The sequence below is a fragment of the Abramis brama genome, assembly GCF_963993115.1.
Source record: "Abramis brama genome assembly, chromosome: 6".
Taxonomy (NCBI): domain Eukaryota; kingdom Metazoa; phylum Chordata; class Actinopteri; order Cypriniformes; family Leuciscidae; genus Abramis; species Abramis brama.
The window spans coordinates 34,882,575-35,026,753 of record NC_139968.1 but is presented as its reverse complement, the minus strand read 5'-3'; the positions used below and the strand labels follow the sequence as shown (position 1 = coordinate 35,026,753).

The window sequence follows — 144,179 nt, the reverse complement described above, 5'->3', positions numbered from 1 at the left end:
ATCTGACAAAAGTTGCACTTTATGTTTTAATATGAATTGTTATTCATTTAATTTTGGCATTATTTGTGTTTTTTTTTTTTTTTTTTTATTATTTTTTTTTTTTTTTATTAATCGTCAGTTATTTTAATACACATGCACATACAAATACAGTCTCAGCTATACAGTAAGAAATAATGGGAAATATACAAACAAGTAAACAAATTAACATAGTCAGGCTAGGGACTAAATATGCGCCATAAAATAGAGAGTCAAGAGAAATTATTAATGTAGCACCAAAAAGGTGTCCATAACAGCCAAAAATCATCAGACTTTTGATGTATATCATAGGTGAGTTTCTCGAGAGGAAATAATGTACATGCTTGAGACAACCACATTTTAAAAGATGGTACCTGAGGAGATGACCACAATAAAAGTATGCATTTCTTTGCCAGATAAACCAAAATTAGAAACAAGTGTTTGGTGTGGAAGTCCAACGCATTCTCTACTCCTCTATATAATAAATAAAATTCCAGAGAAAAATACAATTTTAACTTAAAGAGCCTTTGTAAAAAATTATGTACTTTCTTCCAAAAAGAGATGATTTTGTCGCAATACCAAAAACAGTGAAGGAATGTTCCTTTGTATTTTTTACAGTTAAAACAAAGATCAGAGGAGTTTTTGAAAATCTTTTTCAAACGTAAAGGTGTGAGATAAACTCTGTTAATGAATTTATAATTGAGTTCATGAATACCCAATGAAGTACATTTAGAGTACAAATTGTTACATATTTCAGACCAATCTGTATCTTCAATTTCGTGACCTAAATCTTTTTCCCACACCTTCTTTAAACTCTCGAAAGAAGATGTACATGAGTAAGATAGAGCTTTGTATATTTTGGATATTAACCCCTTGGAAAAACTGCTCGTTACAATTTGCTCTATGGCAGCAAGTTCAAATCTCAATTTACCCTTATCAAACAAGGATTTTATGAAATGACGCAGCTGAAGGTATTTGAAAAAATTGGATTGCGGTATGTTATACTGGTTGGAAATTTCTTGGAAAGATTTTAGTGTACTGCCTGTAAAGAGGCACGATAACTTTAAAATCCCTAATTTAGACCAATCTGAAAGGCCAATATTTTGTAAAGATACAGGGAAATCAGGATTAAAAGCAATAGGCGAAAACAAAGTGATATTAGCTGGAATTTTAAAATACTTTTTTATGTCTCCCCAAGTCAAAAGAGTGTTTGAGATGATGAAATTTGTTGAAACGCATTCAAGTTTTTTAATATTTATAATAAAAGGCAAGAATTTTATTGGGAGAGGAGCACAGGCTGTTGCCTCCATATTGAACCATTTAGAGTCTGTCCTTTCGCTGTACCAGCTAACCATATGTTTCACCTGTGCTGACCAAAAGTAAAGGCGTAAATTTGGTAAAGCGACTCCTCCCATTTCCTTTGGTTTCATTAATTTATTAAGGTTAATTCTGGGCATTTTATGGTTCCATATAAATTTAGAAAAGTGTTTATTGATATCTTTAAAAAAGGTATTAGGTAAGTAACAAGGAAGCGATTGAAATAAATATAAAAATTTAGGGAGAATATTCATTCTAATCACATTAATCCTACCCAAAAAAGAAATAGGAAGTGTCCTCCAAATGTTAAGGTCTTTTTTAATAACTTCAAAAAGAGGGGCATAATTTTCTTTAAATAAATCCTTAAGTATTTGTGTAATAAATATGCCAAGATATTTAAAACCAACCGAAGTAATTTTAAAGGGTGAAAGGGATGAAAGATCAAGTAGATTAGGGATATGGAAAGAGAGTGCCATAGATTTTGACAGGTTAATTTTATATCCGGATAAAATACTATAATCTGAAATACATTTTAATATCGCTGGGATTGACCTATCTGCTTCAGAAATATACAGCAGCACATCGTCTGCATATAAAGAAATCCGATGTTCTTCGTCCCCTACAGTTATTCCAAAAAGATGTTGGCATTGCCTTATAGATTCAGCTAGTGGTTCAATTACAAGGGCAAAGAGCAGGGGTGAGAGAGGGCACCCCTGTCTTGTACCTCTTTCTATGTCAAAAGGTTTTGAGGTTAGGCCATTCGTAGTCACAGTAGCTTGAGGGCTAGCATAAAGCAATTTTATCAGGTCAATGAATTTGGGACCTAGATTAAATCTCTTAAGGGTGGCAAACAGAAACTTCCATTCGACTCGGTCGAAGGCTTTTTCTGCGTCAAGGGAAATAATAAGGGATGGAGTTTTACGTGCTTGTATTGAATTTATAATATTTAAAAGTCGACGAATGTTGTCTGTGCCAAAACGTGATTTTATGAATCCTGTCTGGTCTGGCTTAATAACCTGTGGTACACAGTTTCAAGTCTGCGAGCAAGTATTTTGGCAAGTATTTTGTAGTCGGTATTCAGGAGACTTATTGGTCTATAAGAGGCACAGTCTTGAAGATCTTTGTCTTTTTTAGGGATTAAACAAATAGATGCTGTTTTCCATGACTCAGGAGCCACTCCGCGATCTAATGCATTTTGGAGGGCGGGTATTAAAATAGGAGAAAGTTCTGGCCAGAATTTTTTATAAAATTCACAAGGGAACCTGTCCGGACCTGGAGATTTATTTGACGGCATAGAATGGATTGCGCTAAAAACTTCTTCTGGTGACAAAGGTGAATCTAAAAATGCCCTATCTTTATCAGAAATAGTTGAAAGAGGAATTCTATCTAAGAATTCAGTAATATCAGATTGCCCCGCAGTAACTTGTGATTTATATAATGTTTCGTAAAAGTTTCTAAATAATTTGTTAATTGAAGCAGGATCATATGTAATTGACGCATCCGGAGTCTTCATTGATTTAATTGTTCTCTCATTCTGTGTTTTTTTAATTAGATGAGCCAATAATCTATTAGGTTTATTTGCGTATTCATGGTATGTTTGTTTTGAAAAAAAAAAAAGTTTTTTAATGTGGTTTGTGTGGTCCAGATTAAGTTCCGCTCTGGCTCGACATAGTTGAGCCCAGTTTGTTTGAGTAGGGGCTGTACTATGTAAACATTCCAGTCTCTTTACTTCCTTTTCTAACTCCTGCCTTTTTCTAGACCAAATTCGTTTGTATGCAGAGGTATAAGATATGATATGGCCTCTAATTGTAGCTTTTGCAGCATCCCAAATAGTTGCCGACGATACTGGCGAATTTTCATTATCTGTCCAATAATTTTTTAGACCTTCCCGAATTGAATCACAAAACAATAGATCATTCAACATGGAAGAATTAAATCTCCAGACCCTTGTGGTCCTGTGTACGTTTAGCGTCATGTCTATGTAGACTGGAGCATGATCGGACAAAACAATTGAGCCAATCTGGCATGCAGATACTGCGTGAAGATATTGAATGGGGATCAAAATGTAATCTAATCTAGAATACGAGCCATGAGGATTAGAGTAAAATGTGTATTCTTTACTTCCCCCATTAAATTCTCTCCAAGCATCAGAGATTCCAGACTCGTTACAAAGTTCCTTGAGGACCAGGGATGCTCTAGGGTGGGTGATTGTTTCTGAAGTGGATTTATCCATTTTTTGATCCATGATGCAGTTAAAGTCACCAGCACACAATCCCAAGCCCTTGCAGTACTGATTAAACAAAAGTATAACTTTAGATATAAATTCAGGGGAATCCTCGTTTGGAGCGTAAACATTAAGTATAGTGATAGGTTGCCCATATACTGTGCCTGTAATTAACACATATCTTCCATCTGGGTCGTTAATCTGATGTTCTAGAATTAAAGGGAAATGCCTACTGATTAAAATAATTGTACCTCTCTTCCTGGTGTTTGCTTTACACGATGAGAAGAATATCTGTCCAACCCAATCCCGTTTTAATTTTAAGTGTTCTGAATCAGATAAATGAGTCTCTTGTAGCATAGCGATAGTAGTTCTTTGTTTTTTCAGATAGGTTAATATTTTTTTCCTCTTAATCACATGTCCCAGCCCTTTAACGTTCCATGTAATAACCCTGGTCGTATTGTACGTAGTCATGAAACAGAGAAAAGTAAAAACAAAAAAAGCTGTAAGTTCAAGACTGCATCAAACCTAAGACATATATAAAACCGAAGAAAAAGATTTTTGTATTTTCGAACACGAAACATAACATATTGAACCCAAAACCCCCTCCCCCTGCCCATTATTTGTGTTTTTGATAGTTTTGACTGCCTCACTGGTGAACTGTAGTGTTAAAATAAAGGACAAAAAATTACTATTTATTCACAGTTTACATTTATGTTTGTATATAGAATTAAATTCATATTCCTTGTTAACTCAGCTATTTGTAATAATTACGTTCTGTTGTACTGGTGTATAGATCCTGTGGCGATAGTAAATCACAGCATCAGTTACAGCAGCAGAAAAGCAACAACTATTCCTGCTACAGCTCCTGAAGACAGACCTGAACCTGGAACAGATACAGACAGACAGACAGACAATCTTAACAGCTCGACTGATAATACACCCAGTGTTTAACAATATCTTTGACTCATATTTACACCTTTCTACCTTACATACACCTTTCTGGTCATCAGTTGTATGATATTGATTTAACTTATAAATGGCACCCTCTCTTGTTTTTAACAACAGCAGTTAAAATCACAATATTCACAAGAAAACTGCATTTTTCAAGTTAATAACTTTAGTCAAAGTGTCATTGAGTCAAAGTTTGCTTTTTTAAACTGTCCATACCCATCAGTTATTGGGTTGATTTAAAAATATTGAACCTATTTTTATTTTATTTTCTCAAAAGAAAATGCATTTAATGGCTGAATTATACACTCACCAATGACAGAAACACTGAATCTCTTCACTCTAGTGATGCTGAAGCTGCTGTTGATGATGATGATCAGTAGTTTATATTCTCCAGAGTCTGTGTTTCTGGTGTTTGTGATGGTCAGAGATCCAGTCTGATGATCCAGCTTCAGTCTGTCTCTGAATCTCTCTTTACACTGATCATCTGTACAGATCTTACTCTGATCTCCAGTGATTTCAGCGATGAGAGTGTCATTAAAATACCACGTCATCAGATCATGTGGGTTTTTTATAACACCAGGATCAAAAGTAACAGATTCTCCCTCATTCACTGACGTTCTCTTCACTTCATCTCGTTCAGCAGCAGAAACACCTGAAACACAAACCAACAGATGAAAGTTCTAGATGAAAACAACAAAGCCACAACATGAGAAAACAAATTAAATTGCACAAGCCCTTTCTTAACTTTCAGCCTGAAAAGAAACTATTTGTTGTTAAAACTAACAACTTGTCAATGGAAAAACTGTACAAGATCTAAATACTGTAAGAATTATAACTGAGAAAAAAAAAAAAAAAAAAAAAAACCGAATATCATTGGGGAAACAATCAGGCAAATTAACAATATAGTTTAAACATATATAAACTGCATTTAAACATTCACTAACTCACCATGAACAGAAACATTGAAGATATTTCCACTGATGCTGATGCTGCTGATGATCTTCAGTTCATAAACTCCAGAGTCTGTGTTTGTGATGTTTGTGATGGTCAGAGATCCAGTCTGATTGTTCAGCTTCAGTCTGTCTCTGAATCTCTCAGTACCTTCATTACACTGAACATCTGTACAGGTCTGGTTGAGATCTCCATTGATTTGAGCGATGAGAATGTCATTAAAATACCATTTAATATCTTGTTGTTGGATTATTTGAACACCAGTGTATAAAGTGACTGAATCTCCCTCCAGCACTGACACTTCATCTGATCCAACACCGAAAACACCTAAAGAAGAAATGAACAGTTTTTCTACATATTTTTAATCCTGTGATTTGAATCTCCCACATAAATAGTGTTTAGCAACATTACATTTTAATTTGGCAGAAGCTTTTCTCACATTACATTCAAGTTACATTTGATCAGCTGATGTAAAATACATCAATTAAGGCTCTCAACATCAACACTTTAAAGAATGCAATTCATTTTTTTTAACTTGTTACAGATATTTAACGCAGTTAATGCAGCATCTGTTTTGTCCTGGCATCCTTTGGGCTAGCGTTACATTATATGATGATGCTGTAATTCATTCAAGTGCTATTAAACCATTCAAGCGCACTAAGAAAAAAAAAGAAAAAAAGATAATGTATGTACTGGCGCATCTGTGAAGCGGCTCTCTGTTGATACTGAGGCTTTTTAGGTCGGGTAGGATCTGTGATCTCTGAAACAGTTTGTTCACTGGCTTCCATGACTGCAATATATAATGTGTTTTCCGCCAACTGGCAACCCAAGGTGTCAAAATACTATTGGATAAATTGGCAGCGTACATAAACAGACATTCTGACACAGAACGCACATTTCAATGAAGAATAAATGGCTGTCGCATTATTTTCATTAGAAAAAACTGAACAGCATGTTTTCTATACAGTACATATCTGCAGACATATTACAGTACTTTTATTCTTTAGTATATATAGTATTACATACAGCTGGTACTTTAGCGACATTTTGTTACAAATTTATTTTTTTTCTTCATCAGAATGGTACGAAACTTGGTAAAGGTTTTGGCACTTGCTATGTGAGCACACAAAAAATCATGGACATGATTCGAACAGGTTAAATGGTCCTGAAAAAAAAATAGTCACACTTGTGCTCCGTGTGGGAAATGAATGGGAGACGAATTCCATCTAGTGAAAACGTTTGGTACTGCGGCCAAACAAAATCTTTTCTGAAAGCTCATTTTTTGAGAAATCCGTCGAATTTTTCATAACAATAAACGTAAAATTCTGTAACTTTTTTCAAGTTCACTTTTTAAACCTTTTTACACTTGGTTTTGTCTTTGAAAAGAGATGTTTCTCTTGAAAAAAATCTGTGCTCTAAAGCATTCAAAATTTACGACAGTTGGTGTAGTACCATTAAATCCCCTAAAAATACAAAATATTAAATAAAAAGCATTATCGAATTGAAATATAGTACATTCATTTAATTGGAAATGAGGTCATATTTGACCGAAGCGAAGAGCACCAGAGAACAAAAACAAAGTAAAAATCACTCACTGCTCTTGACTGAATCACTTTTGTAGCTTTAATAAGTATTAATCAATATTCAATTTCGAATTTATATAGTGAAGCCAGTGTTTGATCTTTCAATTTCTGTAGGTATACCTGTTACACAATTTTGACTTTTGGTTATTCACAAAAACAGCTATGATTTACAAGGTTATACGGGTTTACAGCACTACAAGGTTATACGGGTCAAAACTAACGAAAGCTTTTCAATCTGGTTTCAGCCATGTTCACCACAGTAATGTTTACTGTTCACATTTCATGTTGTGCTTTTGTGTCGTATTCAAATGGCTTAAGCGACTGGTCACTTCATTAAAGGTGAGTTTCTGATGGCGCGGAGCAGAGTGAGCATTAGTTTTCAATTCATTCATAAGGAAGTTGAGTTGGGCAGTTCTCGAATATCAAGCGAAAAACGTGCCAATCAATGTGTCTGTCTTGTAGGGGCGAGAAATAAGAAACCAAGTAAATACAGGGCCAGTCTCGCAGATATTGATACCGACACTTTTCACATTTAAAAGCATGAACTAGAACTTGCAAACCTTTGAACTTGCAAACTGACCTTTAAAAATTACAAAATTTTTATTAAAGAATAAAATGGGTAACTATGCCCACTTAGCATTATACTTGAAAGCCATTTTGTTTAGCATTCAATAAGCCTTAACTGTAAATTATTACATTATGTTTTTGTTTACACTGTCAAAAAAGTGCTATAATTTATTTTACCTTTAGCTTCTCACTGGGACAGTAAACCTCATAGGTACACCTTTGTATGTTCTCTACCCCTAAACTGTGCATATTAGTACCATACGCCAAGTACCCTTTAGACTCAGATATGGTACAAATGTGTCTTTGACGCAGTGGCGGCTGGTGAATAATTGTATAGGTGGGGCTGTGGCATATCAAACAATTTCAGTTGCAGAACAGGCAAAGTTAGAGAACATCTGCTTGACCCTGACTTCTGGTTATTCATAAAAACTATGATGAGTTAATTTACCAGTTTCAGAGAAATGTTGGATACCTCCATGACTGATTTAAACAAATGAGACAGAGGACAACTTATGTACACGAAACCAGTAACACTTTACAATAAAGTTTCATCAGTTAACATTAGTAAACTACTTTAGTTAACATGAACTGAGAATGAACAATACTTCTTCAGCATTTCTAATGTTATTTCAACACTAATGCACTGTGAAGTACATGAACAATTAACAACTGGATTTTTATTTACTAACATTAAGAAACATTAATTCTGTAACAAATGTATATTGCTAATTATTAGTTCATGATAGTTAATACATTATCAAATGTTGAAAAATGAGACCTTATTCTGTAAAATGTTACCAAAATAAATAAATAAATCAATGTGGTGAAAAAAACTGCATGTTGGTCTGGGCTCAGCTCTTTTACCTTTAGTTTTTCTGCAAAGTTCTCAAATGGACATTGTATTGATTTTACAGAGTCAAGTTTAAAGACTGCTGACTTTGGCTTTTGGCTTGCTTATAGTTGAGGACATTTAATATTCAACAATAATACTGTTGTGCCTGCATTGAAACCATTATATGAGAACTGAACTGAGTTGGCGAAGACATCACAGTTTTCTCCAGAGCGGCTGTATAGAGAAATGAACTAAATTTTTTTTTTTTTTTTTTTTTTTTACTAGAAAAATGAACTATCACTGAACTTACTTAAGCTGGACTATGATGCTATTTTCTTCTAAATCTGCTTTACAGCAGAAACAAACTTTGTTGCATTATATTCCTGTTTTCACTGTAAAGCTGCTTTGAAACAATCTGAATTGTAAAAAGAACTATATAGATAAACGTGACTTGACTGTTTCCGCCTTTGTCATGTGGTTAAAATTGCACCAGATCAGTCCTGATTTTAGCAGCGGCTGGTCATGGGCGATGAAATAAGCACCCTTGTCAGATTATATTAGACAACGATGAATGGCAAAATTTTATGTCATATCTTGAATATGTTTATATCTTGAATCAGCAATTGGCTAAACTTCTACAAAGTCCCGCCTCCTGGGAGCTCATTTGGGGAACGCATATATTTTACACAGATGATTTTCTACCATATTTGTATGATGTGATATTTATTTAAATAATTTATAATATTATTTTTGTGTCAGTGTATGGTTCAGGGAGGGCGGCTATTGGCTAGATGCCACACGTCATCCCTTATGAAAAATATCCATGGTGTTACATTAGTAAAACTTTTGTAAACAAGTTTTTTTTAATTTTTTTATTTTTTTATTGATTGATTATCATTATTACCATGGTTTTACTACAAATATCATGGTTAAAATTTGGTTACTGCAGTGGTAACCTTGGTAAATTTGTGGTTACTGCAGTTTTACTGTAAATAGTTGAACTGTAGTAAACCAGATGGTTTATTTTCCAAAGGGACAGCCGGCGACCATAGACTGTAAAAAAGCCAGTGACAGGCTGTTGTTGGATATCAGGTACAAGATTGCACTTTTTTTCTGACAGTGTATAATTAATAACAATTAGACTACAGAACATAGCATGATCCATCTGTACTTCTAAAGTTTAATAAGTTTTAATAAGTCAAATAAAAATTGAATTGCATATACTAATTAAAAGAAACGTAACATGTGCACTTTCCATTTGTTTATTGTGAAATAAGTCATGAGTCTCCAGTGTGTCTCTGTCATTTGACAAGGATTGTTCGGGCTCCCGAAAGCATCGTCCTAAACTAATCGCAGAATCTAGTGTTTGAAATGGTTTCTTATGACTGCCTTATGCTTATGATGTTTTTGAGGAACGCAGCCCTGTTTAGGGGAGTCAGCAGTGAACGTTCTCTGTGATGATTGGCCGGAAATGTGTTTCAGAATTTGCGTAATGATCTGATGACAAAAAAAAAAACAAAAAAAAAAAACTTTCATACTCCGCAATTATTAACAGTTTATTTTTTCCACTTCAAATCGTATTTCAAACAATTAAAATCAAATGTGAAGGTGTGAATTGGGCTTTTTCGGCACACATGAAGCTTCGAAAAATTTACGAATCTTCTTTACTACTACTGAGGTCACAGAAAACACGGGAGAGATCACGGGAGAGACCATTGTCGAGTAAAATCAAGATCACCAAGAGCGAATTAAAGAGAAGGACGTTCATTTGCAGCACGTTTTGATTCTGATCGTAAAATCATTCTGTTCTTCTCCATTGAAGGCGACGCAGTGAAATTAACATGATGGGAGCCTCCATATAATGTAAGTAGAGTAACGTTACGTACTAGTGACAATCACAATTTGAGCAGATGACAGTGCATACAAGCCAGGGTGTGTGTGTGTGTGTGAGTGAGTGAGTGAGTGAGTGAGTGTGTGTGAGAGAGAGAGAGAGAGAGAGAGAGAGAGAGAGAGAGAGAGAGAGAGAGAGAGAGAGAGAGAGAGAGAGAGAGAGAGAGAGAGAGAGAGAGAGAGAGAGAGAGAGAGAGAGAGAGAGAGAGAGAGAGAGAGAGAGAGAGAGAGAGAGAGAGAGAGAGAGAGAGAGAGAGAGAGATCCTTACCCCAGTCTGTATTTTTTTACAGTCTATGGTAGAACCCCATTGTATCGATCTTGGTTGCAGTTCCATTAGAATTCCACTGGAGGTGATCGCGGGCGAGTGCAGACATAGACAGTATATAAACTGGACACAGCGACCCCATAGGTTTCAACGGAGAGAAGTTGAAGCACATTAAAAGCAGGTACTTCCTGATTGCCAAGCGTACTGCGCAGACTCAAACTGAGCTTGATGACGTAGATGTGACGTGAGCAACCTGTCTGACAATTGTAAGTCTTCTAATAGCTGTGCCAAAGAAATCTGAATCACCCACCGAATCTTGCAGATACGGCGAGCGTGAACGGCGTGAACAGGAGCAACTTTTGGTACGTATATTCTTATTATTTTGTAATTTTGCATAGTATTTATTTATTTTAATATTTAACGCCAGTACGCCATATTAAGTTAATGCATAATATTAAGAAGTTATGTAAAATGATATTCAAGAGCTTGATAAGTATTCTGATTAATTATTTTTGTCATTTTGCATAGTATTTATTTATTTTAAAATGTAATGCCAGCCATATTAAGATCGACCTTAAAATATAGCTATAAATAATAATACACTTTTGGATTGTAATCGTTTGAGTATATATATATATATATATATATATATATATATATATATATATATATATATATATATATAATCGTTATACACACACACACAATAAAATAAATAAAAACAGGCAAAGTAGGCCTACATGTCAGCACAATCTTCCAAATTATTAAAAGTGATTCAAATAGGCACAGATGCACACATACCAATACCATATAGGCCTAGGTGTTAAATCATGTGAGTTTGCCTAATAAATCATGGTAAACTTGAACAGAAACGTTTTACTTTATTTCTTTATTTCACATTTAGGTTATGTTGGCTAGGACATGTAGATGGCTTCCGACCAGGATGAAAGGGATCACATTCATCTTCATGTAAATGTAAATAAATGAATAACGTTAACCGCGATTGACATTGAGATGTTTTTTTTTTTTTCATTGCCTGTATAATTTCCCCATCCCCCGTTAAGGTATGGCTGGTTACCCATACTTCATATTTAATGAAGTAGAGAAATTATTTAAAGTTCATGGATGAATGTTACTTCATATGTTTTCACTTGCTACACACCGAATTATTTACAATTCCTCAAAACGTTGTAGAAATATTTTGTTCCGTTGCTTTTATGGACTCTCTATGGGCTTGTCCCTTGACTTTATCGGAATGCATGCCTCCACGTCTCCCCGACGCTCCCCTATTAACTGCGAGTGTGAGCTTCTCCTCCTGTCTATACGGTAATTTCCAGAGAGTCGCGTGGTTATGACGCAATCGTTAGCCTACTTTTACAAAAACTGCTTCTACGGGGCCATAACGTAAGATACAAGGTAACGGAGCATTTTATACATTGTCGTGTTTCTTTAGAAAAAAACAATGGACAAATGGAGTCTTTAAACGCCTCAGATGTAAAGTTATTCGTTGTCAAAGTGACAACAAAATGAATGGGAGTCAATGGGATGCTAACAGCAGGTGAAGGCTTGTTAGCCAATGGCGGCTCCCGGGGGTACCTTCAAAGTAATATGAAACCCTGACCCCCTGAGTGCAGACTGAATGGGAGTCTATGGGCTAGATGGCTAAATGTGTCTCTTTCACCTGATTGCCGTTGAGAAATTTCAGATGATTTTATTGTAGGTTTTGCAAGTTCAACATGGGTTATAGGTCAAAAGTTGAATGAACGAGTACTTATTCAGGGGTCTTGCAGGTTTCAGTAAGTCAAATTTAAGACCTTTTTAAGACATTTTAAGACCATAAAGATTGAAATTTAAGACCTACACGACGCATTACCAAATAAATATTCAAATCAAAGAATTAATTTTATTTCAATGAATTCAGTAATTGAAAAAGCATTAATTTAATTTACAGATAAATCACATTAGTAACCTTCCACACCCAACAACGCATGTCAGAGAAAAGAACAGAATCAAATTTTTTTTTTTTATAGAAAATTGTACTTTGCATATTATACTGTAAAAAACACATAATTAGTTGATTTTAGTTGATCATAGTTGATCATGACTAGAGATGAAATGGCATGAACATTTAATTTCATGATTATATTGACAAAAATGATCATGGTTATCACAGAATCCTGTTCAAAAAGTACAAATACTACACAATGAAATCAATTCACCATGTTTTATGTCGAAAACCAGCAAATAACAAATAAAAATTTTCCATTAAAAATGAATATTTGTGTCTTGCATGTTATATACTAACATGTACAAGTTAAAATAAAGGTTTGACAAAAAAGGTTTTATAAAAAGATAAACCTCACATATTTCAGACTTTAAATATTTTTTTTATAAAAAGAATGAGTCCAAAAAGATAAATTACTGACATTTACAATGCACTTTAGCTTATCTTTTATTATTAATAGTAAAATTAGGTCCGATTTTCCCGTGGCGTCTGTCGTTGCTATGCAACCATGCCCTGCGTCTCCACAATGACAAAAAAGTTTTAGTGGCTAATGGATTTCCCACCACCGAAAAACGCTTGCTGTAGCTCTGCTACAAGATTTATTTACGGAGAAGTGAACACCACCCGTAGTGTTTGGGTGCACCCCCATCATTCCTGTTGACTGAGCTTTCAGACAGCGCCTGGAAAAAACGAGCGTGTTGCTTCTATTATGAGCACGCTTACCGCGCGCCTACATTTGAACGAACTTGAGCGCGCAAAAGACGCGATATGTGAACGGCCTCTTGGCGAGCGACCTCCAATCAGGCCGCGAGCGACGTGTTGGAGACCCCATCACTAGAGCTCCGCTTTGTAGGCTACGACTCGATACTTTTTTGCTACTTTGTAATAACTTTCTGCGGCCAGCGTTTCTGGAAATAAACGAGGGTAAACCCTTTTTAAGACCTGACTAAATGAAATTTAAGACCGCGGATGAAAATCTGGCCGTTTTTAAGACTTTTTAAGGCCTTAAATTTGAAGTTCAGAATTTTAGACTTTTTAAGACCCCGCGGGAACCCTGTTATTTCTTTTCGATTTCTTACAGGTTGAGTTGTTTTTGCCCATAACACGCTAGCATTCTGACGTCATTGACATTTTAAAAGACTTTTTAAACCAAATAAGTGACTCTAAAAAATCTAACACCCAGCAATGTGTAATTTCTTTGCATCTCCTTTCGAATACAACATTCAAATTACTAGACAAAAAATTATATCCTGAGAAAAGTGGATTTTGAGGGTTTTTCGCCATAGACCTCCATTCATTCTGCACTCGCCTGCGAGCGCCCCCGCATGGACAGAGACGTGTTACTGCAGCCAGTCCAGAAACCGGAAGTAAGCAGAGAGTGCCAATTCTCTTCCTATTAGACATTCTCTGGTGGAACCAGGCGGGAAGGAAGTCGACCGGAAGTTGAAGCCGGCCGCGTGCCACCATCTTGTAGCAGAACTTCACCTGCAGTTAGCATCCCATTGACTCCCATTCATTTTGCCTTCACTTTGACAGCGAATAACTTTACATCTGAGGCGTTTGAAGACTCCATTTGTCCATTATTTATTTCTAAAGAAACAAGACAATGTATAAAATGCTCCATTACCTTGTAGCTTATGTTATGGCCCCGTAGAAGCAGTTTTTGTAAAAGTAGGCTAACGATTGCGTCATAACCAAGCGACTCTCTGTCGCACAGTAGAGAGATTACCGTTTGGACGGGAGGAGAAGCTCGTGCGCAATCGGGGGGACGTAGAGGCAAAATGACAATATAATTAATCAGAATACCTAGCAAAAGTTGCTCCTGCTCCAAGCTCATGGACAATTCCTACTCACACTCTCCGTCTCTGCAAGATTCGGAAGGGAATGATTCAGATTTCCTTGGCACAGCTACTAGAAGACAGACGGGTTTAAGGTTGCCAACTGTCCCGAATTAGGCGGGACGTCCCGTATTTTGGGCCTAATTTACTTGTCCCGTGCGTGACCTCCTGTGTCCCGTTTTTTGACAAGCTGATAAACCACTGACTGATACAACAGCAACCGCAGCAGTGCTGACCACGACACTTGAGAATGATCACCGACACCTGTCATCATCCAATCACAGCTTTTTTTAATCACTGTTTTGAGACAAATCATTGTTTGATTTGCGAACATCCTCTGCCGTCTGGTCGCTTCCGCTTCAAGCCGGACTCGTCTCGCGCTAACGGTAATTTCCTTTCACTGTCCACGTTTTGATTTCGGCTAATCAATTTTGGCGAATGCAAACAACGTGATTATTGTTCATGAGTCTAACATCCAGCCACGCAAGAAAACATGTTATCTACCTGAGGGAATAATATGCTCAAAAAACATTTCTGATTATTATTAATGTTTTAAAGCTTTTAGAAAGTACATAGAAAGCTTTTGTAACATTATCTTAACTGTCACTTTTGATTAATGTAATGCATCCTTGCTGAATAAAAGTAGGCAATTACTTTCTTTATTTTTTCCCCCAAAAAATAATCTTACTAACCCCAAACTTTTGAACTGTAAGCCTAGTGTATAATGTTAAAAAAGCTTTCTATTTTAGATAAATGCTGTTATTTTGAACTATGGTTTGTTTGTAATGTGACTTTTTTCATGTATGACATTAAAATTATTTTTAGAATTAAATACATAAATAGGTTAAGCAATACAAATGTGTTTATGTCTGATAACCTTTTAAACACAAACTTAACTGCAGACACTGAAATGACGTACACTGTGTGATACAGTACAAATGTTTTGAGTGTCCCTCATTTTCCTATAAATAACCACGATTGTCCCGCATTTTCCTTTTCTGAAGTTGGCAACCCTAGACGGGTTGCTCACGTGGTCCGTGTAACGCTTTGCTCGGTTTGAGTCTGTGCGTCAGGAAAGGAAGTGCTAAGAAATCGTTAAAAATGGGCTTCACTTGTCTCAATTGAGTTCCAATGGGGTCGCTGTGTCCATTTCTTTTACTGTCTATGGGTGGAACGTAAAAGGGGCGTGTTTTCTTCTTCTCCTTTTCTCAGTGTAATAGAGAGCCTAAGTCCCTCCCCTTCCGGTCGACCACCATGGGACCTTATTTCGGAAAAATATTGCATGGAAGTCAATGGCGAGAGACAACAAATATTTTGATCTCGTTTGAATTGTGCCCTGATTTACACATATGATGTTTGTCAATTTAAAAGATACATTTTAAAGTCAAGAAAGTCGCAGCTTGATGTAAAACTGTTGAGGTATAAGACTGTGAAAATACGTAGTTACAAGACTACAAACCCAGAAGGCGCACATGGGACGTCATACCTTTTCTCTCAATGAATGAAGCTAACTTTACTGAAGCTAACGTCTGTCATTTTTTCTATATTCTTACATTATAATCTTAACGTAACGCCGTCATGCCTGAGTGTTTTGAGCCAGAATACACACATACGAGCAACGGATCTTGTGACGTACATAGTGCGAGACGAGAGATGTAGTTCATTGAGCGATTTTCACATAAAACTAAACGTTACTCTTCTGTTTTATGACAAACTGCGACTTGACTTTAATAATTACCTTTTAAATTGACAAACATCATATGTGTAGTTCAGGGCACAGTTCAGACGGAATAAAAAGATAAGTTGTCTCTCGCCATTGACTTCCAAACATATTTTTTCCGAAATAAGGTCCCATGAGCCGGAAGCGGAGGGGCGGGACTTAGGTTCTCTATGGTGGATTGCAAACCATCATTTATAGGACCATACCGCCACCTACTGTACAGGCAGGGACGGATTATGACTTGTAAAGGCCCTGGGGCCAGTTATCTCCAAAGGCCCCCCCAGCCCCCCTCAGTTCAATAATAAAATCGTTTTTTGATAAATATATTGCACACAAGGCCGTAACCAGGGTTTGAAAATAAGTGAGGTCCGGGTTTGTCCAAGGACATTTTAATTTTGCATTAGTTTTAGTTTACTGACTTAAAAGGATCTTCGTTGTACTATGCTGGAGTAAAGTTCATAAATGATCGTTCTTTCCCATAGGATTTTGTAAAACTATGATGGGTGGACCTCTGTCCCTCTAGGGGGGTTCGGGGGCATGCTCCCCCGCAAGAAAATTTTGTACATTTTAAGGTTAAATGCGTCAATCTGGTGCTCTTTGAGAGCTCAAAATTAAGAGCTTCAACGGGCTTCAACCCATGAACTGTGCACAAAGAAAAAACATTGACTTGTACCTGGACATTGAAGGGGGCTCAAACATATTTTTTAGTTATGATATAGAGTTTCAGTCTACATTATCACTGGTGTTTTAGTATGCCAAACAATTAGTATAATAATATAATAATGATTTATATAATTATTCCTATATAAAATCCATATAGCCTAATAAATGAAAATGAATATTTCAAAAGTATATTTTACATTACACTATAGGAAAATTACAATACTTTTGTCCTAATGTCTTTACTTGCAAGAAATAAACCCTTTGATCGCATGAGCAAAGTGCACACTTTTCTTTAAATCACGCAGCACAGACATAATGCCAATATAGGATACTTAAAGTCTTGTGCTGTTTTATAAAGCACAATGCACAAAACCATATCACGGTTTCGATTTTAGTTCGTTGGCAAAATATAACGCATTATAATATATATATATGACTTACAAATTGACATCAACTACGATGTTGTTGCATCATGCTGCTTGTAGTTTCTTTTGCGCTTTATTTATAATAAAGTGACAAAGCGCTCTGCCGCATTTGCGCGTGTAATTGAAGAGGACACGCAACGAGACTGGCGGGACAGGAAAGTACGTTTTTTTAGGTGAGAGACTTTTTATTTCGTAACAAGTTACAAATAACGTTAGAATAATGATACAGATCTGTATTATGCTATTGTATTTATAGTGTTGTAGTATACGTTTTATGAATCATTTTCTTAGACAAGTTAATTCACTCAAGGCTACCAGGAAAGCTGTAGCCTAAGTCGGTATTGACATCAGGAACCTTCTGCAAGCTTTGGAATTTGAAAACGACTGTTTTTAAATGTTAAAAGTAATTTTAAATAATACGCATTATAGACTAGGCCTACGTTTACCGCGGTGGAATTGGCAGACGTTCCCTTAAGCATTGTGCGCTGTGGAAACTCGTCAAAGCATTCTGATGTATAATTATGCAGCATTAATGCACAAATGATTTTGAATGAATATTTTCATCATGTCGATATGCAACGGTTACATAATGTTAAAACTAATCTTGCTATTGATATCTTTGTTAGACTACCAATCTGACTCATTTAACTTAGCCTACAATAGAGAGAACAAGGCTGGCACGAATCTCATGCTGGAAACTTTGATTAACAGCTGATATCATCATCATAACCTTAAATGCTAAATTCAATGTGCTTTACCTAGTATTGTTCTAACTTAGTTATGTTATGTAAGGACATAAGATCAGCAGATCTTTTACAGATTCTTAAATTTGTAACTCCACAGGGCCTTCATATTCACATAGGGCCCAACAGTAAGTTCCAGGGAGCCCTCATAGTCCAAGTGCCTTGTTTAAGAGGCCTTGTGTAGGCTATGGTACACATATATTACAGAATTAATAAACATTTGTTTTCATTGTTAATGGGTTTTCTGAACCAAACTGGATTGCGTGGCCTTAAACCCCAGGGCCCCCCCGGGCTTCTGGTAGGCAAGGGCCCCTGGGCACTGGCCCCATAGGCCCGGTCAGTAATCCATCCCTGTGTACAGGAGTGTGAAATATCAGGCTTACAGACTTCAGGTCAAGAAAAAAAGATTATAATAGTAAGTATTCAATATATTCTTCAATATATTTCAATATACACAGACACACATACATGCACACCCATATACATACACACAGCCTACATATACAGATATACATACTCACATATGCAAGAGAAAATAACTCAAAATAACTAACCTAACCTATATAATGTGATCTAATCCTTTATTTCTTAGAAAATGAAAGACAGCGTCACTCCCTTATTTTCTCATTCCTTCCTAAAATCCCTAAATCCCCACTTCCATCCACGTTTTAATCCATACATCTTGTCAAGTAAAATGATCCTCTCTGCACTTTATTTATTACACCACAAAATGACATGCTCAACATTTTCTGGTACATTACAACTGTCACATTATCAGAAACACATTTTGTATGTTGTACACATAGCCTGTTGTACACGTTCACATTTTAACATGAAAGTCGTGCCGGTACCCAACGATACCCTTTTTTCAGTACATTAGGCATGTTTACCTCAATAACTGTAAATAAAGTCACTGGTAGAAGTGTTATTGACATTATGCCAGAGCTGCCTTGGTCTCTGTCTGCCATTGTCTGTAATGCTTGAATATAAATAAAAACAACAATTTTAGCAATAATAATAATAAAAATTATATAAAATGTTTTTTTTTTCACACAAATTCTTTTTTGAGTTGTGAAGCAATCAAATGATCTAATAGATCTAATAGATCTTTTATGAAATTAAACTTTTTTGTCAAACAACTGAGCTTTATACTGTTAAAATTACAACATATAAGAAAAAGTGTAATTATTCCTTAAAAAAATAGTAGTAGTAGCCTAGTAATAGTAGTATTAAATTTATTACATTAAACCAAACTTTTATTTTGCCGGGTTGTGGTGAAGACCTTTGAGTTTCTGTGTGTTAACGATATAACCAGACAGTATATAAACTGGACACAGCGACCCCATAGACTTCAACGGAGAAAAGTGAAGTCAATTAGAAGCTCTCACTTCCTGATGGTCGAGCGTACTGCGCAGACTCAAACTGAGCTTGATGACGTAGATGTGACGTGAGCAACCCGTCTGTCTTCTAGTAGCTGTGCCAAGAGAAATCTGAATCATTCCCTTCCGAATCTTGCAGAGACGGAGAATGTGAGTAGGAGCTTTCCATGAGCTAGGAGCAGGAGCAACTTTATGACGCCCTATGGGCTTCTCCCTTGACTTTATCAATTCCCCGCTCCACTTGACGCTCGCGTCTCCACCCCACCCCGCCCCCCTCCTGCGACATGAAATTTCGCGGGCAAGCAGCTGACAGTCTATGGCAGTGGTTCCCAATTCCAGTCCTCGTGACCCACTGCTCTGCACATTTTGTATGTCTCCCTTATTTAACACACCTGAACCAGATCATCAGCTCATTAGGAGAGACTCCATGAACTGAACTGAGTGTGTCAGATAAGAGAGACATACAAAATGTGCAGAGCAGTGGGTCACGAGGACTGGAATTGGGAACCACTGGTCTATCTAGCAAAGTAGCATCAGCTCAGCAATGGAGAAAAAAAACGACGCTGACACGGCTGATTTTTTGTTGAGCAGGTAAGCAATTATTTATACTTTTATGGTGTGAGGTGTTACATAAATAGCTTTTTATCAGTCTGACAACATGCTTATGCTGCCGGTCGGCATTGGAATGTTAGTCGTTTAGCATCGCCTATCACGGGTCAAAGTAATTATATTTCTTGAAGTGCTTGAATATATTTCAGTAGGCCTAGCGGGTTTCTGTTCGAGCCGATCGGAATTTGAACAAGATGCGCTGATGTTTACTACCGGTGATCACAGCTTGACTGAGTGACGTTGTTCAGGTCATTTCCCGGTGGGAGGGATCAGGTAGCACAGAGGGGAGGGGGTGTGTGTGGAGGGGCGGGATGAGTTTTTTTTAAAAAAAAAAAGGCTTTCTCGACCGATTTTCAACATCGTAGACTACAGCTTTAAGGTAAATCATGAGACAGTGGAGATATTCTCATTGTGTGCTGCTCTTTAAAAGAAAAAAAAAACGTTCACGATTTTGCTCAAATATAATTAAGTATAAATCTGTTGTGTCATACTTTGCTCTCAAACTGTGTTTGTCATGTTTACAGCACATGTGAAGAACTTTTTTTTTGCTTCTGTATTTGTGTTAAAGAAAAAAAAATATTGTATATCTTGCCGAGTAAAGATCTTAAGCCCTTACCTTGTTGTTGTGGGTAAATTAATATCTAAGTAGATATATATCTTATTTTCAATAAGTTTCATGTGAGAGGGACGCCGGACAAATGGATGTCTATTGTGACCTGAAGCTGGTCTCTAATTGGTTTCTTAAAGATTCTACTCCAGATGCAGGTCGCTGCGTCCCTGGCGAATCAGAATTGGATACATGTTATTTTATCCAATCTGATTGGTTCTCGTCACCTGCCATTCAACTCAACGCTCTTTGCCACTGCGAGTGCGAGTGCTGGGGCGAGACCGTCAAAACCTTGCTAGGCTGATCATTTTCGTAGAGAGAATGGCAGAAGTTAAGAGATGGTCCTCACTGCAGAGCATAAAATCCGGGGGGAGGAGTCGGATAAAATCCAACTCCTCCCACCTTACATACCTAAACCTACCAATCTCCACCCCCAAATCCCTAAACCCACCCCTAAACCTACCCATCTCCACCCCTTATATAAAATCAGACTCCTCCCCGCGGATCTTGTGTACTGCATTGAGGTGCTACTGGAAGTTAAACCAAATTCTGTCATTGATTTACAAAAAAAAAAAAAAAAAAACTTTCACAAGGCGTTCGCTGGAAGAAAAAAAAAGGATAAAGGATCTCGGACAGGACCGACCCGATTTACAGATCCAGCAACGGGCCAGTGACAGAGGACGAAGCTAACATTACACCTATGCATTACACCCGGAGCTTAACCCGCGCTTGTTATGAGAGATGGAGGTGGCTGGCTTTATTTGCTTATTTGTTATGCTGTTCAATTCATTGCATTTTGATGTTCATGTCATGTATTTGTACTCAATATATAATCTAACTGTACATACCTGTTATGTTACAGTTAGTAACTGAAGTGTAGATCACATTTGTACAATTATATGAAAAAAAGATGATTGAAATAAATGATAAACTCTAAAATTTCAACTTTTATCTTTTTCAGTTTTGAGTCAAATAGCATATAGTGAAGCTCTATGGCCATCTAGTAGCTAAAATGATAATTTTTTACTTTTAAAACTACATTTTACAAAATATGGGCAAAAAGTTTACACTAAACCATGTAAAATTATCCATGTTATCCCCATGAATGAAAGTTAGAAATATGGGTCTTTTATAAAGTGAATTTTACATAAAATGCTGTTTTTTTGTAAAAAGCCTGTAAAAATATTTATTTATTTTAAGAAATTTAAAATGTATCATAAATCTTCCAAAAACTGCACAAATGTTGAGTAAAAACATTAATAAATGGTGTAAAATTACATTTGTAAAAAACAAACAAAAACAAACTATTATTCTGTTACAAAATTAAATGTTATTGTCTAGGGACCCCAAAGATAACTAGTGTCGTCCCAAATGAAGGTGATCAGAGGGTTAAATACGGCTTCCCATTGGGCTGTCCCTGTCACCCTGCCACCCTTACCCCTCTGTGGGAAGTGGGTGTTCGCATCCTCAACTATCTTGATGACCGGCTCATCCTGGCCCACTTGCGAGATCAGTTGTGTGAACACAGGGTCCTGGTGCTCAGACACCTCAGCCATCTGGGCTTCAGGTCAACTGGGAAAAGAGCAAACGTACAGAGGATCTCTTTTCTCGGTATGGAGTTGGACTCGGTCAACCGGACAGCTCGTCTCACGAACGGGCGTGCTCAGTCAGTGCTGAACTGCTTGAGTTCATTCAAAAGCAGGACAGCGGTCCCACTGAAACAATTTCAGAGGCTCCTGGGGCATATGGCATCCAAAGCCACGGACACACTGCTCGGATTGCTTCATTCAAGACCATTTCAACAGTAGCTACACAACCGAGTCCCACGAGATGGGCATGGCACTGTGGCACAATCCGGATGACTATCACTATCGGGCTTTCAGCCTGTGGTCAGACCTTGCTTTTCTACGGGCCAGAGTTTCCCTAGAACAAGTGTCCAGGAATGTTGTTGTCTCAACAGATGCCTCCACCACCGGCTGGGGTGCCGTGGTCAACTTGCATGCAGCCTCGGCAGCCTCGGCCTCCTGGGCGGGACCTCGACTGCAGTGGCATATCGATTGCCTCGAGTTAATAGCAGTATTCCTTGCCCTCGGTCGGTTTCTCCCATTGCTGCAGGACGCATATACTTGTCCGGACGGACAACACATTGACCATTGCGTACATCATTCTCGAAGGTTGTCTACGCTCCCGTCGCATGTTGTAACTCGCCCACCATCTCCTCCTCTGGCTTTTGAGCTCAAATGTGCAGCTGACGCGCTCACAGCAGCTCACACTCCCAGGAGAGTGGAGACTCCACCCCCAGTAAGGTCACTTAAAGGCGCTTTGGAGTTGCTCAGGTGGACCTGTTTGCCACTACGGACACGTCCCACTGCCAGTTTTTCTATTCCCTGACTGAGGGGACCCTCGGCAAGGATGCACTGGCACACAGTGGCTCCCAGTGAGCCTATACTCGCACAGACCCTGTGCAAGATCAGTGAGGATTGAAGAGCAGGTCTTGATGGTTGCACCATACTGGCCCACCCGGGCCTGGTTCCCAGAACTCAACCACCTTGCGACAGACCTTCCTTAGTGGATTCCTCTTTCTCAGGAACGGAGCATCATAAGGCGCCCACGTTAAGACTTCTAGAACCTCTACGTGTGGTCTCTGGAAAGGACGCAGAGGTTTTCGGTGACCTACCCTCAGTGGCAGTAGACACTCTCACTTCAGTTATAGCCCTCTCTACAAGGTGCGCTTATGCTTGGAAGTGGAACCTGTTCGTTGAATCGGGCTCTTCTCACCAGGAGAACCCCCGTAAATGTCCAATCAGAGTCATTCTTTCCTTTCTGCAAGCAGGGTTGGAGTGAAGGCTGTCTCCCTTCACCCTGAAAATGTATGTTACTGCTGTCGCCTTACATCACAACGCAGTAGAAGGTAAGTCGTTGGGAAAGCACAACCTGTTAATCATGTTCCTGAGAGGAGCGAGAAGGTTGAACCCTCACTGACCTCGCCTCATCCCCTATTGGGACCTCTGTCTTACCGGCCCTGCAGAGAGCTCCCTTTGCAGTCAACTGAGATTCATATCCAAATTATAAGTAAGACAAATGTTAGTAGTTAACTACATGAAACAAGTTGACTGTTGATTAACCAAGCTCTCCATTTAACAACCCTAACAGCCCTAAAATTGAATAAAATATAAAATATAAAGACACTTCATATTTAATAGTTTTAGATGATAATTGCATTTGACAGATTACACCTTCAATAAAACATTTGCAATTGTTTTGTAAAAAGTGTTTTTTATGCATGTTTGGACTGAGTTTTCCCTGCATTTACACTGTTCTGACCAGCAGAGGTCACCAACAGTGAATCATTTTGTGAAGCAAAATGAAAAGCTTTGTTTCTCCCATCATAGCAACAGATGGCAAACTGTCTGAGGCAGGACATTATGAGAAGACAAACCTCCAAGTCTCTGCTTGCTGTGCTTCTTTGGCAGCAGCACAGAGGAAAACAGAATAGAGAGGGAGAGAACAGACAGTAAAACAAACTCAGCCGCCCATCGATCATGACATTACAAGACGTAACAACAATCATTATAAAGTTGCTATAAAGTAGCATCAGTGTTGAAATCATTTATAATGCAATGTATTATATATTATATATATTATATATTATAACTTGTATCTCAATATTATCAACAACAATATTTTAAATACATACAGATTCCAGCCATTATGAATGAATCATCACAGTAAATTTTAAATCCGGAAATCAACACCAATAGAGTTAATTTCAACACTTTAAAAGTGTATATATGGGAACCACCCACAAAGTGTTAGTTCAACACTTTCAAAAGTGTTGCCTCTCGCAACACCGACACAGTGTTACAATATGAACACTAAGAGAGTAAAATATTAACACCAATGCAGAGAACAACAACACTGTTACAGAGCTGGGTGCAGTTAAAATTGTACACTGTTCTGGTGTTGACCTAACACTTTTAATAGAATGGAAATCACAATCTTCTCAACCTTATAGGAGTCAAATATTACACCATCCTGGTGTTGATAAAACACATAACAGGGAGTTACCAGTTTTTCTTATTAGTGTTCTGCATCTGCCACTTTAAAGAACTGTAAAATAAACTCTTTGAAATAAACGCATCACTCTATATTACTCTTTCAAATCTTTATTTCAAAACAATCCAGAAAGTTAAATTGCAACCTCAGTCTGGGATCATAGTAGAATTCTGTTCATTGTAAAGTTAAAAATAAAGGCAAAATGCAAGCAGTTGTTTTAACAAACTAGTTTTTTATTAACTAACAAGCCCCTTTACATCATAGGTTAACTTTTAAAATAAATGATGAAGGCACAATATAGGCATTTCTGTCACCAGAATTATATGAAAGGCGCTTATGGTCTGGAATACCTCAAGTCCTGTACATGTCAGTGAATGTAAGCTCTGTGTCAGTGAAGTTGATTCAGTACCTTCAACTTTGCAACAGTACAGCAGTGCTTGGGTCAACAACATTCAGCAGATGAAAAACAATTGCAGAATATGAGTGGATCAGTTGTGTCCAGTTGCTAACAGTAAAGTTCAGTGCATAGTTGTTTCACAGAGAAGGAAAGGCTGTGCAGATCCAACTTTCTCGTAATATCCTGGAGTGCTGGTTCCCTAGACAACACAAAACCAGACCAATTACAATCAAAACAATTTGTGTTTTATAAATACAGCAAGTTTATGGTGGAAAAAGTTCAACCAACTTTCGTGACTCAAACAAGAAACTATTTTGGTAAGATTAAGACTTGAATTTACTGATTTCCAAGTAAATTAAAGACTTTATTCATCCAAAAATTTGTATTCTGTCATTATTCACCCTTATGTTGTTCCAAACCAGTAAGAGTTTTGCTCATCTTCGGACCACTTAATGAAGTTATTTTTAATGAAATCTAAGAGATTTCTGTCCCTTGATCGACAGCCTATTCAATTACCACTTCCAAAGCCATGGAAAGGTATAAAGAAAATCACAAGTAATCCATGTGACTCCAGTGGTTTTACCTCAATTTTACGACTTTTTTTACGACAATTTTAACTCAACTTTATTTACAAAATATTAATCTTCAATGCACAATCACACAACAACATCTGTTCTTGCATTAACAACATGCACGTGTTGTAATTATCTCATGTCATGAATGCATGTTGGAAATTTATATTTTATAAATTAAGTGGTAAATGTTTTGTTGCTGCAAACACAGCACTTGCATAGTTTAATAAAATGTATGTTAAACCACTGGAGTCGCATGGAGTACTTTAATGATGTACATTTCTACCTTTCTGGTGCTTGAAAGTGGTAGTTGCATGGACTGTCAATGGAGGGACAGGAACCTCTCAGATTTCTTTAAAAAATATCTTCATTTGTGTTGTGAAGATGAAAGAAAGACTTACATGTTTGGAACGACATGAGGGTGAGTAATTAATGGCAGAATTTCCATTTGTTGGTGAACTAACCTTTTAAAGGGATAGTTCACTCAAATTAAATTTTGGTACGTTTTAGCTTACCTCAAGGGCATCCAAGATGTAGGTGTCTTTTTTTCTGCATTAGTTTCAATTTTGATATTTTTAAGTCAAACCGTTCTTGTCTGTCAGTCATATAATACAGGTCTATGGTCACTATCTCAAAGAGCATGCACAGAGTCCAAATTAAGACAATTCCCCATCGTCCAAATTAAACAATGAGTGACGTACACACCAGGATGCGCGCGCGCCCTCAGATCCCTTGGACGTGGCTGTGTATAAGAGCTAAAAACAATATAAATACTGTTCGTTTTCTCACACAAACCGCTTGTTTCGTGTCTTAGGCCATCAATGTGTACTTACGATGGGGAATTGTTTAATTTGGACTTTGTGCATGCTCTTTGAGATGGTGACCATAGACCTGCATTATATGACTGACAGACAAGAACGGTTTGACTTAAAATTATCAAAATTGAAACTACTGCAGAAACAAAGACACCTACATCTTGGATGCCCTTGAGGTAAGCTAAAACATACCAAAATTTAATTTCAAAGTGAATTTACTATCCCTTTAAGAATAAATTAAGACACGCACCTTAAGAAATCTCACTAAATAGTCAGCTGCCGGAAGAATCTTTGCTCCGTTGTTGTGGCTTTGTGATGTTGGGGGCAGGTGATGGGCAGATTTTTCTCAATCAGTTGAGTCTAAAATTAAACAGCAAGAAAACATATACCTGTCAATTCATGAAAAGGTTTGAAAACTCATTTTAAGAAAAAAAAAAAAAAAAAAGATTTACTTTTGTAAAATAATTGGACTGGACAAATTCAAAGTGAGTGTTATGAAACACAGAAAATCTACCAAATAGCAACAAAGCTATGATTATTTTTTATGTTTGTGCCCATGATTCTCTCATACATGCATGTTATCTATTAAATCTTACCATCACCAGGTTCTAGTCTGTACAGTCTTTAAACACCCAGCCTGCTACTCTACACCCAGCTCAGCTACTTGGTGCATCATAGAAATGCTCCTAGCAAACACAAATAGCAAAATCAATACATTTAAAGCATATACAAACATCAACCAAAAGTAAATCTGATCAATACATTTTGCATACATATTTAATCTGAAAGAATTACTTACCAATTTTAAGAAAATTGGTCCTCCAAATAAGGAAATAAAGTGACAATTTCACGTGCATTGTAGGTCCGCAGTTTGTGGAGTTGTTCTTCTGTTTTAGTTAACGTTATACGTTAGGTGTGCTGGCAAACGAGAGTAAAAGATAGTTTGAGGATAAATACATAGGCTACTTTATGATATTTGCACGTCACAAATATTATCATAAAACAATATAACATTATAAAACACCTATTGTAAATAAGTTAAAACACTTACTCTGTGTTTTCACTGTTAAAAGCAAACTCCGTGTCTGCACTGCGTCACGATTCAAAGAAGATGGAGGGCCTAATGTTAGTCTGTGAGAAAGGTTTAAGCACGCACATCACAGAAATATCGTTACAAAATAATATAATGCCATGAAATATATGTTGTAAATTAGGTAAAAACACTTACTTTCTATTGATACTCATTTTTACTTTTGTGCAAACGCTTTTGGCCTGTTTGCATTTGCTTCGCTGTCTGTCCACACGAACGAACCTCGCTCTGTTGTTTTCAAAGGAACAGGAAGTCGCTTGTGCTATTCGTTGTTGTCGATTTTGAGGATTCTGATTGGCTTGCATGGCTTTATCCTTCTCCCTAGACTGCTGCCCATAGGTTTGGCATAGTTATGATGTTGCTCAACGGCGTATTTATGCGGGTTGATGTAAACGACAACTTTTTTTGAAAACGATGTCGTGTACACAATGTTATTTTTGAAAACGGAGGGGGGGAAATATTTGTTTCTCTAAATACCCGGCTATGTGTAAATGTGGCCTTATGTTACATGTCCTCCAATGGAATGTCATTGGGATCATGTGGTGGGTTATTAGCATCACCCTCCTGAATGTCATTGGGGTCAGGTGGTGGGTTATCAGCATCATCCTGAATGTCATTGGGGTCAGGTGGTGGGTTATCAGCATCATCTTGAATGACATTGGGGTCAGGTGGTGGGTTATCAGCATCATCCTGAATGACATTGGGGTCAGGTGGTGGGTTATCAGCATCATCCTGAATGACATTGGGATCATGTGGTGGGTTATCAGCATCACCCTCCTGTAAGAAACACAGATTCACAGAAGGTTAAAGTAATGAGAAGAAATTATGTTTCAGATACCAAAACACAAATACTACTACAGGTTTGTGTTTTATGTTCAGAGGTTTTAAGTTCCTTAATATTAAACAGTCTATAAACTGCATCAAACTGTCATCTCCTGTACTCCTGTAATACAAAATTACATAGCCTATTATGATTTCAATATCACATCAAGAATGCTTAACTGTTGTATTGGCATTTTCTTACAAGACTTGCTATCTGACAAAAGTCGTACTATGTTTTTATATGAATTTCTTATTTAGTTAATTTTGGAGTTATTTGTGTTTTTGATAGTTTTGACTGCCTCGCTGGTAAACTGTAGTGTTAAAAATAAAGGACAAAAAATTACTATTCATTCACAGTTTACATTTATGTTTGTATACAGAAATTCATATTCCTTGTTAACTCAGCTATTTGTAATAATTACGTTCTGTTGTACTGGTGTATAGATCTTGTGACGATAGTAAATCACACCAGCAGCTGCAGAAAACAGCAGAACAACAACAACGATTCCTGCCACAGCAGCTGGAGACCGACCCGAACCTGGAACAGATGAATACACCCAGTTGCTGTTACATACAGGTTGACTGATAATACACCCAGTGTTTAACAATATCTTTGACTCATATTTACACCTTTCTACCTTATACATACACCTTTCTGGTCATTAGTTGTATGATATTAATTGATTTAACTTATAAATGGCACCCTCTCTTGTTTTTAACAACAGCAGTTAAAATCACAATATTCACAGGAAAACTGCATTTTTCAAGTTAATAACATTAGTCAAAGTGTAATTGAGTCAAAGTTTGCTTTTTTAAACTGTCCATACCCATCAGTTATTGGCTTGATTTAAAAATATTGAACTGTTGTTTTGTTTTTTCCTCAAAAGAAAATGCATTTAATGGCAGAATTATACACTCACCAATGACAGAAACACTGAATCTCTTCACTCTAGTGATGTTGAATCTGCTGTTGATGATGATGATCTGTAGTTTATATTCTCCAGAGTCTGTGTTTCTGGTGTTTGTGATGGTCAGAGATCCAGTCTGATGATCCAGCTTCAGTCTGTCTCTGAATCTTCCATCACTATCTTCACACTGAACATCTGTACAGATCTTACTCTGATCTCCACTGATTTGAGCGATGACAATGTCATTAAAATACCACGTCATCAAATCATTCGTGTTTTTTATTCCACCAGGATCAAAAGTAACAGATTCTCCTTCCTTCACTGTCTTTCTCTTCACTTCATCTCGTTCAGCAGCAGAAACACCTGAAACACAAACCAACAGTTGATTAAAGTTCTAGATGAAAACAACATGAGACACAAAATGAGAGAACGAATGAAATTGCATAAACCCTTCCTTAACTTTCGATCTGAAAAGAAACAATTTGTTTTGTACTCAAACCCATTTTATATATTTTATATAAAATCCTCATTTAAACAGATAATAACAGAAGTTGATCAGAGATGGTGTGATTAAACGCGTCAACTCCCTCTGAGCTCAACTGCAGCTTCCTATGAAAAATACTGTTAAAACTAATGACTTGTCAATGGAAAAACTGTACGAGATCTGAATACTGCAAGAATAATAACTGAGAAAAAAAAGAAAAGAAAATAACCGAATATCATTGGGGGGAAAAAATCTGGCAAATTAACAATATAGCTTAAACATATATAAACTGCATTTAAACATTCACTAACTCACCATGAACAGAAACACTGAAGATATTTCCACTGATGCTAATGCTGATGATCTTCAGTTCATATTCTCCAGAGTCTGTGTTTGTGATGTTCATGATGGTGAGAGATCCAGTCTGATTATCCAGCTTCAGTCTGTCTCTGAATCTCTCAGTACCTTCATTACACTGAACATCTGTACAGGTCTTATTGAGATCTCCATTGATTTGAGCGATGCGAATGTCATTAAAATACCATTTAATATCTTCTTTTTGGATTATTTGAACACCAGTGTGTAGAGTGACTGAATCTCCCTCCAGCACTGACACTTCTGATCCAACACCGAAAACACCTGGAGAAGAAATTAACAGTTTTTCTACAATATATTTTAAATCTGGTGTTTGAATCTCCCACATAAATAGTGTTTACATTACACTTTATTAATTTGGCAGATGTTTTTATCCAAAGCGACTCACATTACATTCTACCTTTGATCAGCTGATGTAAAATACATCAACTAGGGCTCTCAAAATCAACACTTTAAAGCATGCAATTTATTTGTCCAGTTTAACTCGTTAAAAATATTTAACGCAGTTAACACAGCATCTGTTTTTTTTCTGGCATCCTTTGACTAGCGTTACATTATATGATGATGCTATAATTCATATAAGTGCTATTAAACCATTTAAGCACGCTGCAGAAAAACCCAAATATGTACTTGCGCATCTGTGAAGCGTCTCTCTATAAATAAACACCCGAAGTGTGCACAGAAAGTCACTTCAGATAGTGCGCCAGCACCACATTGAGTTCTCTTTAGCTCTTGAACATGCAAAAACACACAAAATTATTTTAATAATAATAATAATAATAAATGCCCGTTATGATTTAAAAAGGACACACAACAGGAACGAGCGCAGTTGACAATTGAAGGAGACAAGCTTTACACTAAGTTGAACAGCTAAAATATCTACATTTTAACATGCCTCTGGTCGTAGAGATGTTTAGATGGATACTGAGGCTTTTTAAGTTGGGTAGAATCTGTGATCTGTTACATTCAAAGTTTTAGCCTTTTTGTTACAAGAGGTTGACAAGGATTTAATATAGACCTTAACATCTTCTTGAAAGTGAGAAAAATTGGGGGTCACTTAACACACTTTCATTGTATTACATTAGATTAGTGGAGTATTTTGCAAGTAAAATAATTATGTTGGAAAGAAAATACAGTACACTCAAAAAATGAATTGTTGCCTCATGTTCAATTTAATTAAACAAAATAAGATAAAGTAACACGGTTTTTAACATTTTGTTACAAACTTAATTTAATTGCGTTAAATCAACCTAATTTAAAACTGAAGTTAGCTTAATTCATTTGTGTGATAACTACATGAATATTTTTGTTGACAACTAACTTTGGCAGTGACAGATCCTCTGCCCAGTTAGTTGTCAAAAAAAAGATTCCCAAAAATTACAAAAAATTGTTCCCAGCATGCTTTGCAAGGGACTGCATTTGGGGGGTAAATTTTGGGGATTAAAGTGTTATTTTATTTGTTTTTCAGTAAATGGAAAGATGTTGCTATTAATTTTAGTGTTTAATGTTCAGTTATGTTAGAAACTTAGAGGACTTTCTGTAATGTTTTTGAATTTTGTGGTTACATTATGCAGAAGAGTTGTGACTGTTTAGGCTGTGGGCATCAGTAGACACGTTTCTCAATATGCGTTCTTGTCTGTACTTGTGTTCTTGTGGACTTGTGAAACGTCATCAGTCGCTGCCCAAGTACTGTCCCAATACACAAGTTTGCATTTTGGCAAGAACGGTTAAAAATCCCGGAAGTGTTCTTGACACGCCCATTTTACCGAGGATGCAACAGTGGTGTAGTCTACGTGATACCGTATACGCCGTATACCCACTAGAAAAGGCCAAGGATTTCCGTATACCCACTTAATCATCAGTGACGTGCGGTCTGGGTAGGCAAACTAGGCACTGCCTACCCTGCCAAAATTAAAAAAAAAATTTTTTATTAAATAATTTTTACTGTTTATTCTTGTGATTTATATATGCAATATGTGTGTTATTCCAATTATTTAGACGTTATGATGACAAATGTAGCAGTTACGCATAATCAAATAAAAACAAATCGTAGAGCAGTGCTTTTACTGTCCATGCAGACGGCAAGCGAAAAACCCATGTTGCGCATGCGCACTTCGATCCTGTATTCTTTAACATGTACGTCAAAAAGCACAACTCTGCTGTGCCTTTGGACGTAAATATGGTATGCCCGTAACATCTCCGTAACATATCAGACATGGACCAATTAAAATCGAGATATTACTGGACATTTGCGCAGCTACCCACTGAGCAAGCGACGTCTGTGGACGTACAAAACAGGTTGATATCAAGTCCGTCCGTCCAGGCCATGATCTGAACGTCCATTGACTGCCAGAATTAGTCGATTAATGACACTGAGAAATTATGTCCAATCTGGCTATAATCTAAACGTCCACTGACAGCCAGAACTAGTTCAGAAAAGACGTTCATACTGACTATAATCTGGACGTCCGTTGACGTCCAGAAACAGTCCATAAATGACGTGAATAAAGATGTCCAATCCGGCCATAATCTAAACGTCCACTGACAGCCAGAACTAGTTCAGAAAAGACGTTCATACTGACTATAATCTGGACGTCCGTTCACATCCAGAAACAGTCCATAAATGACGTGAATAAAGATGTCCAATCCGGCCATAATCTAAACGTCCACTGACAGCCAGAACTAGTTCAGAAAAGACGTTCATACTGACTATAATCTGGACGTCCGTTCACATCCAGAAACAGTCCATAAATGACGTGAATGAAGATGTCCAATCCGGCCATAATCTAAACGTCCACTGACAGCCAGAACTAGTTCAGAAAAGACGTTCATACTGACTATAATCTGGACGTCCGTTCACATCCAGAAACAGTCCATAAATGACGTGAATGAAGATGTCCAATCCGGCCATAATCTAAACGTCGACTGACAGCCAGAACTAGTTCAGAAAAGACGTTCATACTGACTATAATCTGGACGTCCGTTGACATCCAGAAACAGTCCATAAATGACGTGAATAAAGAGGTCCAATCCGGCCATAATCTAAACGTCCACTGACAGCCAGAACTAGTTCAGAAAAGACGATCATACGGACTATTAGCCTATATAATTATATATTATATATTACTATTATAATAATCTGGACGTCCGTTGAAATCCAGAAACAGTCAATGACTGACAGCCAGAACTAGTTCAGAACAAAATGACAAACAATATCTGTAAATTAATTAACTCACTGTTCATTTACGGACTATATCATTAACTGTTAAATTGATCTTGCTGGTCAGACACCAACAGGGTTCATGATGCACACATGGCGCGGTTTCACAGACAGGGTTTAGATAAAGCCAGGATTTGTCCTTAGTTCAATTTGGGTATTTAATTATAGCTTTTAAAAATGTGCCTTAGAAAAAAAAACAAAAAACATTACTGGCGTGCATCTTGAGACAAAACAATGGCACTGCCATAAGATATGTCAATACAAGTTGCTTTCAGGTAATACAGCTCAAACATGCATTTTAGTCTGGGACTACAGGCTTAAGTCTTGCCTGTGAAGTGTGAAACCCGGGGTATTATGTTGTAACTTGTATATAATTATGCCAATGTTACCAAAGTGTTGCGTTGGACGGAACTCTAAACCAACAGGTTGTGTACCAGTGCCACACAGGGTGAAAAAGGATGTTGACATTATTAGGCATAAGAGTGTTTCTAAAGGAAAGGTCAAGAATTTGTGAAAGTGTAAAAGGGTCATTATGAGTCACATGAATGTAACTGTCACCGATACCAATTCATTAGATTTTCATATAGATCTACATACAGAATTGTATATGAATATGCAGTGTTTGCTCTGTTTAATATACTGTTTGCTCTATTAAATTGCGCTTTATCAGAACAGTGGTAAATAAATATTATATATGGTCAGTTACTGTAAGTTCTTACAGTATTTTTAATCTTTAATTTTTAATGTTTAATTTTTAATCATGCACTGCAATGAAAAAACAATTTAACAAATTGATTAAATATAACAGCCAGCCTACAAATACAACCAAATAAATAGCACATATATATATATATATATATATATATATATATATATATATATATATATATATATATATATATATATATATTCATATTTTCCTGTAATTGCAATGTTGCCACACTATTGGCTGTCTCTCCTAGCTGTTTTGAGCATGATTGGTTATTCTCTGTTTATTCTGACTGTCATCCAGGGATCTAGCCAATGACAATATGCGCGCCTTTACGAGTCAAGTTTGAATAAACGTCAGTTGAGTGAGTCGGTGTTTGCTTTGCTGCTGCGCGGGATCTTCAATATTAGCCTATTCTGTGGGTTTTACGTCGTTTAAAACATGGATTATTTTACATCGGACATGCTAAATGTTTATTTTGAGCGAGTTGCTGGGTGTTGCTGGATGTAAATGAAGAACAAACAAGGAATATGGACAAAGAATTTTAACAATGGACATATTGCAATCTACGGAAGGTAAATAACTTTATTTTATACAAATTCTGCTACATCAAGATATAGTGTATTAAATTGAGAATCTAAACGCGTTTAGAGCAATATTATTAGTGCATACGGTATTCCAATGTATTAATGTTATGCTGCTAGCATGTGTAACTTGTCTAACTTAATAGTTTATGATAAAAAAATAAAAATAAAACTCAGCATGGGAGCTTTACAACGAGTGAACTGAGAATATTGTATCTTTAGACAGAAAGGAACTGTCACAGTCTTACTCTAAGAATCTGCAAACTATGCTTTTGGCTATTGTTGATCGCGGGATGGCTAACCGATCAGTTAAATTAACGAGTAATAATATGTTTTGGAGCTGGTGAGTCAATTTTGCAAGCTTTTGCAAATGTCTCCATTAGTAAGTAAAACAAATAACTAATATTGATGTGTATGTGTGTGTTTCCTTCATGATCCAGGCATTTTGGGAATAAATATTATCCAGCCACACGATGTTCAGATGCGGTGAGTATTGTATCGAGGGTGAGTAAGCTACATAATGAGAGAACTTTTTCTTTTTTTTTTTTTGGATGAGCTGTTCTTTTAAAGGATTAGTTCACCTCAAAGTTGAAAATTGTGTCATCATTTACTCACCCTCAAGTTGTTTCAAACCTGTATGAATTTCTTTCTTCTGCTGGACACAAAGATATTTTGAAGAATGTCTGTAACTTGGGTCCCATTGACTTCCATAGCATTTTTTGTTTCCTACAATGGAAGTCAATGGGACCCAAGTCTGTCTGTTTACCGACATTCTTCAAAATATCTTTCTTTGTGTTCAGCAGAAGAAAGAAATTCATACAGGTTTAAAACAACTTGAGGGTGAGTAAATGATGACACAATTTTCAACTTTGAGGTGAACTAATCCTTTAAGGACATTTGCTAAATTAACCATGTTTTTTATTATAGTGTAGAAACCATGTTTTTATGGTGGATTGATTACAATAATTTATTAAGTGAGTATAGGAGCAGGCTTCACTGCATATATTAATAAACTTTTAGAGTGCTGGCCTGGATAATTGTAATACGTAAAATAGGAAAGAGGCCGCACTATGCATACACTTTTATTTTAACTTTAACTGTATGTTAAGCAGCTTCCTAACGTATGGTTCGGGGAACACACTTAGGAACATAAACATATATCTTTACATAAAGATATATCTTTCGAGCTCTCTTAGCGTGCTAAGAGTGAGCGTTATCGGGAAACCGGGCCCAGAGTGTTAGCAAATATTAAGCAGACAGTCTACCAATACTCTAATGACAGATAGTTGACATGTAGTTGCAAAGTTACTTATAGTTAGTAGAATGTCTAAAGTGGACTATCGAAATAAAGTGTTACCCAGTATCTAAATTTGCAGTCAATTTTAAAGGCACAATGCACTCCGAAATTAAAAAATGATCTCTTTTTTTCTTCTCTCGTGCCATTCCAGATGTATATCTGACTTTCTTTCCACAAAGATTTTTTGAAAAATTATCCATTATTGTAAGCCAATATAATGCAAGTGCATACGCCAGAAACTTCATACAGCCTACTCACAGCTTGCTGTGTTGTTCACACAAGATGTTTTCTGGACTTATCATGTGAGCTTTACAATGCTCTTGGACTTTTTCGACCTTCAGCATTTTGGTGTCTATTCACTTGCATTATTTGACACACAAACACAAGAGATGGATAATATTTCTAAAAGTCTAGTTTATTTTTTCTAAAATATGTGTTTCATCTGAAGAAAGAAAATCATATACCTTTCGGTCTGCATAAGGTAGATAAAATGAAGGGGGAATCAGTTTGCTCTCCTTTACCTAGTATTATTTATAAACCTTACATGTGATTTAATAAATGTACAATTAAAGGGGTGTTCCAAGCAAGCATCTAAATCCCTTCACAAAGAGCCCTTCCACAAAAGGGTTAGCAAAGGGGGACATGCATGCAATGGTAAATTAACTGAAGTAATTTTATCTTATAGTCATTTTATTTTATATTTATGGTAATGTGACCTAGGATGACAAGTTCCTGTGATTCATTTTAAAACTAGATATGGTGGAAGAGTTCCATTTAACATAGAATAATTGAGTTGTTTGTTTGGGTTTGCTATATTACACACATTTTCATCATACCGAAGTTCCATAGGTAAAACTTTTATTAATAGATGCGTTAATGTAACTACCTGCAGGGTTAAAAGAAAAGACGTCAAGAACACACAAACTTAAGGAACTTTTACACAACAACAATGTACTAAAAACGGAAGAGTTTTTTCTTTGTACAGATGACAACGTTATTAAAACGATTACCGTTTGGACAGATCCACTGTGTTAATCTACATGTTCCTTCTTTTGGTGATGCACATTTTTCTATCAGACATAAGTTTTAGATACCAGACAAAACGAATGAAATGTGACCCATGCTAATTAATTCCCCCCTTTTACCTCTCTCTTTTATCTTTCTGTGGCCAGGATCCGTCATTCATCAGAACAGCTACCAAGAGAAGTGAGTATTCGTCCTCTACCTCCTTTGTCTCAATGTTATTTCAACACAATTGGTCTCCAAAGTACTATGTATGTGTTTATATTAGGGGTGTAAGATTAAGAAAATGTCATAATTCGATACAATTGCGATTTTCGATTCAAAAACGATTCTCGATAAATAAAACTAAAATATAACTATTCACAGTATGTAAATGTAGTTACTTTTCCTATGTAGGTATTAGGGATGTGCATCTCCATAACTGAGGCCGATACGATACGCATCTCGATGGATAGCCAACGATACAATACATTAATGATACATATAAGCAGCTGCCAGCTACCAATGCAATGCAATACGATTCACTATTATGACGATCCGGTGCGATTCGATTTCGATTCAACGCATTGCAAAAATATGATGCTATGCAATTGAATATGGTATAGATAGTTAACTTTTATTTCTTTTGTTCAGACATAGGGCAAATCATAAAGTAGCTTAAGTGCCATCTGACTTTTAACACATGGCTCTCTCACAATCAAAAGATTTGGTTTCCACAAAAAAAGCAGGTACTGTAGGCTAACTGACCAGAAAGCAGGTGCTGGTATTATGTGCTTCACGGGCCGTTTATCAGTTTGGACCAGTGCAGCGCGAGCCGATCTTGATCAAGCGACACTGTTACTACACGCTAGAGATCCCCACTGAAGTAATAACATCGCTGCGAGATCTAGTGAGAAGCATTCATATTTCTCTGTTATTAACGGATCAAACAGCGCTGACGTGGAAACATTGTGCCATCAACAGATCAGCAACTTTCACCATGGATTTACTGTAGTAACACTAACTGTAACCATGGAAGTTTGGCAGGAATAGTAGGCTTTAATGCTTTCAAGTTACATTACGTTGGTTTTATTTTGACATAAATAAAATTACTGCCCTCAAATGTTAATCTGAACTAAAATAAACCTTTGTTTATAACTACAATATTACATTTCATTTTTTTCAAGGAGCTGTTTTACATGCTTCTAAGAGTCAATTATAGCTTCATCATTCCTCAAAGTAAAAAAAAAAAAATCATACTTTATGATGTTAGGTTTAATATAAAAAAAAAGGTACAAATATTAAATCAAGGAAATTTCTCTGGCATTTCTTTCTTTTTCCTGTATCGAAAACGTACCGAACCGTGACACAAGTGTATCGTATTGAACCGAACCATGAATTTTGTGAACCGTTAACTTACACCCCTAATATGTGTGTGTGTGTGTGTGTGTGTGTATGGGGCTGTTTAAATCTGGCCACTTGATGCGTTTTCTCAGATCGGATAGCTATCTGTTTTATCACAACAATTCCATTTACACCTGGTCACATAAATGTGTTTTTGCAAAACGGATATAAATCCGATCTTCGATTCCATCGCTATGCAAATTTAATGACGTTCACGTCACCGAAAGCAACAGATATGAGCTGCATTTTACTGATCATCCGTTAAAATTTCTAAATCAAAGACCGCAATAGGAGAGAGCGCAAGAGCCCTGGTAAGATCATTTCGTTTCTTTACTTTTAATGATGATAACTGTGTGTTAAGCATCGGGGACTTACTTTCACTTTGATTTGCGATAGTTTGCACGTTGGCTTGATGAATAACGTTAGATGGTCAGCGGCGATGCGGCAGTAGCGTCGTCATAACTGGCTATAACATGAAATATAGCCTATAACACGCTCTCACACCTTTATTTTAGAGCGTTTTTGGGAGGAGTAAAATTTACATGATATGTGGTTTCAACAACCACTTGTCCAGTTTCTTCGGGAATGCGGCCCAGACCACCTCCTGAAGTGGTTTGAGCAATCAGATTCAAATGCGTCACGAATGTGTTTCAGAGGGCATTTACACCTGGTCTTTTCAAGATCATATAGCTATCCGATCACTAAAATCGCATGAAGTTGTAAATGGCCCCTATGTGTGTGTGTGTGTGTGTGTGTGTGTGTGTGTGTGTGTGTGTGTGGAATGCCTTATATCAGGCTTGATGTAATTTTACTTGATTTGTGATTTATTTCATTTAATTGATTCGAGTACTCAAATTTTCAACTATGTATCTCTGCTATAAGCTAAACCACAACAGTGGCATTTGTATTTATTTATTTAACATGTGGATTTTTTTGCTTTGATTGTAGCTGCTGTCATGAAATGGGACCCAGCTGCAACAGAGGCCCAAATAAAGTCTGTAGCCGATCATCTGAAACTGCTTGCTGCTATAAATGAAGCTTGTGAACCTTATAGCAGCCATATTTTGTTAATTGTTATGTTATATTGTTTTAACAACATTTTATAGATTATTTAAAGGGAAATTGTGTTAATTTACAACTTTACTGTTCTGGCTTTTAAGTTTTATTGTGTTAATTTATACTTTACTCTTCCGGCTGTTAAGTTTTGGTCCAGCAGAACAAAATAGTAATAAAAATATATTTTGAGATTTAAATAGTTGATTTCTTGGAGTGATTAGTTTGGTTTACAGGAAAATGGTAAGCAGTTTATTACAGTTATATTGTTAAGATATACAAATGCAAGTATATACACTACACAGTTATTCAATTGAATATTCAATATTATCAATATTCTTTAAAATCTTATTTAGGTCTATGGTCTGTGTGTCTGCAGTTTCATGACACGACAACCATTAACAATGAGTAACTGGGTTTTTCTCAGTGAGAACTAGCTCACTCACTGCCACTGTTTTGTAAATATTTGTAAGTAAATATTTTTTAAAGTTGGATCCTTGCAAAATGCACATACGGGATTTCCATGTCAGTATGGGTCTTTAACAGTCTTTGACATTTCTACTACAGAAAACACGTCTAATACAACTTTTATTCTGGCTGCCTTTAGATGTCTAACAATTACGTCTGTAGCACGTCTTTAATTTACGTCTATACAATGTCCAGAAAAGACGTAAAAAAAACTTTCATTCTGGCTCCTGTGAGGACGTCTTCTGGATGTCTAAGAATGACGTCTGTAGCACGTCTTTAATTTACGTCTATACAATGTCCAGAAAAGACGTAAAAAAACTTTCATTCTGGCTCCTGTGAGGACGTCTTCTGGATGTCTAAGAATGACGTCTTTAGCACGTCTTTAATTTACGTCTATACAATGTCCAGAAAAGACGTCAAAAAAACTTTCATTCTGGCTCCTGTGAGGATGTCTTCTGGATGTCTAAGAATGACGTCTTTAGCACGTCTTTAATTTACGTCTATACAATGTCCAGAAAAGACGTAAAAAAAACTTTCATTCTGGCTCCTGTGAGGACGTCTTCTGGATGTCCAGATTTCCATGTCAGTATGGGTCTTTAACAGTCTTTGACATTTCTACTACAGAAAACACGTCTAATACAACTTTTATTCTGGCTGCCTTTAGATGTCTAACAATTACGTCTGTAGCACGTCTTTAATTTACGTCTATACAATGTCCAGAAAAGACGTAAAAAAAAATTTCATTCTGGCTCCTGTGAGGACGTCTTCTGGATGTCTAAGAATGACGTCTGTAGCACGTCTTTAATTTACGTCTATACAATGTCCAGAAAAGACGTAAAAAAACTTTCATTCTGGCTCCTGTGAGGACGTCTTCTGGATGTCTAAGAATGACGTCTTTAGCACGTCTTTAATTTACGTCTATACAATGTCCAGAAAAGACGTCAAAAAAACTTTCATTCTGGCTCCTGTGAGGACGTCTTCTGGATGTCTTAAGAATGACGTCTGTAGCACGTCTTTAATTTACGTCTATACAATGTCCAGAAAAGACGTCAAAAAAACTTTCATTCTGGCTCCTGTGAGGACGTCTTCTGGATGTCTAAGAATGACGTCTGTAGCACGTCTTTAATTTACGTCTATACAATGTCCAGAAAACGATCAAACTGGATCTCTGACCATCACAAACACCAGAACTGAACATACTGGAGTTTATCAACTAGAGATAAATGGAGCGAAACTGACATCAAAAACATTCAATATTTCTGTCTATGGTGAGTAAAAAGCTAATTTGTCCAGTCCACATATTCTTGTTTTATTAGTTCACCCAAAAATAAATATTCTGTCATAAATTACTCATCCTCATGTCGTTCCAAACCCTGCTTTCTTTTTTTAAGAAAAGTAGTGATGAATATATATATCTTTTTTTTAATTTTTTTTTTTTATTAACATTATGTCAAAAATACTGCAGATTGACAATCGGGGCTTTCATTTAATTGTTTTACATATCAAATTGTTTAAAACATTTTATAGTTTTAATGACAGAAACACAACCTTCAACACACTACACCAACAATAAGATTGTTGTTTAGATGCTCTTTATTCTCTTACATTTTCCAGCTCGTCTGCCTGTTCCAGTCATCAGTAGAGAATATTCATCATCTTCATCATGTTCATTGGTGTGTTCATCAGTGTTGAATGTGTGTGATGCGACTCTCTCCTGGTACGCAGGAATCAGTGTATTGTCCAGCATCAGTGTGTGTGATCTCAGCATCAGTCTCTCTCTACCTCTGGAGGTGGAATATCAGGATAAAAACACCTACAGCTGTGTGCTGAACAATCCCATCAGCAACCAGACCACTCATCTGGACATCAACACACTCTGTCACACATGTGCAGGTAGGCCTACTTTTGTGGTGATGTTATTTGCCGAGCTCAGCTCTGTCTTCTGTTGTACTGACACATTCACTCACACTAATGACTGTCTCTCTTTTCCTCTCCTTCAGTTCCTCCAGTCTCAGTGTCTCTAATAGTGTTGATCTCTGCTGGATCTCTGATGATTGTAACTGCCATTGTGATCTTCTGCATCTGCAAGAAAGGTAGAAAAACATGTTAGAAGAGCAAGAAATTAATGCACGTCAAAATATTTATCTTTTTCAAAGCACAAATTTTGATATAAGATTGAAAACATTGTAGTTTTAACACATCTGTGATATTTATACAGTCCAGACCCAGGAGGAAGACAGAACTGATTCAGCAGTGTGTGATCCAACAACACGAAAAATGGTAAGATAATTTATGACTGTGTTGCAGTCAGTCTGATTGAAACTTGCTGATTGAAGGGAGGCTCATGTGTACCGAATTGTTTGCAACTCAAAGTAAACACTAACATACAATATTTCCATTTTGCAGGCCTATACAGTCATTAACACAAATAAAAATGTATAAGCAGTCACAAAAGTACTGTATTTTTACCCAATAATAATACAATATTATAATTATTAGTAAATCATTTCTGAAAACACAATGTCCATAACAAACTTTCTGACTAGTTGATGTTGTGTCATCGATTTCATCATCTGAAAGTGCACTTAACAAAAATGTTTTAAAAAAACCTGCTTATAAAGTTTCGAATTAGTACAATTTGAAGATAATCGATGTGATGTTGAAGTGTTGAGCTATATTTCACAACAAGACTCAAACACTAGGTTTTTGTTATTTAAATAGACCTAAATGTCTCATTTCATTATGTGCCATTGTGCCTAACGTTCACACTCTTATTCTAATCAGATTAGATCAGCGTGTGAATGTGACATTATATTGGTTAAATTCGAAACGTATGAGATCGTGTGTGATTTTCATTAAGTTATCTATTTGTTATCTAAGAGTATACTCTGACACTTCAATGATATTTCTCATTAAAATGCTAAAGCACTCAGTGTTTGAAAAATAAAGATTTTCACAAGCGGTAGCGTATACATTTTACAACTCTTAACAAAATTTTCACAACAGATGAGATGCACATTAAAAAAAACCCCAGCATATTATCTATAAGGTTGGAACAAAACAAAAAAAAGAAAAAACAGATTGTTGCTGCAAACATTTATCCGCCTGATGCAGTTACAGCGTCAGGTATAGAACGTCTGCTAGAAAATACAAGCTGACTTTATATCAGGAGTGCAAAACTCAGTTTCTGTAGGGCCACAGCGTAATTAAACACACCTGTGCAAAAAAAAAAAAAAAAAAAAAAAAAAACTCTACAAATGTTACTGCCACTCATCAACATAGACAGTATTAGAAATGGACACAGCGACCTCAACGGAAAGTTGAGCGAAAAGTGAAGTCAATTAGAACAACCTGTCTGACAGTTTTAAGTCTCCTAGTAGCTGTGCCAAAAGAAATCTGAATCATTCCCTCCGAATCTTGCAGAGACAGAGAGCGTGAGTAGGAGCTGTCCATGAGCTAGGAGCAGGAGTAAAGTTATTCGCTGTCAAAGTGACGCCAAAATAAACGGGAGTCAATGGAAGGTCAGTGGTGATGGCTTGCTAACCAATGGCGGCCCCCAGGGAAGGTACGCTTTCCGGGTGCTGGATTACCCCCTTGCTCATCAACAGAAGATGTTACAGTTGCTAGGCGACAACAACAAAAACAATCCTCCGTAGACTAGAGCGTCTCATTTTATAACACTCAGTCTGACCTTCGTGTCCTTCAAAGGATGCAGCCTCTGAATTGAGACCAAGCCCAGCCCAGACTTCTTCCCTGCATTACCCACCTGAGATATACATTTCTGAGATATATAACTTGGACAGTCACCTCTGATGTTGCCAGATCAATCTAAATGTGGACTCATGCATTTCCTGTAAAGCTGCTTTGAAACAATATGTATTGTGAAAAGCGCTCTACAAATAATTGTGAATTGAATTGAATTGAACTTGTCTGCGCACAGAAAACATGGTGTGGTTACCCAATTGAGTTTTTTTCGAGTCTTCTTGTGCGTGAATGGTTTAAAATCATTTGAACGTTTATGAAGACACGTTCTAATATTGCTTTCCTAAATAACAAGTGGAATTTTGATATCAAGCAGCGAAAACCCAATCTCACTCAAAATCTGGAGCTGAATTGAACATCACACCAATTTTACAATCAGTCCTTGTTTGGCGTGGGGCCAGGGTGGGCCAAACTCCTCCTGATTGGGTGGGCCATGCCAACTCTTGCCCCCTGTGGAGCCGGGCCTGATTGGACACAGCCTATCTGTGTGTTGGAGCAGGGCTGGAACTAAACTCTGCAAGGCTGTGGCCCACCAGGAATTGGGTTTTGCACCCTTGCACTATATGCTTGCTATTAGCAAAGAAATTATTTTACAGACACTTTAATAAGGTCTTCTTTTCAAGGTTGGTCTGCAATTAATGTTCACTTTGCATCAGCAGTTCCTGATTGTGTTTTTGTTTGCTTGCAGAAATCAAAGAAAGAGGATGTGTACGAAAATGTCCCTTAAAATTGATGATCAAATACTGGATCTACTGGATCTGATGTTAGAGCTCATACGGGCCCTGACTCACAACCTTTGGTTTCTCACAGAATCTCTCTGTTTTGCTTTTGATCTTTCTATGACATTGTTTGATCACATCTGAGTTTTTTTCACAGTGGTTCACAAATAGTAGGCAGCATTCAGAAACTCAAATAAATGTTTTTTAGCTTAACAAAATTTACTAACTTGATTAAATATTGAACCCAGCCTTCACTGTGCTCTTACATTTGCCACTTCTTTTTAAATTAAATTGAATGAGTTGCATATAGGCACTGTTGTGCCTGAACGCGTTCATTGAACGATAGTTCATAAACTCGTTCATATTTTGGGCGAACGTGAACTGAACGTACCGTAATACTGCCTGATGAACGTTACTGTGAACTCGTTCATTCTGGTGTCTGTGAACAGCCGAAAACCCGTAATATGTAGCGGAAAAACACCCAATCTGGCAACACGATCCAGTGTCGCACCGCCACATGCGTAGGCTAATCAAAACAAAAAGCAGCATAGGCGACAAAGCAGCAAGGAGGCGTCGTATGATTTAAACGAGTTTTACGACAAGGTCGGCGAGGATTGGGAAAATCCTACATTCCTGTGCAAACTTTGAAAGGAAAAGAAAATTCTTGTTGAACCTGCCTATTTTTTCCAGGATTTCAGTATTCCTTTTTAGTATGTAGGCCTACTGAAATGGAAAATTATTAAACATTTGCACCTTAAGGACTACTGTCCTGTTTTTCTTTTAGTAATTCCTCATTAAAAAAGACTGATTGTACTGATTGTAGGCTACCAAAAATTGTACTGATGGCACTGTTTTTCATGTTTAATACAGTAAAGCTGCTTATTTTAAGCAAAGTGCTATATATAAATAAACGTGACGACACTCTCCTGGAGTGCATAATTGCAGAGCTTGTGCAAACATATCCATGTTTCTATGATGATGAGATGGTTTTCTTATGCTTGATTAAAATGCTTGCTGTTTTCTCAATTTTGTTGTGTGTTTATTTTGTTATTGAGAGGAAAGCATGCAACACATATTTACATATTAATCTAACGCAGTGTCAGATGTTCATGTACGATTACAGTATCACTGCTCACGTATTTTGAACTTCATTTACCCCTAAACGAAGAACGAAAATAAATTATCTTTATTCTTTAAAGGTAAAAGTATTTCTAATAGGAAAACATTTCACCTGAACACTTAGATAATGAAAGTTATAATCACTTTAGCTTTCAACATACCAATCAGTGTATTAGCAAATGCCACACCTTCAGGTGATAGGTGCGTGAGAAGTAAATACCAATTATATAGGTCAAAAAAAAAAAAAAAAGGAACTCCCGCACACTATCAGTAGGCTACTTACAAAAACGTATCAAAAAATATTTATTAGCAACGTTTCGGTCTCACGACCTTCATCAAGCATATACAAATATTCAAACTCAATCCCATCTAAAATAATCACATGACCAATCAACGTACAGATACGCTGGGTTCAAGATAGGGCCCAATATGTGATAACAGCAAGATGTCATTCTTAAAATGATAATAAATATACCCGTCTCAATCAATGTCGGCAATGGTACCAGCAACAATACCTGGTATCGGTAGTGCAGTCGATTCATTACCTGCGTCAGACTGATATGGAATATTGTTGAATAAACTCGTTTTTTTTTTCTTGCTTGGAAATTACTTGGAAAATTTGGGACCAGAAGTGAAACCACTGAGAACCCAATCTAATGTCATCAAGGAAGATTTTATCAAATACTCTGTCTCTCAATCAGTCAGGAAGAATTTGACATTTTTCTTTTTATGTGCCTTTTTTTTCTCTCCCTTTTTTAAAGAAAGTTGAAGAGGAGGATCATGTTGATTATGTGCCTGTCAGCATGAGAGGAATGAATAAACTTAAATCTTAAAAAGTAGCAGATCCAGCTCAGTGATCATTTCACTAGGAAACTCCTGCGATAACTTCAGTCGAGGCTAAAGAATGGGCTAAATACAAACTTTTGCCAATTATTGGTATTGTATGGATCAGTTTAGCATTTTGACTCTTAAAGCCTCAAAACTAATTCAGACAGTGCATTTGCATCTGTACCAAAAATGTGGTTTGATCTGTTGGGCGAACAGGTTCTGCATGAGTATGTGGTATTACTGGAAGTGTTGTGAGCTGTCAGTAGTATGTGTTTCAAGCATCACTTTTAGAGTTCATTGTGTTCATAGCTTGTTAAAGAAAACTATGCATTAATTGTGAAAAACCATAAAGCAGATGACAATGCTAAGCATTTCCCCCAGATACTACAGTGATTGTTCCTACTATACAATCATAATTTACTGTGGAATCTTCTTTAAACAGTGTTAGATGTTTTTCATTTATTCTCTGAGTGTTGTCTGATCCAGTTTTATGTAGTAACAATCACTAATAACTGTTGGTAAAAGTTTAGTGCATGAGTGTTAAAATAACTTATAACTCTATGATTCAATATTAGCTTAGTTATTTCTGGCAACACACACCAAAATATTTTAGAGACAAACAGATTCCAGCCTTCATGAATGAATCATGTTACTAATATGTATAATGAACATTCAAAGATTTTTCAAGTTCATTTCCTTGTTTCTTGTATCCAGGAAATATTCTGTCCAGAGTGCAAACAACAGTTGTCTTACTAACAGCTTATTAAAAAACTTTAGTGTTTGTAAAACTACAACATTCATGTCCAGTTCTTGTTGATGTTTGGTTAAAAGTATATATTAGCATATATTAGCTTTGGGAATGACTTTTCTTAAAATATTTATCATGTCATAAACATCACGAGACACCTCTTTTGAGTCTTTATACATACTGATTACCACCAGCTGAAAGACAAGTGCAAAAATAGGAACAAGAGAACAAGAATGCTGTCAAAGAACCAAGAAAACCTGGAGCTGAAGCTAAAGCTGAAGGCTAGACTGGGCAGAGTATTAAAGTGAAGGCAATCATTTTAATCAAACAGTGATAATATTCTCCCACTCAAACACAGCAGCAAAATACAATAATGCCATGAGTTTAAAACAACATACACTTCATTAATAAAACTGAAAAAGACACAAGATGAATATGACAAATAACATGACAGGTCTTCATCTACAAACATGCCAACAGATCAAATGAAAAAAATGAATCAGCATAAAAAGTCACAGATATTTGTTTTCAACTTCAGGTAAGAAGACGTTTTTGCACATTTCACTTCAATGATGAAGATAAAAATATATCTACTAACTTTATGAAGACTTACTATAATTGAATTGCATTGTTTTATCAAGTATAAACACATTTGTGTGTCATTATGGCTGTAACACTCCTCCATCAAGTATTTCTCAGGTTTAACGTCAGAGTAACAATGTTTAACACAGCCTGTGTTATGTATGCGTCCAATTACAGGCATTGCATATAAAAAAAAAATACTCAGCAAAGTGTTTCACCAACTTTAAAATAAATCAATGAATCTCCAAGCTTATTAAGGCCGATTTGGTTCCAGTGTAGCTGCTGGAAATATAAAAATCCATGCTATTCACAGTTTGTCAACCAGTGTTTTATGATGAAGGAGGATAACTAAGGGTTAGTGTTAAAGTTCAAACTAAACACCAGCAAAATATTGATACCAGACTTTTCCAGTTACAGCAACAACACCAGTAAAAACAGCTTCAGTATCAGTAGTGCAGACTGTCCTTGTGTTGAGGAGGAAAATCGTGGTCATGATTGTCTGTCTTGAGGTAATTGTAAAAAAAACCCCAGTAAATTCTATCAGAGGATGTAAACAGACAGGACAAAATAACCGATGTGTCAAACTAGATCAGCATTATAGTGCAAATGTTAAGATACAGATATTTAATCACTGACTGTTTCTGTCTGGATCACTGTAACAGCTTTAATAAACCTCTACTGAGAAACATCAAGCACTCGCTGATCTACTGCTGGAAACTATTGCTCTGTTTCTTACTTTATTGCTCATATACTGTTTAAGGCTAAATGTGTTAATTTATCATTAAAATCACTAAAAAACAAATGATAAGAAATCAGTTTTTGATGACGTATTTAAATTGGTAAGTAATAGGTGAAATTTGACTGGTATTGGCGCCGACCACTGAAATCCCGACACAATTACTCAGTGAGTGAGGAGAGTTTCAGCTGATCTTCTCTCCATCATTTCCTAATTCTCTTCAGTGTCTCTTTCAATGAAAGTATCAAATTGATAAATTATGTTACATTGTTTTATTGTATTGTATTGTATTGTATTATGTTACATTGTTTTATGTTTTTATTGCCTGAGTTTGAGCCTTAGGGTCCTCTGTCACAAATTGTTTATCAGCCTACTCCTGCAAGAAAGCACAGATTCACAAAAGGTTAAAAGTAATGAGGAGGATTGATAGAGGATTGGATTTTTTTTCTCCTGTTGTTTGTGCAGAGGTTTTCTTGTACTAAATATTTAACATTATGTCTTAAACTGCACTGATCATCTGTACTAGTACAGTAATAAAAAAGGGAAGAATTATGATTTCAATATCGCATCTGAAATATATGATAAGTTTTATAATAAGACACTTGCTCTCTGAAAGACGTAGCATTGTTTTTCTAGTAATTGTTATTTAGTTTATTAGGGAGTTTCTATTGTTTTTGATAGTTTTGACACTGCCTCACCTGTGAACATCTGTTTCTGTAGTGTTAATACTGTTAAAATATAGGATAAAATCAAGGATAAAAAAGATAACTATTAACAGTCTACATGTGTTACACCCTTAGTTGCACAAATCACACGATGCAGGAGAATTACTAGAATAAGTATTTTATTGCTATTATCAAGGAACCGTGTAATTAAAGACTTATTCAACAAGCCAAAGCCCCTTTCACACAGAGCGTTCATCACAGAAAATTGCCATAGAATTGCTAGTGCCTTCTGTATGAACACAAACAAGTCCCAGGATAGGGACTTAGTAACATTGCTGAGATCAGCCCTGGGACGTGCCCCATGTGAACAAAAGACAGGTCCGATGCCGTAATGTGTGTGTGTCGAAGTGATGACACATTGTCGTCCAAATGATGTAGTTATTGTGCGACTCTTTGACCGGGTTTTTAAAATTGTTTGGTTACACTCCCTCAATGTATCTGTCTTCATACTGAATGCATTGGTAAAAGTTACACCGTGTCTTTAAAGGGATAGTTCGCCCAAAAATGATATTTAACCCATGATTTACTCACCCTCAAGCTATTCGAGATGCATATGTCAATCTTTTTTCAGACGAACACATTTTCAGTTATTTTAGAAAATGTCTTAGATCTTTCAGTGGTTATAATGTGAAGTTATGGGGTACAGCTTCTTCAAGTCCCAAAATGTGCATGCATCCTTCACAAAAGTAATCCATCCGGCTCCAGATAAACGAAGGCCTTCTGAGGGTAATCCGTGCGGTTTTGTCATAAAAATATACATATTTAAAACTTTATAAACGAAAATAACTGGCTTCCGGTAGCGGTCGACGCGCGTTCACGGAGATGGATGCTGGCGTGGCCGTAGCGTAGGAAGCGTTGTGACGTAGAACGAACGTGACAGCGTAGCCAGAGAGCAGAGCAAAACAAAACTCAACTCTACGTTCGTTCTACGTCACAACGCTTCATATGCTACATCCTACGTCATACGCCAGCATCCATCTCAGTGAACGCGCGTCGCGTCACGCGACCCCATAACTTCACATTATAACCATTGAAAGATCTAAGACATTTTCTAAAATAACTGAAAATGTGTTCGTCTGAAAAATTGACATATGCATCTCGAACGGCTTGAGGGTGAGTAAATCATGGGTTAAATATCATTTTTGGGCGAACTATCCCTTTAAGGGATGTGTGTGAACGCATGCACAGATTCCAGATAATCACTGGCAGTGTGAATGAACCAAAATCAAACGATACCAGGACAAATCCAGGACACATTTTCAGTGGGTTTTTTTTCTGGAATCTCTGTGTGAAAGGGGCTAGAGTAAAACATTGACGAACTGAAAGATCCGAGGGCTTAAACACACAGGGAGAGTAATCAATGTTAAACATATAATGAATTTGCAATAAACCAACAAAACAGAAAACAACTGTTACAATCCTATAAGAAATGTAATTATTTAATAATACAAACATTAATTCATATCACTGTTCTTTTAAAGGATTTTTGCACAGTAAATCTCATCTATCTTGTTAAATCAGCTGTATGTAATACTTACACTCTGTGGTACTGGGGCATGGGTCCTGCGGTGATGATAGTAAATCACAGCAGCAGTTACAGCAGCAGCAAACACCAGCAGAACACCAACAACTATTCCTGCTACAGCTCCTGAAGACAGACCTGAATCTGGAACAGATAAATAGAAACGGTAATAATCCATCCAGTACTTAATATCTTTTACTGATACATATTTTCACATTAATGTTCAGTTTTATGATATTGATTTAACTGATAAACTGATTTTTTTTTTCAATTCCTCAATGGAAATGCATTGAATTGCTGAATTATACTCTCACCAGTGACAGAAACACTGAATCTCTTCACACTACTGATGCTGCCGCTGTTAATCTGTAGTTTATAGAGTCCCGAGTCTGTGTTTGTGATGTTTGTGATGGTCAGAGATCCAGTCTGATGATCCAGCTTCAGTCTGTCTCTGAATCTCCCATCACCATCTTCACACTGAACATCTGTACAGGTTTTATTGGGATCTCCAGTGATTTCAGCGATGAGAGTATCTTTAAAATACCACGTCATCACATCATTTGGTTTTCTTATTACACCAGGATCAAAAGTGACAGATTCTCCCTCCTGTTTGTTCACTTCATCTCGTTCAGCAGCAGAAACTCCTGAAACACAAACCAACAGCTGCTGGAGGATCTTTTTGGGGAAACAAATAAACTACAAGAACTGCACATGAATACGATTGCACATGCCCCTTCTTAGCTATTGATCTAAAAACCATTTATGCCTGGTTTGTGCTTATAAACACATTTCACATATATTTATTCTCATTTAAACAGATAATAATCAGCAGATCAGAGACACTGTCACCTGAACTCAACTGCAGCTTCCTTAAAAAAAAATACTCTTAAAACTAATAGCTTGAAAATGCAAATTATTTAATTTTAAAACAAGACAAACTGTTTTATTATGTAAACAGTAAACTGAGATAATTCTATGAACTGCCATTAATTAGCAAGTTTGTAAAGAGATTATCTGTAGACTATATGTGAATTAACATACAGGTAAAGAAAATAACTCTTAATATCAGTAAATATAAATAAACATATTAACAATGTGATTTAAGCACACATATACTACAGTTTAGTTTATATATAAACTAAAATAATAAACATTAAATGACTCACCATGAACAGTAACATTGAAGATCTTTTCACTGTTTCTGCTGCTGCTGATGATCAGTAGTTTATATTCTCCAGAGTCTGTGTTTCTGGTGTTCATGATGGTCAGAGATCCAGTCTGATGATCCAGCTTCAGTCTGTCTCTGAATCTCTCAGTATCTTTATTACATTGAACATCTGTACAGATCTTACTCTGATCTCCACTGATTTGAGCGACAAGAATGTCATTAAAATACCATTTAATATCTTCTTGTTGGTTTGTTTGAACACCAGTGTATAGAGTGACTGAATCTCCCTCCATCACTGACACTGACACTCTATCTGATCCAACACCGAAAACACCTGGAGAAGAAACAGTTAAACAAAAACATATAAAAGTGTTGTGATTTCAACAATGCCCCCTTTCCCTATATGCCTACATAGCTACATTTGTTCAATCATACAGTAGCCTATTTTCATATCTCATTACGAATATTGACTATTGACTATTGAATATTGATAAATCTATTTTATCGTTGACCAGGAAGAGAGATTGTAACAAATCAAAGTCTTACCACGGTCGAGAAAAAACAAGATCATTGAGAACAAATGAATGAAAAGTTTCATTTTCAACACTTTTCCATTTTCAACACGGAAAAAAAATACAGCAAATTCCGATCCATACAAATGTTCTGTTCTTCTGCTTTAATGGAGACGGAGTTGTTTAAAGTAAAAGGGAGCATTTCGAACTTCCCTGAGGAGCGCGCGATGACGAGGAAGAGGGGGTGTGGCGATTTCTATCACGCAGGCAGGCTTTTAGTCGTGTTCTGTTTGTAAAACATCGTATCATTTTATTGAATTAGTACTATTAAATTAGACTACTGTCTAGTAAAGAGTTTTGAACACTACATTATAGTATTTTAATAAAAAAAAAACAAAGTCTGCAATAATCACTTAAACTAAATATGTCATAAGTTTAAGGGTTAGGTTATTTTAACTAACTGTATTTAAAAAATATACAATGTCCCCATCAAGATAGCTATGCACATGAGTATGGACGAGTATTTAAAGTGCTGCGACTAAAATATTGTAGTATGTTCATCTGTCATTGATTAATAAATGAATACAAGGGTAAACAAAGTTTATCTGTAGACTGCGTATCATGTAATGTTTGATTAAATTTATGTTAGATTTGGGGAAAAAAATACATAGAGAGCATATAAAATAAGACATAACATTGAGAATTTCAGATAACCATCAAACACATGATGCAAGTTTTGAAGCCGCAAGAAAGATAATTACATTCTTCTGGATGAATTTAAACATTAAGCTTTCACAGACAGAGTTCTGTAACTTTACATTTACTATCATTAGTTAATACTGCCTGTCAAACAAAGTTATTTATTCAGTGTAATTGAGAACTTGAGTCTGACCTAATGGCCTTTCAGACAGAGCTCAGAGTGCAATCCTCTTTAATAATTTTTTATCACATTAGCATCTGCTCTGCTGGTAGATGTTGTAACTACACACACTGCAATGAGCAGCTCTAATCATGATGTCTGGGCTATAGAAATATGACTTCTCAAAAAAGTTGCATAACAAGGACCGCAGTCGCCTCTCATCAGGGGAATGAGGTTTACACGCTTTTATTAGCCTACATCCGTTACACTCACCCCCCTAAACCTCACTCCCATCCGGGTCACAGCACCAAATGTAACCGGTCCTATTTGACATGCTCCGGGTGGGATTCGAACCCAGGTCTCCGGCATGGGAGGAGGGCAATGCTAACCAGGACGCTGAAGACCACACCCAGCATCAGCTGCTAGGCTGCTATAGCACGCCTCTAGAGATCAGGGTTTCAATGTCTTACCAAAAGACGACACAGAGGACTAACATACAAACCACAAATTTACTGCTTTTTTTCTGGTGTATTATTTAGTGTTTTGTTTAGCTGTCAACATGTGTACGTTATCAAAGATGCATGATGGATAAGTGTGCAGTTGGACCTGTAGCTCTGATTTGACTGTTTTTGAAACATTATTAGGCTGTAAAGCTGTTCTTATCAACTGTAAGTTTCATAAACAGCAGGACAGGAAGAAACTCTTTGCTTACACACTATACGCACATGCACTGAATAGCCAAGATTGTTGTCCACTCAAAAGATAAAAGCATGTTTCTATAGAAATCAGATTGCAGCAGGTTTCAGTTTGACTCAGTTGAGCTGCTAGTGTCTCAAACTGATAAGACCGGCAATGTGAAATGGCAGATTGTTTTGTCCCCCCACCCCCCATTTTGAAGTGAATTAAAAAATATATTTTAAAATCAACTTTATAATAGGCTCTCTAAACATGAAACTTAGGAAGATTCATTTAATAATCCATTCTAATTTTACATATTTATCATAGTAAGGAAACTACGTTTGAATAATTATCATAATTATCAGTGTTAAATGATCAAATGAAGACTGTTTTCCACTATTAGGTATAGTTTACATCTTAAGAGACAGAAGAACATGTATATGTTATATATAAAATCATAACACACTTTCGGTGAGTGCATGTAATGTGTGTGAACTAGAAGGGTCAAGCGCTGTCGTGGGAGGATTCATATGCATGCAAGATTAATAAATTGATGGTTATCAGCGGATTGTGTAACTAGATCTGACTGTTCACTGAGCAGCTGAAGAAAATGTTTCACGTGTTTGTTTTGTTCTGTTTGTGCTTCTACAGTTTATGTAGAAGCACAAACAGTTTATGTAGAAGCACAAGTTTATTCTAAACTTACCATCTGATTGGTAAGTTTTAAATATATATTTTGACTTAATAACAGTAGCATTCTTCACAGATGTTAAATCATTGAAAATAATGGACATTACCATAGTAATTTCAACCAGTGGAAGCTCAGAAAGAGAATCCTCCATTGAGCTACTTTCAAATCTTCAGTATTTAAATTAATTTGTGTTTTAAAATATCCCCAGCCATCTCTAAAAATGATAACCATGACAAACAACAAAAGTAATATAAAATTCATTAATCAAAATGTGCAAGAAACATGTTTTATGCACTGATATATACAGTATGTTCACATATCCACAAGGTGTTAAAAATATCAATATGTTGTAACTGACTTTGTAGTGTCATTCATTTTGCTCTATGCCAGATGACTTTTAAAAACACCGTAAAAATAATTTTATTACTTCACACACATCTGTCTGTTCATGTATCTCACCTTTCATTTTCTTTTGTCTGTTTGCTGCTGTTGTGAGTTTTTTTTAAATTCACATTTAAAAACTTCATCTGATTTCAGGCTTTGTAAACCATCAGAGGCCGTAATCTGTGTAAAATCTGTTTGTCCATCAGGTGTGTTTGGTGCTGATGAAGTGAAGTCAGTGTCAGTGATGGAGGGAGATTCTGTCACTCTAAACACTGATGTTACTGAAATACATGAAGATGATGATATACTGTGGAAATTTAGAGCTAACAACTGTCTCATAGCTAAAATGAAAAAGAAGAAGCAAATCTTTTCCACATGTGATGATGTTCCTGATGGGAGATTCAGAGACAGACTGAAGCTGGACGATCAAACTGGATCTCTGATCATCACAAACACCAGAACTGAACATGCTGGAGTTTATGAAGTAAAGATAAGTGGAAATATACTGACAACAAAAACATTCAGTGTTTCTGTCTATGGTGAGTAAAAAGTTCATTTGTCCTGTCCACATATTAGTTTTATTATACATCAAAAATGAAAATTCTGTCATTAATTACTCATCCTGGCCTGTCACACACTTCAACGGCACTACGGGTAGAAATGTTGAGAGATATAGGAAATGTTTCTGATCCAAGCTACCTGATGATGGCAGTAATGCACTGTTAAGTGCGATTGCCAATAAAAGGAAAAGAAGAAGAAGTAGTTCAGCATCCGGTATTGTGCATATACCACACTGTTGTGTGTTGTTGGCTTTTTTTTTGTTAGTACTTGTTTAATAAATCTTGGAATCGTCTTCGTCTTCTGTGAATTTTAGCGTTACAGAATACCGGACTTTAAACACAAGATATGGGCATTTCCCGCACCCATCAAAACCCAACCGTCTACTAACCTGTTTTCAGAATGGCTGCTCGATTGAAGAATATGTGAAGGAGTTTCTAGATATTGCACACCAGCTCTCCTGGACAGATGACGTCTTAAAGAACGTGTTTGGACTTGGACTGGATGTTCCTCTGTACCAGCCAGTTTCAGCCACTAAACCATGTTCATTCATACAATACCTGGATCATGTGCTGTTGTTGAACGGTTCAGCCTTCACCGTGGGTGAGGCTGATAATTAGTCACTCAACCACCATCACCAGCCATCTTCCTTGCCACACAGCCTGAATGTCTTCAAGTCATACCCGCTGCCTCACCGCCTGAGCCCTCGGCAAAGATGGCCGCTGCCTCACTGCCTGAACCCTCGGCTAAGATGGCAACTGCCTCACCGCCTGAGCCCTTGGCTAAGATGGCCGCCGCCTCACCGCCTGAGCCCTTGGCAAAGATGGCCGCCGCCTCACCGCCTGAGCCCTTGGCAAAGATGGCTGCTGCCTCACCACCAAAGTCCTAAGCCACGATGGCCGCTAACGCCACGCCGCCACCATGTCTGAGCCTGTATCTGTTCCTGAGCCTGTATCTGTTTCTGAACTCCCATCCAGCCTCCCTCTCCCGCCTCCTCCAATCATCCATCACTCATCCCTGCCTCCACTGCTTCCTGTCAGCCCCTCAGCTCACCCTCAGTCCATCTTCGGTGACGTATGTTTGCCGCAGGTCTGCCAGTCGCCAACTCCATCAGGGTCGGTGAATCCCCGGTCTCCGCCTCCAACCTCCGCAACCAGGACTCCACTTCGGCCTGTCGGTCCATTAGCTCCACCTTGGCTCCTACCTCCCTCATTTCCACCGTAGCCCAACAGTCCACCAGCTCCGTCAGGCTTCCTCGTCCCCCGGCTTCGCCTTGGTCGTTCGTCGGCCTGCCCTTGCCTCGGGGACTACACTCCTCTGGCTTCGACTCATCCCTTCGTTCCTCTGGCTCCATTGGGCTCCTCACTCCCTCCAGCTCCACCTTGGTCCTCTGTCGCTCCGGCTCCACCGCGGCCTTCTGGATCCCAGCCTGCGTCTCGGTTGCCAGAGCCGTCGGCATCGCCATGTCCCTCGGAATCCTCACCATTGCCTTGGCTCGTCTGCTCTCTGGCTTCATCCGGGTGTCCTCTTCCACCTGCTCCGCCTCCGCAGCCGCAGTCTCCCGAGATGCCGGCACCAGAATCTACATAACCTGCTCACCCTCCTGCCTTCTGTCTGCTCTTCACCTGCTCTTCGTCCTCCTCCTGAGTCCCCTCCCTCCGCAGTTGGTCCAAACTCTGCTTCTTCTTTTTTTTTTTTTAGGGACGGATAGAAATTATTTGTTTTAATTAACATTATGCCACAAATACTGCCGTTTGAGCTTCAGATCGTTCCTTTAACTATAGTTTGAGATGACAGAAACACTGACACGCTACACTAAAACAAGATGGTTGTTTAGAATTATCCATATTTCTCTATATTTTCTTATATTTTCCAGCTCATCTGCCTGTTCCAGTCATCAGTAGAGACTATTCATCATCATCATCAAATTGTTCATTGGTGTGTTCATCAGTGTTGAATGTGTGTGATGCGACACTCTCCTGGTACGCAGGAATCAGTGTATTGTCCAGCATCAGTGTGTGTGATCTCAGCATCAGTCTCTCTCTACCTCTGGAGGTGGAATATCAGGATAAAAACACCTACAGCTGTGTGCTGAACAATCCCATCAGCAACCAGACCACACATCTGGACATCATCACACTCTGTCACACATGTGCAGGTAGGCCTACTTTTGTGGTGATGTTATTTGCAAAGCTCAGCTCTGTCTTCTGTTGTACTGACACATTCACTCACAATAATGACTGTCTCTCTTTTCCTCTCCTTCAGTTCCTCCAGTCTCAGTGTCTCTGATAGTGTTGGTCTCTGCTGCTGCTGGATCTCTGATGATTGTTGCTATAATCGGGATCTGCTTTATCTATAAGAAAGGTAGAAAAACAGGTCAGGAGGGCAATAAATTAATGCATGTCAATGTTATTTATACAGTCCAGACCCAGGAGGAAGACAGAACCGATTCAGCAGTGTGTGATCCAACAACACCAAAAACGGTAAGATCATTTATTACTGTTGCAGTCAGTCTGATTGAAACTTGCTGATTGAAGTTTAGTATGCATCAGACAGTCAGTGAACATTTGTGTGTCGTCTTGGTCATTACCTTCAGAAAGGGAGGCTCATGTGTAGCCTATGTATTGTTTGCAACTCAAGGTAAACACCAACATACAATATTTCCGTTTTACAGACCTATACATTCCTTTACACAAATAAAAATGTATAAGCAGTCCGAAAACACAATGTCCATTACAATTAAACTTTCTGACTACTTGATGTTGGTGTCATTGATTTCATCATCTGAAAGCACGCTTAAATTCGGCTTATAAAGTTTCAAATTCCTACTATTAGAATAAAATCGAAGTGTTGAGCTATATTTCACAACAAGAATCAAATATCAAAAGGATTGTGTTATTTAAATAGACCTACTATACTATGTCTTATTTCATGTGCCATGTTGTGCCTCACGTTCTCACTCTGATTATAATCAGATTAGATCAGCGTGTGAACGTGACTATGTTGGTTATATTCGAATCGTATGAGATCGTGTGAGATTTGTTATCTACATTATTTGTTATCTAAGAGTATACTCTGACACTTCAGTGATATTTCTCATCAAAACGCTAAAGCACTCAGTGTTTGAATAAAAAAAAGATTTTCACAAGCGGTAGCGTACATTTTAAAAATCGAATTAAAAATTTCAACATATGAGATGCACATTTAAAAAAAAAATTCAGCATTTTATTTATTAGGTTGGTACAATATCAAACCCACAATGTATTGGGCTGCAAACATTTATCCGCCTGATGCAGTTACAGCGTCAGGTTTAAGACATCTGCTAGAAAATACAGACTCTATAACGGGTGCAAAACGTCTCAGGTTACGACTGTAACCTATGTTCCCTGAGAACAGGGAACTCTACACTACGTCAGAATGACGCTATGGGGAACGCCTCAGGCGTGACAGGTGTCTGAAATCAAATATCATCTCACAGCAATCATGCTGACCGGCGACAGCCCGTGAATCATTAGCGTGAATGATTAACGTGAAACCTGCAAGTATAAAAAAGGGGTGCTTTGCAACATGACAACATCCTATCGTCTGAAGGGACTGTTGCAGGCAGGCCCCGAGGCATGGCAGGAAGACGTAGTGTCTCGTTCCCTGTTCTCAGGGAACATAGGTTACAGTCGTAACCTGAGACGTTCCCTTTCGAAAGGGAACTCTACACTACGTCAGAATGACGCTATGGGGAACGATATACCAACGCCACCATGCTAAGGGGAGTGCATGCCAAAAGGCAGTGACAACTGTCAGAACCGGCAATTCAAATGAGCGCTAGTACCACTCACCCCCAGGTCACACTGAGCTGTCAGTGACAGCACTCCCTACGGTCATAGCCCAAGCTAAATGACACCACAGAAAACCTCCATAAACATAGTTTAGTGAAAGGTCTACCTGGGCCTGCTCAAGGGCCAAGGACCACAACTTCAACTTCTTAGAAGGGGTCCCTTCTAGGGAATGTGGCTAGGGAACCGAGGAACCCCAGCCAGTCACTATTCAGGGGAACGTGCCGCCTGAAACGCCACCAGGCAGGCCTGACCTGGTGTCACTATATAAGACACAACAGTCTGGCCACTTCCTGTCTATCTGAAGACAGAGCCTCTGGACACTTGCCTTTAGGAAGGCATCCAACCCGAGGGACTGCGAAGCAGGCAGTGAACCACTCGGACCGGATCTCAGAGACGGGATATCCTGGAGAGTATGACTCAGCATAGTGCTTTACAACCCTTGCCAGCGAGGGGAGTTTCTCTACTCAATCCACAGATCAACTCAGTGTTTGTGTTTCAAAACACTGAGGAGGCCTGTGAGGGCCTAAGGGCTGATCTAACTGGGAGGCCTCAAGAGAGGCCTACGACCGACTGACCAGACTCAGGAGACCACATACTCATACTGACCCTCAGTGAGGGGAGGAGCATTAGATCTACCTGGTAGGCAACCAGGCTGTAGCAGGAAAAAGAGGTTCCAGGAGGGAACCCGTAGCAGAGAATAAAAACTTGAGTCGAGCCAGGGCGCAAGCTCACCTTCGCTAGCTGCCTGATAAGGTCTGCTAAACTGAAAGTAAGCGGCCACTAGCTTACAAAAACCCAGCACCACTGTGAAACTACTCTCAGGGAGACCTCGAGAGGCCTTACTACCTGACAACCACAGTATGTGGGAGCTCACTTTCAGAGAGGCCTGGTGAAGCCTACTATCTGATAGCCACAGAACGTGGGAGCTCACTTTCAGAGAGGCCTGGGGAGGCCTACTACCTGACAACCACAGTACGTGGGAGCTCACTTTCAGAGAGGCCTGGTGAAGCCTACTATCTGATAACCACAAAACGTGAGAGCTCACTTTCAGGGAGGCCTGAAGAGGCCTACTACCTTAAAGACCATGCTAAGTGGAAACGCACAGTAAGTGGGAGCTAACCCTCCAGGGAGGCCTGGTAAGGCCTACTACATGACAACCACAGTATGTGGGAGCTCGACTTCAGGGAGGCCTAGTGAGGCCTACTACCTGATAACCACAGTGCATGGGAGTTCACTTACAAAGAGGCCTAGAGAGGCCTGCTACATGACAACCACAAAACGTGGGAGCTCAATTTAAGGGAGGCCTAGTGAGACCTACTACCTGATAACCACAGTGCATGGGAGTTCACTTACAGAGAGGCCTGGAGAGGCCTACTACCTGACAACCACGGTATGTGGGAGCTCTCCTTCAGAGAGGCCTGGTGAAGCCTACTATCTGATAACCACAGAACGTGGAAGCTCACTTTCAGAGAGGCCTGGAGAGGCCTACTACCTGACAACCACAGTATGTGGGAGCTCACCTTCAGAGAGGCCTGATGGAGCCTACTATCTGATAACCACAGAACGTGGAAGCTCACTTTCAGAGAGGCCTGGAGAGGCCTACTACCTGACAACCACAGTATGTGGGAGCTCACCTTCAGAGAGGCCTGATGGAGCCTACTATCTGATAACCACAGAACGTGGAAGCTCACTTTCAGAGAGGCCTGGAGAGGCCTACTACCTGACAACCACAGTATGTGGGAGCTCTCCTTCAGAGAGGCCTGGTGAAGCCTACTATCTGATAACCACAGAACGTGGGAGCTCAAGCTTAAAAAACACATTAAGTGGAAACTCAAAGTATGATGGAACTCAACTCCAGGGAAGCCTGGTGAGGCCTACTACCAGAGAACCATGACATGAAGGAGCTTATTTTCAGGGAGGCCTGGAGAGGCCTACTACCTGAAAAACCACAGCTGACAGTGGGCCAGACTGGCAGTCCATTTGACTGTCTATGGGGCTTTGCCTTCAGGGAGGCCTTATGAGGCCTTCTACCTGATAGTTCAACCTCAGGGCCACTTAGTACCACAGTATGAGGGATTCCGCCCTCAGGGAGGCCTAGTAAAGCCTACTACCTGATCCCCACAAAAAAATGTGGGAGCCCATCTCCAGGGAGGCCTGAAGAGGCCTACTTCCTGAAACGGTCTAATCAGCTGGATGTGTACTGCTGCTGGGGACTCACCTAACAGGGAGGCCCGGTCGAGCCTACTAGCTGATAGCGAGTCTTTCTGCTACTTTAATGAACACTGCTGGAACCATACTAATAAAAAACTTTCCTAAAGTTTTGACCTAGTGTATACTCCACAATGTTGTGACCCACCTCCGAGGAGGCCTGTTAAGACCTACTACTCGGTAGTGAGTCTTCTGCCCGAACTACCAGGGCCAACCAACGAAGGTGAGCTGGCCTAGGAGCCCTATCTTAGGGGCTACCCGGTCAAGGAGGCCTGCTGGGGCTTACTACCTAACTGTGCAGCCTTCAAGGCAGAAAAACTGTTACTACAGCGCTTACAGCATCCTGGTACCTAACCACATCGCCAAAGGCAGTGTACTCAGCAAAACCCTCATAGCAGGGGAGTACAACATACGCCACTCTGCCTAGTGGAGGCCCCATTTCAAGGGCCTACCTACTAAATGCATGGGCGTCAGCTCATGGCAATGCCCTGGCTTCAAGGGAGCGGAGTTCAAATACCGGAATGAAATGTAGTTAGAACTCCCTGCTCAACCGGAGCCATCGTGTGTGAGGTAGATAATACAGAGCTGAGAATGGATTACTCAAAACTACCCCGCGTTTAGTGGGGGAGTAACACCATATGCCCCTGAAATGTTAGACAGGGAGCGGGCCTGCAAGTGACTCCAAAGGGTAACAGGGATTTGTCCTGTGCCCAGCCTGGGGAAGCGGGGCTTGCTTGCAAGCCAACCAACCTTCACCCCTCGTTCGAGTGGTTCAGCTCAACGGGCTGAGTGGAGCCAGCTCTAGAGGCCTAATCCAAGTAGCTCTGTTCGGCAGGGTCTGGCAAACTATCACATCGCAGAGCGAAAGACAGCCTAACCCTGCCTGAAGGATCATACCTCAACTACCACCCTGCATTACTCTACCACCCCTGAATGCAGTGAAAGGGGCGGGCCTTGGCCAACAACTCCCATTTAAGGGAGGAGGCTGAAATCTAGGGGAGGAAGCCTAACACATAATGAATGTGGCAGCTATACTTAGCAGAACGCCTCCAACATCCCAAACCTAGCCTAGGCCAGCTACAGAGGCGGCCCGGGTTAGGGCCGACCTACAAGCATAGATCTACCTGAGAGCTCGGAGGAGCCACAGCCTACTTGATTGAGAGGCTGTAAAATACTCACCTACTGACACCTTACAGAGCTCAGGGGAGCGAAGTACTCAGGATACCAATGTCACAAACCAATAGGTAAGACATAAGATCTATCTGAAGCGCCAGCGTCAGTCTAAACCTAAAGCAAAAAAGTTCTTTTTTTTTTTTTTTTTAGGAAGACCAACTACTCTACCCCAGGGTGGCTAACAGCCCTGCGGCTAAAAAGAAATGAGCGGTGGCCCACCACGCATAAAAAATGTTATGACAGGAAGGCCATCACATTCTCAAAATGGAAGCCAATTTTCCTTGAGCTTCTCGTTAGATAGTTCCAGCCACCGACTGGGGAGGCTTCAGGGCCCTGAAGTCTCCATACTTTACCTTTTTATTCTAAGAATGACCCCTAGGTCTATACAGGGAACAAGGCTTCTGTAGAGAGATACAAATAAGTGTTAGTTATACACACAAATTCTCCAAAAACCAAAAAAGTTCACCTGCGGCGTGCGGAGTGAAGACTTCACCAGAAAGGTCTCAACGAACCTGGGGTCCACCACTTTTACATGCCTAAAAGAGGCACTCGCATCAAACAGTTGCTACGGCGGGCCATCAGAACATAGTTCTCATCATAGGCCCAACCCCAGGACTGGTGTAACGCAAACGCCTGGGGAGTAAAGAAGAGGGAGAGGGCCGGTAGAAAAAGCCCTCCAGGGAGGTCATACCCTTACTTCCGCTGAGCGCTGCTCCGCTTGCGCTGAATGACCTCCCTTAAGTCCCTCTTCTTGCGGGAGGCTCGCCTTCTCTGCGTCCTACTCCTCCCTGGAGGGGGCGCACGAGAGGCAACACTAGACCTCTGGCCCTGTCTATGGTCCTCGGACCAAGACGGACCAGGTCCTCCCGCCTGCCTGGGCCGGGGCCCGGATCTCAGCGGTATACAAGTTTTAAATGCGGCTGAGCGCGCCTTCGCCTCCCTAAACTTTCCAACCACCGCCTCAACGGAGGTGCCGAAAAGTTTAGTGGGCGAAACTGGTGAATCAAGGAGAAGGGCCTTTTCCTTCTCCCCGATATCAGCCAAGTTGAGCCACAGATGCCTCTCCGTGGTCGCGGCCGGCCGGCCGATCGCGGCAGCAGTCTGTTTAGTGGCCCGGAGAGACAAATCTGTGGTCCGGCGCAACTCAGCGACCGCCTCAGAGGACAGCGTCCCCTGGTCGAGATCCCGCAGCAGATCAGCTTGGTAGGCTTGGAGCACTGCCATGGTGTGAAGGGCAGCACCAGCCTGACCTGCTGCCATGTACGCTCTGCCATTCAAGCGAGCCGTGACTTTAAGAGGCTTGGATGGCAGAGTCGGAGCTTTTAGTGTCGACGCCCGCCCAGATACGAGATAGTTCGCAAACATCTCGTCAATGGGTGGCATCGACACATAACCATACTCCCCGATCCCCTCAACATCAGCGAAATTACCCCGCTGATGTCGATGAATACGGGCCGAGTATGGTTTCTCCCATGCCCTCTCGATCTCAGAATGAAGATCCGGAAGGAATGGGAGGCTCCGTTGAGCTGGTGGTCTATGTTCAGGGAGAAATCGATCGTCTAACCGGCCGCGAGCAATCTCTCCCTGAGCGCGCCGCCATGGCAACTGAAGCTTGTCAGTGGCGCGCTCCATAACTTCCACCAACTCAGCGTACATGGGGCAGGATGGCTGACGAGGTTGAGGATCTGATTCATCCTCCTCAGCCATCTCTTGCCCAGCCTGAAGAGCACTCGCTGCAGTACCAGTAGGAGAATCTTCTCCGTCATCCACCTGCAGCTCACTCTCGTCAGCCGATGACTGGTCCGAGAGGTGAACAACCCTCTCGAGACTGTCAGCGAGCTCCATCTGGGAGCCCCATGAAGCGCGTCGCCGCTCTGCCTCGGCACGAGCGGGACCCGATCCGCGAGGACCAGATGCTGAACTCTCTTCCCCTCGAGAAGAGAGCCAGACGAGAGCGGAGCGTTCTCATAGGAAAACACTCACAGTTTGCACAGGATGCTCCCTCGAGAGCATCCCGTGCGTGCTCTTCACCCAGACAGTACACGCACATCTCGTGAGTGTCACCCGGCGACAAATATCTTGGGCACGGGTCAACACATTTGACAAATTTCTTAGGACTTGCCTTGGACGTGCGTTTCATTTCCTTGCTGGAGTAGACGTTTTTAATTACAGACAAAAACAGTCCCTGAAGACGAAAAGGATGTTGTCATGTTGCAAAGCACCCCTTTTTTATACTTGCAGGTTTCACGTTAATCATTCACGCTAATGATTCACGGGCTGTCGCCGGTCAGCATGATTGCTGTGAGATGATATTTGATTTCAGACACCTGTCACGCCTGAGGCGTTCCCCATAGCGTCATTCTGACGTAGTGTAGAGTTCCCTTTCGAAAGGGAACTCAGTTTCTGTAAGGCCACAGTGTAATTAAACGCACCTGATCCAGCTAATTATAGTTATATACTCTTACATAATATATATAGTTATACTCTTTATTATGGTGGACATATTTAGACAGTTTGTGAAACCTGTTTTGTTTTCAGACAGTTTAATGTAAAAAACTCTACAAATGTTACTGCCACTCATCAACAGAAGATGTTACAGTTGCTAGGCAACAACAAAAACAATCCTCCGTAGGCTAGATCGCCCCATTTTAAAAACACTCAGTCTGACCTTCGCGTCCTTCGAGGGATGCAGCGTCTGAATTGGGACCAAGCTTGGCTCCAGCTTTCAGATGTAAGGTGGGCCAAGTGACTGTAGTCTAGACTGTAGACTGAGTTTTCACTGTAACAAATGTTGTAACTTTATTTTATCACAAAAGTAGCAGGTCTTAAGGGACTCTATATAAACACAGAGCTCAACGCTAAGGAATTTATGGTGAGGCCTACTTGCCCTTCCAGAATTTTCACTAGCCCCACTAAATAAGTTAATAAATAAACAAAATAGCACACATAAATACAACAGAACAAATAAGGTCAGATCAGGTATGTCTAACAGTATTCAGGTACAAAATACTATATGCATTAAAAATAATCGTTATTGAAGCTAAAGAAGTTATTCAGTCAAGGTCAGCAGCAGGTGTATTAAGCTACTGTCACTTTAATATCAAATGCACTGTTTTGACACATTTCAGATATTCTCCCAACTGTTTACATTCATTAAGACTTTTTATTTTACATCAGTTAAGATTGTTTACTTGGATACAAGCCAAAATGGGCATTTTGACGTTATCATTCGTTTAAGCGCGATAAGACACAAAGATCTCAGTTCAGTAGCGCTGACTTGTGAGTATGTGCAGTGAAAACAAAGCGCGGTTACCAAGTTTCTTTCGAGTCTTCTTGCACGTGAATTGTTTAAAGTCATTTGAATGTTTATGAAGACCGTGGTCACGTTCTAATACTGCTTTCTAAATAACAAGTGGAATTTTGATATCAAGCAGCGAAAACCCAATCTCACTCAAAATCTGGAGCTGAATTGAACATGACACCAATTTTACAATCAGTCCTTGTTCGGCGTGGGGCCAGGGTGGGCCGAACTGCTGATTGGGTGGGCCATGCCAACTCTTGCCCTGTGGAGCCGGGCCTGATTGAGACACAGCCTATCTGTGTGTTGGAGCAGGGCTGGAACTAAGCTCTGCAAGGCTGTGACCCACTAGGAATTGGGTTTTGCACTCCTGCTCTTTATCCTTGCTATTTTTAACAAATCACTTATTTTACAGACACTTTAATAAGGTCTTGTTTTAAAGGTTGGTCTGCAATTAATGTTCACTTTGCATCAGCAGTTCCTGATTGTGTTTTTGTTTGCTTGCAGAAATCAAAGAAAGAGGTCATGTACGAAAATGTCCCTAAAAATTGATGATCAAAAACTGGATCTACTGGATCTGATGTTAGAGCTCATACGGGCCCTGAATCACAACCTTTGGTTTCTCACAGAATCTTTTTTGCTTTTGATCTTTCTATGATATTGTTTGATCACATTTTATTTTTTGTTAGTTGTTATTGTGATTTATGATATTGTGTTGGTCAATTTGAACAAAATCAGGCTTAAAAACAAATTTCGTTTTGGGAGTTCAAAACAGCTTGCCAAATGACCAGTCGCCATTGGTCCATGGCGGTTATGTAATTGGTGTGCGCTGAAGCTCCGCCTTTTACATAAAAAATTTACATATCTCCTGTTCAGTCTGTCTAGGTCAGACGTCTGCGAGTGAAAACATCAGCGCACTGGAACGCTGCCATAGAAAATTAAGTTGTATTTCCGATGAAAGACACTGCCACTGTTTTTCATGTTAATACAGTAAAGCTGCTTGATTTTAAGCAGTCTATTGTATACAGTGATATATAAATAAATGTGACGAGACTTTAGTGGAGTGTAGAATTGCAGAGCTTGTAACATATCCATGTTTCTATGATTAGATGTTTTTCTTATGCTTTATTAAAATGCTATCTGTTTTCTCAATTTTGTTGTGTTTATTTTGTTATTGAGAGGAAAGCTCACAGCACATATTTACATATTCATCTAACCCTTGCTCTCAGCAGTGTGAGCGGCGTCAGATGCTCAATTACAGTATATCACTCACGTATTCTGAACTTCCTTTTACCCCTGAATGAAGAATGAGAATAAATTACCTTTATTCTTTAAAGGTAAAAGTCTTTCTAATAGGAAAACATGATTTATCTTGAACACTAGATAATGAAAGTTACAATCACTTTAGCTTTCAACATTATCAGTGTAAAAGAAAAGATTCTCAAAGCCTTTAAAGCAGGCAAAGTTGTTTATTAAGTTACATGTTTAAATACAGACAGAAGAATGAAACAACTTACTGTATATAAAGAGTTAGCTGAAAAAAATGATGCACTGTTTTGCAGAAGAGGCCTTAAAAGCCTTTCTCATAGTGTGAGTTTACGTGTGTGGGAGAGACTAGGTTAAAGCCTTTCTCCCAGATCAACAGTTATATTTCCTTCATATACCCTGAGTAAAGCATTGTTAAATATGAGTGAAATAACCACACCGAAACCGACCGACAGGAAACCAAAAGATACCCAGACAGCAATGGATCTGGGACGACACCATGTTGCTGTCTAGGTATGGCAAATGTGTGGTGATCAAGAGGGGGAGAAGAACATTAACATATTCTCCTAAATGCATGTTTAAACAATGTTACCTAGATTTTACCTTAGGATACTTTAATATTTCTATTAAATTCACTACTAAGGGCTGCACGATGTTAAAGAAAATGCGATATCTCATTAATAATGCGATATGTGATATGATAATGTTTAAAATGTGTAAAATAAACTTAAATTATCTTAAAAAATATATTTAAAATTAGATAACCAACATACGTGTTTCACATTCTTTTTGTGACAAGAAAACATGCCTACAACTTCTGAAAGTGTCATCAGTGCTTTACTATAGCATAATAAGTGTTATTTTAACATCAGTGTAAACCACGGGGTTTAGGGTTTCAGGTAGCCTATTGTGCAGCCCTATTCACCACCATTCAGTTCAGTTTATAAGCTGTCAGATTAGACTAAACATGGCATAGTTACATATTAGAACACATGTAGATAAACAGTAGGCTATGTAGTTGAAAGCATATACAGTACTGTATGTCCTGTGAAGCACCTGGTACAGAAATGGTCCAGATATTGAGGTGCAAACTGTCTCTCCCGACAGAACCATCCTGTGCCTGGAGTGTCCCATCAGTCCTCAATCAGTTATTTATGTTACATTGTTTTATTGGGAGCCTCGGCCTGAGTCTGATTTAAGGATTTTACATGTCCTCCAAAGGAATGTCACTGGGATCATGTGGTGGGTTATCAGCATCACCCTCCTGTAAGAAGACACAGATTCACAGAAGCTTAAAGTCATGAGGAGGATTGATGTTTCAGATACACAAACACAAATACTACTCCAGATTTGTGTTTTATGTTCAGAGGATTTCAGTTCCTTAATATTAAACACTGTCTATAAACTGCATCAAACTGTCATCTCCTGTACTCCAGTGTTACAAAATTACGTATTATGATTTCAATATCACATCTAAAATGCTAAAACTGTTGAATTGGCATTTTTACAAGACTTGCTGACAAAAGTCGCACTTTATGTTTTTAAATGATTTTTTTATTTGGTTAATTTTGGCATTATTTGTGTTTTTGATAGGTTAGTACGGTGGCCGAGAGAGCTCAACGCGCTGCAAATGAAGAAAACACATGCAAACAGAAAAAAACGCATGCAAACAGAAAAAAACACATGCAAATAGAAAAAAACACATGCAAATAGAAAAAAACACCAGCGAATAAGAAAACATCTTCATCAGTTTTACAACTCACGTGCGTCCCAATACTCACAACACAACCAAATACGGAAACGCGCTGCAAAAGTTCACAACACAACCAAACAGAAACGCGCTGCAAATAGAACAGAACACAACGGAAATGTTTCCGGGGAACCCAATAAGTGACGGACGGACGGCTAGGACGTGCTTACAGCTGTCTACTTTTATTATTATTATTTATTTTATATTTTTTTGCAAAACATACAAAGATGACACGTTTATGACATACAACTTTGTATACAATATACAAAATGTATTTGCGATATGTTCAATGTCATAAGAATACTAAAAAGAACAATGAGCTGAAGACTAAAATAAATAAATAAATAAAAAAGATAGAGAAAAAGAACGAGGAAAAGACATTAATCTATACATCAGTTACATTGAACACATTTTGTCATGTTATGTTAAAATAAGTTTCGTAAGAAATGTTAGAATGTAGCTATAGGTCCAAATATGAGACGGCAAGTTTTAAAGTTGAGACACTCACACAAAGATATAACACATATTTTAAAAACTTTGTTGTATAAAATGTATATTTATTTGCAACAGTTATGTTAACAGCATTAATACTATATTTCTGGTAAGAACAGCTATTCAGCTGATGGACACGCGCTGCGTTGTCATGGGAACATCCCAGGTGAAAATAATGAGGAAATTACGTTGTCTTTCGTTGCTCCCTTCATCAACATAATGGCACACAAGTGCCCCGCTCCCTCCAAAGTGCCCAATTCAAGGGCTCTGCCGTCTGCCCTTTTAAGAGAGTAGGGCATAGGTAAAGCCAGAGCCCGCGTCTCTCTGGTAAAGCCATAGCGACCCCATTGGAACTCAGTTGAGACAAGTGAAGCCCGTTTTCAGCGATTTTTTAGCACTTCCTTTCCTGACGCGCAGACTCAAACCGAGCAAAGCGTTACACGGACCACGTGAGCAACCCGTCTGTCTTCTAGTAGCTGTGCTAAGAGAAATCTGAATCATTCCCTTCCGAATCTTGCAGAGACGGAGAGTGTGATTAGGAGTTGTCCATGAGCGTGGAGCAGGAGCAACTTTTGCCAGGTATTCTGATTAATTATATTGTCATTTTGCCTCCACGTCTCCCCGATTGCCCGCGAGCTTCTCCTCCCGTCCATACGGTAATCTCTCTAGTGTGCGACAGAGAGTCGCGTGATTATGACGCAATCGTTAGCATACTTTTACAAAAACTGCTTCTACGGGGCCATTACATAAGCTACAAGGTAATGGAGCATTTTATACATTGTCGTGTTTCTTTAGAAATAAAAAATGGACAAATGGAGTCTTCAAACGCCTCAGATGTAAAGTTATTCGCTGTCAAAGTGACGCCAAAATGAATGGAAGTCAATGGGATTGCTAACGCAAGTGAAGTTCCGCTCAAGATGGCGGCACCCGGCCGACTTCAACTTCCGGTCGACTTCCTTCCCGCTTGGGTAAAGCTCGCGAGCCGTCCGTCCGTCACTTATTGGGTTCCCCGGAAACATTTCCGTTGTGTTCTGTTCTATTTGCAGCGCGTTTCTGTTTGGTTGTGTTGTGAACTTTTGCAGCGCGTTTCTGTAATTGCAGCGCGTTTCCGTATTTGGTTGTGTTGTGAGTATTGGGACGCACGTGAGTTGTAAAACTGATGAAGATGTTTTCTTATTCGCTGGTGTTTTTTTCTATTTGCATGTGTTTTTTTCTATTTGCATGTGTTTTTTTCTGTTTGCATGCGTTTTTTTCTGTTTGCATGTGTTTTCTTCATTTGCAGCGCGTTGAGCTCTCTCGGCCACCGTAGGGTTTGACTGCCTCACTGGTGAACTGTTCAAATTAAAGGACAAAAAAATACTATTCATTCACAGTTTACATTTATGTTTGTATTAGGGGTGTGCAAAGCAGCTGGTATTTGTATCTGTATTTGTATTTGTATTTGTTGAGGGGGGAAAAGTATTTGTATTTGTATTCGAGTAAAATTCAAAATAGGTGTAAAAAATCCAGTTTTTTTTTGCGTTACACTTCTAATTTACGTTATAGTGTAAGTATTCTTTAATTATATCCATTAAAATAATTATGGATATTCAATATGTAAAATATTTTTTTTCAAAACTGCATTCATATTTAATTTTAAAAGGGCTTTTTAAACCTGCTAAGAGTTATCCAGCCAAGAATACGCCTAGAACTGCTTTTCTGACGGACTGATATTAATGACATAATGACGGCTTTTTATTTAATTTCTCATCTCCATAAATATATCTAAAGCTAATGCAAGGGCTATAAACCAATTAATTATTTGCTGATACTTCCTCGTCATCACGAAGAGCGCATTTATTCGCACAGCTTTCTCCTTTCCACAAGTGTTGTTCTCTCGCGGCGTCTGTCGTTGCCATAGGCGCGCCTGGAAAAACGAGCGCGGCGCTGGCTTCTATTATATAGCGCGCTTGCCGCGCGCCTACATTTGAAATCTGCACGCGCAAAAAACGCGCTATGTGAACGGCCCCTTATGACAACGTGATATTAGCCTAATCCAAAATATTTCCATATGTGGTTCTTTCCATAGATATCATATAAAGGCTAGATGTCTCGTCCGCGCTGCTTGGCCAATGGAGGTCGACGTCCGCACACGGCGGCCATCTTACGACAGGGTGCTCGCTCACTCGTAACATGGTGCATGTACTTTTAAATAAACATAACTTGCTCAATTTTCTACCGATTTTCAAACGGTTTGGTTTGTTATAAACGTCAGAGATGTAGCTATGAAACTGCATACATATGAAAAATTATACAAATGGACTTCCATATGAAAGAATTATGGTAATGACGTTTGTAAGAAACCAAACCGTTTGTAAATCCGTCAAGATTTCACCGAGATAAGAGGATTTGTGTGCATGCTGATCACTCACCTTAATTCACAGAGCCCTGTGGTAAGATGGCCGCCGGTGATGCCGGAAGTGACTCCGCCTTAAGACATCTAGCCTTTATATGATATCTTTGGTTCTTTCCTCCTTTCTTATCAACAAGTGGATTTACCCTGTCTATGGATTTACCACCACCACATCAGCAGCGCCGCCGGTCGCCATGTCTCATGAGGAAACGCAGCTTTTTGATATAAAGTTTTTCTTGTTCCCGAATACAAATATTTTTAAAGTATTTGTTGAAATAAGTATTCGTAAAAAAACACATTATTTGTGCCTTTCCGAATACCGTATTCGGGTTCGGCTCCACCCCTAGTTTGTATACAGAATTAAATCCCTATTTCTTGTTCAATCAGCTATTTGTAATACTTACATGCTGTTGTACTAGTGTATAGATCTTGTGGCGATAGAAAATCACACCAGCAGTTACAACTGCAGAAACCAGCAGAACACCAACAACTATTCCTGCTACAGCTCCTGAAGACAGACCTGAACCTGGAACAGATAAAGACAGACAGTCAATGTTAACAGCTCGACTGATAATACACCCAGTATCTTTGACTCATATTTACACCTTTCTACCTTATGCATACATATTTCTGGTCATCAGTTGTATGATATTGATTTAACTTATAAATGGCAACTTCTGTTGTTTTTAACACTGGCAGTTAAAATCAATAAGACACTCAACAGAAAACAATATTCACAGGAAATTTGCATTTCTCAAGTCAATAACATTAGTCAAAGTGTCATTGAGTCAAAGTTCTCTTATTTAAACTGTCCACAACCCAACAGTTATTGGGTTGATTTAAAAATATAGAACTGCTTTTTTTCTCAAAAAGAAATTGCATTTAATGGCTGAATTATACACTCACCAATGACAGAAACACTGAATCTCTTCACTCTAATGATACCAAAGCTGTTGTTGATGATGATCTGTAGTTTATATTCTCCAGAGTCTGTGTTTCTGGTGTTTGTGATGGTCAGAGATCCAGTCTGATGATCCAGCTTCAGTCTGTCTCTGAATCTCTCTTTACACTGAACATCTGTACAGATCTTACTCTGATCTCCAGTGATTTCAGCGATGAGAGTGTCATTAAAATACCACGTCATCATATCATTTGGGTGTTTTATTCTAAAGTAATCTAAAGTAACAGATTCTCCCTCCTTCACTGTCTTTCTCTTCACTTCATCTCGTTCAGCAGCAGAAACACCTGAAACACAAACCAACAGATGATTCAATTCTAGAAGAAAACAACAAACACCACAACATGAGAGAACACATGAAATTGCATAAACCCTTTAACTTTCGATCTGAAAAGAAACAATTAGTTTTGTACTCAAACCCATTTTACATGTATTACATGAAATCCTCATTTAAACAGATAATAACAGAAGCGGATCAGAGATGGTGTGATTAAACACTGTCGACTCCCTCTGAGCTCAACTGCAGCTTCCTATGAAAAAAACTGTTAAACTAATAACTTGTCAATGGAAAAACTGTACGAGATCTGAATACTGTAAGAATAATAACTCAGAAAAAAAAAAGATAAGAAAGAACCGAATATCATTGGGGAAAAAATCTGGCAAATTTTTAAACATATATAAACTGCATTTAAACATGAAACATTCACCAACTCACCATGAACAGAAACATTGAAGATCTTTCCACTAATGCTGCTGCTGCTGATGATCTTTAACTCATAAACTCCAGAGTGTGTTGTGTTGATATTTCTGATGGTCAGAGATCCAGTCTGATGATCCAGCTTCAGTCTGTCTCTGAATCTCTCAGTGCCTTTATTACACTGAACATCTGTACAGGTCTGGTTGAGATCTCCACTGATTTGAGCGATGCGAGTGTCATTAAAATACCATTTAATATCATCTTGTTGGTTTGTTTTAACACCAGTGTATAGAGTGACTGAGTCTCCCTCCATCACAAACACTGACACTTTATCTGATCCAACACCGAAAACACCTAAAGAAGAAATGAACAGTTTTTCTACAATATATATTTTAAATCTGGTGTTTGAATCTCCCACATAAATAGTATTTACATTACACTTTATTAATTTGGCAGAAGTTTTTATCTAAAGCGACTCACATTACATTCAAGCTACATTTGATCAGCTGATGTAAAATACATCAACTAGGGCTCTCAAAATCAACATTTTAAAGCATGCAATTTATTTGTCCAGTTTAAGTCGTTAAAAATATTTAACACAGTTAACACAGCATCTGTTTATTTTCCTGCCATCCTTTGGCTAGCATTACATTATATGATGATCAAGTGCTATTAAAACATTCAAGCACGCTAAGACAAATATCTAGACGCTAAGTTATGATTTAAAAAGGACACGCAACAGGAACGAGTGCAGTTGACAATTGAAGGAGACAAGCTTTACACTAAGTTGAACAGCTAATACTGTATATCTACATTTTAACATGCCTCTGGTCGTAGAACTTTTTAGATGGATACTGAGGCTTTTTAGGTCAGGGTAGGATCTGAGATCTGTTACATTCAATGTTTTAGCCTTTTTGCTACAGGAGGTAGACAAGGATTTAATATAGACCTTAACATCTTCTTGAAAGTGTGAAAAAATGGGGGTCACTTTCATTGTTTTACATTAGTGGATCAAGTATTTTGCAAGTAAAATAGTTATGTTGGAAAGAAAATACACTCAAAATGTTTTTGAATTTTTGCCTCTTGTTCAATGTAATTAATCAAAATAATCTAAGTAACACGATTTTTAACATTTTGTTAAATCAACCTAATATATTTAAAACCGAAGTTTACTTAATTTATTTGTGTGATAACTACATGAATATTTTTTGTTGACAACTAACTGGGCAGTGGATCTGTAGTTCCCATGCTTTGCAAGGGACTGCATTAGGAGGGTAAATTTCGGGATTAAAGTGTTACTTTATATGTTTTTCAGTAAATGGAAATATGTTGTTATTAATGTTAGTGTTTAATGTTCAGTTATGTTAGAAACAGAGTACTTTCTGTAATGTTTTTGAATTTTGTGGTTACATTATGCAGAAGAGTGGTGATGACTGTTAGGTTATGGGCATCAATAAACACTATATGCATAAGTAAAATGTATTATTACTATATAAAAAGTGCTTTTAATTTAATTGAACATAAGTATTTCACTTTCATTGGAAGTAGAGTCAAGTTAGCTAAAATTATAATGTTGGCAATTTTATAAAGGCAGGACAAAAGATAAATGTAGTTAACCTGACAAATTGTCTCTATTAGACATGGCAAAACTTTAGTAGGAATGACAATTTTTTTTGTAGTCTTGACTAAATGATTGTAAGTTCATACAACAAGATTAAAACAAATCATTTAAAACAATTATTTATTTTAATTTTTTTTATTCAATTTCAAGTTTTCCTTAATTTAATTAAGTTCATTCAACAGCTTATTTTTTTTTGAACAGCTTATTTATCTCTATAGACATTTTCATATTGCTTCTCAAAAATGAAAAACAAACACAACATCCTTGAAATAAAGCTCAAAGTCTTTTACGATGAACTAGCAAATATCTTGCCAAAGTTTTATTGTATGATCACAAAATTGCAGAAAAGATGCAAAAGAGTCTCTGGTTGTGAATCACAGAAAGTACAATTCACATATCCTTAATTTAAACACACAATGACACAATAAAAGTTTTAACAGGACAATACTAATGAATAAGCTTAAAAGAAATCTCTTTGACCGTATTTACCAATATATACTTGTTAGGAATAGTCCAAACCTTATTCCACAAAATATTTCCCACTAAGTTGATCCATTTTGAAATGACGTAAGGAGTGGAAACACAATCATTAAGAAAAAGAAAACAAATCTCTATTATTTTTTTTTAACTAGGGTTAGCACCAAATACAGTGGCAAACTGTTTAGGAGTAACAAGAATAGTATAGTGAGAGAAATTCTTGATAGTATTAGTAGAAGTAACCATCCCGAATAAATAATTGACTAACTCGATTGATCCCAAGGTTTTTCTGTCATTGACTGGTACGTGTTTCAGCAGTTGCGTAATGCTTATGATCTGCTGAGCAAGAGAAAGTAGGAACCTATGCTACACAATTATAACAGTTTTTTTCCCCAAAATCTTTTTTCAAACATTTTTCCAATTCAAATTTTATTTCAAACATTAGATTTCATTAGATTAGACTATAGATTCTAAAAATAGAATCGCAATGCTGGCAACTTTTTATTTATTTATTTTTTATATAAAAGATGCTGATAATAAAAATAGTGATTTGAAATAAAAAAACTGTGAATAAATGCTGTGTTTGTGGTACAGCCGCGGATCAGTTGCACACTGCAAGCATATGAGAAAGCACAAAGGCACATGCTGTTCCATACGCACTACAACACGCACCGCAAACGGAGTATGTGTGAAACATGCACTATAGGCTACTACAGAAAACACCAGAAGAGAGATTGTAACAAATAAAGTTCTATACCTTTGTCGAGTAAAATCAAGATCACCGAAAACGAATGAAAGAAAAGCTTCATTTGCAGCACGTTTCCCCCATGGTTTTCCTTAATGAATCTGATAAGCGTTCTGTTCTTCTGCAATAAAGGCGACGCTAGTTCTTTAGCTAATTCAAGTGAAATTAATATGGGAGCCTCCATAATGGAAGGTAGAGTGTGTTGTGAAATCAAAGTGCAGTGTTTTATTTGAGCAGGTGACAGTGGGTGCATGCGTAGGCGTATGAGAGAGAGGAGCAGCTGCTCTGACCTATAGCCTACCCCCAGGCATGGGCGAGGCTAGCCCCTTTTTAGGGGTGCTTCAGCACCCCTAAAAAGGAGCTCAGCACCCCTAAAACTTGGAGTAAGAAATGTTGTTATTCTAAAAAAATATATATATATTTTTTTTGTCTTTGACAAGGTTAAATAATGTTCTTCATCTTCAATCCGCAGCAGCGCCAAGCAGAGCGCAGGTCAGAAACAGAGGCGCGCGTGTGTGTGTGTGTGTGTTTGTTCATCTGAGCCTCATTGGTCTTTCACTTCTCGTCAATGTCAGAATATTTGAGATGACCAATCAAATCAAAGTAGGCGGGCTTTATGTTCACAGAAGCTGCTGAGCGCGAATTTTAGCAGCACGACTGACGCTTCAGTTTACGGTCAAGTGCGAGTTAAGAAGATGTAAGTAGCTAAACTAAACATTTTATATTTGACAGTTTTTTAGGTCATAAATGTTAAACGAATGACAAAAATAATTAGAAAACTAATAAACCTTTGTCTAATTTCGCCATTTTGAGCTGAAAATAGGCCTATAACGTGTAATTATGTCATTGTGAGGGGACAAGAAACATTAACAAAGCCGTTTTCATAGGCACAAGATTAATAATGCATGTGTACATGTTGAGAATTAATATAATACAATTTGTAGCCTTCAGTAAATTAAAAAAGTTCAGCTTTAGAGGGGAAGAGACAGGGCAAGATCAGGAGACTGAGAGAAAAAGACGAGGAGAGAGCAGGTTTTAAATCTATTTCTTATCCTTTTTTGGCCTCAAACGTCTTGAAATGCACATATCAGAGAAATAAAAATGTTTAACCCCATAACAACCTCAAATTTATGACCTCTTTGATTATAAAGCCCTGTCTACGGCCATGTATTAGGCCTAGATCAATAATGAATGTGTACATATTGTGAATGAATTTAATAAACCTAGCTTTCCTGGTAGCTTTGTCTGAGAAAATGATTCATGAATCAACCTATCAGTTGACCCTATGTTTACTTTCTTCACTGACAGACAAAAATGAAAAGCCTATATCAGTCAAAGCTCAGCTTTAGGAGGGGAAAAGACAGAGCAAGAGAAAAACAAAGAGAAAAAGAGTGTGATGCTGATGAGGTGTGAAAAATAAACAGCTGCCCGCACATGGTTTTAAAGCTGTTGTTATTAAATTTTTTTGGCCTTCAAAACATCTTAAAATGCACATATGTAGATCAGAGAAATCAAAATTTTCTCGGGGGAGCATGCCCCCGAACCCCCCTAAATACCTCACATTCGGTACCTCACTGATTATAAAACCCTGCCATATCCATGTTAATGGATGAATGAATGAAACTAGTTAATAATGCGCATTAGACCATAAACTAACTTTTTTTTTTTTAAATCATACCCTCATTGGGGGCTGAGCACCCCTAAAATGAAAATCCTAGAATCGCCCCTGCACAGGTCTCCGCGGAACAACAATTTGTTTCCCAATTTTGGGAAGTTATTTAAGCTTTTTTAAACTATCCAACCAAAATTACGGAAACCTAATAAGTGATTCATTTTTTTGTTTTGTTTTCTCGTGATCACGACTTACAGTGTAAACACTGAGCCTCCCAGGCACCATCAAAACATTGAGAGCAGTTCGCTTAGATCTGTCAATCACTTTCAAATCAGCCTATAGCGAGAGTTGGGGGCGTGGCTACCGAAGCTGGGAAAAGCCAGAGTGGGTTTAGCTGGTGTGGGAGTCTATTTGACCTCTGACTCTGAAATGACTGTTGTTAGGTTTAGAGTTTTGGATTCAGCATTTTATTTGAATGTAAACCTGTTCTATGAGGAACTGTGTGGTTCATAAAAAGCAGGGCAGGAAGAAACTCTTTACCTAACACACATAGGCTACACACTCTCACCAATAGCTGATGGTCCAGATCAAACCACTTTTCTCAAGTACACTGACCAAGGTTTCAGTTTGACTCAGATGATGAACTTCAAAAAAACTTGTACTATGAGATCAGACACTGTTTTAACTTTTAACTTTGGTTTTTACATACAATAAAATTAAGAACTGAATAAATATACACAAAATAATCTTAAAATCACTTGAGTTCTTAGAGTTCACTAGATATTCTTCTAATTTTTGCCATTTAACACAGTCAGACAACTACTTAAAAAAAAAAGTTAAATGATAAAAAATAAAGAATATTTCACCAATTAAGAACAGTTAAAGTCTTAAGGGTCAGATGAACAGTATTATATCATGTGCACATGGAGCGAGTGAAACTAGGAGGGTCAAACTGTGTTGTGTGAGGATTCACATATAGACTGAGGACAGTTTCATCAGACACCGAACAACTGAAGAAAATGTTTCACATGTTTGTTTTATTCTGTTTGAGCTTCTCTAAAGCCTCACATCCTTCAAAACACATGAACACACACAGCAGAGCAGAGCGTCACGAGAGACGGCGTCAAATTACCTCATGTGTCAAAGCACAGAACTTTACAATATTAATCAACTTAAAACAACTTACAGAGCTCTACTCGTACCACTTGACTGCTGTAGATTCATTTCACTGTTGATAGTGTTGACATAGAAAATAATAAATCAGAGTCTGAGGATGTGAACAGCTCTGAGTAGAACATGTAAGGCTGGAAACTTTCGCTGATATTTTGAACCAATAATTGGAACAACAGTACCTATTTACCTTAGGATACTTTAAGACCTCTATTAAATTCATCACCATTCAGTTCAGTTTATAAGATGTCAGATGAGACTAAACATGGCATAGTTGCATGTTAGAACACACTAGATAAACAGTATGTAGTTGAAAGCACATGTGTCCTGTGAAGCATCTGATACAGAAATGGTGCAGTCATTGATGTGCAAACTGTCTCTCCCGACAGATCCATCCTGTGCCTGGAGTGTCCCGTCAGTCCTCTATCAGCATATTGATGAATCCCTTGCATTAGATATAGGCATTAGTAAACTGTGATGATGAAGGTCATTGTGGCACATTTAATTCAAATATACACCTTTAAAAATTCTGAAATTTCACTTTCACAGGTATTGGTACCAACCACTGAAATCTTGGAATCGTGACAATTAGAGAGTTTCTTCTGATCTTCTCTCCATCATTTCCAAATCCATTTCAAAATATCAAAATAATAAATGTTACATTGTTTATTGGGAGCCTCAGGCTGAGTCTGATTTAAGGATGTTCCATGTCCTCCAAAGGAATGACATTCGGATCATGTGGGTTATCAGCATCATCCTCCTGTAAGAAAACACAGATTCACAGAAGGTAAAAGTAAAGAAGAGGATTGATATTTCAGTTACACAAACACACAAATACCACAGACTTGGAATTGTGTTTTATGTTCAGAGGTTTTCAGTTCCTAAATATTAAACTCTGTCTTTAAACTGCATGAAACTGTCATATCCTGTACTTCAGTATTACAAAATGTAAGTATTATGATTTCAATATCACATCTAAAATGCTTAAACTGTTGTATTGCCATTTTCTAAAGCCGGGGACACACTGAACGACTAGCTGAAACATTCTAAGACTGAACTGGACACACTTACAGACTGTTTCCAACGACTGGAGCAGATTTTAAATATCAACTGTGAACACCGACTGAACGCAACTCAAGTGTCCCTGACTGATGTAAGTATCAAATTACATTTATAATCAGCCTTACAGTTGTTTAGTGTGTTCCCGGCTTAACAAGAAACTTGCTATCTGACAAAGGTTACACTATGTTTTTATATGAATTGTTATTTAGTTATTTGTGTTTTTGATAGTTTTGACTGCCTCACTGGTGAACTGTAGTGTTAAAAATAAAGGGCACAAAATTACATTCTGTTGTATTGGCAAATGCATCTTGTGGCGATAGTTAATCACACCAGCAGTTACAACTGCAGAAACCAGCAGAACACCAACAACTATTCCTGCTACAGCTCCTGAAGACAGACCTGAACCTGGAACAGATACAGACAGACAGACAATGTTAACAGCTCAACTGATAATACACCCAGTGTTTAACAATATATTTGACTCATATTTACACCTTTCTACCTTCTACATACAGCTTTCTGGTCATATTTGTATGATATTGATTTAACTTATAAATGGCACCGGCAGTTAAAATCACTAAGACACTCAACAGAAAACAATATTCAGAGGAAAACTGCATTTTTCAAGTTAATAACTTTAGTCAAAGTGTCACTGAGTCAAAGTTCGCTTTTTTAAACTGTCCATACCCATCAGTTATTGGGTTGATTTAAAAATATTGAACTTTTTTTTGTATTCATAAAAGAAAATGCATTTAATGGCTGAATTATACACTCACCATGAGATAAACACTGAATCTCTTCACTCTTATGATACCAAAGCTGTTGTTGATGATGATCTGTAGTTTATAAAGATCCAGTCAGAGATCCAGTCTGATGATCCAGCTTCAGTCTGTCTCTGAATCTCTCTTTACACTGAACATCTGTACAGATCTTACTCTGATCTCCAGTGATTTCAGCGATGAGAGTGTTGTTAAAATACCACATAATCACATCATTTGTGTTTTTTATTACACCAGGATCTAAAGTAACAGATTCTCCTTCCTTCACTTCATCTCATTCAGCAGCAGAAACACCTGAAACACAAACCAACAGATGATTAAATTCTAGATGAAAACAACAAATGCCATAACATGAGAGAATGAATGAAATTGCATAAACCATTTCTTAACTTTCGATCTGAAAAGAAACCATTTGTTTTGCACTCAAACCCATTTTACAAATTTTACGTTAAATCCTCATTTAAACAGATAATAACAGAAGCTGATCAGAGATGGTGTGATTATACGTTTTCATCTCCCTCTGAGCTCAACTGCAGCTTCCTATGAACAAAATGAACTGTTAAAACTAACAACTTGTCAATGGAAAAACTGTACGAGATCTGAATACTGTAAAATTAAAGCTGCAAGCAGCGATGAAAAGGGCCTCGCACCCATGCCACCGTCACCTGGCACCTTTAGGAAAACAGAGCATGGTGGGCAGTATGTAAATATAGGAGGACTATGTTAAGGTAATTTGTACTTGCCATACTTCCTGCTACCAGCAGGTGGCGCTATTAATATAACCAAATATGAGCAGTTCAGGACAGGACTCTTATCAAACAAGTGTATTTAGGGGCAGATTGGACATTGTATGCCTGAGTTACTGCAGGCTGTTTGTGGTTGCCTAGCAACATCAGAACTGTAAGCAATTTTAATATAGAACTTATCTGATGATGCATATATCACCCAAAGGCTGAAATTGGGTGTGCACATCTACATTTGTCAGGCCGCCGAGGACATGACATTCGACGAAAACTCAAGATCTTCGCAATTTAACGTCGCAAAGGCATTAAGATTACACTCACCAAATTTGAAGAGGATCAGACAAAACTGTAGGAGAAGTTTGTTAAAGTACAACATCAGGAAATGGCAAAAACTGCTCAAAATCTGACAGGAAGTTCAAAATAGCTGACTTCCTGTTGTGTTTAGGGCTACGCTCCAAGAGCACCTGTTTTAAAAATGGCTTATCTCACACCGTACCAATCGGACCCCAACTGTTATATCATATTACCAGTCTCAAACCGGGAACGGAATGCCCGGTTACGCAGGGTCCGGAGTTATGTACGGAGGCGGTTTTGCATCAGGAAACGGTGGATTATTTAGAGGTCTTTACCAAATGGCTATACCTTTTCTTAGAAGAGGATTTAGTATAGCAAAACTCCACATAAAAGCTGCAGCAAAAAATATAGTAAGTAATGTCGTTACCAGTGCTCTAACAAAGTCATATAATAATAACAAAGACGGTCAGAGTGGCCACGGACTCATGGTGATGGGTCGTAAAATATTAAACCCCCAGGGACTGGTATGAAGAGGGGGTGTCACTATATTCTAAAAACATGTCTTTGTTACATTGTATGTCTGACGAATGTGCTAAATCAGAACTGGATCTGTTTACCCTTCCTTTAACGCAGACCGCTATTGAAAAAAACACGTACGTAGAAATTCCCCCAATTTCAGCTATAACAGACTCATCACCGGTTGAATTTTTCATAGCAGGGACTGGTGAAGACTACACAGATCTGAATAACATGTTGTTATATACCTGCGTCAAAATAACTAATCCGGATGGATCAGACATTGCAGACGGTGCACCTGTGGGTCTTATAAATTATCCTGGAGCGTCTATATTCTCACAGGTTGATGTATCTTTAGGAGATCGTCTAGTGTCACAGTCGTCCAACACGTATCCCTATAGATGCATTATCGAAGCGCTCATTAATTATGGGAAAGATACCCTAGAGAGTAACTTTTCTGCTGGACTTTTTTACAAAGATATAGCGGGGCATATGGATGCCACAGATCCTACTGGCGCTAACTCAGGATTTACAAAGAGGGCCGTGTTCACCAACGTCAGCAGCGTTGTGGAGCTACTAGCACCAATACACAGCGATATATTCTTTCAGCCGAAATTATTATTGAACGGCATTGATTTTCGTCTTCGTTTAACTAGAGCAAAAGATGCATTCTGTCTTATGCGTGGTGACGCAGTCGATTATAAGCTAAAATTAATCTCTGCCTCACTGTTTGTGAAAAGAGTCAGCGTTATCGCCAGCCGTGCGTCTGGGGCACGCACAAGCGTTTCTCTCGGCCACGGCCAAATATTCTATAGATCGGGTCGGTGTTAAACATTTCTCCATACCAGCAGGCGCGCGGGTCTCCAACCATGAAAATCTTTTCCTCAGAACGTTGCCAAAATCTATCATTTTAGCGATGACTGATAACTCAGCGTTTACAGGAGCCTACGACAAATCCGTTCGCCTTTAAACATTTTCATCTAGAATATCTGAATCTCACCTCTGATGGGGTTCATATGGGGACACTCCCCTTTCAGCCACAATATAATTTGGGGAATGCCGTAAGAGAATTTTATCAACTGGTGTCTGCGACAGGCAGACATCTAAAGAATCAATCTACCGCCATTGACAGAGAGGATTTTCTCAAAGGCTACACCCTCTATGCATTTATACCCACTAAACTACTGAAAGAAGTGTTACCTGTAGTGGAAGAGCCTCTCCTCAATTTTATTAACTCATCTTTATCTTTAGGTCATGTTCCAAGAACATTTAAATTGGCAGTTAAAAAACCACTCATTAAGAAACCACAATTAGATCATAATAACCTAGCAAATTATAGACCCATTTCAAATCTTCCTTTTATGTCTAAAATACTAGAAAAAGTTGTATCCGCCCAACTGGGCTCTTTCTTGCAAGAAAATGACACCTATGAAAAGTTTCAGTCTGGATTCAGACCACATCATAGCACTGAAACTGCGCTCGTTAAAATCACAAATGATTTACTATTAGTTTCTGACCAAGGCTGAATCTCAAAACTAGTTTTACTTGATCTTAGTGCTGCGTTCGATACTATAGATCACACAATACTCTTAGATCGACTACAAAATTATACTGGTCATACTTATCTGACCGCTACCATTTTGTCTATTTAAATGGAGAAAAATCGATCATAACTACAGTAAACTATGGAGTGCCGCAGGGATCTGTGTTAGGCCCTCTATTATTCTCAATATATATGCTGCCACTTGGAAATATTATAAGGAAACATGGAATTAGTTTCCATTGTTATGCTGATGACAGTCAAATCTATATTTCATCACGGCCGGATGAAAACGCTAAATTATCCAAATTGACAGAGTGTGTTAAAGATATAAAAGATTGGATGACGCGCAATTTTCTTTTATTAAATCCAGACAAGACAGGTACTAATCATCGGTTCAAAAAACCGCCCACAAAACCTCTCACACTACAACTTTAACATAGTAGGATGTCCTGTTACTTTATCCTCTACAGTAAAAGACCTGGGTGTTATACTAGACTGCAACCTGTCTTTTGAAAATCATATTTCATATGTTACAAGAACCGCCTTTTTCCACCTTAGAAACATTGCTAAGCTACGTAATATGCTATCAGTTTCTGATGCAGAAAAGTTAGTTCATGCATTCGTGACCTCGAGACTAGATTACTGTAATGCTTTATTAGCTGGTTGTCCTGCATCCTCAATAAACAAGCTACAGTTAGTCCAAAATGCCGCCGCTAGAGTTCTTACTAGATCAAGAAAATATGATCATATAACACAGATTTTATCATCACTACATTGGTTACCTATAAAGATCTGTATTAATTACAAGGTATTGCTACTGACTTATAAAGCCCTAAACGGCTTAGCTCCAGTCTATTTAACAGACCTTCTATCGCCCTATAATCCATCGCGCTCTTTAAGATCACTAAATTCGAGGCTTTTGGTCATACCTAGGATGTCTAGGTCCACCAAAGGAGGGAGAGCATTTTCACATTTAGCTCCAAAAATCTGGAATAGTCTTCCGGATACTGTTCGTTGCTCAGACTCGCTCTCCCAGTTTAAAACTAGATTAAAGACGCATCTCTTCAGCCAGGCATTCATATAATACTTTTAATCTTACAGTTAAATCCGACCTCTAGTTCATAGACGCCAGAGGAGAACTGGCCCCCGACTGAGCCTGGGTTCTCCTAAGGTTTTTTTTTTCTTTTTTCGGTTCCTTGCCACTGTTGCCTTTGGCTTGCTCAGTTGGGGGATATCAACAATACTATTGATCAGCATTACCAAACGTGGAGGTTTTCCACTAGAAACAAACATTGATGTATTATTTTAATTTAATACTGTGAAGCTGCTTTGATACAATCGGTATTGTGAAAAGTGCTATATAAATAAACTTGACTTGACTTGACTTGACTTAACTTTACACCTGACGAAGAATGCGGACAGCATGTGTCGCTGATTAGATCAGGAAATATTAGATTAGAAGCCCATTTTAGAAAGCCTCTAGAGCACACCGTTAATTTTTTAACTTACTCAATTTTACGATTCTCTTCTTGAAATATCAAACCAGCGACAGGTGTTAGCGGAGTACTACTGAACGGCTTGAAAATGAACACGGTGCAGCTGACAGGAATTATAGATAGCATTTCCTGTAATGTAAATTTTTAGGGGTGGTCGCCTCAGATTTCCTCCCCAAAGAACCTTTGATAGATGTACAGCCTTATTAATTTGTAATACGGACGAATCGGATGAACCGAGACAACACTGGCTAGGCGTATACATAGATCGAAAAGGTTTCGGTTGTTTTTTTGACAGCTTCGGTAATCCACCGATTGTTTCCCACCGACCACTCTCGATTTTTTAAAAAACAATTCTACACAAGTTCATTATTCTACCTGACAAGTCCAAGATTATACTTCAGTCACCTGTGGACAGCATTGTGTCTTTTTTCTGTATTATATATCGCAAGGTTTTGAGTATGAAATTATAATGAAATTTTACCATAACAATAATCTGTTGCTTAGCATCACCAAAATGATGCTATGGTGTCTCTTTTTGTGAAAAAAAATAAACCCGTTGTCTGTGATAGTAAAACATTTAAATGTATCCAGTGTGTACAATCAGGTAAAATGTTCCAGTTGTATTAATTTATGTGTAACGAATAAAAGAATATGTATGCTATGTTGTATTATTTATGTGTCGATGTAACAAATAAAACGACTCTTAAACAGATGAAACATTGCATTCTTTTTTTATTTTGACATCAGAAAACAATAACACAATATACATCTTTTTAAAAATAATTTAAAAAAACACAAATCGCACAAAACACAAAAAGATTTTATGAAATACACTAAAATCTCACACATGGTAATATTTGTAAAACAGATAAACATATCCCATTATATCATCACATATTTTTGTTAAAAATGTAACCATTGACTTGCATCTAGTATAGGCAGAGACTGTCTAATAAGGGGAGAACTTCCACTCTCAGTAAACTTCCGGCTTCTGAACTGGTTGCAGTTCCACTCTGGCTCCATATGAGGGCGCTCACAGGACGAGTGCAGAATGATTGGAGGTCTATGGCGCTATACCTCTCAAAATCCACTTTTCTCAAGATATAATTTTTTGTCTAGTAATTTGAATGTTGTATTTGAAAGGAGATGCAAAGAAATTACACATTGCTGGGTGTTAGATTTTTTAGAGTCACTTATTTGCTTTAAAAAGTCTTTTAAAATGTCAATGACATCATACACATCGTACGACCAGAGATACTGCTTTATGGCAATCCTTCAGTCACTTTGGTGCTTTCGCGCTCTGCACTTTCTTTTCTCTCGAGGCATCGACAACACAGCTGACACATGTGAATACAAGTGCTAGAAGAGCTTTTGTTTTGTTGTTTTAAAAGACCACGCCGAAAATAAATAAAATGCCACGATGCCATCAAGCGGTATCTCTGGTCGTAATCAGTCCTTCACTGACCAATCAGCGTTCATTAGCTGAATGCTAGCCTGTTATGAGCAACAACAACTCAACCTGTAAAAAAATCGAAAGGGCATAAGTACTCGTTCATTCAACTTTCGACCTATAACCCATGTTGAACTGAACTTGCAAAACCTACAGTCAAATCTGAGATTTCGCAACGGCAATCGGGTGAAAGAGACAAATTTAGCCGTCTAGCTCCATAGACTCCCATTCATTTTGCACTCATTGGCGATTGCCCCCAGTGGAACTCTGGTGGAACTACAACCGAAAACATTATCATCACTGGTGTGAGGTGTTTTTCGTAGCTACACTGCCAAAACCATCCCCGGTTGTTTTTCATTTAAGCGATTCAATTGTGCGTCTAACTTGCCGATTGGTCACGGTCGAGAAAGGTATGTTTTATCCTGCAAAGCATCCAGAAATTCACGCCAACCTATCGGACGTCGGTAGACATGTATCATCTGAGGCAATGTTACGCTTTTCATCAGATCAAACCCGTGGGATCCCGGAATGATCACTTCCAAATCTCTTTTGCCGTAATTTTGTTCTAGGAGTAACATAATAATAATTAATTATACAAATGATTTAATAGATAAAATATGATAAAGCAAAAAAAAAAAAAAAAATGCATTGTATCTTACCGGTATCTTCCAAAGAGTTTACACATGAGCTAGAACACGAATAATCTCTTGCGTGTAAATCCGAGAATCGCTTCTTGTATGGTCCGCTGGCTGACTCTTGACAATCCGTCGTAGATATACACTCATCCGGAAAGTTTTGTTCTGGAAAATAACATTTATTATTTAAAAAATTCAACAAATAAAAATTATGATGAGAAAAAAAAAAAAAAAAAGTTAGTCATCACACACCCTCGCCAGGAAAGCTTATTTGCTCCCCATTGAGTGTATCATATCCCCCGTAAACTTCTCGGAGGTGCTTTATCCCTCTTCCGGTAGCACAGTGTTGTGTTCGCGCGGTAGAAAACATAGCTCTGTCACTGGCTGGAGGTTCCTGATTCGCTTCGTATATGTCAGACACACTGCATTCAACAGCTGGAGAAGTTTCTGTCCGTATGCAGACATACTGTTCAGGCGTACTCCAAGGTGTGATGTCATCGTGTGTGTCATTGGACAATTCTAGTGACACATCGGGGGTGCCGTCCAGTGGTCGTGTAGATACCTCTACTGTGTGGATAGGCGTCTGTGATGGGGGGGCTTCTGGAATATCTGCCGAATTATTGTTTCGACTGTTAGGTCTTTTTCTTTTAAAAGTAAAAAAAACAAACAAAAAAAAAACAACAAAAAAACGATATAATAAAATACTTCACTCACCTTGAAAAAAATCCCCTGGTGAGACACCCTCTGGAAAGGATTTGTCATCTAAACCCAAACAAATATAATCTCTTGCGTGTAAATCCGAGAATCGCTTCTTGCATGGTCCGCTGGCTGACTCTTGACAATCCGTCGTAGATATACACTCATCCGGAAAGTTTTGTTCTGGAAAATAACATTTATTATTTTAAAAATTCAACAAATAAAAATTATGATGAGACAAAAAAAATAAAAATGTTAGTCATCACACACCCTCGCCAGGAAAGCTTATTTGCTCCCCATTGAGTGTATCATATCCCCCGTAAACTTCTCGGAGGCGCTTTATCCCTCTTCCGGTGGCACAATGTTGTGTTCGCGCGGTAGAAAACGTAGCTCTGTCACTGGTTGGAGGTTCCTGATTCGCTTCGCATATGTCAGACACACTGCATTCAACAGCTGGAGAAGTTTCTGTCTGTATGCAGACATACTGTTCAGGCGTACTCCAAGGTGTGATGTCGTCGTATGTGTCATTGGACAATTCTGGTGACGCATCGGGGGTGCTGTCCAATGGTCGTGTAGATACCTCTACTGTGTGGATAGGCGTCTGTGATGGGGGGGCTTCTGGAATAAAGTGGGGCAAAAAAGTATTTAGTCAGCCACCACTTGTGCAAGTACTCCCACTTAAAAAGATGAGAGAAGCCTGTCATTTTCATCATAGGTACACTTCAACTATGAGAGACAAAATGAGGGGGAAAAAATCCAGAAAATCACATTGTAGGATTTTTAATGAATTAATTGGTAAATTCCTCGGTAAAATAAATATTTGGTCACCTACAAACAGACAGGATTTCTGGCTCTCACAGACCTGTAACTTCTTCTTTAAGAGGCTCCTCTGTCCTCCACTTGTTACCTGTATTAATGGCACCTGTTTGAACTCGTTATCAGTATAAAAGACACCTGTCCACAACCTCAAACAGTCAAACTCCAAACTCCACTATGGCCAAGACCAAAGAGCTGTGTAACAAAATTAGCTCAAAGGGGAAATATTAATAATAATCCATATTTACCAATTATGATTAATTATTAATATTTGGGTCAGTTAATTAGATTAACTTTGAGGTAAGCCAAATTAATATTACAATCAATTAATCAGTTCCAACAAACTCTTCGATTATTCATTTATTCTAAGAAAAGTGTATCTTTCAGGGTCATTGAAAAATAATTATTTCTTATCGTGTACAGCAATTAGAGCATGTAACAGGATCAAAATCGTAAAAGGGACTTTGTATGCAAACAGAGAATCAGAAACCAAATGCATAATTGTGCACAAGTTTTATTAACTAAATCACAAACATGACTAAACTAAACAAACACACAAACATACATACATACATTCATCCATACATGCATAGGTAAAGGGGGTGAGTGATGTGGAACCAGAAGCAGGAAATAGAACTATGGAAAAGATCTATTTAACATTGAAAAGAACCATAAGCTTATCTTCAGAACACCTCATTCAAGTATACTTGCATGGAAGTTGCAATCGTGGACAATTCTTGAAGTGGTTGAAGAATGAATTCGTTGTTTGTTCGACACTGTTCTCATAGCTGAAGTGCAGATTGTGGCCTGCCAGCCCTGGGCCGGAGAGGACACGCAGAGCAAATGGTGGGAGTTGTGATGGACTTCTTCTGCATTGAATGAAGATGTGGAACTCCTGAGGTTGTCCTTGATGCTGTTGTGGTGGAGAGAGAGAGAGTTCTCTCTCTCCGGATGAGCACATGGCATCCTGAAGTGCCGAGAAGGCCAAGAGTTGATGGTTGACCATTCAGTGATGGTAGGTTTGCAGTTTTGCAGTCTGAAGAAAAGTCTGACTAGGCAAGGCAGACGGCATCAGGCCTGTTGGATCCAGGGCCCTGGGCCCCAGTGGGGGGAGGGGTTCTCTTCCCCCCCAGTAACCGGAAGCAGTGTTGTAGTCGGATGAGAAGCGCTTAGAGAAGGCAGGGCTAACGGAACGGCCTTTTAAAGCTTAACAAAAAGGCAGAGGGGCGGGGGCAGACCTGACGCCGCTGCGTGCACGCCTTTAGCCTGGAGAAGAAGATGTAGTTGGTGAGAAGTAAACTTGTTGCAGGTGAATTCACCGTCGCTACTACAGCCTATTTATATATTTAAAGTTTATTGTTTCAGTTGTTTGTATTGTTAAAAGGTGTGAACATTAAAGGTTGATTTGAATTCCCATCTGCTGGTCATGATAATACGTTTATGAGAGAAAAAAAAAATCCAACGCGCCGTCGGGCCGCGGGCCGGGTTCGGGCAGATAATTCATGTTTATGTGTCGGGTTACATCGGGTCCGGGCTTTAAAAGCCACGGGCCGGGTCGGGTCGGGTTGTAATTTTCAGGCCCGTTGAGAACTCTACATAATAGGACACAAAACATCACAATCATTCACACAGTTTCTGGGATGCACGTTCATTTCTAGATCAGTTTGTTTCTGATTAATGCAGCGAAGTCTGCATGGAAGATTGTTTCTGTCTCCCCATTGTCTCTCTCTTGCACATGCGGCCAAATTCTTTTGGATCGTCAAACTCTCTGTGTTTCCTTTAACAAGACACCGTCCTGCCAGTGTGTTAGCTTCATTTGGGATGTTAGTTTTTGGTGAAAGTTTCACAATGAGTTTGCTGGATTATTCATTAAATAAATGAATTGTGTTTGTCCGATTGGTCCAGACGCTACAGCTGTCAACGGACACCAGAAACAAAATTGTAGACCTGCACCAGGCTGGGAAGACTGAATCTGCAATAGGTAAGCAGCTTGGTGTGAAGAAATCAACTGTGGGAGCAATTATTAGAAAATGGAAGACATACAAGACCACTGATAATCTCCCTCGATCTGGGGCTCCACGCAAGATCTCACCCCGTGGGGTCAAAATGATCACAAGAACGGTGAGCAAAACTCCCAGAACCACACGTGGGGACTTAGTGAATGACCTGCAGAGAGCTGGGACCAAAGTAACAAAGGCTACCATCAGTAACACACTACGTCGCCAGGGACTCAAATCCTGCAGTGCCAGACGTGTCCCCCTGCTTAAGTCAGTTCATGTCCAGGCCCGTCTAAAGTTTGCTAGAGAGCATTTGGATGATCCAGAAGAGGATTGGGAGAATGTCATAGGGTCAGATGAACTTTTTGGTAAAAACTCAACCCGTTGTGTTTGGAGGAGAAAAAATGCTGAGTTGTATCCAAAGAACACCATACCTACTGTGAAGCATGGGGGTGGAAACATCATGCTTTGGGGCTGTTTTTCTGCAAAGGGACCAGGACGACTGATCCGTGTAAAGGAAAGAATGAATGGGGCCATGTATCGTGAGATTTTGAGTGAAAACCTCCTTCCATCAGCAAGGGCATTGAAGATGAAACATGGCTGGGTCTTTCAGCATGACAATGATCCCAAACACATCGCCCGGGCAACGAAGGAGTGGCTTCGTAAGAAGCATTTCAAGGTCCTGGAGACTCCAGATCTCAACCCCATAGAAAATCTTTGGAGGGAGTTGAAAGTCCGTGTTGCCCAGCGACAGCCCCAAAACATCACTGGTCTAGAGGAGATCTGCATGGAGGAATGGGCCAAAATACCAGCAACAGTGTGTGAAAACCTTGTGAAGACTTACAGAAAACGTTTGACCTCTGTCATTGCCAACAAAGGATATATAACAAAGTATTGAGATATTTTGTTGTTGACCAAATACTTATTTTCCACCATAATTTGCAAATAAATTCTTTAAAAATCAGACAATGTGATTTTCTGGATTTATTTTCTAATTTTGACTCTCATAGTTGAGGCATACCTATGATGAAAATTACAGGCCTCTCTCATCTTTTTAAGTGGGAGAACTTGCACAATTGGTGGCTGACTAAATACTTTTTTGCCCCACTGTATCTGCGAATTATTGTTACGACTGTTAGGTCTTTTTCTTTTTATAGTAAAAAAAAAAAAAAAAAAAAAAAAAAACGATAAAACAAAATACATCACTCACCTTGAAAAAAATCCACTGGCGAGACACCCTCTGGAAAGGATTTGTCATCTAAACCCAAACAAATATAATCTCTTGCGTGTAAATCCGAGAATCGCTGCTTGTATGGTCCGCTGGCTGACTCTTGACAATCCGTCGTAGATATACACTCATCCGGAAAGTTTTGTTCTGGAAAATAACATTTATTATTTTAAAAATTCAACAAATAAAAATTATGATGAGACAAAAAAAAAAAAAAAAAGTTAGTAATCACACACCCTCGCCAGGAAAGCTTATTTGCTCCCCATTGAGTGTATCATATCCCCCGTAAACTTCTCGGAGGCGCTTTATCCCTCTTCCGGTAGCACAGTGTTGTGTTCGCGCGGTAGAAAACATAGCTCTGTCACTGGTTGGAGGTTCCTGATTTGCTTTGCATATGTCAGACACACTGCATTCAACAGCTGGAGAAGTTTCTGTCTGTATACAGACATACTGTTCAGGCGTACTCCAAGGTGTGATGTCATCGTATGTGTCATTGGACAATTCTGGTGACGCATCGGGGGTGCCATCCAATGGTCGTGTAGATACCTCTACTGTGTGGATAGGCGTCTGTGATGGGGGGGCTTCTGGAATATCTGCAGAATTATTGTTACGACTGTTAGGTCTTTTTCTTTTTAAAGTAAAAAAAAACAACAACAAAAAAACGATATAACAAAATACATCACTCACCTTGAAAAAAATCCACTGGCGAGACACCCTCTGGAAAGGATTTGTCATCTAAACCCAAACAAATATATATATATATTATTGTCGGAAATCATCCATACATTTTTTAACAAAGGATTGTTGTAAAATACTCACAAAGCTCATTCAGAATTTGTGGAAAATCTTCATCAAAATATAGGTCCGATAAAGTCCCTTCCATTTCATGTTGACCTCCAGCCATTTTTGTAGGGATTGCGATCCAGTGACTCACTTGAAGTAATACTGCTTAAATGAGAATAGTCTGGCTCATTTTTAAAGATCGCTCGACGCAATTTCAAAAACACCTTTTTCCCGCCTCATCTTTCTTTCAAAGAAAGCCTTCATCTCCACATATAATAAAACATACAGGATAACACCACATGGGATCAAAACATCAATGTAGACATTGCGATGCCGTGTATGTGTGTGGGATGAGGTGAAACAAGGAGAATTAAAACATTTATAAAAGGAAATAAAAAAAAGATATAAATGATACAGTTTTCAACTGATTAAAATGAGTTAAAGTAGTAAAAAAAAAAAAAAAAAAAAATTACAAACTGATACTTATTTTGCATATAGTTTCACGCCACAGAGGTAACTATCTATCTTAAATTATAATCAACCTCTCAGGTGAGTGTCACTCTGTGGGGGTGGTATGGGGGTGTGATGGGTATGTGCGTGTGTGTGTGTGTGTGTGTGTGTGTGTGTGTGGCTGAGCCACTGCGAGGGCTGTGCAACCCTTACAGATCTTAAAATGTTAGAAAACAGGACTGTACTTGTCTGATGTCTGATTTTTTTTATAACTTTTAGAGAAATGCAATTTAAACTTTTTTTCATTGTTGTTTTAACGTTTTTTAATTTTTATACATTGTTTTAAAAGTGATTTTGAACACTTCAAATATAATGAAAGTACAAGTATCTTCTTTAATATAAAAAATCCTGATCTCACCTCTGACCATGTCTTTATTATACATTTCTTAAAAAGTTAATATATATTGTTTTTGAACAATTTTACATTGAACAAAAACAAAACACACATAAAGAATGGGGTTGGGCTGAATAGTTGAGCGTGGGAAAAACCGTCCAGTGCCCGTGTTCAGTCCATAAGTGGGAGAGAAGGAGATGTCCAAACCGAGATGCCGGGAGGGGCGGCAAAGGGGCAAGCTCTTTTTATTGGTGCAATAAACCTGTCACTTTGATGAGTTGTGCACCTTTAACTCTCTCTACTGTTACTGCATTCAGATATCAAATACAGACATTAAAGAATACATGAAAAAAACATTTCAGTAATCACACTGGTAACTTCTATAACAAAGTAAAATCTCCAGAGAAGTCATTTAACTCATTTGATATTTAGAACGAAAAATATTGATTAATACCTTGATTATAACATATACATTGAAGCAGCAGTGGATTCCAATCCACCCCCTTCACTACCATTGACAGCGCTGAGGAAAAGGGCTACGAAAAGCTCCCTCCACTGGACAAAGCCATTGCCGCCACGTCCAGTGGAGGGAGCTTCTCGTAGCCCTTTTGTAGATTTCCATGCTCCAGTGGCTGGCCAATCAGTGGACAGGAACAACCTGGTTGTTCGCTTTCTGAAGGACTCTAAGTGACTAAATCCTCCTCGCCCTGTCACGATCCCCACATGGGACTTGTCCACTGTCCTGAGGGCCCTCAGGGGCCCTCCTTTCGAGCCACTCCAGCTGGCCGACTTACATCCCCTCTCGCTAAAGACTGCCCTCCTGCTAGCTCTAGCATTGGTCAAGCGAGTGGGTGACTTGCAAGCGCTCTCTGTGAGCCCTTCCTGCCTTTAGTTCGGGCCTAACGACTGCAAGGTCATCCTCTAATCAAGACACGGATATGTGCCCAAAGTGCTCTCGACTCCTTTCAGAGCACAGGTTACTTCTCTCTCTTCTTTTTCCCCAACTGTGGAAGAGCAGGAGTCTCATTTACTCTGCCCCGTTCGGGCTTTAAGAGTATTGAGTGCTCGGCCCCGTTTAGGCAGTCTGAGCAGCTTTTCATGTGCTTGGGCAGCCGCACCAAAGGTCTTCCGGTCATGAAGCAGAGGCATGATTACCTTGGTTTGGACTTCCATGGGCCTACAATGCCCCATCAGAAGTGAAGCACACTCATGCTGCATGACTTGGCTTATTGTTGCTTCAGTCGAATTAACCTGATTTCCTATGGCAGAATGCCCGCTTATATAGAGACCTGGCCCCGCCCATTTCAGCCGGGTCTGGCTTTCATGCCATAGGTTCTTTCTCTCTGCGTGACGACCATTGGCTCGTGCAGTTTCACTGCGTGATTTTATTAAAACTTCAGTAAATCAGAGAAAAATGATTTTTCCCATTGCGTCTAGCGACGCAGTACTCATTCCCGTTATCTCAGGGAACCGAGGTTACATTAGTAGTATGAGTAAGCATGCATGAATCACAAATGTATCACTCCTTTGAGTTGATTCTGTTCAAAAACTTGATCAAACAAGTTGGCAAAACTGTCTAAATTGGTTCACGAATCAGTTTGAATTATTTGTTCAGTTCCCTGCATGAACTGAATGGTCTGAAGCGGTTTCTCACTCCGAGTCGTAACAGGAAATTTAAAAACATCAAGAGCATTGGATGAAGTGGCTGTGGACCTAGGGGTGTGCGATATCACAATTTTTTAAATGTCTGCACAATCTGCTTTTTAAGAAATATCGTAGTATCGGGCTACAGTGCATTAAATCAGTTGCAGTTCTGGCGCCTCCATCTCAACAATGCGACATACATTCACATTACATGTTAACGTAGAGGTAGAGTTACACTCACGGGACACTGCAATTCACAAAAGTTCATTATTTGCATGTGCTTTAAAGCCTTGCCGGTTAAACATTTCAGTCGTGTGCTGATGCGCTTTTCTAACATGCGCTTTTCTGAGAGCGTACACCCTAAGCGCACAGGTACTAAAAAGCATGTCAAACAGCGCATGGTTACTGGACTAAGTTATATTTCGAGTCTTATTGCGCTAATACTGTCAAATACACACAAGGTTTACATAAACACAGTTGGTTATGTCTAAAGTGAAAGCAATCATTTGAGAGAAAATCTGGTGCATGTCATATGCGTGTACACTACAGGCCAAAAGTTTGGACACATTACTATTTGTAATGTTTTTGAAAGAAGTTTCTTCTGCTCATCAAGCCTGCATTTATTTGATAAAAAATACAGAAAAAAAATGTAATATTGTGATATATTATTACAATTTAAAATAATTGGTTTTCAATTTATTATACTTTAAATTATCGTTTATTTCTGAGATGCAAAGCTGAATTTTCAGGATCATTACTCCAGTCTTCAGTGTCACATGTGACATCCAGTCTATCACATGATCCTTTAGAAATCATTCTAATATTCTGATTTATTATGAGTGTTGGAAACAGTTCTGCTGCCTAATATACTTGATGAATAAAAGGTTAAAAAAAAACTGCATTTATTCAAAATAAAAAAAATATTTTCTAATAATATAAATGTTCTTTACTATGACTTTTTATTAATTTAACACATCCTTGCTGAATAAAAGTATTGATTTATTTAAAAAAAAAAAAAAAAAAAAAATACTGACCCCAAGTTACTGACCAGTAATGTATATTGTTGTTACAAAAGACTTCTATTTTTAAAACATTTGCTTCTTTATTTTGATTTTTTTTACTTTTTATTCATCAAAGTATCCTAAAAATTATCACAGGTTATGAAAAAATATTAAGCAGCAGAACTGTTTCCAACTTTGATAATGAATCATCATATTAGAATGATTTCTAAAGGACTGGAGTAATGATCCTGAAAATTCAGATTTGCATCACAGAAATAAATGATAATTTAAAGTATAATAAATTGAAAACCAATTATTTTAAATTGTAATAATATTTCACAATATATATAAAAAAAAAAAAAAAAAAAAAATCTGTATTTTTAATCAAATAAATGCACACTCTAAAAACTGCTGGGTTAAAAAATAACCCAACCTTAACCACACTGCTGGGTCACTATTGGACAGAACACTCGCTGGGTTGGTTTGACCCAAGTGCTGGGTTTTTGCCATTTGACCCATATTTCTGGGTCATTCATTTGACCCAACCAGTGGGTGAAATTAACCCTCTTGCTGGGTTAGTCTTACTCATGTGCTGGGTAATTTCTTGTCTCATTGCCTTAATAAAATTAGAAACAAATATTTGTTTTCTTTATCAAATACAAATGTTAATCAATGTCAAAGGTCTGACATGTCCCCCTCATTTCATCCCTGAGGCACAGAATGTGCAGCAATTCACCAGTCATCTCATTTTGTAAATATTCAACCATGTTGGTCCTCACCTGTTGATCAAGTCAAGTCATCTTTATTTATATAGCGCTTTTTACAATACAGATTGTATCACAGCAGCTTCACAGTGATACTGTAACATGAATATAATACAACAAAGTTTGTTTCTAGAAGAAAATTGCGTCATCGTCCACCTTAAGGCAAATCAATAATATTGTTGAATATTAAATGTCCCCAACTAAGCAAGCCAAAAGCCAAGGCAACAGTGGCAAGGAACCAAAACTCATCAGTGACAGAATGGAGAAAAAAACCTTGAGAGAACCCAGGCTCAGGCATTCAGTTCTCCTCTGGCCATCGAGCGAACAGTGTATGATTATGATCCAGGCAGCATTACAGGTCAGAGGTCAGATTGAATAAGAACATTCAGAATATTTATCCAGTTCCATCTGGTTGGAAGTCGGAGTCATCACACCGGTATGGAGACGAGTTTGTTGAGGATCAGTCGTGTCGATGAGGCCTTCACAGGGCTGATGAGGCTGGCACTTCAGGGATGCGTCATGGATGGGTCCAGGCGCAGGTCCACCATCTGATCTGCATACGGCCTGGATCCGGCTGACTTCAGTAAACTTAAGAATGAACAGAAAGACATACATTAGCATAGATGCCATTCTTCTTATTAAATAATGAGTACATCAGGTGTTATAGGAAAGTGTCCCCGGTTCCGGCTGACCTATGCAGCCTAATAATCATTTAACTGGTTTGAATAATAGAAATGTATAATGTTATGAATTCCAGGTAAAAGAGATGCGTTTAAGTTTAAATTTAAACTGACAGAGTGTGTCTGCTTCCCGGACAATCACTTAGAGTGTTGCAATAAAACTGACATGCAAGTTAAGCTTTTTTGGTGGAAGTATCAATTTATTATTGAATATGCAATTAAAATTATTGCAAACATTACCAAATGACCAAATGTGAAAAACAAACAAAATGTGCATTCAGTATTGCAAACTGAATTATAGTAATAGTAATAAAAGAGTAATTTTGACAAATATTATCAACATTAAGGCATTAAAATAAAACATTATTTTATTAAAAGTAAAATGTTACTGTAATGTTGATATAGTGTCTTTAACATTAAAATTCACAAACCCACAAAGCTGCTCGTTAATCTCCTGACTGGCAGCGCTGATGATCGCCCGTTTAGATGTTAACTTACACACAATAAAATGAAAGATGACAGGGTAGGCTATCATGTAAGTTTACATTTTTTTAAGTTTTAAATATTTACGATCATTCGTTCAACTAAACGGGTATACTTTTCTTCTCAAAACTGGCGCTATTTCTCCTTTCCTCATTCGATGTTTATAAAGATTGCAAGTCATACATTTACTAAAAAAGGCTATATCAAGGCTCTTGAAAGCCTTTTCTTTTTTTCTTTTTTTTTCTTTTTTTTGGCAGAAACGATGGTTCGAGACATTACAGACAAGACACACGCAGACTGTGCTGGAACTTACCTCAGTCACTTCTTCAGACGAGTATTTCTAAAACTACGCCAGCAGACTTTTCACTCACAACTCACTTGCTAGCCTAACGTAGTACATTATGACTCATTTCCCGCTGATTTTACGTGCGAGCCCTGTGAGGGAAACGTATGGATTTCATACAAAAGCTTTTCTCACTTTTAGCAACGTCCACAATGAATAGGCCTACGATAATTACATGATGAATTTAGAATTAAAATTTTCAAAAAGGCTGCTGATATATCTGGTTTAATTTCAACTAAGGATTTAACATGCAGCATTTTGTAAAAAAATTCTAACCGGCTAGCTGTGGCTAATTAATGTTTCACAGAATAAATACGTTACCCCTCACACTTCCATATCAAAGACTGTATGTTGAACAGTGAAATTAGCTTGCTGCTACCACCACAACTTATTAAAAATATAGGTAAACATTCATATTAACTTACCATAAAACACTGCCTGCTCCGAGTGGCGTGCTCCTCAAGTCAGAAGTGAAGAATCCAGAAAGTTCCGCAAAGAATGAAAAAAGTAACCAGTTGCTGGGTCAAAATAACCCAACCAGCGGTTTATTTGTGAATGACCCCCTTACAACTCATTTGACCCAGCATGAGCAACCCAATAATGTGTTTACAGTACCCCAAACAACCCAACTTTTTGACCCAGCACAATCAACCCAACAATTTGTTTACATAAACAACCCAGCATTTTTTAGAGTGCATGCTTGATGAGCAGAAGAAACTTCTTTCAAAAACATTACAAATAGTAATGTGTCACTTTTTCTATCAATAGTCGTCATAAACTCATCCAATTTAATGTGATACATAGAGTTTACTATACTCCAGATAGATTGCACTCTTTTAAAAGCTCCTACTCAGAGATCTGTCCTAGATGTAAAGCAGATAGAGGGACTCTTCTACATATGCTGTGGTCTTGCCCTGACTTGGAAGAATATTGGAAAGGGGTCTTAGAGATTATTGCTATAGTTGTAGGTACTAATGTGCCTAGAGAACCTAGACTTACCCTCTTAGGGGATACTACACTACTTGATCAACAAAGAATTAATCTGAGATTTGTCAGACTAGCTCTACTAGCAGCCATGAAATGTATAACTTTGAGATGGAAGGATTCTAATCCACCTTCTACTTCCATGTGGATTAAAGAAGTGTCATCTTACATGCCTTTGGAAAAAATTGCATTTAGTTTGAAAAAGCGTCAAGATTTGTTTGTCAAATACTGGGGTAGCTTCATTTCTTACTTGGGTATAACAGGACAGAATGCTTAGAACCTAACTTTTTATATTTTCTTGTTTAATTTTATTCATGGTTTATTTGTGGCACTATGGGTTGGGGTTTGGGGCATGTTTAGGGCAGTATGTGCGGGGATAAAAGATTTGCTTTGATTATTCTGCTGTACTTTGTTGTACTTTGTGTTTAACTTGGAAAAACCCAATAAACATAATGTTCAAAAAAAAAAAAAAAAAAATAGTAATGTGTCCAAACATTTGGCCTGTAGTGTATATTAGATGCATGTCGGTGTTAAAGTGAAAATACCCGAGTACCCGAAAGTACCTAATTGTAAACATGCTGCCGCTTGTCCATAAAGGGATAGTGCACCCAAAAAAATCTGTCATTATTTACTCACTCTTATGTTTTTCCAAACCTTTATTAATTTCTTTCTTGTGCTGAAAACAAAAGAAGACATTTTGAAGAATGTGGCTAACCAAACAGTTGCTGGTTCCCATTGATGTCCATATAGGAAAAAATAAACTATGGAAGTCACAGTAGACCAGCACTAGTGGTTACCCACATTCTTCAAAATAACTTTTATTTTCAACAGAAGAAAGAAACTTTTTTGGGTGTAAAAAAAATTGAGAGAGTAAATAATGACAATTTTCATTTTGGGGGGAACTATCCCTCTACTGCTAATAAAACAAAAAAACACAAAGAGAAAAATCACTCACTGCTCTGGCGTGAGAACTTTAAAGGAACACGCCGACTTTTTGGGACTTTAGCTTATTCACTGTATCCCCAGAGTTAGATAAGTCCATACATACCATTTTCATCTCCATCTGACACACCCACCGCTAGCCTAGCTTAGCATAAAGACTGGAGGTAAACGGCTCCAGCTAGCATACTGCTCCCAATAAGTGACAACATCAGTCAGCATTTTCCTATTTAACAGATGTCTACCTCATATGAAATGATTTCACTGCAGAGTTTTTGAGATAGGCCTATGTCACATTATTACACTTCAGAGGCATGTACAAAATATCTAATTTCTAATAAGTAGAAACAAATAATGGCCAGCTCTTATTTTAAAACATTAAAACATCAATTTTAAAATAGCCTGCCATACCTGAAAGTGATACACAGGCTTAATGTTGCAGTTTCTTCTTTTCAAATGTATGCTTCGTCATTTGTGAGGATGGAGTGTTTGGCTGCGTTCGAAACCGCATACTTCCCTACTATTTAGTATGGGGAAAAGAGTAGGCGAGCGAAAAAGTATGTACGAATCCAAAAGAGTAGGCGAGAATTACCTGGGCGACGTACTAATTATCGCGAGATTCGGACTTAAGTGCGTTCGAATATGCCTACTTTCCTACTATATAGTAGGCGAAAACAGTACGTGAAGGAAGCAGTACGTTCGAAACATCGATATTCATAAAAGAGTAGGCGAGAAGTTCCCGGATGGCTTACTGCTTCCGCCCAGATTTTTGAGTGCTCAACCGATGGATACTCTTCTATCCCAGGAGGCCACGCGAGAGGATACGTCATGAAAAAGAAGAAGAAGGATAGGTCATACTCGAACGTGACGGAAAGGATGACGGACGAGACTGTTTTCAAATGTGAGTTTTACAAATCAAATGATCGCATGTGTTGAACTACTGTACAGTAAACTGTTGAATTGTTGAAGGTGTAAAGACGCTATATATTTGTGATTTTGCTGTAAATCACATTTTATTATGGGATAGGATGAGCAGCTTACTAACAGAGAAGCTCCAGTAAGGACACATACGTCTCCAAAGTGGATTTGCATACATTTTAAACCGTATATATCTTAAATACAATTACTAAATGTCTATTTAATATCTGGCAAGAAACTCTTCTATAAGAATTGCAGATTACTACGTCTAATAGATATGAAATAGGCATCTGAGTGATGTGTGACTAACATAAGTTATCTATTTTATTTGTCCATTAGTACTGTTGATAAATTAAGGAACATTTATGTAGGATAAAAAGTTAAAACAACCTCAACCTGTAAATGTAGTGTTGAGCTCATAAATCACAGAGGTATGTGAGTCTGGTCTGGATGTTACAGGGTCAGATGAACAGATGTGTGTTTATCCGGTGGAGAGTGGCTCATGAAGCTGAATGCTGCCATCAAAGGCTTTGTGACATTACAGAAATGAATAACAACAACTATTTAAATATTAAGTTGTAGTATATTTTAATTATTGTAATTTCAAACTGAGCTACTACAGCACTTTTCTGATTCTTGATTTCTGTGCATTTGCTGCACAGCTGTTGTGGTGGAGCAGGACCTGCAAGGAAAGATGATGGCGGCATTTGTGGAAAAAAAGCATTTTTGTCTTCTAAAAATAATGACTGCTTTTGTGTTATGTTTGTGCATTTTGTAGGATCTGAAATGTCAGTAGGCTGGTGTGAGTACTGAGGATGAGGAGCCCAGAGCTGAATCCTGGAGATGGTGCCCTCATGAGACCCACCATCACTCCACCTGCCCTTATTGCCTCAGATTGTGAAGCACAACACATCACGCAACAACCTCCGGCACGAAGGCACGGCTCACCTCTGGCGGTCAGCTGATTCATCAGAATAAAGCCGCAGAATGGGAACCGCTGTGTTGAGATGGCAGAAGGATGTGGGGTTCAGCGCCTGTAGTCTACATACATGATTGTAGTTTGAATAAAGCTTTGTTTCATGTGTTGACTTGTATATGCATTTGTTTATTGTGTGATGGTGACTTTGATTCATTCTTTAACTAATTTATTAATATTTCTCATTGTTGTCAGTAAATAAAATACAATTAATTCATGCTTTATTTATTCTTTGAATGAAAATGTAGGTATGTTCGCTATATACACATCTAAAGTGTATTCATGCATAGCTATTTCAAATGACATACATTACATTTTGTTTGTTTTATTGAATTATATCATTTTCAGTAAAAAGTAATATAATTAATTGGTCAGCATTTATCGTTGTTATTATTGTATGTTTTGGGGTGGGATAGCAATGCAATTCGTTCTGGGGTAATATTAATTTTTAATAATGATACTTAAATTTTTCGAGTATAAAATCAACAGTTTTCCTCCAAAGGCAAATCTTCGCACAGCTGCCCTTTGTGCAGACATTACAAACGCTGAGGAAAACCGTTCTAGGTAGGGCTGTCGAGTTACTGATGTTATAAGGTATATGTATATATATATATATATATATATATATATATATATATATATATATATATATATATATATATATATCAATCATGGGTTTGCAAACATGAGATTTTATACACAGAAAAAAAACCTATAAGGTTGAATATCTAAATATATATTTTCTTAAATAATTAATTATATAATACATTTAAAAATGCATTTTCTGTTATTTATAGGCCTGAGGGATGAAACGAGAGTTAAATTTAACAAGAAAAAGAGGAAAACATAAAGCAGTAAGCCACTTTTGCTTATGGATGAAAATATTTGGATATAAAATAAAGAAATTAACAACATATTCAAGAGATGACAATTTTGGGATTTCGTAATAAAAATAAATATCGTTAAGGATAAAACGGTGGGTTTAATCAACCCTAAATGTACTCACAAAATAAATGGGCAGCAGTTTCTTCAAAAAGTCCACAAAAGGAGCAAGTTTAATCAATATAATGATATTTACAGACAGATTAATTAAACGTGTCGTTCAAATCTTCTACTAGTTGTTGCGCTTGTGATAACGCGTCGTAGGTCACATGATAACGTCAACATGGCAGATGTCCGGTTCTCATTCATACTCAACGAGATCTGGCTATAAAGTACCTACTCTTTTAGCGCTCGTTAAGTAAGTACTTATTGAAATTAAGTACCTACTCATGGAGTATGCGGTTTCGAACGCAGCCACTGTGTCTTTGTCCTTTTATAACCAACATGCAGAAATCCCCACAGGTCTTCAAGAGAGAATTAGGGGGACTTCCTTCCTTGGCTTTCTTTAGTGAAAGCAAAAGTAGCAAAGCATTTAGATAATCTCTTACTACCAGCCGGCACATTGTATGAGTAAACTATTTTATTTATTTTTTTTATATCATTTTTGTATACATGTATATTTCTGGAATTTTGATGGGGGCGGCGCCCCAGCGCCCTCTATTGACAAGCCGCTACGAGGAAACTTGAGGATTTCTCCAATTCGCCTATGAAAGCATCGACGGCTTCACCCATTCCTTCAGACCGTCACTGTTAACAGGCCTGAACTTGAAGCATCTGCCATTTCGTCAGGGTAAGACAATTATATGGTTATTTTGTCTTTTTATAATGACAGCAGTTAAGTTGGAGTGCAGCTTTAAACAAAAGCGCCTGTTATTTCAAAATGTATTATAATCAGATTCAAATAGTTTTGAGAGTTACTTTTTTTAACGAAAGCCCAAAACTAATTTGGAAATCCGCAGTTGATCTATTGAAAGTTTTAAAACCTTAAATGTTTAAAACATTCATTTTCTGAACAGAACTCCTAGGCTACATATTTTTCTTGCCCGAGCTAATAATCAGTCAGATTCTGTTGCTTGTTTTGTGCATAAATGTTGCTGCACTAATCTTTTATTATCCTTTTTTTGTTTGTTTATTTATTTTTGTTGCTTTTTTATTGCAAGAAAATGCATTGAATACATTGACATAAAATGAAAAGTAAAGAAAAAGAAAGAAATACAGAGAAATAACAATGACACCTCAGCCAGTGAGAAAAATATGATAATTCTTAAGAAACTTTTTGTTCTTATTGTTATCAATGAGTTTAAGAGATTTTACAATAAGGAAATCTCAGCGATATAAAGACATCAAATCTATTATGTATTGAGACATCTGTTTTTGTGAATAAAAAAATTGCATAAAATATGAATAAAACACAGAGAAATAAAGAACAAGATCAATAGCATAGTCACTCCTAGAAAAATAAAGAAATATATCTTTAGATTAAAGCTGCAAGCAGCGATGAAAGGGCCCTCGCACTCGTGTCATTGTCACTCGGTACGTGGGAAGACAAAGCATGGTTGGTCAATGTGCATTTAAGGAGGTTTATATAGTAAGAGTATGTCAAAGTCAGTTACAAAATGTTTTGTATTATGGTGATAATAGCATGCTTCATGACTCAGCTAAGTGTTGCTAGTAGTGATGGGGACGAGACCGCCTATGCCGAGTCCGAGTCAAGACCGAGTCTTTGAAGGGTCGAGTCCGAGTCAAGACCGAGTCTTTGAGGAAGTAATATTCTAATGTTGCAAGAATTATAAAAAATCGTCAATAAGCTCATAATTTGTACAGTACTAATACAGTTTAAATGTTTAGTTTTAAAAACAATTTGAAAAAGCTGGCTATGTCTATTTTGATGTTTCTGCGCAAGTTCAGCAGACATGAGGTTCGGGTTTGTTCCGATCAGAGCTCGTGAGTGGAGAGCGCATTTCTGAATATTCCGCTCCGCTCACTCATTCCGTATGGGTCGCTCGCTCGCTCGCTCAACCCAGAACGGCCTAAGCCTGGTTCGAAAATATGTGTTATAAGGGCTGCTGTAAGGATGGACTTTTACTAAGACTGAATTCAAGAATCCTAAACCGCAATAAAACAATAAAACTCACTAATCTGAAGAAGAGATCTATGGGACAGAGAGCACAACACAACTTCTCCAATCTCGTCTCTTCCCCCCATGCTGGGGTCCTGACTCCTCACACTATCTTCTCCCCCCTGGTCTCATTCAGTCATGCAAAACACACACACCTACTGTCTCCAGTTGTTTTATGAGAGGTCAAAATAAATACTTCTGGTGCGAAGGGTAAAGAAGTTTCATTCCCGCAGCAGCAGAACAGTCAGAACAAAGAAAACAATGCCTGTTCTTCTGATGTGGGAAGATGCCCCAATAAAGATAATAGATAACCATTTGTGTTTATCCCCCAAACTCAGGCGTGACCACTTGGGCACGAGAAAGGGTCCAGCAAAAGCTGAATAAATATTTGGGTGCTAGATGTTTATTGTTCTTTTATTCCACTTGGGTATTTAAAGGGAATTGGCAAACCACTCAAGGAAGCATCTGTAAACAGAACTTCCCACACTGTTGCTGTGTGTCTCTATTGCCAGGTATGCTGACTCTTTGAAACTATTTTTGATATTGCATTTTAAATGTTGTCTCTATTATATGCTGATCAGTTGTGTATTATGTATTCTTTTTAATTCTTTTTATTGGATGTTTAATTCTGCCTGGCAAAAATAAATGTTAACCTTGATTTATTCTGCATTCTTCTGAAATCATTATTTCCAGTAGATTAATGTGTAGTCTGGTGTTTCCGCAAAACTTTGTCCAGAATAGATCAAACTGAAGGCACTTTGAATGGACCATGGGGCACATCTTAGAAAAACCTTCTGATTTCTGACTATTCCCTGACTTAGCATGTTGTATGCTGCAAATATTATATAAATTATGCCTATGGGTCTGTAGTGTGCGGCCGCATGGGGTAAAATATTTGTACTGCACCCTCTGACTATTTCAGGACTGGCTAGTTTGTGATCGTGAGCGCGCAGTCGCGACGTGACGTCTCAAAGTGACACTAGGTCCGTAATGAGCGAATATTTGAAAGTATGAGATGCCTAGAATAATTCTTGGTCTAAATTAAATCACAACTAATCTGCGGATCAGCTGTTAAGATAGACAATTGGAATAAACAAAGAGTCACTTAAAATTTGGAGTCAGATTAAATTATTCATGGAGTCAGAATTAAAATTGGAAATCCACTGTTTAATAAATTAAAGTGATTTTTCCAGAAGCGCCCGAAAAGACATACACGCTGAATTCCCTTCGAACCAAGACACTGGACACCGTCTTTGGGCCGGTGATTGGAGCTTACACTGCCTCCGACTATTTTTTTTGTTGTTGTTTTTTAGTCTACTATAAGCCATTCGTGGACAAATCGCCCCTTTATATTAATTTAATTAGGCTACTTAGCTAGGCTATATCCTACAGGATAATAAGCGTTATGACCGCACGCATAAAGCTCATAGCTGTCAACCCTCCCGTTTTTTCCGGGTTTCTCACGTATTTTAACTCTTTTCCCGCTGTCTTCCCGTTTTAGTATTTTCCCGTAAAATATCCCGTATTTTTAAAAGTCTTAAAAACGGCCAGATTTTCATCCTAGGTCTTAAATTTCATTTAGTCAGGTGACAGATCTAAAAAAGTGTTTACCCTCGTTCATTTCCAGAAACGCTGGCCGCAGAAAGTTGTTACAAAGTAGCAAAAAGTATGGAGTTGTAGCCTACAAAGCGGAGCGCTAGATCAGGGGTCTCCAACTCGTCGCTCGCGTGCTACCAGTCGCTCATGGCTTGATATGAGCTAGCTCGCCAGAGGCCGTTCACATATCGCGTCTTTTGCGCGCTCAAGTTTGTTCAAATGTAGGCGCGCGGCAAGCACGCTCATAATTGAAGCGACGCGCAAATATTTTTACCAGGCGCAACAAGATGAAAAAAATCTACACTTTTCAGAATGCCGCAAACGCACCGCAGGTCATGTGACAGGAACCAACCAATCACCCCTTTCCATAACAACATTGAAAGCACAGTCAACATGAAGGATGGGGGTGCACCCAAACACTACTAATAAATATAAGCTATAATGTGTAAATGTCAGTAATTTATCTTTTTTGACTTTTTATAAAAAAATATTTAAAGGCTGAAATATGAGGTTTATCTTTGAATAAAACCTTTTTTGTCAAAACTTTATTTGAATTTGTACATGTTAGTAGATAACATGTTGCAAGACACTCTTCTAAAATCTGGCCATCATTTTTAATGGTATTTTAATGTTTACGTAAACAAAAAGTGCATATTGATGCTAATCAATTTGTTTTTTGCTGTTTTTCGACATAAAACTTGTTGAATTGACTTCATTCTGTAGTATTAGTACTTTTTGAACAGGATTCTGTGATAACCGTGATCATTTTGGTCATTTTAATCATCTTATCATTTCCTCTAGTTATGATCAACTAAAACAACAATCAACAATAACTGTGTTTTTACAGTATAATATGCAAAAGTACAATTTTCTATTAAAAAAATATCTACCTCTCCCTCTGTCTCACACACACACACATCAGATAATCCTAGATAGATAGAAAGATAGATAGATAGATAGATACATAATGATCCCGAGGTAGCTATCTATCTAACTTGGATAATGCGTCGTCACGTGTAGGGTCTTAAATTTGAATCTTTATGGTCTTAAAATGTCTTAAAAAGGTCTTAAATTTGACTTACTGAAACCTGCAGAAACCCTGAATGTTTACTTTGTTAATAAATAAAGCTCTTTAAACATATCCATTGGTCTGTAATATATATTGTGTAGTTATAAACTCTTTAGACTGTTAATGATTAGTGCTTTTTTTAAAAAGTTTTTGGGTAAGAATCGTGTAAAAAAAAATCCCTTATTTTGGGGATGGATTCCGGGAAATCTCCCTTATTTTCAATGTTCAATGTTGACAGCTATGATAAAGCTTGCCACAAAGAACCGGTTAAAGTAATGATTATGAATGTGTCTAAATTATTAAGGAGACATTTAATTGTTTAGTAGTAAACTGGTGTTTTCTGTGTCGCTGCAAAGACGCCAGAGATAAATGCACATTTCATATGAATTAGGCTACTTAATAATCAGAGAATAGCCTATTTCTTTTTTTTTTTTTTTTTTTTTTTGGTTTGAATATTTTCGTTTAAAAGTAGACATTTCAAGCTTTCTGTAATATATAGCCTATATTTCTCAAATCTGTGAGAAAAGCGGAGTTTCGGCGCCCTCCAGTTCACATGCAATGCAAGTGATCGTGCACATTGTCTGCTATATATTTGCTTCTTATTAAATACGGGCAATTGATTGATAAAACATCGATCAAAATTAAGATACAATTTATACAAAACGAAAATCTTTTAAAAAGAGTTTTCTATAAAACAAAACTTGATGAAGTCGTCAAAATCATGTTTTACCAAAAACAGCGCCGTTGCTTGGAGGGCGCCAGCGCCTCTGCCTTTCAGCGCCTCGGCCTCGTGAGTGGATGATAGCTCTGAAGACGCCTAGCAATGATATACCTTTAGTGGTAGTATAGCCTACTCTTAGTTAAGTTATAGCCTACCTTAAGAGTCTTCGTAGCGCGCTAAGAGACAATGTTATCGGAAAATGCAGCCCAGGTATGATGCGTAATGGAGATTCCAAAGCGCTCTTCTTTGGTCAGAACCCCGAAACTTTTAACAATGCAACAAAATATTTAAGGAGCATCAAGCTATTAAAATCTATATTATGTATACGCACAGATAATAACAGTAGGCTATATCAGTCAATATTTTTTTTATTAGGTTAAGCATTGACTTTTTAATTTTATTTTTATTTTTTAATTTAAGGCAATAATCAATTGGTTATGGCCTGGAATCCTGGCGCCGTGCCTGCTTTAAACCAATCTCACAATCCACTTCACGAGAGTACAGAGTAGACTGAATTCAAATTTCCCGCTTGCCCTTGATACAGATCCAAAGTCGACGACTGATCACTGATCAGCTAACCGTTGTGGGCGGGACTAAACAGCGGAAACATAATGGCGGCGAATTTGAATTTGCATCATCGCGCGCGCACGCGCACACACACCCACACCCACACACAAAGCCCTGAATGTGCAGCAACGGAGATTTGGAAAAATATTAATAAAATATACATGAAATTATGGGAGAATAAGACAATGAAATAATGATCAAAATGAGCATCTATTTGCACGACAAGATTAAAAAACTATAGCCTATGCATTAAAAAAGAATTCAATACAGGCCTACTGTAGCCTATGTAGGGTAGGCTACTGTATGTACAAATACTTATTAAACCTTAAAAAAACCTCACTTTAACCCCCACATGCTTAATAATCTGTAAGGACAACATATTGAATAGATGCAGATTTCTGCAGTTATACCTTCTTTTCTTTGTTTTCTAATTTCACAGAAAAAATCTGTAAAATATTACTTTGTAAAAATACAGACAAGTTACAAGCAATTACCTGTAAATTTAATAGTGGACCTTTAAATTACAGCAAATATCTCTAAAATAACAGGCATTCACTGTATAATGACAAAATGGTAAAATTCTGTAAAAAAAAATACAGACCATTACCTGTAAAATTACACTTTTTTTTACAGTGTAGGCAACATAAATAAAAGCCCAAAATGTAGAAATGTACATTATTTATTTACTTAAGAACAATCAAATAGTACAAGAACAAAAATAAGACAAAAAACTGAACAGAAAAAAAAATATATATATATATCTTTTTGATCTCCGTGAGCTTCGAATTGATAGATGTGCCTATCTGAGCTAGGCATCATGTATGACAGTTGCCAAAGTGAGATATGAGCTACAAAATGACCAGATTCTGCCATGAGCTATATAGGAGACATTTCTTGTATGTAGGCTACATATAGGGCTTATATGTGGATATAAAGAATACAGGAGACCTATGCACATATATGCACCTCAATTTTGCCTATATGTGGCATATGCATGCAGCATATATATTATCATATATGTGCATATATGCTGTATATATGCAGCATATATGTGCATATAAACTATATAGGTTTCATATATGCGCATATATCCTCATATAGGTTCTTTCCATGTGGGAATGTATTTATGAACAACATTCACTGTCTGATGTGTCAATTCACTCCATACTTTTTGCTAAGATGTTTTGGGGTTGTCAAGTAATTAATTAGATGACTGAGTTTGTTGCGTGCTCTAATAATCAATTGCCATTGAAATCGAATGCCCACACAGAAACACTGCGAGAAATATAAAATAATTAGTTATTTTTGTTGTTATTAGAATTTGATTATTCTTTTGTGATTGTTTAGCCTATAGACCGTTGCACCAAGAGCGCCGTGATTTTTATCTATTTTTTTTACCTTGTCATTTTCTGTATTTTTGCAACTCCTTCACTTCCTAATGCATATTTTATATTGGATTGTCTTGTCAAAGACAAGTAGGCTACTCAAAACGGGGTGGCAACACTGTACCAAGAAGAAAAGAGATAATCGTCTAGTCCAAACAGCAGGTGGCGGTAATGCTCGTTTTTAGTTTGTGATCCGCCGTAAAGAAGAAAACCGTTAGAGTCTCCGCCATTGCGGTCTTCAGCGCTTTGCTACAGTTTTCCCAAATTTGGACAAGTAAACGTACTTCTTCTTTAGTTGGTTATAAATCATAGTGTAAATGATTTAGTCAGCCACAGTCGGTATAAAAATCTCTCTGTTGGTATTTAGTAGGGTTAACCATCGTCGCCTTCAGTCGGTAGGGCGTGGTTCAGTAACAAACAAACAACGAATATTAAAAACAATCGAAGTTAGGTTTTGTTGAAATCTGCAACATGAAGTACACCTTCAAATTCTTTCAGATTGTTCTACTAATATGTGGTAAGTGCTCGATTTCAGTTTTTTTTTTTTTTTTTTTTCACTTTCGGTTTCACTTTGACAGCGATAACAGCGTTCATCGACTGTTGTCTTCTTCCTGAACTTCATTAACTTACCTTATGAAAATGATCACATTTATTTAAATGATTTTAGACATGCCCTCCTGTTTAAGGATAAAACCGGATAAGCAGTTTTTGCATTCTGTATGTGTGAGAAAAACTATTTTAGATAAAGTCAAGATAATGGACTTCGGTTGCTAATAGTTCCCCCAGGCAGGATGAGAAATGAACACAATCCACTAAAGTGACTAAACAATCGCTACTCCGATTTAAAGGGTCTGAGATGGAGAACATTGTTCGGTGGAAACGCGGCTATTGTTTGCATTCTCAAACCACCAGGCGCTGTTGTCGTGCCAATGAACGGCCAGAAAAAGTTTTCTGTTTTTATTTAAAACGGTGTTGAGTAAATTTCATTAAATACAATCTCTCCCACTTAGCGAAGTTACGTCCCAAAGGCGAAAAATCAGCATATGAATCTCAACAACGATGACATGCTTAATGCGGCAATGCATGCTGGGAACCACCAGAATAAAAAAACAGGCTTCCAGCATGCAGTGGGGCTTGGAGCATGTCACTGTTGTTGAGATTCATTTGCTGATTCCTAATACATATGTCTAAAGACCCCCCCCCCCCCCCCCCCCCCCTTTTTAAAAATTAAAATTCATAATGTCTGATATGTGGCATGAAAGTATTGTTGGTGAAAATCATTATTAATAATGAACAACAACTTTTGGTCATTGATGCAATTAGTGAATCATTCTACTGGCCTACTGTATATAGTTTTTGTTTCTGGCCTCCTTTGCAACAAATTACAAAGACCTCACACTCACATAAAAAGTCAAGAGTCAAACTGGCCAACTAAAGTAAACATTGATCAACATAATGGTGACCAAATATTTTCAATAAAACATCAACATCTAAACCTCTGTTAGGCTAATTCTCAAAAAGAACTGTAAATGAATGAAATAAATAAAGTTAATATGGTTAGTGATAAGTGATGGAAATGTTTGTGGAGTTGTTTAATCGTCCTCTGCTGAGATCTTGAGAGATTTAGGGGCTGTTTACATGACACCGTTTTTCAACTAAAAACGTTTTTACCATTCGTTTACACGACAACAGCGTTTTGGGTGCCTGAAAATGCAAAATTTTCAAAGACGATAACGTCATGCACATGCTTATTACGTGTTTGTTCAGTCTATAGTGTTTCATTCAAAATACAGGGTTTTTAGTTGTTTTCGTGGAGCTGTGTAAAGGGGGATCGTTCTGATAATGGTGTTGTCTGTACGTAGAAAACTCAAATAAAAAATGTCTCTGTTTTAAGCATATTGTTGTAGTGTAAACGTACCCTAAATGTCTTTCATCTAAGCCTGTGGCTGAAGTCAGTTATAGTTCTTGTGTTTCTTTTTTTTGTTCTTGTTGTTCCTCTTTCCTTCAGTGATTCTGATTGTTATCATCAGCTGTCTTCAATAAAGCTCAGTCATCACTCAATTAATCACTTAATTATCTAGTGTAATGCTGCGTTCACACCAAACGCGAATCTGCGTCAAAATTCGCGCCTGCCACGTCTAGTTATACGCGTGACCACTTTGTGTGCATTCAAAATCAAAAAATCAAAAGTTTGAAGCGAAATTTACGCGCGTCAAAGGCGAAGTCAGGGGGCGAAAGTTTCTAAGCTGTTGGCGGCCATCTTTTTTAGATGTTTATCGAGCATTAGCAATAGCATTAATCGAGAGAGTCACCGCTCTTATATGATCTGAAGAGCAGAAACAGCTGCGTAGGGGACATCGTCGCTGTACTCGGGTCCACCAAAACCTCCGGAGGGTTTCAGGAGTTTCACAATTTGCTCCAGGAGGTAGGTTTGGTGGACCTAACGGTGAGGACGCTGACGAGGACAGCGTAGGCCGTATAAAGCCTCGGCCTCAAGTGGTCGCTACATGACGAGCCCGCGCTGTAAAGCCTGGCGCGAGGTTCACCCTCTCCCGCACCTAATCTGTCATTTATTTTTGTTTTGATAATAAATGGAGGCAGCCTCCACAAGTGAAACCTGTCCTGTTATTTTTTTTGAAAAGTTTTTATACACTTAATTGTGTTTGGTGTCTTTACATTAGATTAATAAAGTTTCATATAGGCTAATCTAGAATAGATATGGAATAAATAGCATTCAATACAAATGAGTAGGCTATCTCTCATATTGAAATCGAGTTTTTATGTGAAAGATTTGCTTTGTTGTGCATTTTAGTCATATTACAAAATAATTTATTGAGGCCAAACATAAAATAACATTAAACTGTCAGTTCACCACGTGACAGCAGCAAGCAGGCAGGCTCCTGATTGGTTAACGCGGCGCGAATTGACGCAGAAGTTCAGATTTTTCAACTCGGGTGGCAGACGCGAATTCGCGTCAAACGCGTGATGCACAAAAAGCACAATTCGCGCTTAACGCGCGAAACACGCCAGACGCTCAATTCGCGTCTAGTTCGCGCGAATGAGGCGAATTCGCGTCTACCGCGCCGCGCTAAACGCCTCATTCGCGCCGCAAGACCTCCAGACGCGCGTAAACGCGTCTTACCATTGACTTAACATTGAAATCACTCGCGCCAGACGCATATTCGCGTTTGGTGTGAACGCAGCATTAGATAATAACTAACATACTATAAGTATTCAGTGTTACAATTAACACTCTGTAGTGTGCATACCCAACCCATGTGGAGCTTACATGGAAACTGTGGACAAAACTCAAGTGGTACTCACTTCAGAGCAGTGGCGGCTGGTTATAATTATTCTTAAAAAAATAAAATAAAAAAAACACAAAGCTGTACCAAAAAGCATGTTTCCTACTTGAACATAAATTTTGCTCTCCTTTCTTTCTGGCCAGCAAATTTCCCAATGACTCTCTGATTAAAGTCAGTCATCTCAGTAACAAGTCTCTTTTCCATGGACAGCAGTGCCAGTGCATTCAGCCTCTCCTGGGTCATGGTGTTTCTGAGAAAAGTTTTTATTATTTTCAAGGTTGAGAAGCACCTCTCAGCTTCAGCCGTGGTCATGGGTGTGGTAATGAGAACTTTTAGGAGAGACACAGTTTCAGGAAAAAAAAAGACTTCTTCGAGATTATTCTCCATAAACAGCTGGAATAGGTATATTTTTCAGATAGATGTTTGAGGTCTCTTACCCCCGTTGTTGTCCACAAAACTTCGTTTAGCTTCGTCCTCTGTCGCTGGCCTGCTACTGGATTTGTAAATCTGGTTGGTCCGGTTTGAGATCCTTTATCCTTTTTTTTTCTTCTTCCAGCGAAAGCCTTGTGAAAGTTTTTTTTTTTTGTAAATAAATTACAGAATTTGGATTAACTGCTGCCATTATTTCTACAAAAGTGGTCAGCCTAGCAAGGTTTTGAAGGTGTCGCCCGCGCACTCGCAGTAGTGGCCAAGAGCGTAAAGTTGAATGACAGGTGACGAGAACCAATTAGATTGGATAAAATAACATGTATCCAATTCTGATTCGCCAGGGACGCAACGACCTGCGTCCGGAGGAGAATCTTGAAGAAACCAATTAGAGACCAGCTTCAGGTCTTAAAGCCAGTTTTTATTAAATGCTGAGGCTCTTTTTACTACCAGCCGGCACATCGTATGAGTAAACTATTTTATTTTTGTATTTTTATATCATTATTGTACATGTATATTTCTGGATTTTTGATGGGGCGGCGCCCTAGGGCCCTCTATTGACAAGCCGCCACTGCTTCATAGTCAAATGACGACCTGCTCCTCCTCTCTGGAGCTCTAATGGTGTGGAGGGATATTCACCTTATTCCGGAAGTAGCACTGGGTGGCGCCATCCGCGTAATCTCACTTCCTGGTTTAGCTACTTAGCGCTTTGTTTGCCCTGGTCCAATCTGTTATCTGTCTTGATATAAGTAGATAGACTATAATATTATAGCCAAATGCGTTGGCCTATGGTTATTAACAACTGCTGCAACGTACTAATAAAGTACATTTCACTTGAAGCTTTTGAAACAATGCCACAATCAAATTATTTAATAGCTGTGTCTTTCTAATAGCTATTACTTAGTTATGAAGATGTGCACAAACACTACTACATGTAAAGTTTGAAACATTATTACACCAGTTTGTTTGCTTAATCACCAGATACATTTGCAGTGTATAGCCAACAGATGAGAAAAAAATAGCCACGAACTGGTGTAGAAAGAAAGTAGAGCCTCAACTAGATGAACAAGAGGGTAACGTTAGCTTAGCTAACTGCTAGCTGCAATTTCTTATGGTTTGATCTCTAACACAAGTAATGGCTGTAAAATAAATCCAGCGACTGAATTCTAGAGGACCATAGCCTTCAAACAAGGTATAGCATGTGTATGTGTCCTGTAGTGAGACCATTACAACATTAGATGTTTGTGGCTAATGTAGGCTAAACACTACACATCGGCCGGGCTGCGATCAGACAGGCAGACGGGTCATATAAACACCTAAAAGTCGTTTAAAAATTACCCCGAGAAACAGTGCATTGCTGTGCTGTTGGTACACACGTACATAGCACATTTGGCACAAATTAGCTTATCTTATGTGACATTTTATCAGTGAGACTTCTCTGCAGTTCTCCTCGAAATTGAATGAGGGTCCGCTAAACCGGAAGTTGGTTTACAACGGAAGTACTGGACAGAAGTAAAAGTGGGCGGGGCGGAATAAGGTGAATAGTTGTTGTGGGTATGGGTAGGGTGTGGTTAGATATTCTAGCTCCACCCATCAGGCCTACATTACATTCGCTGCTCCTCCCTGGTCTAGTGAGGAGGAGCTACATGTAAGCTTCACCCATTTGCTCTGCAGTGAGCAGCTTCTTACAAAACTGGCTGGGACACAATTAGATAGCCCAGGTGATACTAATTTGGGCCCCACATGGGTGTGCTGGCTGGGGATACTGCATACATGAACACTTGGTAGCTTCAAAAGCTGTTAAAATAAAAAAAATCCCTTCTTCACTATTTCTGAAACAGATTCCAATATAAATACACTTTTGAGAGCAAGGTGTAAGGCCCGATATATTGGTCCAAAGCCGGTTCGCCAATACACGGGGAAGGTTATCACGTGTTCTGTCCCCACTCATGCAAAGTATTGGTTTTGTGTATCAGTTTGAGCCAGAGTCCGACAATGACATTCAAGAAAAACAAGCTGATAAACCCTAACTACTGTCACAAATCACAACAGACCAAGCAGAGCAGCTTTTCTTTTCAGAAGGAAAAAAAGCAAAAGGTTTTTTTTTTTTTTTTTGTCTGAAAACAGGTGCTGCAACAATGCAAATTATAAATAAGAGTTTTTTTTAAACATTTTAAATGAAGTAAACATTCTAGCAGACCCCACAAACCAAATTATGAACCTGTAAATGGGCATAATAGGGGCTCTTTAATTAGTCAAATTGTGCTTATTGTGCAAGCCTGATCTCAGTTAAATGTGTTCACTAACATTACCAGAAGTGTTACTTAGGTTATATGGTTTTAATCTGTGAGAAACTGTTTCTGTTTCTGTTGGTTCTGCAGGAGTGTTTGGTGTTGATGCAGATGAAGTGAAGACAGTGTCAGTGATGGAGGGAGAATCTGTCACTCTAAACACTGATGTTACTGAAACAGGGAATAATTCTGATACTGTGGAGGTTTGGAGATAAAGGTTCCACTATCGCTCAAATCGATGGAAAGGATATCTCATATCCTAGTCACATTGACATATTTAGAGGCAAACTGCAGCTGGATCAAACTGGATCTCTGACCATCAAGAACATGAGAACCAAACACTAGGGGTGCACCGAAATTTCGGCCGCCGAAAATGTTCGGCCGAAAAAAAAAAAAACAGCCGAAACCGTAAACCGAAAATGAATGTCACCCGCCCCTCCCATCAGTGCGCAAGCGCTTAGGTTTCACTCACGGTCGAGCTGTTATTACGTGTCTGCCTATCAAAGATTAAAGGAACACTCCACCCATTTGCATTAAGCTTTGCAATGTTAGAAACCCAGTCATTCTATTGAATGGTCGTGCAACATTTTCTCATTTTCCCCTGAGACGAGAGAAATCTGTATTTACCTCTTTACACTTCCTCCTACAATGACGCAAAAATCGTCATTTTGCGTCATTGTAGGAGGAAGTGTAAGAGGGGGGGATTTCTGTTGAGACTACAAGCACTAGTTCCCACCCTTTCAAACCCGCCCATAGGGGGTTGGACCTAATGTGCTAACAGACCTATCACAGATCAGTCTTTCTTTGGAAGCTAAGCTAGCAGGCTCTTGTTTTGTGGAGAAAGCTGAGTAGTAGGGGTTACCATCCTTTTTCCCGGACATGTCCGGCCGTCGAGATCGTCCAAAATGTCCGGGATTCGGCTTTTGCTTTCTGCGGTCGCCATTCATTGTTTACATGCACACCTTTAGTTTCAGTCTAACTGAATTCATTCCGATTGGTGAATCTGAATGTAGTGTTTACATGAACGCTAAACAAGTGATCGGTTGATGTGCGTTTTAACATTGCTATGAAAATTCCCACTCCTCCGTAAGAGATACGAGACCGATGCATCTCAGTAATGACGCCACCGGCCTCGCGCCGTTCTCCCGCGGCCCTCAGCCTCGTCCTGCTCGCCACAGTAAACATGATGAATGGCGACTGTAGAACGCAAAAGCCGAATCCCGAACATTTTGGGCGATCTCGAAATCCCTGGCAAACTCGTCACGGAGACTCATTATAGTAGCCTGTTTTCAACTGCGCTCTCTTACCGGTATGCGTGGCTTGGGAGTGGCCTCCTAGGGCAGCGAAGCAAGTGCATTCTGGGAGTTGTTGTCTTTCATCCACATAAGCCAAAAATACATTTTCTGGCTTTTCTCAGTCTAGAAAGCTCCAAATTCAAAAATTTCTTCACATTTTTTTCTACATAAATGACCTATTTTAAATACACATTCATCTTTCCAGCGGTGGAGTTTCCCTTTAAGCATGTCAGCAGTATGGAAGTATTTTAAAGTTTCAGATGAGGACACCAAAGTTGCAATATGTAACATTTGTTCTGCAAAAATCTCAAGAGGGGGTATGGTGCCAAAGAACTTTTCAACAACAGGTTTGATACACCACCTGAAATTGCGGCTATCTGCTTTGCGAGCGTTCGATGTCGGTTCTACAAGGGCGTAGATTTGGTTTGAACATTGGCGGGGTTGAAGTTTGGGTATGCCTCCTTTTCATGTGATCATGGTATAAATATTGGGGGGGTTGTAATGCATAGATTTAAATATTGGGGGGGGTTATCTCCAACCCCCCCTCAAATTACGCCCCTGCGGTTCTATATAGGCCTACTGTAAAACTTCAATTAATGTTAATAATATTTGTTTCAAATCACTGAATGAAGCCTGCTATATTTGGGACAAGAGTCGCAACCTTAAATTGCTTGCACAAAACTCTTGATCAGCACTCAACATTTGTTTATTGTTGTTGTTCATTTAAACCGTTACGCGCAGAGAGAGAGAGAGAGACTGCGAGTGCGAGCGAGAGTGAGGTCTGCGGTCTTGACCATTAGTTGATTTACTTGTTTTTGTGTAGGTAATACGTTGTCAAATATGTTTAAACTTAAATAAACTACCTATACAAGTCGTTATGTCTCTTTGTATTAATTTGTCCTGTTATTGTCGTAATGCGCGTGTCATTGACAAAATGCGCAACCAAATATATGAGTTTTTTTAGAGGGAATATTCGAACGTCATTTTTGAGCAATTTTGACAGCCCTATTTACATGCAGCAGCAGAATAGAGCCACTGCCATTCTGTGATTTTGTGTGCAGTTATTCAGATAATTGTGTATCTTTTCTTGCACAACTGTTAAAAAACAATTTTATTTGATGGAACATAAAACTTGAAGAATAAAAACTTTAAAGAATTTTGTTATGTAACTTAATAAAAGTTTGATTATTCTATTGGTTTGTGATTTTTTTTTATTTTTTTTTTTTTTTTAGATCCATTAAATTCAAGCAATTAAAAAAAAAAAATATATATATAAGTTTTTAAAAGAAGCCGTTTTCGGCTTCAGTTTTGGTTTTCGGCCATGTGCATCCTAAATTTTCGGTTTCGGTTTCGGCCCAGAATTTTCATTTCGGTGCATCACTACCAAACAGACTTTATAAACTACAGATCGACCTCAACTCTGGGACCTCACGTATGACATTCAATGTTACTGTCTATGGTGAGAATACTTTTATTATCGATAGTATGTTTTGTTTTATTAATTAAACTGAATTAAGCTAAGATTTCACCAGCAAATATTACTTATGTGCTCAACAGTCTTACAGAATTGTAGTTTCTCGATATCACAGTCATGCTGTTGTTCTGAATATCATCACAGCTGTGATTGGGCCACATATGATCACATGATTGACTTACATTTTACGCACAGTTTGGTCAGATATTTTTAGTTTGATTCCATTGGTAATAGTTTTGAAATAATTCAAAGCAAGATCAATTATTGTATAGAATTATGAGTTGTAATTCTGTCTACTGAACACATACAATTGTAGTGTTTCAAATATTGAAATGTTCCTGTGGTCTTATATGAAAAGACACATCATTATATTAGTCAACCAAAAGTAACTGTTGTACATACAGTACTAAACTGATTACCTTTATCAATCTGCATATGCCTTGTGTAGTGACCATAAGATAAACTGATATTCTAGTGCCAGTCACAGTGTTCAACATGTTTAATCAGTGTGTCTGTGAATCTGTTTCTTGCAGAGTCTGTTATTGATGCTGTTAAAGCTGAAATGAAGACTGTGTCAGTGATGGAGGGAGATTCTGTCATTCTTCAGACTGATGTTACTGAACTACACAGAGATGAACTGATAGTGTGGAGTTTTGGAGATGTAGGAAAACTCATAGCTAAACATGATTTAGAGGCAAAGAGCCCACTATTACATGATACTGATGAGAGATTCAGAGACAGACTGAAGCTGGATCATCAGACTGGATCTCTGACCATCACAAACAGCAGAAACACAGACTCTGGACTTTATACAGTGAAGATCAGCAGCAACAAACAGATGTTATACAAGAGATTCATTGTTACTGTAAGTGGTGAGTAACTCGAGTCTTATGAATTATTATTTTTTTTAATCAGTTGTCTATGAATAATTCAGATGATGTGACATTAATGGACTCAAATCATGAAACTCTCCTTTAAAACAAACCAATATAAATTTCAGAGCTCACAACTTCTTACCCGGACTTTTTATTAGCTAAAAGAGCTTGCTTGTATCTTACAATGAAACCTGTGAATAGATCTGTGATAAATACTGACTGTTGTTAAATTTTTTAAATTGTTTCATCACTGTTTTAATGTTTATATATACAACAGTCATTAGCATATATATTTACTCACTAAATACACTCATATCTACACTCAGGTTATATAGTGTTGATGTTTATAGTTTGTGTTATAGATCAGACACATTCACACTAATGTCTGTCTTTATCATTACAGTATCAGATCTACACTCAGGTTATATAGTGCTGATGTTTATAGTGTGTGTTATAGATCAGACACATTCACACTAATGTTTGTCTTTATCATTACAGCATCAGGTGTGTCTTCAGGTGCTGTAGCAGGAATAGTTGTTGTTCTGCTGCTGGTGTTTGCTGCTGCTGCTGCTGCTGGTGTGATTTACTATCGCCACAAGATCTCTGAACTAGAAAAACAAAAGCGTAAGTATTACAGCTGATAAAGCAAGATAATAGGGTTGGCTCTGTACTGCAATTTTGACTTTGGTACGATACCAGAATCTAATATTGATACTAAATCGATACCATAGGTGACAAATAACCAGCCTCAAAAGATAACTGAAAACAATTTTATTATGAACACTGAATGAAATTCTGCAGTAACAAATGTATTGCTTGTAAACAAGATAACTAGTTTGTATATCACATCGTGCACAATAGAATCAAAATGTAAAAAAAAAAAAAAAACTTAAATCTGCAACAACTTATGTCTTCTTGCTTCCTTGGAGTTGCTTTTATATTTCATATTTAGTTTAATGTAAGTAATGTTAAGTAATGTAATGTTATTATGTTAAACATGTATCAAAAAATGTATAAATGATTATTGAACTAGATTAATAAATTAAATTATATAATATTGTTAGGTCAGGTTTCCTAACGAATGTTGACAAATGTAGCTTTATGTAAAGCTATTAGTTATAATATTAGTTATTAGTATGAGTTATATTAGTTATATCCATATTATCTTTAATCCCAAAAAATAATATTTAAATTTCTCTTTATTCATTCAAGCGAATTCCATTAATATTTAATTGTTTGAAATTAACCGCAAGTGCAAATATTATGAGACTTAAACATCATTGATTCTAGCGTGTCACGCATGTTTGAGCTTCCGTTTACCTGAACATGAAACGCTCAGATTGATGTGCGTTGATCAGTGTTGTGAATAAAAGTCTAAATGAAATTGGTTGAAAGATGCGCTCAACTGTTGATCTATTAACTTTTTGAACAAATTAGGATTAGCAAGAGACAGATTTGACCTCCCCATTGATCCTCAAATTGTTTCTTTATAGCCGCCACCACCATTCAAAAGTTTGATTTAAAAAAAACAATAATAATTTAACAATTTTATTTAGCAAGGATGCATTAAAATATTTAAAAGTGACAGTAAATAAATTTTTAATTTTCACGGTGTGGTTCTGGAGTGGAGAATGAATGGAGCAGAGGCAAAGATCTAATCACAGCATTTACTGAAACAATCCAGATGAAGGTAAACAAGACAATCCTAAACGAGTGATAAAAGCCATAAACGAGACAGCTTTGTAAATATACCAAAGATAACGACTGACCACAACAGACTGAATCAGAGGGCTATTTAAACACAGGATACTGATCAGTTAAACTAGAAATTAGTGGAGGACTGATCGGAAACCACTGAAACAAAAACTATAAGAGAAAACGTGAAGTGATTCAGTACACATCAAAATACGAGCCCTTAAACAAAAACAGAGAATATTTAGCAATAGAGAAATAACTGTTCTTCTGAACTGTCTATTTAAAGTTTCTGAACTTTCTGTTCTTCTCTATTTTCTATTATCACTGTTTAAATAAAAATAGCAGCACAACTCTTTCCAACATTAATAATAATTAGAAATGTTTCTTGAGCAGCAAATCATCATATTAGAATGATTTCTGAAGGATCATGTAACACTGAAGACTGGAGTAATGATGCTGAAAATACAGGAATAAATGCCATTTACGGCTACCTGAACTAATATTAAAAATGTATAATTTGAAAAATTTGATATATTATAATTTGATACATTTATTAAAAGATTAATAAATGCACTGGGAAGAACTGTTTATTTGCGCTAACTATGGCAGTAACTAAAATGAACACATGCAACCTTATTGTGAATTGTTATTCATAATTTAGTTTAAAAAGGCATCTACGTGATGAACTGATTATTACAGTAGATGTTATGAGCACATGTGAAGAATCACACAGTATATCCTCAGTGTTTCTGACATGTTCATCTGCAAATTCACTTATATTCTCCTCATTTCTCTATTTCTATGTGCTCCTGTGACATGAAGTGAAGACAGTGTCAGTGATGGGGGGAGAGGATGTCACTCTAAACACTGATGTTACTGAAGTACACAGAGATGATCTCATAGAGTGGAGATTTGGAGATAAAGGGTCTCTCATAGCTGAAATCAGAGGAGGGATCGTTTTTATATATGACACTGGTCTTGAGGAGAGATTCCTGGACAGACTGGAGCTGGACAAGCAGACTGGATCTCTGACCATCAAGGACACCAGAGACACAGACACTGGACTTTATGAACTAAAGATCAGCCAAGACAGTAAAATCAAACACAAGATGTTCAATGTTTCTGTCTGTGGTGAGTAGTTTACATTTAACATCTTTATTCTTTTAATTTAATATTTGAATGTAGATGATGTAGTTGTGAAGAGCTTATTTCAGGTTTTCCTTATCCTTATTGAGGACCTTATCACGCACGAGAACTGAACTGAAAACGCTCGCTTCTATGGCTTTCCGATCGGTTCTTTAATATGACTTTGTAACAGATGTCTGCGTCTGCCACATCACTCGTTCGTCTGTCCGAACGTGATGTCTGCGTTTGCTGCCAGGGTGTTTCCAGCACATTCCACACACTCATTCATTATTATTGTCTTCCCACTGATCTTCAATTATGTTTTATTAGCAATTATGTGCTTTTTTACCTTGCTTATGTGTAGCTTTTTATTCCAAATCGTAAATATTAATTTACACAAATGATCATATTAACATTTTTGTTTGCCATTGTTTCTTGTCAACATATCCACAGATACTTATAAAAAACTCATAAAAAGTTGTTCTAGCATATATGTACTATTCACTACTAGGAGTCTCGTGACCAACACAAAAGAACATAGTTGTAAACATTCGGGCTAATTTAAGTAACATATATAATATTTGTAATGTTTAGTTTTAGAGTTTCGCCGAAGTTTGATTGACATGCGATCTGACAGTTAACAGAATTATACTTAAAACAGTTATACCTCAAAAGAGAAAGGCGAGCAAAGTTTAGTATTATTATTATTTAGCCTAGAATTTAGCAGAGAATTAACAATAAACCTTCAGTTTAGCATTTCCTTTAACATAATTTGTTTCCCCCAACATTATTTTAATATATTTAATTATAAATATCAACTCGCACATTTCATTATTTATAGATTTACTTATTCAGGAAGATGTGGATTTAGGTAATTATGTATTTATTTGCACATTTATTTATTGATACTATATTTCTCTATAATTTTGTGGACTTTATTAATTCATTAATTCATTTGCGTATTTATTTATTGTTTTTACATGTTTCGTCCTCCATATATTACAGAACTACCACAATAAAAATTACAATTAATAAACGAAGGGTAGCCTAATTCAACATGTAAATGAAACAGTCATCTGATGTGCGGAGCCAGAACTGTTTGCATTATGCATGATAAAGAAGTCCTATTACACTAGTAAAACCTTCGTAACTGCAATTAAACAATAGGCTACATAAATTAAATGTGCAATAGGCTCACTAATATCTGCTGAATATTTGGAATAAAAATATGCTGAAAACCGAAACATTAGAATGTGACAAACGAAACTTATTATGGATTATCCCATAATATATTATTATATTATTATTATATACGGATTATCATGGTTTATTATGCTGCGGTTACAAAAATTGAATAAATAATAAAATAATAAGGCCTAAATAAATAAACAAACGTCGAACTATAGTAAAGTAGGCCTATAGGACATAAACTGTTTTGTGTTTATAGCCTAATAGTTCTTGTGTTTGCAGATTGTAGGTGTATTATTTCGGATATCAGAGATATGTAGGCTGTTTTTTTTCTATTTTATTGTTCTATTTACAGGATCTACAGAGGCAGCCTCATAGCCTACCAGTTGACGCGATCGAGTTGGTGACCATGTCTAGTATACCAGTGCTGTAGCCTAGGCTTATTAAAATTATAAAAGATAAAAAATAATAATAATAATAACCCCAACAATAAGCTATAAAAATGCAATAGCCTTTATCAAAAATCACGTGAATGACGCGTGGCGTCTGACTCGACACTTCAAGGTATTGTACCTGATATTTTTTTTTTTCTAGTTGGGCAAACTCTACGTCTCGTCTGCGTCTTAAATTAAATGGAATAAATAGCATAATAAAAAAATAAAAAAATAGACGTTGTGTGAGACGTTCACAATCCCGGTCAAAAAAGAGCGCATTGGAAATGAATGGGAGATGAATTTTACCTGGTACAAAAACTTTTTGGTACTGCAGCCAAACAAAATTTTACTGAAAGCTATTTTTTTGATATATCAATTTCAAACTTGTTTAGATTTATGACTTTGATTTTCTTGCAGTTTTAAAATAAAATGTGATTTTGAAAATATATATTTCATATAAAAATTGAAAATAGTATTTTTCTGAAGTTTTCATAACAATACACGTAAAATTCTGTTACTTTTTCACTTTTTTCAAACTTTTTTTTTTCACTTCAGCAATAATCTGCCAAATGTCGTCTTTGAAAAGAGATCAAACTTAAGCCTGTGCTAAAGCAGTCGAGATTTACGACAGTTTAAAGGAGTCGTTCACTTTAAAATGAAAATTAGCCCATTATTTATTCATCCTCAAGTCTTCCTAGGTGTTTGACATTCTTCTTTCAGACGAATACAATCAGAGTTATATTAATAAACACCCTTGCGCTTTATAATGGCTGTGGATTGCAACAATCAATTTAAAGTTTAAAAAAAGTGCATCTATCCATGATAAAAGTGCTCCACACGGGTCTCTGGGGGTTAATAAACGCATCTGATGCGAAGCAATGCGCTTGTAAAATATCCATATTTAAAACTTTTTAAAGTAAAATAACTAGCTTCCAGCCAAATGAAAGTTAAGTTGCGTAAGTTGTACTTTAGATGCAAGTATGTTCGCTTGGCCGGAAGCTAGAATTTTACTTTGTAACATGTTAAATATGAATATTTTTCTTACAAAAACTAGGTCTGCTTCAGAAGGCCTTCAGGTGAGTAAATCATGGACTAATTTTCTGAACTACTCCTTTAAGTTGGAAATTGAATTTTCAGGTCTATGCTCAAAGTGAATAAATGGATTATAAATACAGTGTAAATATAATTTAGTATAAAAAATCCCCTAAAAATACAAAATATGAAATAAAAAACATCAAACTAAAATATAGTACCGGTACATTCATTTCATTGGCAAAAAAAATAAATAAAAATCAGCCTACACGTGAAGAGCACCAGAGGGTTAAGCAAAAAAAATATTCTGTACCTGGAAGATGAAGAAATAAGATGCAGAAAAACAAGCTTGGAAAATATGTAGAAGAATTGGACATGAAAGGGGGGGTGAAACACTCAGTTTCAGTCAATCTCATGTTAATCTTGAGTACCTATAGAGTAGTATTGCATCCTTCATATCTCCAAAAAGTCTTTAGTTTTATTATATTTATAAAAGAAAGATAGGTTGTACCGAGTCTTTCCGGAAAAAAATGAGCGGCTGGAGGCGTGCCGTGTGGGCGGAGCTAAAGAATCACGAGCGCTGTTCACTGTTTACTTGCTGTGCTTACGCGCCGATAGCTAACAACACAGACATTTGAAGCAGTTTTACTCACCGCCTGCGGTTCCAACGCACGACCGTGAACCTTTATCGTTGGGACTGCTCCATTCGTAAGCATTAGACGATCTGCAAATCCGGCGTCGAACTGGGTCTTGTTTATAAAACAACCATCGTCGAAATGCAGGGAACAGGGAACTCCGTTGATGCTCTGGAAAAACAAACTCCATCCACTGGTCCCTTAACGCTGGGTTCTTCGGGAATCTGTGCAGGGTTGTCTTGCCCTGGCAACCAAAAACACACTTCTTTCTTTGACATCGCGAGCACAGCGCTTTGATGGGCGTACTCATAGGGGCGTACTGCTCGTCGCTCTGGTCTACGGGTGCGCGCGCGCCCTTCCGGGAGAAGTGCCATTAGGACCCTTAAGGCTGATTTATACTTCTGCGTCGGACCTACGCCGGAGCCTCTACGCTGTAGGCAACGCGTTGGTTTTCATTTATACTTCTGCGTCGAAGGGTCTTAAAGCCCAATTTATACTTCTGCGTCGAACTTACGCCGTAGCTACGTCGTAGGCTGTGTGTAGCGCGCGTACCCTTCGGCGTACCCTGACGTGCACCTCTCCAAAAATGTAACAACGCGTCAACTCTACGCGGACGCAAGCGCTGTGATTGGTCTGCTAGGACCGCTCCCTCGGGGTTTCACATGCTCCCTCTGCGCACGTCAATGCGGACAACGACGCAGAATTATAAATGAAAACCAACGCGTTGCCTACAGCGTAGAGGCTCCGGCGTAGGTCCGACGCAGAAGTATAAATCTTGTTTATACTCGACGCGTCCGCACGAGGCGCGAAGGTGCGCGCGGCAAAAATGACGTCATTGCGGTGTGGGCGATCGTGCGCGTTGGGTTCGCAAGACCCAATTTCGCCTGGCGGTGTGCGCGACATTTTTTTGTAACAACGCGCGCGGCGCCGCATCCGAAGATGAACGACTTCGAGCCGAATCTGTCCGAGCTCGAACTTCTCACCACACCGGCACCCAGTTTGCACGTCTAAATTAGTTGCTTACATTTAACAAATGAGCATACAATAGCATAAAAAGTATTTTTAATGAACATAAAGGTCCATGTTTAATAAAAATGTTCACGAAACTTAATGAAATGTTTAGTGAAATTAGAAAATATAAGAGATTGTTAATTTATTTATATTGTATACACATTCTCATATCCATATATGTTGTTTTATTGTCACTAGTAATAATCTCAGGGTTTACTGGGTTTTACACAATTCTTTTTGTAGTGTGGTATTGGTGGTGGTGTACTAAAATAAACATTGTCACGTGTGTATAGCTTCTTCTTCTAACCGCTGATTCCAGATGGTTAGAGGATAATTACTTGAGTCGCCCCCTATCGTTTCAAAGAATAGTACAACGGCGAGCGCGTCGAGTATAAACGCCTCGTCCGTTTGGGGAGGTGCGCGCGCAGTCTGCGGAGACTCGCGCTGTGGAGCCAGGCGGAAGTATAACCAAGGCTTTATAAGGAAATTCCGCTCCATCTGACGTCACACAGTCCCATACTCGAAAAAAACTTTCCGAAACTTGTGACAAACCGGATGGAGTATTTTTCGCACAGAAATACTCCTTCAAACGTACAACTTAATTTTTGAAACTTTGTCCATGTTTAGCATGGGAATCCAACTCTTTAACAGTGTTCTCTTCAGATAAGAGAAAGCCTGACACCTTGTGGAATTTCTCTGAAGGAAAACTAAAGTTAAATGTGAACTTAAGAATCCACAGGCTCCATCTCATCCAATATAGGCAAAAGCCAAATGAGAGCATTGATGACTTTGTGACTAGAGCCAGAACTTTAGCACTGAAATGCCAATTCACTGACGATGAGCTCATTGAATGTTTAGTTTAACTTATCATTGCCAGTACAGTACTACTTTCGATGCTTTAAGAAACCGCCTATACATCAAGGCTAAAGGTCACCCCATTGCTGATATACTAGCAGAGGGGTGAAAGAGTGAAGCCTTAGCAGCAGCAGCTGATAATGAACAGATACAACAGCTTGGCATGTCACAGACTGAACATGCCCATGCTGTAACAAGAGGACGAACATGTCAAAACTGTAACTGAACAGTGCCCTGCATTCAACAATATGTTCTATGTGCGGTAACAGAGGCCACTGGGCAAAGTGCTGTAAAAAGAACCAATCTTGTTGGTTGTTTGAGATGTTTACACACTTATGTTAAACAGGGGGGATGTTATGATGATACATAATACATGTGTTCGTAATACGCTATGGTCGTGTACCGGAAATGTATGTCATATTAAACACGTTGAATCCTTTGTAAAAAAAGTCTTATGCATCATACTTCAATGTGGAGACATTAATAAATTAGTCATGACGGAAAAAAAAGGATGATAACCGATGTATTTTCCCATGAGTTCGCTATGTTAACGATATAACGTTACCTAGCTTGTTTGGTAGCTTATAATACCGTAGCTTGTTGTATAGTAAGTCATCCACTATAACAAACATGGCGATAACAACTTCAAAAACATTGCAATAAATAAATGGTTTTGAAGAGGAATATTTTGTCATTCAAGAGTCAGCTTTTTCATTGAACCAGAGAGAAATGTTGAATAGAAGGATAATGCCACTGTCTCCATGCTACACTAATATTAGTAAGCCTATTAATCCTCTGTGTACACACATCCTTACAAGTACAATTTTGGCTGTATTATTTGTGCCCTCTTCAAAAATTGTTCCTGAGAAATCTTATGTTTATTCCCATCCCCCCTCTCTTATAATCTCCTCATTTCTCTGTTTCTATGTGCTCCTGTGACATGAAGTGAAGACAGTGTCAGTGTTTAAAGGAGATCCTGTCACTCTAGAGACTGGTACTGAAATACACAGAGATGATATCATAGAGTGGAGATTTGGAAATAACGGACCCCTCATAGCTGAAATCAGAGGAGGAATCATCCTTCTACATCATGATGTTCCTAATGGGAGATTGAGTGCCGGACTGGAGCTGGACAAGACGACTGGATCTCTGACCATCACAAACACTGAAATAAAACATGCTGGAGTTTATCATCTACAGATCACATCCATCAGAGGGGTTTCATACAAGAAATTCAGAGTTGTTGTCAGAGGTGAGTATGTCCTCCAGTCAGTGTAATAATGATCACAGTTCTTGCATGGTAATTATTATTATCAGTATCATTTGTGTTTGTCACTTTTTAAGAAATATAAGTTTCAAAATCTCCTATTGAATTAACTGCAAGTTATCAGTGCTTTCAGTGATGTACATCTTGTAACTAAGCATTGTGTGTACTGAAGGCTTATGAATTACTGAAGGGTTTTGGGAAAGTGACCCCTTGTTTTGATAACTACACTTGACTGCCGCTGTCAAACGAAGTGAGAAGTGATCACACTGAAGGAATTACCTCATGAAATATTTTTATTTTTTTTACTACGACGCTCTACAATGCTTGAACAGTGTTTTCTACCTATTTTATAATACCTTATAAAAACATAAGTATAAAATCTATTAGGATTTTACATTTTAAAAAACTGTCAGCAAGGCATGTTTGTCGGTTAATTTTATTTTCTGTTGACATATGAAGGTCATATAATCAGATCAACAGCACAATTACGAGTGTGATACTGCTTTTCAATAAGAAGTACTGTCTGTTTTTGCTCCACCAATGAAAACAAATGAATGGAAAATTACAGAAGAGGAAGACTTTGAAGAAGGAAGGTATAAGAAGGCCGTCTGTTTTCTGTGTGATTAGGTCTTTGTTCCTATCACGAGGTAGCTGTCGTATTTTTGTGAACAAACCTCTTTTAAATATCTATAAATATATTGAATCCTGATGTCTCTTATGCCTTGATGCTGTTTGTTAATTATTGTTTTTGCCACAACAGCAGTATCCCCAAACATCACACATTACTATAACATTATTCCAATATTATATCAATTTAAAAAAACATTCTATTTTAGCTGCTCCATCGCTAGCCAACTTACTGATGGAGTGTTACGAGTGTGATGTTGGTTTTGAGATGAACCGCTGAACGTCTCAAATAGGGTCCCAAACACCAGATCATATATTAGCAAATCAGTTCATCTTACCTGCACAAAGTGAGCATTTAAATAATAAACTCATGTGTGAAGAAGTCAGGATTTGTCACCTGTCGGTTCAGGGTCCTGCTACACACATTACAGTGATACTGAGAGACAGTAATGTGAAGTTTTGAGTCTTTCTCCATTTCAAACTGATAGAATATTATCTGAATGATCTTTATGTAGTAATTTCAAACTCTGATGTTCACATGGACACACTAATGGAGACATTTCTTTGTGTTTCTCTGTTTCTATGTGCTGCTGTCACTAATGCAGAGAGAAACATATCAGTGGAACAGGGAAAGAATGTGATCCTAAACCCTGAAACTGAAATACAGAAAGATGATCTGATACAGTGGAGGTTTGGAGATCAAGACATTCTCATAGCTGAAATCAGAGGAGGGACCGGAGAGACACATGATGATGATGTGAGATTCAGAGGCAGACTGAGGCTGGATGAGAAGACTGGATCTCTTATCATCACAGACAGCACAGCTGATCAATCTGGAGATTATAAACTACAGATCAGCAGCAGCAGAGGAACCACAAACAAGAGATTTGTTGTTAGACTCTATAGTAAGTAGTTCATTTTCAATTTATTTTAGATCTTTGTGAAAAGTGATGATCCACTTTGTGTTTTTGCTCTATCAATGAAAATAGTTCCAATCGAAGGCAAAGCATGAAAAAAATACATTAAATAATGTATTTGCAGAGAATATTGTTATTGTATTTAGGTTCAAACTTGCATGTTTTTATTTGCATGTCACCGGCAGTTTATATTCTTGACTTGTACTGTACGTACACACACTCACACACACACGGTGGTGGCACTATCATTATGAGGACTTTCCATTGGTGTAATGGTTTTTCTGTCGCCTAAACATAACCCTCACAGAATTTTTTTTGCATTTAAATTTTTTTTTTTAGAATTTAATATTTAGTAGCCTATGTCTATTGTTTTATTACAGTAGTGTTCTCATTATAATGTTATGTAACATGACAGTCCCAGTCCTAGTTATTAATGTTGTGCATTGCTGTTTGAGCTGCATGGGCTGAAGCTAAAGATGATCAACATGTGTTACGGTTTAACTGGTTTCCATGTCACTGTTAACTGGTGATTTCTGGCGCTTAACTCCAGCTGTGAACGATCGGCTGCAGACTTGACAGTTCAGCAAACACGTGCAACATGTCCATAACAAGAAAACTATCTCACTATGTGATTATTGGTATCATTGTAAAAGTAAAAATAAGTGATTTCATAATTTGTAACCGCAAAAAAGGTCTTAAAATCCTTCTTTTGGGATTCAAACTCGTCCAAGAAAATCATCATTAAATACTGTTGTGGCAATTGATCTAACTGAGTTACTCGAGATCTGTTTGATGTGTTCAGTTTATGATATTCAGATTATTCACAATTCTTCTGTGTTTGATTATGGCAATGGGCTGGGCTCGTGTTCCTCACACTCACAAGCTGATAGTCTTAAATGATTACATTGTTTGACACTTGAATGGCATTTTCTTGTCAAAATGTTGATTCCCCAAATATTATGGAACACAAAGTCTACTTTATGAATTACTCAGTCATTCAGTGAAGACAACCTTGCATTTGTCAGTAATTTTAAGGCAAAAAGAATAACATTGTGTGACACTGACATGTCATCTTCACATTTCCTTTGCAACCTTTTAATGCTGAAATTCTTGGTAACATGATAAACATTTTAAATAGGAGTTTTAATATTTAGTAATACATTCAACATGTTCACCAGAGAACTCAATCAAATGAAGAAAAGATAAAGCTGCAAAAAGATGTTATTTCACTTGATATTTTATTGCATGGCTGCACAACAACAAAAGCAACAATTTAAAAAATAAAGACATGCGGGGAAAAATAAATCCTGATCCACATGTGGCTGACCAACACATCGGCAGTGGAACCACAGTTCTCAAGTGATGAACAGCAATAACTCTATAACATACAGACATCCAAACACAAGGAATTAAATCATTTCAGTGTTCAAACATGTAGGAATAATTTCACAATTCCCCATTGAACTACACTGTGAAACAAACGTGTGTGTGTGTGTGTGTGTGTGTGTGTGTGTGTGTGTGTGTGACATGATCTAGCATCTAGCATCTTTTCAAAATATGGAGACAGAACAGGGTCATAACATGACAGGATATTCATCTCAATCTCTCTATTTTATTCAGCTTTACAGCTTGTCAAATTCAGCTAAAACACATTTTGTTGCTGACCTGCATCCACAAGTACTTCAGCTTTTATTTAGATCAGCACTTTTCAAATCAGTTTTCATCAAACTGGAACTGAGACAGTAATATGAATTTTCTGTGTGAGAAGACAGCAAATCATGTCCATCTGAATGATATTGATGTAGTAGTTTCAAGCTGTAATGTTCACATGCACACTGATCTGATGGCAACATTTCTTTGTGTTTCTCTGTTTCTATGTGCTGCTGTCGCTAATGAAGAGAGGTTGAAATCAGTGGAAGAGGGAAAATCAGTCACTCTAGACCCTAAAACTGAAATACAGAAAGATGATCTGATACAGTGGAGGTTTGGAGATCAAAACATTCTCATAGCTGAAATCAGAGGAGGGACCGGAGAGACACATGATGATGATGATGATGGGAGATTCAGAGGCAGACTGAGGCTGGATGAGAAGACTGGATCTCTGACCGTCGCAAGAATGAGACCTGAACACACTGGAGATTATAAACTACAGATCAGCAGCAGCAGAGGAACCACAAACAAGACATTTGTTGTTACTGTCCATGGTAAGTAGTTTTTCAATTTATTTTTAAAATATAGATGATGTCTTTGTGAAAAGTGATGTTCCACTTTGTGTTTTTGCTCTATCAATGAAAATAGTTCCAAACAAAGCCAAAGCATGAAACATATACTAAATAAATAATGTATCTGCAGAGAGAAATATTGTATTTATGTCAGAATTTGTTCTTAAGTATTACTGTTATTAGTGTTGCATGTTTAATTTGCATGTCACCGGCAGTTTATTTTTACAAATACTCTATGTACACACAGTGTTTATATTCCGACTATTTTAGACTGGTCGGGTGGGGAGTAGCCCAGTGCCTGCGTGACTCGTCATAGAGACAGAAATCTTATGTTCATAATCTGAAAACCACGTCCAACCCTCTCCATTGACTTTGTATTACGCCTCCTTGTCATTTCTTTCTTCTAACAAAAGACAGAACAATGTCTAAAAGCTGCCATGTGACAGGGTGTACAGCGAACAACTAAAAAAACAACTATGTTTTTATAAGCTTTCGACCCAAAAAAACGAGTGTTTAAGAAGACATAAGTGGATACAGGCACTTGAGACAGAGCGCAACGTGTCATATTACTCTGAGAACTAACTTACGGCCACTGGAGGGGAATGTAATCGGCGACAGGATATTATTTTTAACCATGTCAAAGGATTATATCACCACCCTATGTGAACCAGAGAGGAGGAGATCTATTGAGAAACTATATTTTATTGGTCTATATCAGTGTCCCTTTTCCTTACCTTCCTTTTGTTGGAGAAATGATCCAACTGAAGAATCTACAACTATAAGATTGAATCACCAGGAAACAGCATAATTTAACCTAACATTACCTAACAAAGATCAAAACGCATAGCTAAGATTCTTTCAACCCCTAACATATGTAATAATAATCAAGGCACATATCCTCAGCTTTATGAAAGATAGAGGGAAACAGGGGTGCAGTTGATTACTTAAATGATGGGGCAAGTTGGCCCATAATAATAATCTTGTATGGACATGTTTGTTCGTCTTGGCTCAAAGCCACTTGCTTCGAACTTTTCTTCACGTTAATTACAAGTGATATAATGAAATATTTCTATTCAAAACAATATTTTACGTCCAATTATTTCCTCAACTTATTTTTGATATTGAGATAAAAGTTAATTTTCTTGGATTTGATATGCAAGAGAGTGGTGATCACGAAGATGATTTGAACTGTTTCCCCTTTTGCAGCGACTTTGCATGTTCTTTAGACAGGGTGACCATCCTCTAATACATTTTCCTCAATACTTTTGTATTTAATGTATATTAAGACAATGATGTTACAAGACCAAACTCAGTAAAGACCACACTAAGCATGTAGCCTACAGAAACGCAGATGAGCGCAGAATATGAACGGAACTCGTTTTCTTTATAATAACGTTTTTTCTTTGAGAGGAAAATGTTTGACGTGTAATTAAACGCATTGCGTTCATATTCTGGGCTCATCTGCTTTTCTGTAGACTTTATACTGTGCTTTATTAATAAGGTGTGTGCAGAATTTGATCTCTTAATAACTGTCTTCTTGGGACATTAAGCTGTTAAGCGTTTTTCACGTTACGCGTTTTAAATCCGCGCACACAATTTGAAAAGACTCAAACGGACACGGATAGAGTGAAAGACTGGATGTCTTTTCTTTCTATCGGGTAGGATAGCCTACAAGTGATTTCAAAACATTTCAGCCGGTTCTAATTTGATTTCTGGATGCTGTGAACATGTTAAGCTAAAAGACTGCACTCCAGTTTCGCGTTTATTGTCGTCTCTGCAGTTAAAAAGACAAAGTTGACAAATTTGGCTATACTTTCATAATTTTTTTTATTTTTTTTTTATTTTCATTTTATTTATTGATCACGCAGGGTTATCTAATTGAACTATTTGTGGTTTGTATTTTGTGACGTGCGTGTTTCTCCTCGGGGCTCCTCCCACAAAACAGGATTTCTGATTGTAATTCAAGTTGGATATTTAGGCTACGATTTGAGATCGGTGCGACCCCGACGTTCTTCAGAGCAGATTCAGACCTCACACCACATCAGTACATCTCTCTTTTTAATATCTGTAATTGTCTGTATTTTCTGGCTGATTCCTCAGGAAACAGAGTGAATGATTCGGCGACCATAGAGATGCTGCTGCTGAATGAAGAGGATCGGGATGTAGGGAATGAACGGGAGGGGACAAGTTTACTTTAAAGAGATAAGACACGCCCACCAGTGTCAATCACTCTGACATCATCAATAATTCAGCTCCAGCTGCAACAACAAAAACATATTTCTGCTTATATGAGCCTTAAAGTGAGAAATTAATCCGTGTCTGTTGAGCTGTTAAACTTGTATGTAAGAAGCTTATTTGGTTTTAGATGAACAGGGAAACGTTTCATATATTGTTTTTATAATGTTACACTTCATACCTGTTACTCTTATTACAGTTTTTTTCGATTGCTAAACGACAGTGAGCACAACTGGAGCTACATGTGCAAAACTCTAACTACAGTCTGCACTACCAACAGTCACCTGAGCTAAACAGTTCACATCACCTGCAAAACTCACTCCAAGCAACACAACTCTTAACACATGGCTCAAAACAGGCTCAGTGCAGCTAAACACTATGCACAACCCTCACTGAGATAACACACACTGTCACTCAGAACACACTGAGAGGAAAAACACTAGCATCAAACACCAATTGTTAAGGGAGATGATGATTTTGCAATTATACTGCCATGATTAATGCTTGATTTACTTTAAAGTGATGTAACCTAAGTAGTAATAATGCTTTTGCTTAAATAGATGTATGTAACCCAATTACTAATACTGCACAGAATATGTATTGTGTGATTTTACTATTGTTAAGAAAAGTATTTACTTGCATGAAACATATGTATTGATTGAGTTAGAGTAGAAAGCAATTATGTATTAGAAATAGTTTTATGATAAATGGAAAATGTACTAGTAAAGGTATGTGTTACAGACGATGAAGAGAAGAAAGAAGAGAAAGAGAAGACGGAGGCGCTGTCGGAAGATACACCGTAAGCAGCTGGGGGCTGTGGAGAAGAAGTTGGCAGAACTCCATTTGATGACGTCAGAGGAGAGTTTGGAACCTGCATTTCGAAGCTTGCGTATAAAAGACTGAGAGAGAGACTGAATTGTTGGAGACTGAATAGCGCAGTGTCCCTCAACGCCTGTTACCAGCTGTTTGTACCTTAATAGAAACTTATTGTTGTAACTTTACTATTGTACTTTTATATAACCTTTGTTAACTTTAATAAAACTAATATTATATTATTGGCAAGATATTGTCTGCCTGAGTAATAATTTAAGAACCTTAAGCAAGAACTGACCACAGGGAAGTCTGCTGAACTAATTGTAAGTACTCTTTGAATGCTTATAAAGAATCATATTAGCTTGTACAAAAATGGCATTATATGACCCCTTTAAGTAATATGCTTTTTTTTTAAAAAATGTTTTACCACAGAAGTATTTCTCTAACCATTGAATGTGCTTTATGTAAATAACAGCAGAACCAGATTAATGTTGATGTTCAGCATTGATCACAGTGTCTTTAAAGCTGAGATCACATGACCTTTTCTTCATGTGTAGAAAATCATTAGTGCATCTTTGACCATTCAGGGTTACTAAACTGACCCTTTTATTGTAAAAAAAAAAAAAAAAAAGAAACTTACATTGACATTCTTTTTAATATTATTTTTGTTGAAATTGTAATTGTGTGCCTTATTTTGTTTTAGTAATTCTGCTTAAATAAGGGTCTGATCTGAAGTGAATCTGTTCATCTTCCAGTCAGATGTGAATGTCACATTGTAAATGTGAGCTGAATTTATTTGTATTCATGATGAAGCTCTTAAAATTACTCTTGTTGCACTTATAGCAAAAAAGGTTGAAAAAGTGCCTTTGTTCAATCCTAGTACTTAGCTACACTATAACCACATTGTGTTGTGTTTTGTGATGTTTTATTGATTTTGACAAAAGCATCTGCTTGAGGAATGCATGTTCATGTTAGATATAGATATGCCTCTGATCTTATTACATTTCTGTCCTCTAGTGGAAAAACACTTATTTTGCTTCCTAACAGCCTTTTTTGCATGCAACTTATAAACAATGTACCAATATATGCAATATTAATAAATAATAAAAAGGTAAAATTGTGTAAAATGTGTGTTGCTTCATACCATATGTACTGTATGTACACAATAAAATCTTCAGAGTACATTCAATCTGAACTTAGTTATAACCATAAAATATTGTGTTAATCATAATCGCAAGCAAAGATGATATGGGATTATAGTTTCAGATGTTGTTCAACTATCTGAACTTGGTAATTGAAGAGTATAATGGTTTTGTGTTCAAATTTGGCATGTCATTAAAAACCGAATAACAGTTCAAGAAAAGTCCAATCTAGCCATGAAAATGCTCTATAGATGCGCTTCATCTTTTTGAGCACCAGATCGCAGTAGAAGTGTTAAAAAATTACTTTGAGTAAAGAACCCAAATGTATACGCTTTTGTATTCAAGGCCTCGTTGCTTTTGTAATTTGTGGCTAAAACACTTACTTATAGCCATAGCAACGCCATGTAATCGTAGCCTAGGTATAGTTTATTTCTATAACGCATACAGTGGCGTTTTAGGACCTTATTTTGAAGGCAGGTTGTGTATTAGGCTACTTTATATTACAAAAGTCTGTGTACAAAACGGGATTAAAGCACTTAAACGTATTTAAAGGGATAGTTCACCCCTAAATTAAAATGATTTCCTCATATCACTAATGTCACCACCTGACTGTGTGTGACAGTTGAGTGATGTCCAGATGTGTGGTCTGGTTGCTGATGGGATTGTTCAGCACACAGCTGTAGGTGTTTTTATCCTATTGATTAAATATAAGACATTTTTTAGGCAGTAAATGTGGATCTTTTAGAAGAATTTAAGGAGCGCTGGTCTGTTCTTGACTCTGTCTCGCCCTGCCATGGTCTTGTCTTGAACATAAGGATCTCAACTCCTCATAAGTCTTGGTCTTGTCTTGGTTTCAACTCACAATGGTCTTGGTCTTGACCTGGTCTTAACTAACACGAATGCTTCAAATCAACAGTGATCAAGTGGGCAAATATAATTGAGTTGTTTTGGTGAACAGAAAGTCAATGAGTTTTTTTTTTTGTGAAAGTATTTTACTTTTGGTGAATAGTGGTGAATGTTGTCTGCACCTCTCATTGAGAGAAAGAACATGTTATCTGGATGTTTTTGAAAACTGTTCTGTGAAACAAAAAAAAAAAAACATTTGACCAATAAGATCGTACTGTCACCAACTGACCTATTGGCTCAATACAAAGAACAAAATGCTCAAACTAGTTTCTGCACCTTTAGTTTCATATGAGCAGTGGAAAAGAAGCCATTTATCATTACACACACTTAAACATCCTTTGACTGTCTAAGCATGTGCAGCTAAAGAGATTCTTATTCTTATCTTAGATTTAATACAATTAATAATTCAATAATACAATACAAAATGCAATAGGATGCAAGTTCCTTACTTTGCTATATTCAGTGCTACGCAGTGACAAAGTAAACATTGCAAGCGGCATTCACAGTTGTTTTGATTGTGAAAACAGAATATGGAGCTTATAATATGACAATATGATTTGAATTTGAATTGTGTTAATTACCACATAAAATTCTAATTTGTTAGATTACACTTGTAAATAATTCAGATTTACACAATTAAAATTAAAATAATATTGTCATATTATAAGCTCCATAGTAGAATGTCTTAAAATGTCAGTAAAAGCTCTTTTCATGTCACAATATTATATTGTGTCATGTTTATCAAAATAAAACTGATTAAAACACACAGACCCCACTTCATTGATAGTATAGGCTTATGTTGAACTCTACTCTTGTACAAAAAGACATTGTATTAAACCGTACAAAAAGTATTGAATGAATGTCGTTTTTTTAACTTAAAAGAGGAGTGATAATCGTATTTAAAGGGATAGTTCACCCCATCATATCACAAATGTCATACCTGAACGTATCTGGCAGAGTCCTCTGATGTCCAGATGTTGAGATTGATTTCTGATGGGATTGTTCAGCACACAGCTGTAGGTGTTTTTATCCTCATATTCCACCTCCAGAGGTAGAGAGAGACTGATGCTGAGATCACACACACTGATGCTGGACAATACACTGATTCCTGCGTACCAGGAGAGAGTCGCATCACTCACATTCAACACTGATGAACACAGCAATGTACAATTTGAGTTGGATGATGAAGGATTTTGTGCATATCTGGTGATGACAGGAATGTGCAGAAGAGCTGAATAACACAAACAAATAAAGAGACACCAAAATAAAGTCAGAGTAAGTGCCAGTGTTTTATTGTGAGTTTATAAACAAAGAATTATAAGAAAATGAAACGCAAAAAAAAAAAAAAAACGCACTTCTGTGAATTAAAGTCGTAATTGTGAGATATGTCATAATTGTGAAATACAGTTTAAAGTCACAATTTTAAGATGTCACAAGTATTAGAAGTAAAGTTGGCACTGTGAAATATATATTAGCTTATATAAGGTGCCACACTAAAAAAGTTTTTTTTTTTTTTTTTTTTTTTTTTTTCATGGAGAAATGGGATACAGTATTTGGGTACTTCCCATATTTGAACCACCATTTGCCTGAACAGAGAAGTGATGAGTTTTGCATTGTGAACTTCCTCATTGAAAGGATTTTTTATTTTCCTCACATTATGATTAAGTCTAGTAAAAACTCTTTGATTCACCCTTCATCAGTTGAAGCTTTCATTCTGGACTGAGAATAAAAAAGAGAGAAAAGTTTGACCAACATGAAAAGCAACCAGCCAAAGATAGCTCTGATTTTAAATGACATTTAGGAATGTAGATTAAGCAATACCACAATAACAGACCAAGTGGAAGATTTGCCATAGATGACATGTCAGGGACAAAGTACAGACTCCTTAAAAGGGACATGCGATGATGGGAAAAATAGGAGATGGGAGGAAAAAATATATTTCAGCGCTTTTGCATTCTCTTGCAAAAGTTTTGCGAGAGTATGCAAAGGTTTTGCGAGCGAATGCAAAGTTTTTGCGAGCGAATGCAAAGTTTATCAGGGTATTGCAAAACTTTTGCGAAAGAAAGAAAAAGCATTAAAAATAAATAAATGTTTTCCTCCCATCTCATGTTTTTAAATATTTTAAAATAAAATAATGCACCATATATGATAAAAAAAAAAAAAGTTTTTGTAATCAAGTAATTTTTGTTTTCATTTTATTCAAAGCAACTTTACAGAAGTCATGTCATAATGCCTTATCCTTGGCAAATCATCTTTTGCACTGTTCCCTTAAAGGCAGGGTTGGTAGGCTTTTTCTAAAAAAAAAAAAACATTCCAAATTTGTTTAAACCGTCTTTATATACCAATACATAATTAAAATGTAAGTACTCTGAAAAAGAGAGTATAAAAATCGAGTGTCTGTAGACCTCTCACGACTGTTGTAAACACAGCTAATTATTTCCATTCACTCCACCCCCTCCCTTCTGAGCTCCTTCCAAAGCCACGCCCCCAAAACACATGAACGCGCGACGCCAAACGCTCAGGCTCAGCTGGAAGACGCATTTATTACCTGAGACGAGTGGAGAGGAAGGAGCGCAGTGCATGCAGTGACATCATGTCAGAATCACATGTAATAAACCTAACTTTATCACTATAAATATAAACAAATAAGATGGCTTTTAGTAGCCTACTCACTATCAAGCTAGCATATCGATACTGGTAAAGTTTAAAATATATTTAGTTTGATTCGGTAACGAGCTATATTTATAGGTAACGAGCTATATTTATAAGGCAAAGCTAAAAACAGGTTGCATTGATACATGTTTTTTCATTACCATCAGTTAAACTGTGATGAAGGTGAATTTCGTGTAAGATTCATAACATATAACGGTGTTTTGCATGTAAGAGTTTACATGATGAAAACATTGCTGACTCTGATGAGGACTAACGTTACACTCCGGTGACAGGTACCGCATCGTCAGTTCGAGGACAGGTCCGAGTGCGGGCAACCAGGGTCCGAGGAAGTAGTTTTTGCCTTGTTTGCCTTCGCTGACTGCATGCAGATGCTTTGAATTTTGAATGCTCTTTCTCTGCCATAATTTTACTCTTCGTAGGTTCCGCGCCTCTCTTGCACTCCTCAAATCAAACGGGTGCGCACGCATATGGGCAGATCTTGTAGCAGCAGTGGTGGTAGCCATGGTTGCGAGAGTGAGTGACAGTCGCCCAAACCAATCAATTGTTTCGTCCCGAATGGAAATAATGAGCTGTGTTTATTGCAGATTAAAAGGTCTACAGTCACTCGATTTTTATACTCTCTTTTTCAGAGCACTTACATTTTAATTATGTATTGGTATATAAAGACAGTTTAAACAAATTTGAAAAAAAGTTTTTTATAAAAATCCTACCTACCCTACCTTTAAGTTTAATTGGTGGCTCAATTTACCCACCAGCCCATATTTTACCCCATATCTTAACATATTATATTATGATAATTTAATAATCCTACTTGAAATACGAATATGGCAAGAGGCAAATCAAATGTACATACAGTATAATGCTCTGCTTACCATAGACGGTGACAATGAAATTCTTGTTCGAGACCTTGTTTTCAACAACGATTTCGATTTTATAAAGTCCAGCATGTTCTGTGCTGGTGTTTGTGATGGTCAGAGATCCAGTCTGATAGTCCAGCTTCAGTCTGTCTCTGAATCTCTCATCGGCACCATCGAGAAAGGTCTCATTGTGAACTCTGTTGATTTTAGCGATGTGAGTGTCTTGCTGTCCAAACGTTCACACACACTATCACACGAACATCAGTGTGAAGAGTGACAGAATCTCCCTCCATCACTGATACTGTCTCTGTTTCACCGGTCTCAACACCAAACACACCTGGAGAACAAGCGCAGGAAAAGATTCACAGTCACAACTGATGATGCTTTACTAAAACAGTAACCAAAAGAAACAAACCTTTACACCTTACCAGCTAAGTACAATATCCACAGACATGTGTGATGCATTTTCTTCAAGAACTTGCAACCTGCTAACCCTTCACGAGTCTAAAGAGGTAAAGACTTATTTGAAATGAACCCTGAAACTGTTTCTTGCTGAGATGAGATACAGTTCCTTGTTTAGCGGTAAGTATAGAGAGACTGTGAAGTCAGTAGGCCTACTCTGGTGTGTAGCATTTTACAGTATAAATCAAACAATATCCTTTTTTGTTGTCAACTATCTTTTCAATGGCCTTGTATCTTATTATTATTTAATATTTTTTGATACAATGTCAAGTTTAGAAGTAGCCTACTGAACTTTAAATGTGTACCTTTCAAACTTTTAGTACATTGAATGAATGAAGGTTTATTCGGTTACAAAACATAAAACACAATGTATGTAGGCCTACAGCAAATTCGTTACAAACAAGGAGGGTAACCGAAAAGGTGTAGGCTGAAGCCGAGGCTTATTACGCCTACCCTATTTACAGAACAACATCAACCAATCAAAAATTAAGCATAAACAATATACATATATATATATATACATATATAAACATGTTCTCTCCTCTTAAAATATATTTCTGTTCCCTGTTTTCAAACAAACATAGTATATTTTCAGGCAATATTTTCCTATTGACTTTGAACATAAAGGTCAAGTCTTCAAGTGACTAGACCGGAAAATTTTATTGCTTTAAGTTTGCAGAATATTGCGTTTGTCGGTTCATGATACGGTGAATGATTGACTATCCTTATGGCTTTTTTTTGTAAAATAAAAATAGGTTTTGTGTTTGTGGTGTGCATGCCCCCATATTTCAACACAGTAAGAAATGTATGGAACAAATAGAGAACAATACAGAATATACAAAGTAGGCGTAATTAGAAAATACTTGGTTTTATGTAATATGGCTATTATTTTGGACAGTTTTGATTGAACATGAGCGATGTGTGGTTTCCAGGATAATTTATGGTCTAATATTATTCCAAGAAATTTGTTTTCATTCACCCTTTCTAGTACCACATCATCAATCTTTAAGCTCATGCTGGTTTTAGTTTGTCGATTACTGAATATAATATATTTGGTTTTACTTAGATTAAAGGATAGTTTATTTCGGTCAAACCATTGCTTGATTCTGGATAGTTCTCTAGTCACATCAGTAATTAGTTGTTGAAGATTATCCCCAGATACATACAGTGTTGTGTCATCTGCGAATAAAACACATTTTAACAAATCGGATACCTTACAGATGTCAACTTAGGACCAATCAAAGAACCCTGAGGCACCCCACAAGTTACTTTACGCATTTCTGATTGATGATCATTAAAATGTACATACAATGTACATACATTGAATAGTCCCATGACGA

The 144,179-nt window shown here is 37.8% G+C and overlaps 5 protein-coding genes and 3 long non-coding RNA genes across 12 annotated transcripts; 2 read left to right on the top strand and 6 right to left on the bottom strand.

Annotated features, from left to right (window-relative positions):
• Positions 1-24,729: 24,729 nt before the first annotated feature.
• LOC311085915 (uncharacterized protein) lies at positions 24,730-32,447 on the bottom strand (the record flags this gene model as incomplete). The annotated part of the gene is made up of 10 exons (XM_084118533.1): positions 24,730-25,237; positions 26,676-26,785; positions 27,022-27,111; positions 27,225-27,343; positions 27,477-27,556; positions 27,654-28,249; positions 28,759-28,875; positions 29,258-29,608; positions 30,045-30,368; positions 32,396-32,447. The coding sequence occupies 5 exons, from the start codon at positions 32,445-32,447 to the stop codon at positions 28,020-28,022; spliced, it is 1,074 nt and encodes a 357-aa protein (XP_083974659.1). The 3' UTR covers positions 24,730-25,237; positions 26,676-26,785; positions 27,022-27,111; positions 27,225-27,343; positions 27,477-27,556; positions 27,654-28,019.
• A 9,080-nt stretch (positions 32,448-41,527) lies between these two features.
• On the bottom strand, positions 41,528-52,063 carry LOC311084802 (uncharacterized protein). Its single transcript, XM_084117098.1, has 4 exons — positions 51,749-52,063; positions 50,897-51,226; positions 50,599-50,726; positions 41,528-41,923 (listed from the first exon to the last, which is right to left on the bottom strand). The coding sequence occupies exons 1-4, from the start codon at positions 52,041-52,043 to the stop codon at positions 41,810-41,812; spliced, it is 867 nt and encodes a 288-aa protein (XP_083973224.1). The 5' UTR covers positions 52,044-52,063; the 3' UTR covers positions 41,528-41,809.
• Positions 52,064-57,431: 5,368 nt separating this feature from the next.
• Positions 57,432-76,570, bottom strand: LOC311084327 (uncharacterized protein). Of its 2 annotated transcripts, none has more exons than XM_084116282.1 (5): positions 76,355-76,570; positions 73,518-73,853; positions 72,751-73,089; positions 72,249-72,370; positions 57,432-57,785 (listed from the first exon to the last, which is right to left on the bottom strand). In XM_084116282.1, exons 1-5 carry the CDS (start codon positions 76,524-76,526, stop codon positions 57,657-57,659), a joined length of 1,098 nt encoding a protein of 365 aa, XP_083972408.1. In that variant the 5' UTR covers positions 76,527-76,570; the 3' UTR covers positions 57,432-57,656. The 2 variants fall into 2 exon arrangements, with proteins under 2 accessions (XP_083972408.1, XP_083972409.1); XM_084116283.1 differs by lacking the exon at positions 57,432-57,785 and adding an exon at positions 67,111-68,474.
• A 2,401-nt stretch (positions 76,571-78,971) lies between these two features.
• Positions 78,972-101,642, bottom strand: LOC311085087. Its single transcript, XR_014606732.1, has 4 exons — positions 101,256-101,642; positions 80,963-81,259; positions 80,470-80,591; positions 78,972-79,884 (listed from the first exon to the last, which is right to left on the bottom strand). It is a non-coding gene; the product is annotated as an uncharacterized lncRNA (long non-coding RNA).
• LOC311085182 (uncharacterized protein) lies at positions 86,306-90,160 on the bottom strand (the record flags this gene model as incomplete). The annotated part of the gene is made up of 6 exons (XM_084117616.1): positions 86,306-87,572; positions 87,667-87,807; positions 87,895-88,251; positions 88,357-88,521; positions 88,609-88,956; positions 89,932-90,160. The coding sequence occupies 6 exons, from the start codon at positions 90,158-90,160 to the stop codon at positions 87,403-87,405; spliced, it is 1,410 nt and encodes a 469-aa protein (XP_083973742.1). The 3' UTR covers positions 86,306-87,402.
• Positions 92,252-93,304, bottom strand: LOC311085429. The gene is made up of 3 exons (XR_014606825.1): positions 93,067-93,304; positions 92,616-92,972; positions 92,252-92,526 (listed from the first exon to the last, which is right to left on the bottom strand). It is a non-coding gene; the product is annotated as an uncharacterized lncRNA (long non-coding RNA).
• On the top strand, positions 101,332-102,955 carry LOC311085086. 2 transcript variants are annotated; one of them, XR_014606730.1, is made up of 2 exons: positions 101,332-101,745; positions 102,222-102,955. It is a non-coding gene; the product is annotated as an uncharacterized lncRNA (long non-coding RNA). The 2 variants fall into 2 exon arrangements; XR_014606731.1 differs by having other exon boundaries at positions 101,343-101,745; positions 102,541-102,955.
• Positions 102,956-111,255: 8,300 nt separating this feature from the next.
• On the top strand, positions 111,256-137,434 carry LOC311084772 (uncharacterized protein). Of its 3 annotated transcripts, none has more exons than XR_014606598.1 (9): positions 111,269-111,594; positions 120,402-120,740; positions 121,242-121,367; positions 123,261-123,569; positions 129,665-129,970; positions 131,218-131,517; positions 133,428-133,733; positions 135,852-136,051; positions 136,728-137,434. XR_014606598.1 is itself a non-coding variant. In XM_084117039.1 (9 exons), exons 2-9 carry the CDS (start codon positions 119,829-119,831, stop codon positions 135,947-135,949), a joined length of 1,809 nt encoding a protein of 602 aa, XP_083973165.1. In that variant the 5' UTR covers positions 111,270-111,594; positions 117,190-119,828; the 3' UTR covers positions 135,950-137,434. The 3 variants fall into 3 exon arrangements, 2 of the variants coding, with proteins under 2 accessions (XP_083973164.1, XP_083973165.1); XM_084117039.1 differs by adding an exon at positions 117,190-119,853 and having other exon boundaries at positions 111,270-111,594; positions 135,852-137,434; XM_084117038.1 differs by having other exon boundaries at positions 111,256-111,594; positions 135,852-137,434.
• The last annotated feature ends 6,745 nt before the right edge of the window (positions 137,435-144,179 follow it).

Coding starts and splice junctions, on each gene's coding strand:
- LOC311084802 (XM_084117098.1), bottom strand. CDS start 52,043: ATGGAGGGAGATTCAGTCACTCTATACACTGGTGTTCAAACAAACCAA. Junction 51,227..51,748: donor CTTCAATGTTACTGTTCATG/GTGAGTCATTTA, acceptor TTTGTGTTTCAG/GAGTTTCTGCTGCTGAACGA. Junction 41,924..50,598: donor ATGCCCCAGTACCACAGAGT/GTAAGTATTACA, acceptor CCTTTCTTGCAG/ATGCAGAAGATCACAATGGC.
- LOC311084327 (XM_084116282.1), bottom strand. CDS start 76,526: ATGGAGGCTCCCATATTAATTTCACTTGAATTAGCTAAAGAACTAGCG. Junction 72,371..72,750: donor ATTCAGTGTTTCTGTCATTG/GTGAGTGTATAA, acceptor TATCTGTTCCAG/GTTCAGGTCTGTCTTCAGGA. Junction 57,786..72,248: donor ATACACTAGTACAACAGCAT/GTAAGTATTACA, acceptor CCTTTCTTATAG/ATAAAGCAGATCCCGATTAT.
- LOC311084772 (XM_084117038.1), top strand. CDS start 111,549: ATGAAGTACACCTTCAAATTCTTTCAGATTGTTCTACTAATATGTG. Junction 120,741..121,241: donor ATTCATTGTTACTGTAAGTG/GTGAGTAACTCG, acceptor TTATCATTACAG/CATCAGGTGTGTCTTCAGGT. Junction 129,971..131,217: donor ATTCAGAGTTGTTGTCAGAG/GTGAGTATGTCC, acceptor TCACTAATGCAG/AGAGAAACATATCAGTGGAA.